This window comes from Thunnus thynnus, chromosome 21 (assembly GCF_963924715.1).
Source record: "Thunnus thynnus chromosome 21, fThuThy2.1, whole genome shotgun sequence".
Taxonomy (NCBI): domain Eukaryota; kingdom Metazoa; phylum Chordata; class Actinopteri; order Scombriformes; family Scombridae; genus Thunnus; species Thunnus thynnus.
Genome location: NC_089537.1, coordinates 19422418 through 19553672, shown reverse-complemented (window position 1 = coordinate 19553672; position 131255 = coordinate 19422418). Strand labels below are relative to the sequence as shown.

At 38.8% G+C, this 131255-nt stretch overlaps 1 protein-coding gene and 1 long non-coding RNA gene across 13 annotated transcripts; one reads left to right on the top strand and one right to left on the bottom strand.

The window, feature by feature from the left end:
• Positions 1-6942: 6942 nt before the first annotated feature.
• On the top strand, positions 6943-15388 carry LOC137173170 (uncharacterized). 2 transcript variants are annotated; one of them, XR_010925117.1, is made up of 3 exons: positions 6943-8475; positions 9183-9315; positions 15276-15388. It is a non-coding gene; the product is annotated as an uncharacterized lncRNA (long non-coding RNA). The 2 variants fall into 2 exon arrangements; XR_010925118.1 differs by lacking the exon at positions 6943-8475 and adding an exon at positions 8509-8964.
• A 9134-nt stretch (positions 15389-24522) lies between these two features.
• col11a1a (collagen, type XI, alpha 1a) lies at positions 24523-129147 on the bottom strand. Of its 11 annotated transcripts, XM_067577995.1 has the most exons (72): positions 128990-129147; positions 127388-127510; positions 126355-126430; positions 124441-124504; positions 116358-116877; positions 110691-110855; positions 109797-110010; positions 106713-106875; positions 98029-98154; positions 95492-95584; positions 94395-94580; positions 94070-94168; positions 91068-91352; positions 90127-90192; positions 89721-89762; positions 89538-89600; positions 87395-87469; positions 87159-87242; positions 86156-86212; positions 84750-84803; positions 84574-84627; positions 83442-83495; positions 83204-83257; positions 81835-81888; positions 80144-80188; positions 79869-79922; positions 79729-79773; positions 78523-78576; positions 77559-77603; positions 76969-77022; positions 75746-75790; positions 75382-75435; positions 75185-75229; positions 73295-73348; positions 73074-73181; positions 72870-72923; positions 70698-70751; positions 69585-69629; positions 69325-69378; positions 68956-69000; positions 66731-66784; positions 66017-66070; positions 59954-60007; positions 59426-59533; positions 56358-56447; positions 55373-55426; positions 51674-51781; positions 51420-51527; positions 50817-50870; positions 50506-50559; positions 50163-50270; positions 45358-45411; positions 45213-45266; positions 44931-44984; positions 43143-43196; positions 40396-40503; positions 39933-39986; positions 39720-39773; positions 38580-38633; positions 35851-35904; positions 34167-34274; positions 33802-33855; positions 33282-33335; positions 32346-32453; positions 31086-31139; positions 30954-30989; positions 30790-30843; positions 30405-30648; positions 29132-29244; positions 28612-28680; positions 26484-26717; positions 24523-25865 (listed from the first exon to the last, which is right to left on the bottom strand). In XM_067577995.1, exons 5-72 carry the CDS (start codon positions 116470-116472, stop codon positions 25719-25721), a joined length of 5619 nt encoding a protein of 1872 aa, XP_067434096.1. In that variant the 5' UTR covers positions 116473-116877; positions 124441-124504; positions 126355-126430; positions 127388-127510; positions 128990-129147; the 3' UTR covers positions 24523-25718. The 11 variants fall into 11 exon arrangements, with proteins under 11 accessions (XP_067434096.1, XP_067434092.1, XP_067434085.1 ...); XM_067577991.1 differs by lacking the exon at positions 94395-94580 and having other exon boundaries at positions 110691-110852; positions 128990-129145; XM_067577984.1 differs by lacking the exon at positions 94395-94580 and having other exon boundaries at positions 128990-129144.
• Positions 129148-131255: the final 2108 nt, after the last annotated feature.

The following is a 131255-nucleotide window of genomic DNA, read 5'->3' as shown; positions in this document are numbered from 1 at the left end:
GTGAACTGCAGGCTCTGCTGTTGCTCATGTGTAATGCTGTTAGTATATGTCTGTATAACATCTCTGCATTATTTACCACTCCATTAGAGGACATTTAATCGACAGTGCTATATATTTTGCTCTTTCCTCATCTTCTACCTCTTTTCTGATGCCCTTGAGAGCTATCAGTCTATTTTGGAATTATCAAAGAGTGTATATGAAATATGACAGAGCCGTGATGTGTAATGTATCAGTTATTCAAACAAACAGTGTATAATACGACAGCAGTTTCTGTGTACGCATCTTGAAATGTTTGCACGTGTCTGTGTAAGTACCAGATGATCAGATGTGAGCTGGTGGTTAAAGGTTAATGCATCACTGAGGGATACGCATATGTGTGTGAGTGTGCATGTGGCATGTGCATGTCCGTCTGCATTAATTTGCCCAGAGGGTATCTAATGAGTAGTCTGGGGAGTAGGCATGTGTCATGAGGTAGTCACTCAGAGTCTTGGTAAACAAGATTTACCAATACTAGACAGTGTCGACTTCCAATGGCTTTGATCCAAATTCCATGTAGCTTTAGCAAGAATGAAGGACTCTTTACTGTAATGTATCATCTCTTGAGTCCATAACTGGTAAGAAAACACTAAGTTGAATGGAAGCAGGATCATGTTTTATGTTTTCCAAGTGTGAGAAACAGTCGGCGAACAGTCCCAGTGTGTTTCATATCAACATTTTGGGAAGTGGATGTTATTTATTAAAGTAGATGCTCCAGACTTTAAATCAGTAGTCCAGATATGTTTGTTGTCAACATAACCTTTGACTGACCTTTCTTACCTTCATGTGGACAAGTTTACATCCAACACCTGTCACAAAATCTTTACATACTGTACATCCTGAGGTAGCCAGTATCTGTAAAACATCCAGAGGTTTTTGAAGCAGCACACAGACAATCTGAGCAAATAAACAAACACTGATGCTCGCTGTGTTTTTAAATGGTTTCATCTATGTATAGGTTGTTCAAGATTAGGCGTCTAACCTCACCTTCACACAGCAGATGTTCAGTTACTGCAGTTACTGAAAAGCTGCTTATGCAGTGCAACATAATGGTTCACAAACAAAAACAGATTGACACTCTATAATAAATTCTATGTATGTGTTGTTATTTTATGACAGAACTGCAGAAGCATCAGACCCTCCTGTGACTCTGCCATACTCCCCACTAAAAGCAGCATCAGTGAAATCTTTTAGGTGGATAAGCTGCTCATTAAGGCAGGTTTCATTGCAGGTTTACAGGAAATGTTGTAAAATCCCCCCCAAACACACTGGAATGATTTTTCTAGTCTGCTATCTGAAATGATAACAATAGTATGGATGTTTTTTTTTTCAGCTGCAGAGTGCTGTATGCCAGGTACAACCGAGGCACTGTACAAAAGAATCATGGCAAAGTCATATTATATATTGTCCTTCACACAGTACTACACATAATACTACACAGGCAAACCCTGCACATGTAGCCTGAAAATTGAGTGGTTGTGCGAACATACCTTGTGCAAAGGAGTGTGTAGTTTGATTGTGCAAGTAAACAGCTTAATTGACTTGATTGACCTAATTGACTTGACTTTTTGTATTGTTTGCAGATGTATTTAGCAACATTCAATTAACGTAGGCTGAGCCATAAAGTTCAGTACATGATAATATCAAATAGAACCACATGCCACATTTGATGTCTTACTGAAAGATTGTGTGCTCTGTGATAGCATCATTGGTTTGGTAAATTCATAGTTAAATATCAGTGCAAGATACAGTGCTCACCATTTAAATGCTCCATTCTTTCTTTCCCTCAAAGAAAACAAAGACAACCACAAAAAATCTGACAGCAAAGATAACAGAAAAACTGAAAGACATCACCTGGATAGCCACCAACCAAGAACTACAGCATTAAGTAGCAGTCCTCTACTGATCCAAATCCTCAACAAAGCCAGAAAAAATCAATACCTCAAAATTCCACCAAAGCCCTGTGACAATAAAATCACTTCTTATCCAAGCATTATTAAGATACAACTCACCTTCACAAACAGGAAACATGGAGCACATTCTGCCAAAACCCCATAGACACAATCCTTGCTGACAAAGCCATACACTCCTGTAAATACCTTGGAAAATACCTACAATAATCTATTCACTTCAAACAGTTCTCAGTGTGCAATACCATCCCCTTACAGTACACAGTGTGCCTAAATCCCTCTCCAAAATAATAATACACAAGTAAATCTCACAGTCACACAGGTAAAAACAACTTTTAAAAAAACTTTTCTAACCTATATGAAAGCAACGGGCCTTCTGGGAATTCTCCAAGCCAGAGAGACGCCACAGACAGACTGCCTGAAGAAAAAAAAACACCCAAGCAATATATTTTGACAGTGAAAAAGTGTCCAATGAAGAGTAATGCTAACAAACAGTGGTGAGTACAGAGTCTCTAAAGGGCATGGGCCAAAATATAAAAGGAGGCCCACCTTGGTTGGAGGGGTGTGCATATGTGATAAAATAGTCCCCAAACTGTGACAGTTCTGAATGGCTGAATATTGTTCACACAAACACAAGACACACATGCACATACAGAAGATTTCATGTAAACAGTGAAATCAACCAACCATTTAGGTTGACCTTTTGGTAGAAGAAACATGTTCCATGAGATGTTATGGCAATAAGTTAGCATGAGTCCCTTTAGGGCAGCCCTTCAGATGAAGAAGTACTAGCTTTTGGCAAAAGGTTACATCAGAGCAGCACTTGTGCGAGCCAAGGGGGCATTTGATTCAACCAGAGAAGCACCAGGGGGGCACTTTGGACTGTGAGGTGGTTTAATTTGAGGTTTTCACTTGAGTGGCCCAAGTGTCCCTCTGCTATGACTTGAAGCATGACAATACTACAATAGGGGGACAAACATATCCTGGTTGAGTGGATGTTTTGTAAAGGAGCAGTTTTGCACTCCAAGCAAAAAATGGCAAGAAACAATTTTCCTCTGTGTAACATCACAAAAAAATATGCCATTGATGAACACATCATGGAACAAAACACAAACCTCAGATGAAAGTCTACTGGTGCACAGGCTCCCGTATCACATCTGGAGTCATCACATAAACATCATACTGGCACTCTGACCATTAGACAAACATCAATCCCTGCAGATCACCATGAAAGAAGCACAACTGACCACTGACACCAGACATGCACCACACACACACACACACACACACACACGCAGACAGAATGATCCCCACAATGGAACTAAACTAAAACATGCTCTGAACAATAATTGATACATTCATTTATTTGATATATTGTTTTAAGATGAAGTTATATGCATACACATATTTTATACAGAATATGATACTGTATGCATGTCCTGTATGTCACATTTAATTGTTTTAGTAAGAAAAGAGTTGATTAAGACAGTAATTTCCTTATTTACATATATATTCCAGTCTCTCAAGGCTCCCTTGTCTTCTGCTAACATAAAAGACTGACTGACAGACTTGAGTTTGCTATCCATAGCTCCAAAAAAAATACATGGATGTTTTTCATGTCAAAGCTCGACAACATGACAGACCAATATCCAATTTATATTAAAATTGTTCCATTACAGGAACTCTACTTCCCTTCGCTGCATGTTTCTGTGTCTCTTTAGCATTTTGTTCCAGAATTGCCTTTCTGCCCTTTTTGCTCGACTCATCGGAAAAACCTTATGTGCTATTGCTGTACCGCCCTTCCTCTGTCATTCCCTCTGCTGTGTTATTCCTTTTTCATTCTCTCCCTTGCTCTTTTCTGGCATTAGTTGCTCAGCAACATCAAGTGGTATTTGGTGGTACAGAAAAAATAGAGGGGAAGAAACAGCACATTTAGTGTGGGTTTTTTTTTTTGTCATTCTGCAGAGCTGTTAGGTCTAAAAAGCACTTGGATCTTTGAATTGAACTCTACTAAGACTGTTATTCACAGATTAAACAGATTTTCAAAATACACATATTTTAAAGTTTTTCTTTACAGTTGTCATATCTAAATGGTGAGTTCACTTTTTCAAAACTCTTCACACAGTCAGCACAACAGTAATCGATGTGAACTGCGAATAATTTTTAATGGCTTCTATGATTAATTAGATGATCGGTTCCTTTAATCACAATGACTGCATCTCTCAAATTTCACAAATTGCTTTCTCACTCAAACTCAACCACCACAAAAAACTGTATTTACAGTCAATTTTGCACAAGCTTACATATTATTTTAAAAAATGTTACATTTACTGTGTTCAAAACCTAACATGACACAAAATTACTGTAAATTAGACTGCAATTTGCTACTCTCTGCTACAAAATAGAGAAAAAAATACATAAAATGAAAGACTTGTGCCAGGTGAGAGAAAAAAGGGGCAAGAGAGGACAGAGGACATATATAGGACATGAGGTGTGATGTGGATGAGAAGTTATGGCCAAATGCAAAGGACAAAGAAGACTAGTGATGCTGTGTATCTATATCTGTAGCTATCATATAGTACAAGTATATATAGTATATATAGTGACATTTACATTGTTTGTCTTATATTGCATTGCTGGAATTACTTCATGATAATAAATAAATCAAATACTGAAGCACACTGCAGCATTTCTGATTAATTTCTGTAATATACTGCAAGGTAGCATCATTTATGCAATAAAGAGGTGCCATTATTTTTTTTTATTAAAAATTAAAATAAAAGCTACTTAAAGGACAATAGTAATACATATTGTAATGTTACTTAAAGATCTCAAGACATTCAAAAAGGTTTCACTAATGTTCTATGAGGTAGGAAATGTACCTTAAAGGCTTTGCACACAAACACAGGTGTCACTTCCGGCTAACTGGACCTCTGCTCAGGTTGAAGTTAGGTGGAGCAAGCCTGGAATTGTGTGATGTCAATGTACAGAACTAATAATCTCTATATACCAAAAAGAATGATGAAGGTTTACTTTGTCCCTTCCTGAAAGGTGCAGCAAACCTAACAGAATCAGGGAGTTAGTATGTAAGGACCTACTGTCCTGAGAAGAGTTATAATCACCCCAAAAAACACCAGAATCACCTGGGTGTGCACAGGAAGCCTGTCATAAAAAATGATGATGAGAAAGTCAGTTTGACAGTGAGTCACAACTGTTCAGAGATGTATGTCAATGGTTAGTTCCATATTTTCATTCCCATAGAACAAAATAGGTTGTGTAATTTACCTGACCGTATGAATAATTCACCAGGAGAAATGTCTTACTTTTTAAATATGTATCACCCCGTACATGATGGAGCACCATCTTTCTCCCCACTTCCTTTTGATTTTCAACTACTCAAAAATGGAGGATGGTCCTCTGAAGGAAGGGCTATAGCCATAACACATTCTATGTGAAACCAAAAATTGACTTTTACTTACTTTAATCAGCTAACTTGCTGATTTCACTGACTCAACTTTAGAGAAGCAAGTGTATTGTTATCATTTATGATCCCTGTTGGATATGAAATAGTCTTCAAATGAAGCTCAAGAACTTTCCACAACAACACATTGATCCCAGTGTGCACCTCTAATTACAACGTACAGTACACCAATTAGCTCTAATATAATTGCCTCTTGAATGCTGAAGGTTGAGTGGCCTCTAGAGTATGGCTCCTTCTTTGTTTGAACCAAATATAGATCTCTTTATTATCCTGCAACCATGAAATATGCCTTTGCTTATTAGTCACAATTGATAACTAAGAAAGTACTGGCCAAGTTGTGATCTGACTAGGGAGTTTAATGCATCCTCCCTTTGCATCTGGCACTTACAAGATTATGCTAATTTAGCCAAGGGGTTAGCGCAATTAACTGAGGACCAAACAAGCCTTTCCCCTTTCTACTTTACGCTAGTGTAATGAATTTCTGTGTATGTCTGGGAGGAAATCCAGGATCCTCCCTCTGGATTTCCTTGAAATAAATATCTGTGCAGCAAGAGGATGCACAGAAATTGCTGTCACGTGAGTGGAATCGTATATGTGAAAAGATATGCATCGCACTTCATATAATTAGGATGATGTACAATTTAATCAAAGTTAATGCTTTAATCATTATCCATCAATTAATGACTACAGTTTTGTCATGTGCTGTGGAAACATTACAGTTATATTGTTACTGGATCTTAGCTGTATGACCTACCACAGTATATAAGACTGAAAACAATAAATGTCTTCAAGTTCAATGAACACAAGCAGAGCCTTGTAACAGGGCTCTGTAGGTTTAGCCTCTCATCGCAGAGTGTCCGCACACTGAAATTTGCATAATGCATGCTCAGCCAGCCAACCTGGGATGACCCCACTACGAACCCTTTAATAAAATGGCAAGCATACCGGGTGGGGATCTAACATAGACAAGAGATTGGAGCCTGAGGGGCATTTCTGGGAGATGTCATGCATTTGGTTTTGTGCAATGTGCAGCATTTCTGTATTTGGTTGTTTTTTACAGTCTTTGCAGCCACGTATATGTTGTCAAGTTAGTGATATGTTTCATTTCTTTGCAGTACACACACACTTGGATTCACCTATCAATACAGTTCAATCTCACCACTAACGACAGCCTCCAGAACAATGTGACATGATGTTGACTGAGACTTGTAGCAAGACATATAAAAGGGTTGTGTTTCTTCAGTCTTCTTTCTTTGCTGGTGTGTTTTCTCCTCAGGTCACTTATCTTATTGTAACTTACCTTCTTGCATGACTGAGATGACTTGGGGAAATGTCAGCTTGCCCATACTGAACCACATGCTGAATCAAGAGTGCTCGTGTATACTAAGGTTCAGCAACACTACAGATTTTTAAAAGTATGAACATCTTTGTATTGAAGCTACTTTTGGCTTTCAATGACACCCACTTATGACTCTAACTAATTGACTAACAGGCAGCACTTTTAAAATTTTAATTAAAAAAACTTTAAAGATGTGATTTACTTCAGGTAGGTCTGAAAAAGCATCAGTAAGCAATATGAATTGCATATTGAGTGCCTTCCTCCCTCTGTTCCTTCCTTTGTTTGTTTCTGTCTTTTCTTTCTTTTTTAGACATTTACTCAAAATAGAAGAACAGGGTATCATTATCATTACTTAACATGTAAATTAGGATATGAATTACATTTTATTGCAGGCAACTTGCCAAAGTTGAAGCCACAATGATTTTCTTTTGTGAGCCATCTAAAAAAGACAATCATTTTCCAATATCTTTTAGATTTTTTGTATTTTATATAATTGTAGTCCAATATAGTCTAACACTAATGTACTATACTATATATTGAACATCAAGTTCTCACCTCCCATGCAAACTGTAACTCCAAGCATCCTCAGGAACTTATGAATCCAGTAAAGGTACTGAGGTTAATCACCATTTCCTTCACATAGAACCTCTCATTTTCTTGTTTGTACTGTCACGGCCACCACTGCTCTTCTCCACCCACACTTTTAATCAAAAGCTGGATGCAACAAGTTGAGACCTATATTCTGGGGATTGTTGAGAGTCCTTCTGGGAACACAGAGGAAATAATAAACTGAAGAAGAAGTAAATAGAAAGAGGCTACAACAGTAGAGTAAATTAAAACATTTAATCGCAAACTGACTCTTAGAATATACTGATTATCCTTGCCTGAACACCTAGGGTTATTTAAGGCTTAATGCTTCCATTACGACTCAAGTAATACTTTAGGGAAGATTTGTAATTTATTAAAACCGCCTCCATCTTCATATGGAGATCTGTTGATAAGATCAACAAGGTGAACATCAAATCGTTATTTACAACTACTCTTCATGTTAATCAAAACTCTCATCTCTGGTATTCTACTCTAATAATTTGCTGAATATTTGTTCTGAAAGTGCTGTATTGTGCCTTTACTGAAAAAAAGGATTTTAAGCTCTTTAACTTGCACAGCAGCAGCAACTGAATTTTATAACTCTGTTTTATTCTGAGTTGGCACCCTATAGGTATTTCAGTTGAGCCATGCTGTTCCTGTGTTTTCATGAATTCTATGTTTCCCTATAGGATGTTTGTTCTTTTCAAGGAGGGAATGTCCACATAGACTATTAAAGGACAATGAAACTTTAAAACATTAAAGTTTAAAGAAAAGGGATTAGCACCACCAATCATAGTTTAGCAACTGGTGTGTCGTTCTTCAAATATCTCCACACGTGAACTGATGTGTGTGGGGTTGTAGTAAGATCGATTGCCTACCCCGAGTTTGGTGGTTTCTTTTCTTACTCTGTCCAAAAACTAAAAAACCAAGACCAACTGTAAAAGTAATGCATGTTTGTCTGCTCTGTAAACGTTAGCATGCCCAGCTACCTATAATTTAACATTACTTCGGAGGCCGGGTGCATGTCATACATTAAAAAGAAGCCCAGTTCACCACTTGCACGTCTACTGTGTAGTAGTTCCCTACTGTGTGGAAGGTGGTCCTGGATGCTACATCGGAGTGTAAGCTAACGTTAAGTTTAGAATAAAATAATACTCTCTGAGTTTACATTTTTCTTCATCATACTTAAGGAGTAATTAGCTCCACACTGCAATACAAGAACATGCTGTTTTCTTACTTTTTGCCTGGGACCTGTAGCTTTAATCTTAGCCTTTTAGCACAGTATGTAGCCGTTAAGTGTCTATTAAAGATCTCTGGGTCCTCATTTAAAACAACTCAGCAGGACACATTAAAAAGTCAGCCAGAGACAACCAACTCATTAAGTTAATGCTAGCTTAACTGTAGCTATAGCTGATAAAATCTGCTTTCAAGCTGTATGTTCATCTGACAAAATGAAACAGCTAGAAATGAAATGCCTGCTTTTGTCTACCACTTGTCCAAAAATCAAGGAGCCACAGTTTTTGAAAATTATGAATTTTGAGTTGCAAATCCGCCCCTCTAACCATTGGAAACTGCTTATATTTTGTGCAAGAACAGAGAGCTTGACTAAGGTGGGTCTTAGCAAACGGTCAATTGCATGTCTATAATGCTGCAGAGGGAAAATTGAATAAAAGTCTCAGAGAAGTAAAATGAATCTTGTTTTGTTTGTGCAGTCAGGGTCTGCTGGCCATTCCCCTCCCCTCCCTGATGTCCTGCCCTTCACTGCAGCTTAGGACTCTGACTCATCATCTTTCCTGTGTTTTCCCACCATGTCTCTCCTCCTTTTCAGACTGCTCCAGCATGCATACAATTCAAACTTGGTATTGGAGGATAGAGCTTGCGGTACATGTCATCTCTTCATTATCTCAAGGCTTCGGGCTCACACATCATACATTCTCTCTGAGTATGTGTGTATGTTACAGGTAAGGGTCAGTTCATTCTCTCAAACACTTTGTGGAGAGAGGGGCACTCCTTTGACCAAGCCACACAGATGTAAAATTACTACTGAAACATGTCATTAAAATGTCAGCCCAGCTGGCTTATGGTCAAAGTCATTGTATCTCTCTGAGGCTGAAGCTTACAGTTCACCTCCTTCCCTGAGTGTTTTCCAGTCTCACTGTGAAATGGCCTCCCTAGCTTTTCAAATTTAAATGCAGAAATAGTCTCTGCTCCTGTCTGCAGTCTTCATTTACTGGAATTTAATGTCAATAAATACTGTTACAGTCTGAGGTAGAGAGCTCTGCCTCTCTTTACAACAGTCTTTAATCAACATGTGCTGAAGTGATGAGACTGTTAAATGAAATTTACATTGTGTGAAGAGGCTTGCTGTCTTTGCTTTTGAACTTTAAACGGATATAAAATGTGACGACATTCTCCCGGAACGTGAAGGCAGGAACGAAAATGTTTCCATATTGCAGTGTGTTAATGTCCTCTAAATTCAAGGCTGAGTTTTCTCTTGTCACATAAACACGAGTACTGTGCTGTATGTCCTGGATAAATGACTTGTTATGTGAGGGAGTGAGGCTGAATGAGAATTATAGATTAGATTACATCATGTCATTTAATTATCCATTCAGATCAGAAAAAAAACCACATAGTCTCAGTAGTCAATTGTTTCTATCACAGTATTACCAACTATCTCACAGGGGACAACAGCATACAGACACCTAAACTTACAACAGACTGTAGACTGCACATATCAGTCTACATTAGGGCGTAATGTACAACCAGGCAGCATGGGGATACTGACTAGACTGTGCTGCCTTGGAGGGCTTTTTCAACTCAAAGGATTAGACCATTGATGTGTGACATAATCAATTTTCAGCTCAAATAAGGGATTTAGCTCACATAAGTATTCCATTGCCTGGTCAAATAGAAGTGCACAACAATTGCCTCCAACTATGTCTGATGCCAGCACTGACGGTTTTGTGTAAAACTATGGATTTTTAATGTTAGTCAGGTACGGACTAGTTTTGAAGCTGCGAAGTGAAGTTGCAATGTAAAAATGTAGTGTTAATTATTCCTGGGAGGCATAAGCCTGGAAGGAGATCGTGTGTTTGGTTGTTTGTGTGCATGTATGTGTCTTGCATACTACTAGACCCATCAGCCTAACATTTTTTGTGCACATTTATGACTTTATGCTCAAGGACCTCTTGTGGTTGCAGTGATTCACAATTGTTGAAAAACCATAGACTGTATAAAAATATGAACGTAGTTACCATGACATCACCCATTGGTTTCTGAAGAGCGGTTTTAAAGCTCAAAGCGAGCCGCTCCGGCCGTTGCCATCTTGGCAGTGCGTGACGCTGCCTAACTCCCAGCCAATCAAAAATGGACAAAGAAGCAGGCCGAATGGCTGAAACAAGCCACCTAGTGGCTGGCGGACCTCTCACTCAAAGCAGCCATGTCCTTCATTATGCATAACTTTACGGCTTAATAAAACTTAAACGGGTGAGTTATAAAAAATTCATCCCCCGTACAGTTGTCATGAAAGGGGAAATTAGCTATAGAGACCAAAACCGTTTTTTGTACCAGGCTGTAAACATGTTTATTTCTGCTGAAAAGTTGGGCATTTTAACATGGGGGTCTATGGGGAATGACTCGCTTTTGGAGCCAGCCTCAAGTGGCCATTCAAGGAACTGCAGTTTTTGGCACTTCCGTATTGGCTTCATTTTACAGCCCCAGAGGTTGCCGCTTGTGAAAAACGTATTTTATAACACGTTTTATACTGCCATTGACTGCTGACTTCTCACTCCTCTTAACCAGCCAGTGAGAGCCGTAAGGAATCAACAACTACAGCAAAAGGCATTTACGGCAATCAGCTACTGAAGCAACTGAATGCACTCTTCTAGTTATGTTATTATTTCAGAATTTGAGGGTAAGATCACCTGTTCTGCAAACTGACACAAGTTTCACAAAGAGAAAAAAAAAATAGTGATGGGAACCCAGAATCATTTTCAACTGTGGTGAAGAATAAAAGGGACTGGACATAATGTGAGAGCACCAGAATGACGACACCACTTGGGTGTCGTATAGTTAATTTCCAAGTGAAAATGCCAATCTTTGAGGTAGAATATTTTCCCCCTGTGAGTGTGACAAGAATTCAAATGGCTGTGATGTGAATAAGGCTGTTGGGGAGATGTGGGCTAAATATCAAATCCATCAGAGACAGGTCGATAGGTATGACCTTGTATAGAACATTCTTCCTAACTTGTCTCGGAGGGAAAAACATTTCTCATAACTGTGACAAGAGAGGAGCATCCTTTATGGGGGAAACAGTGGATGCAATGTATTCCTCTTAGATTTATTTTTTTATAGCTTTCCCTTTTTCTTGTCACATTCATGGGATTTATTTTTTTAGGCCAAGGTAATTGTGTGTTGTAAGAAATGAAATTAATCACAGGAACTGCAAATGAAAGAATCACTCACGCTGAAATGTGAAGTTATTCATAAACAGTTTGAATGGATAATGTCAGTATGAGAATGTGGAAATAACATGTTCAGTAGCATGCTTATAGAGAGCGTTTTGACTGCGGGTAAGAATGATTAACTGTTGTCATGAAAACACCAAGAATTAACTTTCAGTGCTCATTCAATATTTACTAATTAAATCCTGGCATTATCTTGCCGAACACTGTGAAACAAAAATTGAGAGAGCAACAAAAAAGAAATGGAATATCAGACTGTTTGAGCAAATCAAAACACACACATGCGGTGGTAATTGCTCAACCAACTAACCACAGTGTTTTTAGTTAATTAATAATTCACAGAATCAAATGTACAACCACTCTGTACTGTACACCACTGAGAAAGACAAGGTCTGCTTCAAAGACTATAACAACCTTCACTCAATATGTTTTCTCTCAACATACACTCACACTACACAGGAACCAGTTTAATCAAGGCAGTATTCTTAAACTATCTATATATATATACTATGATATTCTTCATAGTCACATTTATTTCACTTAATTCCAATAGTATTCATTAAATATATAAATTGAGGCCCATCCCTGCCTTGTGTTGCCCCCTCTTCCTTCTCTGTTTTCATTTTCCTGACATCTACCCTTATCCCTTCAAGAAAAGAAATGGCTTCTGAAAAGCCTACCTGTTAAATGTTTTAACAGGGGCTGCCAAGATCTATCCTGCGCTGTCTTCCTCGCCCTGTGAGATTTGCCTCCCTTGTCCTTGGCTGGTAAACACAATCTTCACGCTTGTCCCTTACCTGCTATTTAAGAGCGCACCGGCTCACTACCTCTCAGGAGATGCACTAGAATTTATTGGTAGGGAGGTCAGAGAGCCTATTGTCCTGTTCGGGATTCATCGCCATGCGCAGCTACGATACCTTAAGCACAAGACAGGAGAGTGCATAACAGTGCTCATCTGAGAGCATGTCTTTGATTGCATGGGGTGAGCTTTTTTATGGGTCCCAGTGGATCGGCTGTTGACAGTCTCTCAGGTTTTCTAACGAGGAGAGCCTTGGCATGTGCCTTAGGGCTTGTTCACAATCACTTGGTTAGCCTCTCTGATCACTCGCTCTTCTGCTTTATCTCCCCTTTTAAATGTGGCCTTTAAAGTCCACTTGAGGATTTTGAAAGGCAAACACAGAACAAGAACGTATACACCAGGTACCGGTTCAGGGCTACCACAGGAGCGTCATTTTGTCCACTGAATCATTAATAGCAGTCCAAGGTTTTCTCCAAGGATGTTCTGAGAGTGACTGATGCCTGGACTCCACTCAGTGGATTCAGGAAACTGTTACATGCCTCTCTCCTGGCAGTTACTATCTATCACCTGATTACCATTACACACACAGGAATATTAATATTACTATTTGATGATGTTCCGCAGGAAGAGATGATACCATTCATTACCAATCAGGGAACCATTATTGTTTACTGTAAGTGTAATAGTATGGCTGTGGCTTTCTTCTTAAAAGAATCATTTTACAGTTTGGAAAATACACTTATTTGCTTTCTTGCCAAGAGTTAGATAAGAAGATTGGTACCAATTTAATATCTGTCCATTAAATATCATGCAACAGCTAGCAGCCGATTAGCTTAGTAAAGCACAAGCAGGGGCAAAAAACTAGCCTGGCTCTGTCTAAAGGTCAAAAAAAAATCTGTGCCACTAAAGCCAGCAAATGAACATAGCACCTTTGTTTAAACCATACAATCCAGAAGTCAGAAAATTACTAGTTGTGGTTTTACTGGAGGTTATGTCAGCAGAATCTCTAGTATGTCACTGTGCCCTGCTAAGAAATAGTTCGGCACATAACCACAACCTGTCAGTTTTATACTTTGGTTCTTGTACAGATTAAAAAAACAAGATATGACCTATTATTGAGCTTTGAGAGGTTCTGGAAGGTGATTTTTTTTTTAGTCTGGACAAAGCCAGGCAAGCTGTTTTCCCCTGTGTTCAGTATCTCTGCTAAACCAAGCCAAAGAATCTTGGCTGTTGCTTCACAGTTGATGGGCAATGGTATCGATCTTCTCATCTAACTCTCAGCAAAAAAGCAAATAAGAGAATTTCACAAAATGTCAGAGCATTCTTTTATTGGCTGTACTTTATCCCTTTGGGCACTTTTAAGAAGAAGAACCAACTAAAAGTCACAAATGACCACAGAGTTCATGTTAATTTTATGAGCTATTTTAGTCTTAGTCTTAGTCCTGTGTCAAATGTCCTTGCTAGTTTTTAGCCTGTTAGCCTGTTTTTTTAAGTCAAGTTTTAGTTGACTAAAATCTGGGCATTTTAATCTAGAAAACTGTAACTATTTAAATATAGTTTTAGTCAATGAAAACTGTTGACATTTTAGTCTTTTTTTAGCACTGATAAAAGTTAACAGGCTTGTTAATTGATGTATTTTGGTGATATATTTGCAGGCTACATGCTGGGCTTTGAGAATGACACACAAACTAGCTACCTACAAAAACATACAGTACACAGAAAATGGTCTGCATAGCATAATTTTAAGCAAAAGGTTAGCCAGTTAAACTAGTTGGGCTTCTACTTTTTCTCAGTAGAAAAATATACATGAAAGACATCTAACGTTAGCAATGTCCTATTGTTGAGAGATGCTATCCCGTCTAACATTATGTCTATACAAGATACTCAATCCTTTGTTAGCTTGACCACTCATTTTCAGCTCCTGCACAACAATTTGCTAGCCTAGCTTAATGAGTTTAGTTTGGCTATAAAACACTATTTACATAATGTAACACCACCGCCTTACTAGTTGGCTTAATATGGCTTAAAAAAAAACCTAATGTTACTACCAGGATGTTAACCTACCTCAATTTTTTTGTGGTGAGCCTTAATGCATTTCTTCAGATTTGTGGTATTCTTATCAGCTATTTGTATTTGGCCGCATTGATTCCCTTCTGATAAAGCAGTGCATTCATTTTTTTTCTCAGCCTCATTGAAACGAAAATGGGCCCAAATATCAGCTTGTTTCTTTATCCCAAGCCTTGTTGTCATTATTAACGTTAACTTGCTTTCTGTAAAACAGTTGATGTACTCCTCACTGTGCTCATTGTTCTGGTACAGTCCTGATATAGTCCTTGAGGCCTCTGCCGGGACTTGTGTGTGTTGCTGTGTTGTGTTGTCTTTCATTGTTACTGATTCTTTGTTGTTTGGAGCTGGTCATCAAGGACGTTGGAGGCAAATGGCCACTGTCTCCAGGTTGCATAAAACCTGCCCCATCCTTGTAGTCTGGCGGCTCCCTTTTCCCTGGCACCATGTCGTGTTATGTTGGAGTTTCTTTTCATTTTCTGTATAGTTTTTTTGGCATTATCTTGGCAGCATGTTTTCCTCGCCAGTTACATTTGTTAAACTAAATGAATATCTGTTAAATTATATTCCTTTCTTTTAGTTAATCCCTCAGGTGTGCTTCCCTTATGTGCCATGTTCTCAGAGCTGCACAATACAGGACATGAAACTGGCACGTGCAGCACAGGAAACGGAACTGCTGCACATGCCACCCAATGAACAGGATATTTGGATTGTAATTTAGAAAAAAAACTGTAATAAAAACTGTAAATAATATTTTCTTGTCAATGAAATTTTTTTTTAAACTACTTTAGGCTCATCTTTTTTCGTCAACAATATTGCATGTTGATACAGTCACAGTCAGTGTTTAATGATGTTGGTGCAGTCTTGTCTTCGTCTCGTCTTAGTCATGGAAAAAACGTCATTGACAAACGTATTTAGACATAATTTTGTTAACGAAATGAACACTGAGTAAAATGAACAATGAGTAAAATAAATTAATATTGCAATAAAATAAGAAATGATCTGAAATTATATATATATATATATATACACATAAATCAAGTACTATAATGTATTCTGTATTCTTTGAGGTGCACTATGTGGTCTATGTGGTCTTTTTTAACATTCTTATATATATATATATATATATACACATATATATATATATATATATATGTATATCAATAATGGGTGGATGGTGGATTTCACTCAGTGAAATGTTGAAGGTTTATGACATGCATTTCAGATATCCAAAATAACACTACAAAAGCAATTCATTTTGAATAATGACAAGAAAATGTACACAAAATCACCACTAACAATCACACAAATAGTGTCATGCATATCGACATTCAGTTTTTGAGAAAAGCTACTAATCACTTGAATAAGGAACACAAAATAAACTTAAATGAAACAGATTATTTGACTTTACATACAGGCAGAAGGCAGCATACTTCATAGACATCTGTATTTTACTGTTCTTTAGAAGATCATTTGTGTTTAGCTGAGGCTTCATTGTATTTCAAAGATCTCCTTTCCATTTAAAATACAGGCGCTTTTTTTATATCAAGTGGCTGATTTATGGAGGGAGGGAGATAGTTTTTGCAAAATTGCATATATCCACTTAAATCCTCCATCCCAAATGCCTGTGTGTTTGACAGACTTTTATCCACTGTTTTGCTGCTGATGCCCCCAGAATGTGATAAGAGTTTCGATGACAACAACAGTGCTTTTCTCGTCTGCTCCCCACTTCTGTCGTCTCTTAGCAGGAGTTTTAAACTTGTTTAGAATCTTTTCAAAGTTTTTTTTTTGTTTGTTTTGTTTGTAGAAAAGCGTATAAATAAGTTGCCTGATTAAAGCCGAGTTCCTACATGACTGAAATGAAGGCCTTGACAGAACCTGAATAGCAAAAATTCTGCAGTCCCAGAGCTGATATGTGGCAATGACATATACACATGTAATTGGCAGTTGTTATGGAGGTAATTTCAGCTCTTTGGCTCCCTACAGTAGTTGATCAGGCCCTTCATCTCCTCTATAGAGAATATAGCAACATCGGGTCGCTGAGGTTGCTAATTAGCTGAATCACAAAAATAGCTTAGAGCATATTACATCCGAGCACAAACTTTTCTAAGTATGGGTGTGATGGTGACAGAATGGATGGAGTCAAGATCGTTCTCTTGTTTTTCCCAGCCAGTCAGTGTATTGAGCAAATTTCCCAGGTTCCTTTCTGAGGACTGTGTGGAGCTGGGAGCCAGGATCACGCTCTAAAATGATTGCCACTCAATCCCTATTTGTGCTGACCGAGCACTCTGCCTGCATGCTTAATGTACTGCTTTGGGTTGCTGAGTTATATAGGAATAGTAAAAATGAAGTGTACATCTGGTGATAACCCATCTGTCATGTAGAGATGTTATCTGCTATATATGTGAAGAGGAATTCATCTTTGAAGTATATACTGTTTATGGATGATTTGAAATTATTACATTATTGCATTTGTAATGGGAATTAGAGGTTATAGATTACAAAATGTAAAGGACTCTTGTCAGCTATAGTTTTAAGCAACAAAGGGGGTCTACAGATATTTCAAGCCTGTTGAATCAAAAATCCACCTTTTTCCAGGGATTTTCAAATAAGCTCTGGTCAGCAACACAATACATTCGGGTCCTGATTGCCACCACACAATTTAGTTTGCATTTGAGCTTGAAAGCCTCCACTCAGCTGGTCTGCTGCTGTTGGCTGATCAGGGCCCACTATTGTGACTGCTCTGACAACTCGCAGTCTTCAAAACGTATTAAATTAAAGCCCTTTTAACTAAATTGCATTTATTTGCGGAACATCATGAAGAACATTATTCTCATTCTACTTGAAAACAAAATTATGGTAATTGAGTTATACAAAACATTTAATTAATTTTCCAATATGCTTTCCTGGTGTGACACAGTAAGCCAGCAACCTCCGACATTAAACGCTACAGGCTGTGTGTATGTGCTGCTGACATTTAGGCTTTTTTTCAGCCTCTCTTTATCACTAATTGCAAATGGCCAAAATTACCTCTTGAAAAGGTGACATTAAAATACTTAATAACATCAAAGAAGAATAGTTTTAGTCACTCCATAGTTGGAGGGATGTGGTAGAAAGGGTATTTTTCAGCAATTACTGCCACAAATGCGTCAAACATCAGCCTTGAAAAAGTGATCTAAAAAGCTTAGTGCAGCATGTGAACCATTCACCTGTTTGTACAATCACTGAAACCTGCTGAACAAACAGCTCTGAAATTGTTGCATTATTAACTCTATCTAAAAGGCAAGCTGCATAGGCAGAGTTATATTTATTTATTTATTTTTATTTATTAATTTATTTGACAGGGATGATACATGTAGGCATTGTTACATTTAAATAAAATGCAACCAATGCAATGTATATGGGACTTCTAGCCATAGCTAATTTGTAGTCCTCGTCCCTGGTTAGGCTTTTAAGGGATAAAACACATAATATAGCACTCTAATGCAGGCATAGGGACTAATAATAAACAGACATAGACAAACAACCACTACAAACAGTAATTGAGACAACAAAGACTACAGTCACAATTAAGAACAATGACTGAAAACGATGATTAAGAACAACAAAAAGGGAAAGAAAGTATGTATGCCGTATAAAGACATGTATCTTTAAAATTAGTTAATGTTTTTATTTCTGATAGCAGGGTATTCCAAATCTGTAGGCCTTTAACTGGAAAAGAGGATTGACAGAATGCAGTTTTAAATTTTGCTGGTTTGCAGTCCACTAACTGCTCTCCTCATAGTGGCTCCTTTGCTATTATTATTTAAAATAATTTGACTAGTTCTGAGGCAAGGCCATTCACACACTTAAAAATCAATTTTATAAATGAGAGATTTATAAAATTCTCAAAGTTTAATAGATTAACATAAATTAAATAAAAATTAAATACTTTTTCTGAATTTTACAATGTAGCCATTTTACTGGCTTCTGATCCAATATTTTCAAAGCTTGTTTGTATAATGACATTGTAGATTTCATTGCCGATTGGGTTGCGTGGCCCCAGACAGTTACACAATAAGAAAGATGCGATAGAATCCTGGAGTGCATATATGGTTGGGTGGCCTTTATGGGTAAACAAAATCTTATTAGTCGAAAACAGTTAAGGTTAGTCTTGATGGTCTTAGACACTTTCCTAATGTGTGCTTCAAATTTGAATTGGGAATCCAAGACAACACCTAGATATTTGGACTTATTTATTTTCTCTAGTTCCTCCTGATCAATAGTAATTGTAAAGTCATCACAGATTTTTTGTCTTTTTGAAAAGCACATTTAAACAGTTTTTGCACAGTTCAGAGTTAGGAAGTTATTTTGAAGCTACTGTGAGACACTGACCATTTGCCTATTCAAAAAGCACCAGCTTCAGACTGTTCTGAACACTCGGTTTCCAACGGTTTTTTCTACTTTCAGTCCAAGCTGATGTTGGCTCATGATGGATTTCTTCTTATGGTCATCTACTCCACACGCAGCGTGTGAGTTCACTGCTCTGCTCCATTAACATTATGGTGTTTTTCCATTATTTTGGGGGTAGTCACACCAAGCTATGATTGGAGTCGAGCTGGCACACTGAGTGTTTTTCCATTACACAGCAGAGCAAAGTAAAATAAGTTGTTTACCTGTTGGAGGTGTGCTGGTCGTCTGAAACTCTTCATCAAACATCATCACCACTTTGACTGTTTCTGTTTTTACTATTTCTCCCAGCATTATTTCTGACTGATCCGCTGAACAAAGGGCTCCAAATATCTCCATATCTTGTTGTGTTGACTGGTTGTTAGCACTGCGAACAAAGCTCCGCTAATTCAGTGAGGAACACATTTAATTTCCTGTACATTCTTCACAATAAAAGTCCCTTATTTAGTCATTTAAAAGCTTTCAATTTGAGGCAGTAATCTTGAATGATCTAACAGAAGAACAATATTTCAGGCGGAGGTAAGGCTATGTCAGACGAGGCACCTTTTGCTGCAGCTTTAATGCATGTTTTGTTTTTTTGTACAGGTTCTCTCACAGTGGACAGTTTTCATGTGGGCTATTTCTTAATATTTCCATGGAAATCATACACAGTTAATTATTCTGATTATTTATTCACCTCCTCTGTGTTGCTTCTGTTATTTTTATTATTCTTTTTTTTGTAATGCATTGAGTGCCACAATATTAATTCCATTCCCCTCATTTGTATTGAAGGTGGAGGCAGAAATCCCAGAAACAGATATCTTAAAAAATAAATCAATAAACAATAAACAAATAAATCCCAAACTACCCACATGCATAGATGCCACCAGAGGTAACTGAGAAAATCTGTCTTGGGTTTTGTTTTTTGTTTTTTTTAAACTGTCACTTGAACTGACCCTTTAAATTGACAGGCAGTGTCTTTGAGGGAATAAAGTGAATCACTGTTAAGTCCCAAAACACATAATACAACACCCAAATATTAATATACATTGTCTCAAATATGATGTTAATGGCAGTTAAAGTTAATATAAGCAATCCAGCCAACAGTTATGTAACATCTGGAGACAAAACCCATAACCAAGACAACAAACACAATCAAGTCAGAGGAGTGTACTATGAAGTAAGTTCAACATATCTAGGTTTTCTTTGTGTGAGCTGGCTCGACAAACCCTAAACTCACAGTCAGAGATAAGTGGTATGACGAAGGTGGTTATGAACTTTCTTTGTTAACCCGGGCTCTCTGCTTCAGGCTCTGTGTGCATTCCCATAAAAGGGGGCGTTTGGCGCATCATTTCACTTTTCTTCCGCACAAAATGGACCGATTGTGTGCTGCCTACTTCAGCAAGGAAACAGGTCATTATAATGGAAATCTATGAAGAATATAAATACATTATCACAGCAAAAGGCAACACTTGCTGCAAATAAGGAAAGAGGGGAATGCTGGCAGAAAATTGCTGATCGTGCAAATTCTAAAGTTAATATATTTATTTTCCCACTCAATGCACTCTCAATGCCTCCCAGATTCAGAGCTCTTAAACTTCAAATTTGATGCAGCAGATTTAAACATTATACTCAAGAAGTGCATTTAGTTCTGACTCTATCCCCTGATGAAGGATAAGTGGAAATCACTTTAGTTTTTGGCAAAAATCAAAGTGCAATTAATTGTATAGATTGAATATTATCTGTGATAAATACCAATAGACTAATCATTTTTTTTGTTCAAAGTATTTTTATATTAGTTTTATTAGGTTTTTTTTTTACAATTTGAAATACAAGTAACCCTAACCTATTGCACCATTACAAATTTACAATATGACATATCAAATCAATGGTAAGTATGATAAAAGACTAATCAATTTTCTAATTGGTGTTCTAATAGCTGTAGTACCAGCAGTGTTAAACAGACTTGGCAGCAAATCAGATGGTTAGGAAAGGACAGCACTTTTTATAGCCAATTTAAACCGAAACATGGAATATTACCTGTTCTGCACCGAGTTAAGTTTACAGTATAAGTTACCATGGTGATCTAACCAGGTTAAAAGAGAGCCACCCTCGTGACATTGAAAAGCCTGGCTTTAGGCTCAACCTACCTTGCTAACTCACTAATCTCACTTTGTAGTACACCCCTCAGGTAACAGTAATTTACTTAGAGCTCAGACAAAAAAGACAGGCATGGGGTCAAACAAGGTAATTGGTCTGTAAAGCAAACAAATCCAATAAGGGGCAGGGGAAGGGAATTCAAAAACCAGTCAAAGGGTCAGCAACAAGTAGGCAGGAATACAGGACAGGAAGGCTTGGCAGAAAACACAGGTATATGACAGGTATATACACACAAAGGGACTAATGAGGGAATGGGATGCATTTGAATAGGTGGGCGGGGAAACTCAGGTGAAGGGAATGAGGTAATAAGAGGCTGGACGGAAGAACAAGAGACAGGATCAATGACAAACAAAGCATGGCAGACCACATGTGAAACACATTGTGGCGCTAAAGAAAAAATACAGTAGGATACTCTCATGAATCATGAATGTCTGTACAAAATTTGATGCCAATCCATCCAATACATAATGAGATATTTCCCTGGATATGTGAAAACTCCAACCAGCTGGTGGTGCTAAAGGAAAAGTCAGGGGATTTTCAAGGTCAGTAGGATTCATCCTCTGGGGACCATGTAGCAAATTTAATGGCAATCCATCCAATAGTTGTTGGGATATTTCAGTCTGGACCAAAGTGATGGCCACCCACAGAGCCATGTCACTATCATGGCTAAAAAGACCTCTTACAATAGCTCAAAGTGATTTAAGGTGTTTTTGATTTTTCCTTTGTGGGTCCAAATGGAGGATTGCTGCTCTCTTGTCTCGGATGAGTATCTCAGCTGAATTCTTAAGCCCACTGCAGCTGTGAGGTCCCTGTGTGATCCTCAGGGTGCGACATACTCTTTTAACATCCTCTGATTCAGAAGAATTGAGGTGCAATTTGGACAGCTACATATGGTTTTTCTTTCGTCTCTGTTGGGGAAACTGGGAGTGTTCCTGAAAGCTGAAATGGCCCCTGAGAGATGTCCTTACAATTATATACATACTTTACACTCACCCAAAACAAACTGAGTTTGAAAGGTCAGTGCAGGAGCTGGAAAACTTTGACAATGTGCATAAAAGTGCTACAGTGGTAAGTCTCAACTAACATCCTTGGTCACTGTGATCTGAATGGTAGCCGTTAAGTCGAGATTCAGGGATGTAAGATATTAAATGTAAGAATTAAATCTTATGAAAGTTAAGAAAGCTAAGAGAAACAAAAAGAAAAACCCCAAGATGGAATTTTCTTTGAAAACTTAATGTGAGGTTTTGCCACTTGACATTTTTCTGGAGCATCTTTCAAATGGCACACCTCCTCTATGTTGTTAACAGGCCCTGCGTCACACTCCTCATGAAAAATCTGCCAGTCAAACAATGCAGTGGTGTCTTTTCGAATTGATTCTGTTGGTGTGAATTTCTATAGGTGGCATTCACTGTCAGTTCTCCTCTTTTCACTCTAAACAAACCAGAAACACAAACAAAAAAATATAACTTCCTGTGGGCCTGAGAGTTTTCCCTGTGAAGGACCTACCACAGTGTTTATACCGGCAAACATAGAGGCTCTTACAAAGTGGATATATTTTAAATCACAATTGCATTTTGTCATTCAGTGATCATGAAAAACTGACACTTATTTATATGATAATGTAGGAGATTATTACTATGATCTTTCATAACAGCTCAAGTAAATTTGATTGCTTCATTTAAATAACCTGTGTGTCTTGAATATGTAAAAAGACCCATTAAGGATGCAAGTAATCTTCTGAGACAAACTGTATTTGTTAAAGGACTCAAAAGCAGGTTGAAAGTAACATGAGTTTGTTGAGCTGAATTTTCCCCTGAAGCCATAGGGAGCATTTCTTGATTGTTTTCCTTGCGCTTGTGGTTCCGCATGAGTATTCTCTTTGGTCGCCTCTCTACAAAGACCCCCACTCAAAAGAAAGAAAGATAAAAAGAAATTACAAAGTCCATTTCTTTTTCTGCTCAGGACAGACTTGTCAGTTGTTATTATGTAGACTTCTTTTGCACTTTTCCAGGAAAAAATAAAAGCTTTAGCAGTGGTCAATCCTTTGAAGTGACAGAAGCCATCGCTTACATTTGTTTCAAGGGGGAAAAGGAGGAATGAATATTAATTAGGCTTCTTTTTCTGCCTTAAATTTCAAGGAGAGAAGAAGAGTTGCAGGCTGCAACAGTCTTCACAGTTGTATTAGGATCATAATCAGACATGTGGACATGTTTATGATAAATTCAATGAAATGTTAAAGATAAAGAGGCGGAGATGAGAACTTAAAGCTAGTTTGACATTTTTGGAAATACACTTACTTCCCTTTTGGCCAAGAGTTAGATAAGAAGACAGACATGAAAGTAGAGGCAATCTTCTCATCCAACTCAACAAGAAAGCGAATGCCTATTTCCCAAAAATATTGAAGTATTCCTTTAAGTCTACTTTTCAAATAAAATGATACTAACTGTTAGATTGGAGCAAATATTTGTTATATTACCTGACTTTTGTAAATTTTTCATGTGTGAATACCAGCCTCGAGTCACACCACCACTCCTGTTCTTTGTTGCAGTCAACAGCCCTCTTTACCCCAGCTCGTCATGCATTTAAAATTTCATTTAAATTGAAATGTTCTCATTCAGAAGTCACCATGTTCTGCTTTTAACAGTCAAAACACTTAAAGGTAATTTCAAGATCATGAAGAAGAATTCCCAGTAGTTTTACTCCCACAAAAGCAATTCAGGTTTGGTATGAAAGGTTTTTGTCAAAAAAAAAAATTTACATTTGTCATAACATGCAGCTTTGTAACACATATGCTAAGATTACTGCGCTAAAATCCCACTCCTCCCTATTGGAGCCTTTACATTCTTTCTGTATAACTCTTGATGTTTCCCTCTATCTAAAGGAAAACATCCAGTGGAGATAAAGTGACTGTGTGTATGTGTGTGTGTGTGTGTGTGCACGCTTCACAGCTAATCCTTCCCAGTAGCACATCCACCATATGTCGGAACACTTACGTAAGAAGACCTTTTCTTTTTCATCCTTTCTATGACAAACAAAAGGAGACACTTCATTGAAGTTTCAATTCATGTACTAAGAATGAAAAGAAATTATTGTAAGATGGTACTTTATTGGTTTCAAGAGAGATGGAATTGCACCAGCCCAGAGTCTTTAGTTGAATTAACACATCTTTGATTTAAAGCATTTGACATGTACAGTAGGTAGATCTACTCCAAAGTCATCTTACACAAACAATTGAGACATTCACTTCACCGTTGTTTAAAATCCAGTTTTAATATTTAAATGAACTATAAAAAGCACATTAAACCATTTTCTCATTTTAGTTACAAAAATGGGTCACCTAAAGGGCTTCTCATTGCATTCACAGAAGGATTTGAACAGTGGATGTCTAGCAGTTATGTATTTCTCTCTTTAAAAAAATCCCCACCCAAAATATATAAACTTAATTGCTTAACCAAGGTATATACAGGGCATAACATCCTTGCATCTTAAAAGGTTATCAAGAAAGTTTGAGGTATACAACCAAAATAAAAGCCTGTCAGAAAACAAAACTGAAAAAAAAACAACAAATAGAATTAAATAAAAGAAAAATGAATGCCATGATTGCTTCCTACTAGCACAGGATCACAACATTAGTGGGAGATGTTGCCGTATACGTGTTGGTGTGATACTTCCAGTTGTTTCACCTACGGTCAGAAGGGCAAAACAGCAAATAACCTCAAGCTTTGGACTGTCAATATATACAAAGGGCATACAGTCTAATTTAGCAATAGAGAATTGTTTGAATGCTCACTTTATTTGCTTCATGACAAGTACACAGTATGTGTTGAACAAACAAAAAATACCAAAATTATAAATTTATTTGATTTAATGATGTCTTTAACTTACACTGTATATCTTTGAACCAACGTTGAAATTAAAGAGCCAGAAGCAGAATCTGATACACATGCAAGTTTTGAAAGTGGATTCAGAAATAACAGTATTGTACAAAATAATAATTACAGTTTTTATAATTATCAAAATACACCTTCTTTTCTTAGCACCTCTTTATACTTTTTTGTGTGTTTTGAACAAGCACCATTTGTAGTCGTTTTCATACAGCACCTGGAGAATCCAGAGAGGAGGTCTGTGTCCCCTATGTCGCCTGACCCCCTCTCTTGGTTACCTCCGATTCACCCTCCTCTGCCACGCTTTCAAATGTCCTTCACCTTTGCTCCGTGACGTGGTTAAGTCATGTGGTTCGAGCCCTACAAGGGCAACAAGTATTTTCCTGGGTTACACGTACATACATGGAAAGACATGTTTGCTACACCATCTCTTATTCAAAACTTGCATGTGGCATAGAAAAGGGTGGGGGGCTAGAAATGGGGTTTGGTGGTACCCAAAACGTCTCAACTTGACTTTCTTTGCTGGCCCCATCAAGTCCTTTTTTTTCTTTTTTCTTTTTTATTTAGCCAAGGAAGCAGACGGGCCCAACTTCAAACCCAAATTTCTGGTTAGGGTCCCCAAAGTCAGTCAACATGACATCGATGATTGGAACCTGATCAATTTTGGGAGTATTAATCTCCATCACAGTCTTTCCATAGCCCTTCCTCATCTGCAGAGAGAGAGACACACAGACACAGAAACACATTGGAGCAGATTAGAGAAGCACATCCAGAAAAATGAACATATTTTTTAATGTTTTCATTTCCACAACACATTTTACTGTGTGTTCCCACCGTGAGCAAGCTGATTATCAGGTCAGTCAATTCATTTCTTTTAGACCTGAGCTATTGAAAAAAGTAAGACTTGGGCTGTCAGCAGCTGTCATCAGCTACAATCATAGCTCTCCACAGCTCCTGTTAACATGCCAGTTGGATTTCATTTTAGGTGTAATAGTTCAGTTCAGCAACTGCCAAATGGATGAGAAACCGATTACAACCATCAAAAGCTTGACAGTTTTTCAACTTTTATTTCAAAGACCACCAGGAGTAAATGTGTCAAAAATCATGCTTGATTTTTTTTGAATAATAACCTCTTAATTAGTTTTTTTCTCAAGCACCAGCTAGCCAGGCTAACTCATCCAAAAAATGAAACATGACAGGCAGAAGAGCAGATCGCACATATTACAATTTGTCTTTTGAATCTCTCTCATTACTTTTATTAACACACAGTCAGTCTGGACACTTGCTGCTGCTCACTCGGACACACGGTATCTATGGACGGGGCTTACCGCGCATCCGTCTGAGAGGGCCTTGATGTAGGGGTTATTGTCATAGGACATCTCCTCATCGTTGGCACCCAGGAAGCGCAGCGCCTTGTCGTAGCTGTCGCTGGTGGCGTCATGCCATGCCACGGACTGGTGGCAGCTGTAGGTGAAGTTTTGCCTGGCTGAGGCTGTCAGTAGTCTGAGGAAGGTCATCTGTACCATGTTTATTGAGTTTCCTTCTGCATCAACATAGGAAAGCTGTGGGGGGGAGAAGTCAACATGTAAGAACATAAATATGTATTTTCACTTAACAGTTGGATTCAGTTATTTGGTTATAAAACATAAACATAGAAATACAAGAAAATTAAATAGCCAACACTGGGAAATAACCAGAACTTGTTCAACATGTTTTTATAAATAGACAAAGATGATAAATGTTGGGCTTCATAAGTACTTGTACAATCGTTTAGCCAGCTTCTCTGTATCTCAGCTGCATTACTAGAACCTAATACAAGATAAAGATACTGGTAAATGTATAGGTCAATAACTAAATTAGTTTGAAAGAAATTCTAAAAACTCTTGAGTGCCAGCAGAGAGAATTGAACTAGAATTAAAAAAAGATGAAGTCTGTAGTTTATTAATTCTGAATGCTGTTAAAATGTTAAAAAAAAGGTGCTGATAGTTTATTTCTATGAGAAGAGGCAACTAATCTAACAAATTCCTTCTGTGTTATGTAAAATTCTCTAAGATATGAAGAGTATTACTGGCCCATAAAACACTGATGTAGGTTAGGTAAGGATCGATCTAACTATAAAAAATGGTTGAAGGACTGTGTTTCCCCTGGCTGATGTAAAAATACCAGCAAAAATTGGAGAGAGCGTTTCCAACTGAGCGTAGCAATCGCTGTGTACTGATTCACACAACAGCTTTTACAAAGATAGTGTGTAGTTGCACATCAACACTTTGTCTCTACTACTTATAACATTACTGAAGGATCCGCAGTACTTCCATCCAAATGAACTGCTGAGAAATTGAAATATGGCCGCTAGAAGACTTAATTTGATAATAAATAAATAATTTGATTTGATAATCAATATTTATTTCAGTCATTTAAAAAAGTGCCCCAAATTCTCTGTTATTAGCTTCCTCTGTCATACTTAACAGTAAACTGAATATCTTTGGGTTCTGGACTGTTTGTCAGACAAAACAAGAGCTTTGAATATGTCACCTTGGACTCTGGGAAATTATAATTTGCTTTTTTAAAAAACTATTTTCTAACATTATTAGACAAACAATTAATCTATTAATCAAGGGAATAATTGGCAGATTAACTGATAGTGAAAGTAATTGTCAGCTGCAGCCCAGCTACAGAACACACGAGACCCTGACTGGGACATTAACTCTGTGTGAACCTTGTCTGAACATGTGTATTAAAGAGCTCTCAGTTCAGTGACAGGAAATGTAATGTACTTTTGATACTACAAAGCCGTACAGCGCTCTGTCACACTCAGTCTTTTAAAGTCTAGTCTCTGTGGAAATATATCAGCATGACACCAGTTTGATGGAGCAGGACAAACTTGTTTCTTTCATTTGACTACAAGAAATAGTAGCTGATGTTTACTGAGAGATTTTTAACTGTTCAAGGGCAGAGTGAGGACTACTGGAACACTGAGGTATTCTCTTTGAATCCTCTGTAATGTTTTATTGATGCACTGTTTTTTATAAGGAACTGTGTAAGAATTGTAATGTTACCACCATTAAGAAAAATGAGCTTCTAGTTCAAAAGGACATAGATTATTTTAACTAAAAGTCAATCTTGTTCATGATAAAAAAAATCTCTTGCTCTTTGAAATAGTCTCTGTTCTGACTTTGCCTAAAATATGAACACACTCAAACCATTAGGTAGTTTGGGATTTCTTTATGGGAAGCAACTTTGGGTCACTGCCTCACAATTTCATGGGTGGTGCTGCTATTTGAGTCTATTAGCAGCAGCTTGCCGTTTTGCAGAGTCACTGCACGTAGATTGCAGGAAAGAATGCAGGAAAAATAGGAGAGATGAAGCAATCCTTTTAGTACAGCACGGAGTGAAGGAGTTTCTGGTTTGTGCAGTGAGTTAGAGAAGGAGGATGAAAGAAGAAAAGAGAAGACTTACTATTTTACCACGCTTAAATTCACTGAACCATGACCCAGGGACTTCTTTGGGCCATGAAGATATTCTTACCTGTGGAAAACCAAACCAGATAGAGCATATTATTGTAGACATTATCATGGGCTTTATTTTTGGTTATGAATCAGTAAACATGGAAAAAAAAACAAACTGTTGTATAAAGCACAGCCTCATGGGTAGCATCATTTATCTTCTAGGAGCAGAAGATAACCCTGTTTGTTATTTTAATATCTTTGAAATATTGTTTTCACAAACTTCATAGAGTCAGATCATTCTATAGTATTTGCCTTTTGGAGGTGTTTGTGTTGTTTGCAGAAAAGTGAATATCAAATCTGTACCAGCTTAGCCCTGAAGCAAATCAAACAACTTCTTCTGACAACATCCGCCAAGTGCTGTGCTGTCTGCTGATGTGTCAGTTTAACATGATGACTTAATATTCAAGGAGAAACGATGATTAGAAACAGGCGGTTAGGAATCTCGTGGGTAAAATTCCAAAGTCACTTACTCCGTTGGACTTCTTATCTGGGTAGATGCAGGTTTCGCCCCCGGCGGTGAAGTTACAGTAGACTTTGAAGGAATCCCCCGAGCAGCCTTGGTTTGGATCAATCCAGTATTCGCCTGAGGAGAACCAAGCACACTCAAACATCCTGTTCTACTGATGTCCACAGAAAATGGCTTAAAGCTCCATTTCAAAATTAAGTGTGCTGAATTCCTTGATCCTATATGAAGTTGTGCTTAAAGGTAACTTAGTGCTCATTTTCATGGCTTATACACTGCTGGATGAAATTTTATTACTATGCCTGAAGCAAAGTATAATTCATGTGTAACAATTCAGTTGAAATGTTTTCCTCAACAGAAATAAAACAATAAACCTAAACCAGTCCACACTGCTGTCTATGATAACTTTGTTTTTACCAGCCTTACCGCTCACTTGGCATGTTGATGACCCTTAATGGTACTGAGGGGACTGAGGGCCCAGAAGTCATGTAGAATTATTCAATTAAACAGAAGGCTCATATTTACCTAAATGGCCAGACTAAAGGACACTAAAGGAACAAGAAAAGCAAAAGCTTTAAACCTGCAATGCAGAACTTTTACATAGAAATGAATGTCTGTAACATTCAAGCCCTTGCCAAACAAGTTCACACAATGCTGATTAATCCTATCACCGCCAGTTAAATCTCTCTGTATTTCACAGTATACTTGAGTTTTTAATCTGGTGTCAGTGGTGACTTTCCCGTGCCGGCTGGACACACTGCACAGAGCATGTGCATGAGAGACTTCCGCTGGCTGAGCGGTTAGCCTCCAGTTAGCTCTCTGCTAACTTGAATGGGGATAAAAATAATCTAATTGTGTGTAGGTCTCTTGACTTTTCAAATGTTATCGGACTGAATGGATCAATTTCTGATTTCACAGCCGTTGTGTGACAATTTATCCACCGTTATACAGCAGCAACAGTAGTGATGGAGTAGGCTACGGTGGAGCTTATGACGTCAGCCTGTGTCAACAGTGTTTTTGTAATTACTCTCACTTCCAGAAGGGGGAGACAAAAGTCCCACACCCCAGCTTTAACACTGACAAGTCCAAGAAAGTTTGTTTTTTTCACTTGAGTTTCAGTTTGTCCAGAGAAATGGTGTCCAGAACTAATAACAAGATTTGAGAAAATAGGGAGCAATTCTGGTGTCTCAATTACACAGTGTTATGGAGCCTGAAACCTGTGATTTACACTGATAAGAGGGAAGTGTTTTTAAACAAAAATCTCTTCACTTTTAACTTACCATCAGGGAACTCTGGGTGGCAGAGCTGCAGATCTTTGCATGTTCTGGCAGGGTTGTTTTGTGTGCCCATGGGGTATTTCATACGTTCAATGTCCTGTTTGAGGTTGTTGAGTGAGCCGAAGATGTCCTCCATACCCTCGCCGTAGTCCATGATACCAGCTGCGTCTGACTGCATGTCACTGGAGCGCTTGGTCTTCTTGGGTGACCGGATGGGAAGAGGCTGGATAACCTCACCTGGTGAGCCCTATAGTAGGAAGCAATGTTTTAGATTTCACACTAGAAGACTGCCCTTAGAGATGCTACACAACGTATACAGTGATACTTTGACAATTTTAACTTGGTCTTAGTTTAAAAACAGACAAAAGTAGTGGTCTTAAATACTCACAGGAGGACCAGGAGGACCAACTGCACCAGTGTCTCCTTTTGGACCAGCGGGACCCTGGGAGAAGCATGAATAGAAACATGCTATCCAAACTGCATCTAACATACACACTTTGCAGAAATTATTATCACAGTGACAATATGCCCTTAAAACATGGATGTACTCACAGATGAACCCTTGGAACCCTTGGGACCTTGAGGACCCTGGATGAGACAAGACATAAGCACAGCAATTTAGCAAAGTCATTCTACCTGCAGTGTAGAATCTAAATGAATGATTGAATCAGTAAAAAGCCTTACAGGCAGACCAGGGGGACCTGGGGGACCGAGAGGACCAGAAGCTCCATTGATACCCTGTGATAAGATGAGATGAAAGCAGGAGTCAGCCATATATTAAAGAAACATTGGAGATGAAAGTATCATTGTGAGACTTGTATAATGAGAGAATCGATGTGCAGAAAAAGCCAGAATGTGATGACGCAAGACGAGCTCAACAGATGCATAATGGTAGTCGCCTTTCACATGGAATTATGGATTTATTTTTTTTATTAACCGAGATAGAGACGAAGACTCTACTTTAGCTATGAAGAGAAGGCCAAATACTGCACTTGAGGGGTGACGTTTCTTTAACACAGTCATTCACAATCTTACAGCTCAATTTTGGCAGGAAATGAAGCCAAACAATATGGGGCCTATTTTCAGGCCCTGAAATAGAAATGGTAAACTGAGAGAAAACTTTTTTGAAGCCCTTGTGCTCTGACAAAAGTGGACATTATGATTTCATTAGGGTTAATCTCCAGATACTTAATCCAACCCATCAACTTAAATCACTCAGCCAGGGCAGGCTGAAGGCCACAGCAGGACAGAATAGCATATTCAGTCATTCTGCAATGTTTATTTAAAAATGGATGAAGGGTGCCATCAGTCCTTTCTCGAGACTGAGTTTCAACCTCTTTTCAGTGCTGTCTGTTTCTAACTATACATGGAGGGCTCAGTCGTTGAGAAAAAAAAAAGTCTTATTATCATCGTGTTTTCCACAATGCAGGGTTTTATATTATCACAATAGGAATCAGATGCACAGACCAAAATGACACTAGGAGGTTTTATGGTAAAAAGAAAATCTGCAGAAGTTAAGTTCACAGTGTTCAGGATGCTTATTAGAGAACAAAGAGAAACTGAAGAGAAATGGTTACCTGCTAACATAGCTGAAAAAATGAAGTTGTATATATTCAGACCAAGGTACCCCAAAAAACAGTGAAGGGAGAAAAAATAACTTAAAAGTTTAAACACAATGCCTCATAGTCATGTTAATAAAGATGTTTACTTACTAAGGTTTTTACATCTTTTGACTAAATTGAAAGAGTGATCCTATCTGTTAAAAGACAGAACCAACAGAATGTTTGCTCACTATGGTGAGTGAGGAGATGTGAATTGCATTGCAGGGCTCGGCAAGCAAGTGACTGCGGTAAGTGTGGAAGGGCAAATGGGCTAAAAAATGGCAAGAGGTGGAGGGCCAATGACCAGAGGACCAGCATGGGAATGGAGTCATCAATCACTTACACCATCGCCCTTGCTACCAGGAGAACCTTGGGGCCCGGGCAAACCTCGGTCTCCCTTCTCTCCTTGTTCTCCAGGGGGTCCAATCAGACCAATCAAACCTGGGTGACCCTGAAGGATGAAAACAAATGCACACACACACACACACACAAAGGACATTAAAATATTAGAGCAATTCAGACACTCAAGCTTTAAAACTACTGTTATGACTATGACTGTTTATTTCAACAAAATGAAAAGCACATGGGAGGCTGTGATGGGTGAAGTTTCATTACAATACAAATCTTCAGGCATTGTAATTGAAATGTCTCTCCTGCAACAGACACAAAAAACTTTTCTGTAAATGCGAACGTGACCAAAACCAATTCACAACACACGGACGATGACTTTGAAATAGGTGAGCTTTAACCAGGCCCAGTGATTTGACAACGTACAAAAACACAGTGCCTCTATTGTGTGCTTTTAAACTGCTCTCTCTCAAACCATCATGTCAGTGTGTGGGAGGCAATTTAGATAGAGTAATGTGTGCTGTCTGAATATCCTTTGCAGTTATATTTCACCAGCAAATTTGACGGTGGCAGAGAAGAAAAGAGCGAGATTAGGCAGATTAGAGTGATACATCACATTCAGCTGCATATTCAATCCTGTTAAGAGTTTTTCTCTTACAGTGACGAAGGCAAAAACTAATTTGTTTCCAAAATGTTAACACAGGCCTACATTGGTATTAATGCAGCTTTTCTAATTCTGAAAAATGTGTTTCTTTTAAACAGTTTCAAAGTCTTGAAAGCTGTGTGCAAGGTGTGGGTAGCCTCGAAGTCTGAACCAAGATCACTGTCCTTAGGTTCCTTTCACTGTTTTGAGCTTAATCTTCCAGCCTGTTTGGGACCTGGGAAATGAAACCAGCGTGCAGTCAGACACAGGAAAAAGGGCAACACTCACCTTTTCACCCTTAGACCCAGGGTCACCTTTCAGACCAGGAAGACCAGGAGGGCCCTAAATAACAAGAACAAAAGTTAAAAATCAATTTCACAGAGAAAAGAAAAAAACAGAGACAGGACAGTATGAGACTAGCAAGACCAAAAACTTGAACTAGAGAATGAGGCAATAAGTACAAAGCCACATGAAAGGGACTGTGTCAAGATGAGAGGGAACAAAAGAAGAGGCAGGAAAAAAACATCAATTATCGAGAGAAAAGCAGAGAAAAGAGTGCAGAACAGATGAAAACCGTCAAGGTATTACAATTACTACTTATGGGGGCAGTGTAGCTTTTTGGGAAATTCACAAATCCAGAGACAGATAAGACATTTAATAGCATATTCACCTCTGTATGTCAAATTTAGCCTATTTAGACTGGAAGCAAGGGGAAGCTTCCTGCCAACTTCTACCTTCCAAACAAATCAAACTCTTGCTAGATAGATAAACACTGAGTGAGAGAGAGGGGGATATTAAGCATACTAACCATGGGACCAGGTGGACCATCTTGTCCTGGGGAGCCGGGCAGTCCTTGTTCACCCTGTGAAAAGCCGTTCAATTGTAGTGAGCATTATAGCATGCTGTATTTTCTCCAGCCTGCCATTGATTTTCTGTGCTCAGCACGATGATTAATAGCCCAAACAGGGAAAAAAAGTGTGTTGGAATAAACAAGCGAAACTAAAGTATAAGCCAAATGGGAGTATTGATTATTCCATGAAGTCTATCATCATGCCTTAGCAGTACTTTTTTATGTGTACACGCTGGGTGTATGTCTGTCTTCTTGAGAGTGGAGCTGAATTTACTGTATATACAGTATAAGCGGGAAAGATCATTGTTGTAACTCAGACTTACGACAGGGCCGGGGATTCCACGTAGACCCTCTGGACCAGGCTTTCCTGAAGGTCCCTGGGGCCCAACTGGTCCTGTTTTACCTGCTGGACCCTCAGCACCGGCCTCACCCTAGAGGATAAACAGGAGTTGTGACTCAGGCTGAACAGTATAACAATATCCAGGGATTCAAAGTTATTGTAATAATGATAATAAGATGATTTAACTAAACGTAGGGTTCACCTGATGTATAAAACTAACATTTTTGGATCAAAGCTGCTGATATTTCAATTATATTTTGAGGAGAATCAAATGACTGTCAAAGAAGTATTGTGTTTTCCTCCCATGATGGCAGGAAAAGATATAGTGATTGGGGAAAATGTGTGAGATGTTACTACCTTGAAATTCAGAATGTCTTTGATCAAAACATCAAACAGTTGAATAAACAAAATTAACAAAATCAACTTAAACTGAATCGGTATTTCATATAATATATATAACACTGCAAATTATAACAGCATGCAAAACGACTGCAGCACATAAATAACACTTGATATCGGGTTGTCAGGTTTTCTATGAGAGCCTCTTGGCATCTCAGAGTATTTTTTAAATCAGAATTCAGGTGTGGGCTGCTTTTAGCTTTAAATTATGCTGAAACAGTATGCAGGGTGTAGATTGGGCAAATGGGGACACGTAAACATGAGTCTGAGTTAACAAATGAGCCAAAGTGCTTCTGTTCCTCAAGGGTCAGAACAGGCACAACAATGGATGTTGCTGCATCCTGCTGTTTTCATTTGAAGTCCATGTGAAAACTAGTATAGCCCAAAGATCAGAGAGTGCCACAGCAGAATACTGACCAACTGTTATCTAAAATACATCAACATGCACAGTGACTAGACAGAGTACATGAAAATAAGATATCAAGTTTGGGCTGCAAGCTATTTATAGAGGAGGGACTTACTGCAAAGCAGCCAGAGCTACTTTACTGAATTTAATACAACCACTGTGTATTATTGGGATCCTCAAATGTGGGGAGGTATGTAAGAGACAGCTGTAATTCTTTCTTTCTTTCTTTCAAGAAAGCACAAATTCAAGGCAGATGTTTCATTTTAAAAACAATGATAGAGCATGTAACGTGTTTCATTAACTGTGGAATATAGAAAAAAATGCTTTATTATATAAAGAGTTCATAATGCTATTAACATATGACATTGCAAAAGCATACCGGAAAATTGAGTTTTACATCTATACCTATGTAGCCATTGGAATAAATGAGAAGTGAGGTATCTTTTTGTAGTCAATCTGGTTGATACACAGTATGCAATATGTATAGATACACACTGATGAAACCTGGAGATTGATGTAAAAATGCAGACTCAGAGCAATTTCAGTGAGCTCTGATTCACACTAAAAAGAAAAGCATGATAACTCTGAATACCTGAGGGCTAGACATAAAAAGCGTTGACTCCTTTTGTCGGTCTTGAAATTAAGCCACAGAACAATGCAAGAAACAAGTGAAACTTAGTTTTACTCAAATAGACTGCGTCCATAAATTTCCATCTAATCTACAGTGGAAATTAAATTACATCTGCTTTTCTGTGCTTTTAATTCAAGACGGGGAACAATGTGGGCACGGTGAGGGGGGGAGGACAGCCAAGGGACTTGCTGAGATGGCTCTACTGTGCAAAGGGTGCATTGATTTTGTTACCTTAGCGCCTTTCTCTCCTTGCCTGCCCTCTGCACCAGCGGCCCCCGGAGGTCCCTGAGGAGGATGACAGGACAGTGCTTTAGCATTTCAACACAACATCAACACACACTCAAACTGTACATCCAGACTGTACAGACAAGTGACTGATCATCATTGACCGTTTCAGAGACATAATTAAGCAAAAATAACATTTTTTTCTTTGTTTGTATTTTTGATTTACTTCTATGAAAATGATGTACAATTCACAATGTTTGCTGTATAAATGCTTTGGTCTTAAGCAATGAATGATAGTCATCACCGTAGATTTTGTCAGGTCGTCTCTCCAGCCTCTTGGCATTTCAGTTTACTTCTATTAGATTTCATATTGAACAATTGTCTTGCCTGATAAATACTTGGTGGGTGCTGTCTTTGAACAAGAGTGATAATAAAATGCCCTTGAATGTGCACTACTTCAGTTGTGTCAGGATCTATTTGAGTGACTTGGACATGCCTTTGTTTGGCCACAAAGATATACGATCATGCAGAGTGTACAGAGAGAGAACACACACATCCTTCTTCAGTCATGCCAGGGATTGGCAGGTCATCTTTTCTTTCTGGTCAGGATCTCTCAGCCCCACAATAATTTCTTTCAACTCCACCTCCAGTCGTCCCTCTTCAAAACCGCTCTCCATCCAAATTTCACTCTGATCTGGCCGACTGCAGCCTGAGTGCTATTGACTGAGAGCCTATAATGTGAGCTCGCCTCCTGTCTTGGAGCTTTCATCTTCTCCTGATGTGTACCTCTCACTGGTGGTGAAGAGGCAGGCTCTTGATCAGCACAAAGAGCCATTGCGATTGTAGCACGATATACAGTGACCAGAGTCAATGTGTAGGTGTGTTCTCTTTTTCAAGGTTGCCAGAAAATCTTTTTGTTGGCTCTGCAGCATCAGGTGTATGAGACACAGTTTATTACTCTTCTTAATCGAACAAAATTGCTAACCATCACTGAGAATGGATAAAAGGATAAAAAAATTAAGGAGTGACCTGAACCCAGATAAAAAGAATTAAAACCAGATGAGGTTAATGAGCAATTCCACATTACTTTTATCAAGAAGCAAAGCTGAATTAATTTTCAGTATCAAGACAATAGTAAATCCAATGATATTAAATTTGGTGCAATGCTAAATTGACTTATTCAGAATCAGAGGCTGAGCTGGAGAGAGCTTTAAGGATTATTGCACATTTCTACATGCAAAATGCTGAGAGGACACAACAAGGGCCAGCAGATCCTAAACAACTCTAGCTGTGAAATTATGTATTCAAAGGAGCAACCTGTTGGGAAGTAGCAGGGATCATTTTAGGTCCTTTTTTCCCCTCCCAAGCGATTAAAGACCCGTGTGTGATAAAATAGCCCTTTTCCTTACCATAATCCCTAGGCCATTTAGGTGCAGCATATGCTGATACCATGCTAAATACTCAGAATGTAAATTTCATTGGGCATATTAGAAAAGCAATCAACCCTGGTTTAAAAATGCATGACATGTTTTTGTCCCCATTGGACTGAGTCACAGAGTCTTTCTTTGAAATGCAGTCAGTCACTTGAAATTGTGACTTTTCTTTCAAAATTCAGGAGAATAGCTGCTGATTTTCATGTGGACTTAAAGCTTCATGTCATATTGGAAATATGTTAATGTTCCATCTTGGTTGTGTGCATTCAAAAAGCAGCTTACTGGCTCTGATATTTCACTCAGATATCTCAGCTTCCTACTGTGGAGTTCATGAAGGGGATCCACTAACTGGATGGAGTGAGAATGAACATCATGGGAATATTAACTTTTAATGTGGTAAAATCTTTGTATTCTATCGTAACTCAGACTTTGAGAAGTGTTCAGTAGTATAGTAAAGACCTAGTTCCTCTTATAATGCCTGACCAAAATCCCCTTCAATGATAATGCCCCAAAAATACCATAAACACCAATTAAATTAAAGTTATTGCTTTTTGAGGGGAGGGTTTGGAGGTGGGCAATCCTACATCCCACCCCTCTCCTCTCATAACCTCTTAACGACTTTACCATGTCCGTGTTATGCCTTTGTTTTGCTCCAGCTGTCAGTCAGGCAGCCATGGATCAATAATGTGTCAGACTTGCTATATCTCTCTCACTTTCTTCCCACTGCCACAAGGAGTTTAGAACCCAGGGCTCCTTTTTTCAAGCTATTTTTTGGTAAGCCTTTTCAATTTCTTGCTAGGAAAAAAAAGAATTGATTCATGATTTTCACATCCTGACGTTCATTTCTCAACAGGCTTTGAGGCGGCTTTTCTTCGCAGACAGCGCAACGCTTTGACCCCTTAAATCTCCCACTTTGTTTCCCCCACTCTACTTTTAATGAAAATGAATCTCTCCTGCTTTACTGTCGAGATTGAGTTGTTGAGGAGGAATTATTGCAGCGAGGAGGGATACCGGTTGGCTAAGGAGCTAGTGTACAATGCCAACAGATATACACTCCCTTCATCCATTTTAAAACATGGCTAAGAAATTTGACATGGGCTTGTTGAGTCATAAATTTAACACTAACAAAATCTTTGGTCAGTAAGAGATTTCATATCAAAACAACTCACTCTTGTAATAATGAAATGCCGCTAATCGGGATCATCAATCTGGTCTATCTTGGATTAGTACCCAAAGCACATCAATGATGCATACACACAAATAAAAATGGAATAAAATTAGTCTTAATAGCCTTGAACTCACCCTCTTGCCAGGTGGGCCAGGTGGACCAGCTTCTCCTGATGGACCTGGTGGTCCCTGAAAACAAGCAGGAAAACAGAAATGCAAGATGCAATTAAAAGACAAAGACAAAAAAAAAATTTAATAGATATAATAAAATATGAATTTTGATGAGAGCACAGCATGCTTCACTAAATCTCTCGTTATGTCTGCCAAAAGGACATTAACACAGAGAGCATATTGACATTTAGGGAATATTCAACCCCAGGATAGTCCAGAAGAGTTGAGCCAAAACCTAAAGTTGGATGAAGCTCTGCACTGACTGAAATGATACTCTGCTCCCTGAGACACTTTCATCCAATTATCTCTGAGTTAATTGCAAGCTATCAGACCAATTTTTATCATTTGCACTGGTAAATAGTATTTCACAGTACTGAGAAGTGAAAGCAGAGTTGTTCAGCTGTTTTATAGGTGTACACAGTTATGTATAAATATGAATAACAGAGGGAGACATATATTTTCCTCTCTAAGTCACTGACTCTCTCTAACACTGAACAATTATACTGTATACACTATTCTCTCTCCACACACTAAACACTATTTTTCACTGTAGCATTGAAGCGCACAATCAGTATTCATAATCAAAAACTCAAATATATTACTTTACAAAGCATAAATATCAGATTTTCTTTGTTTTTCTTTGGCAATGATAAAGGCTTATTTGCATTCATAAATGTTAATAAGAGCTGTGATTTGTTGCGCTTTACACAGGGCCAGCACATTACTGTTTGGCTTTTATTTCTAATCACACTTAATGAATCTACAGAATGTGCAAAGCAGATAAGTCCATTTACCCTACACCCAAGAGTATGAAGTAAATATCATGAATTAAAATGCTGCAGTGTAAATTATTTACTCACTAGATATAATTACAACTTTCACTGCAGGCAAACTTGTGGTGGACTACTATAATGTAACAACATAATGACATAAACAAGCGATATTCATACTCATTCATGCGCAGTGACAATGTAGCTGATTGTCAAAATAATGAGATTATATTATGTGCTTGCAAAGAGCCCCTACCATATACACAATATGATAAAGTATATGCTTATGCAGACATGTGTTTGCTCTGTATACTGTGAAATGACAACAACTTACCGGTTGACCAGCCTCACCATCCTCTCCCTTCTCTCCTGCCTCTCCATCCGTGCCCTGTACAAGAAAGATGTGCAGGTTAGACTATATCTTCTAAATCTATCATATATTATAACTATCACACTGTTTACATTATGATTCACAATACTAAAACCTGCAGTATATGGTCTACATGGGCCTATAAAAGGTTAATATTGCTTTAGATTTCATACTTACAGCAACACCTGGCTCTCCAGGTGGACCAGGGTCTCCAGGAAAACCGACGGGACCCTTTAAGAGAGACAAATAAGATGCATCAGTGCAGCAAAAGAACCCGAGGCGTTGCTGCTGAGACACGATTTCCCTGGATACAGGTATTAAGGACATGGTAAGTAATTTAGACAGTGATTTAGTCCTGGTGTATCTGGTTATGGCCATTGAAGGCAATTTGATGGACTTAATGATGATGATTTTGCAAATCCATGAGAAAAGGCCTCACTGCATTCCATTACCATGCGGACATAAAATATATAATCTCCCTCAATAAAAAGGCTTTTTAGCTCTTGAATATGTTCTAGGATGCAATTGCCTGCCTCAAGGCTGGTAGGAGATATTTCCTTTTAAGCAGTACATTTGAGCCTGTGTGACTGAGTGCCGGAAAACACTCTTTACAGATTTTGAGAGCATTTGGCGGACTTACAGGGTTGCCCTTTGGACCATCATCTCCGGGGGGTCCTTTGGCACCAGCAGGTCCAGCAGCACCAGGGGGGCCAGCCTCTCCTTTTTCTCCTCTCTCGCCTTTAGGTCCCTATAGTGGAAGGGGTGGTGGAGGGCATTCATTACATCAGAACCACAGGTGGCAGCTTTTTTTTTAAGAGTCTGTACTGAACTGAACAGGGGATAAAAACTGACGTGCAGTCAGAGTCCACTGAGAGAAATTGAATCCAAAGCTAATCTCAGTGTGCGTAACAGAGGACAACAACTCTGAGTGGTCAACACTGCTGATGTGAAATGATACTGAAATGCCTACATGTGTTTTTCAACTCTCTGAGCTCCTGTGCCTCTACAGTCCTGATACAAAGGGACAACTCGATCTAAAATGTTCAATGTGTAGCATCTTAAACATCAATGTACATACAGTATATCACTGCACTATTTCTGAAGAATTACACTTAAGACCATGGGGAGATGGTTGGTAATCTTGGCCTCACCAGTGTCACACTAATTTAAAATTAAAATGTTTTTAAGAAACACTATGCTCCCTAATGAGAATAAATATGTTGAACATGGTTTTCATATCTGCCTTTATTCCTCTTCACCATCTGTCATTGCCAGGAACTTTGAAACCCCCCGCTTCATTGCATTTGTGCTGATATAATGGTGCACTCTTCCTATTTTATATGACAAAGCACTTTTCCTTTGTGCCGTGAAAGAATCCAGCATATTCGCCAAAATATGATTTCAAGGGAAATCTGATTATGATTTGAATAAGAAATTATACTGTACGTCCCCTTTTGCTGCACCACATTTAGGCAGTCAGCTTCTTCTGTTGATGCCATTGTTCAGTGCAACTCTTCACCAGATGACATAAGAGAGCTGAAGTTTCATCTATAGCTCTAAATTTCCACATTTGGCTAAATGCAACATTGTTATTATTGTTTCTGCATTTTACTTCATGTTTGTACAACACACCAAAGCTCTTTTTAAAATGTGTTAACATCCACTTCTTGACAGTGTTTTTATAATACATTATATATTAATCATGTAGTGTAATGCTTTGTATGTTTGTCTGTTTGTTTAATGTACAGTGTCAGTGCCTGTTTTCAAATGGCCTGTCAAGGGACTGAAGATACAAATGAGCTTTTAGAAGACTCTAATATAATACAAGTTGTAACAGTTGTGTTGAAATTGTAAATGGTCCCTTAACAAATGCAGTTAAATAAAATTTACATTAAATTAAACTTGATTGGTGTTTTTTTCTGGGATAAATATACATATACAGTATATGGTACTGTTTATCTATAAACTGTTTGTCTGTATGAGTTTCACATGATGAAGGTCTCAGGACAGAAATGTTAATAAAGTAATCAACATTGTTCAAAATTTTTGTTTTTTTCACAGTCAGGGTTTATGATCAGAGCCACCTTGCTTCAGCAGTGCAAGAACGTTGTAGTGACTAAATTCTATTCAATTCAATTTTTCTCAATGCCATTTCTTTTTGTTGTAGAAACTATTGTATAACGATGTTATATTGTAGTAATTTTAAGTTATTATTCTCACATTGTCATTGATACTAAATGTAACACTTCTATTTAAAAGACAGCTGAAAGGCATTGGCTTGAACTGTGCTTATGATGGGGCCTTAAGCAGCACACTGACTTTGGAAATGTCAATGATACCAGCAGTTGATGGGGAACTAGCAGGAGACATTATGAATGCTTGTAATCACACTCCTCTGCCACTCCCACTGGAGACAGGCCATCTTTTCAATCTGCTGCTGTACCTTAATAATGATAAATGATGCTCTAGAGCTAATAGAGCCATCAATGATGGGTGTTTGGTAAAAGTAAAAAAAAAGCTAAATAAATCGTCATAAATCTCTGTTTGCCAATAACACAGGCAAGCATATGGTTATAGTAAGTTAACATACAATCTTTCAAAAATCTTTTAAAATGACATTCAATACAACAAACACTAATTCTATGAAAACCTAAATAAATGGTATTGGAGAGCATCTACAAAAAGTCCCTCACTACTGCCCCACCGTAGCTACTGAAACAGGACAAATCACAGCTAAAAGCTGCACTCATCAAAGTGTGTTACTGTTGTTTTGAAGCCAACTTGCTTCATAGTGGCTGCAATCATTGTTCTTTAGAACAGAAACAGCAGGCATATCCTCCTGGTAATTATGTCTTAAGAGTCAGGGAAGAGACTCAATTTGGCAGGCCATGTGGACATGTGGTGCAAAGCAGAAGAACCATGCTGAGATGAACTACCAGCCTCAATGTGAGGAGCAATTATTTTCACTGCAATGAATACACAGTGTCACACTGTAGGAAAAACTGTTCCCATTAGTTTGGATTTTGTATCTATTAAAGCAACTGTTTTACTGTGGATAACTTACAAATATGTGTTGCTGATGCTGCTGACACTGTTACCTACCATGCTGCAGCAAAAATGAATTCTACCAACCTTAGTGGTGTGTATATTAAAGTAAATTAAGTACAGCTAAGTTACATTGTAAAAGTAAAGCCATACAAATATTCATACTAAGGCTGGGTGTGATGTTAAAGACTGAAAATGTAACACATGAAATGCATGTTTATCTGCAAGATGTGCTGTATGTCCAAACATACATAGGCATGCACACACATACATACAGTACATAAAGACATACAAACACAAAACATGACTGCAACATATATTTAGCTTGACAGACTTACTTACCCCAGTTCCAGGCTCTCCAGGTGGTCCTGGGTTTCCAGCTTCACCTTGTTCACCCTGTGGTTAGACAAATGTCAGTGTCCGGACAGATAAACATTCTCCCTCATACATGGAGTCCAAATTCAGACACAGCATTTGAAAAAAGTCACACCTACTTTAACAAAACACCTCCTGCATACTAACTCTTAATGACAGCAGCAAACTTGAATACATGTCTGTCAGAATGACGAATGGAACTTTTTTTTATTTATTTCTTTCTGCAATGGATAAAAAAAATAAAACATTGTAAAATTAAAACATTTCTTGAATTATTTAAAGAATACCCTAACTGCTTAACATCTTCCACTCCCCCCAATCACAGATTTGGTGCAAAATTGAACCATTTTTGATCACTTGAGAATTGATAAAAATGGTCAAAAATCTCTCCAAAATATCACATTAAGACATTGAGGAACACCATAGAAAAATCCATGCTATCATTTGATATCAAAAACTTTTGACATTTGGAGATTACGGTAAGAATTGCATTTTTCAGCGATTGGATGGTGAGCACTTCTGTTCTGGAAATTGCTCAGAAACCTCCTTATTGTCCATATACCTAGGAAAGCCATACATCCTCTGAATGCCCTAGATCTGTAGTTTGTAGATGTAAACTTTCATGAGACTGTGATTATCCTAGAGGCCACAATAGGTCATTTCATACAGTGAGGTCAAGTTTCAAAAAATGGTCTCACTACAATGAAATGGCTACTGTGGGGATTAACATCATCACACATGAATACAATTGGATTCATTGAATCCACAAGAGTCTCAGCTTTCTAGTCATACCCAATTCATGCAATTCCAAGACCGTTTAGGGACCCCAGTATGCAGAAATATTCAAATACATCATATGTAGAATAGGCGAAAATAACATATGTATACTGCATGCAAAAAACTGCATGGATTTTGCACAAAACTGCATGGGATTAGCATAAAGTGGGCATGTCTGTAATGGGGAGACTCATGGGTCCCCATAGAACCCATTTTCATTCAGATATCTTGAGGTGAGAGGTCAAGGCATCCTTTTGAAAATGGCCATGCCAGTTTTTCCCTCCCCAAAATTTTGCCTAACTTTGGAGTGTTATTTAGCCCTCTTCCCGACAAGCTAGCATGACATGGTTGGTGCCAGTGGATGCCTAAGGTCATCTAGTTTCATGTGATACCAGTATTTTCATTCTAAATCTTTAAAGCTGAGCCCGCTAAAGTCTCTGAAAGACAGTAATGTCGGCCAAGGATGCTGTCATCTTTGTGGAGTTTAAGAGGTTAAAGAAAATATAGAGGATGGCTAATGTGTCAACTTAATGTCAAAAAAAGCCAGCCTTTTAACTTCTCTGCATTGTAGGAACATTAGAGTCCATAATTGTAGTTGATTATCAAAGGTGTTAAAAGTTACTGTACTCCAAGTGCCCTCCTAAAGTGTTGGTGGCCCCTCATGTTTCATATTCCAGAGTCATTTTAACAGCCGTGGTACAGCATTAAGTATTTATAGTTCAGCCGTCTGCCAAATGGCAGTAAAATGGACGAATCTTGTTGGAAGCGTTGTAAAATAGACATTAATAGTGTCAAAGCACTAATTCAGAAAAAAAGAGACTGGGCATATGAAATGAACAGACTGCAGGTGGTAACAAAGAGAGGCAGCTGGGTGGTCTAGAGTGGGCTGGAAGGGGTGGGCCAGCAATACTTCACAGTCTCAGTGCCCACCATGCTAGGCAGGCAGAACACCCTTGGGTGCCATGTTCTGACGCTTACCTTCTCTCCCACAGATCCCACGGGGCCCACTCCGCCTGGAGGACCTTGTGGACCCTGCAGCAGGAAATAAAGAAAAAGATGAGTCATCATCCATCACCTTGGAAGAGGACACTTGATGATATTGAGGCTTTGCAGTGTAAGATACAGTAGGTCAAGTAAAACCACTTAGGATGTAGTTATTTACATTATGTCACAGTCTTACATGGAACAGATCCTTTTTAATCTATACAGGTGATATGGTTTTTTTATATAAATACATTGTCATCAATTAGCCATACATACATCAGCTCCACTAGGACCTTGAGGACCTCTGGGACCAGGGGGACCGGGAGGGCCCTGCAGAAAAAAGATACAGTGTTGTTTAAGTCTATTTAACAATTGTAAGACAACTTACAAGAAGATGTATCTTACAAGATGTATCTCTTACCATGGGGCCGACATCACCGTTCTCTCCTTTCTCACCAGGAGGTCCAGGAAGCCCCTGAGAATGAGAAAAATGAATTCACAATCATATTATCATACAAGAAAACAATCATGTTACAAGCACAAGGTGCTATTGCATGAATAAGCAAAGGTTTTCTTAATGATTTAAATTTGTTTATGCTGTTAACTGTATTCACAACAGCTGTTCCTGCTTGAGATTTAATTTGAGATTGGATTTGACTGCTGGAATACATTGTAGTGATGCACTGAAATATTAAATATATCTGTGGGCCAGAACATGCATAAATGAATTAGTTGAATCCATGTTTTAACTGCAGTCTTGTTCTATTATCTGTTCAATGAAATATTCAATGAAAATATGGTGAGCATGGCCAAGAACAGGTATACTACAAGATCAGCCACATACCTACAAAAACTAGTCAGTCTTATGTGGACAAACAAAATAGAGCACTAGTAGTATTGAAAGCAGTGTAATTAAGTAATGACAGAGGAAATTTTATTTTATTTTAATCTTTTAAGAAGATGAAATACATTAAAAGGTCTGATCTAGTTAGATTTTCTAAAATAGCTGCTTTTAATGAGGAACTCAGTAATATATCACATATCTCCACACTTGGGTTTGACCACAACAGGTGGTTTAAGCTTTCTTATAAATACTCAGGCAAAGTCTGAAATGATTTTATGCAATTCTGCCTCCAATTCCACAAACATGAAGAAAATACCCCTTTTCTGTTTGCTCTCCTTTTTAGTAGTAGTCAGTGACTTGCTCGTCTTCCCTCAAAGGTGCAGACACAGATCCAACTTGCTCATGCATGTTAAATGAGCAGCCTGGTCAAGACCTCATATGTGCGTTTGATCCCTGACATTTCTGCCAGTAATTGCTGTGATTAAATTGCCGTACCCAGCTTTTCCTTCTGTGTGTGTCTGCTCTTGATTCAGAGGCAGTTTGTCATCAGTGTTAGGTGTAAGGTTGCAAGATATGATATCAAAGACTTCAATTCCTCTACATGTGCTTACACCAACCTCTAATACTCATGCAGCTGAGGGAAAAACAAAAGACTCTTTGCTGACTGTTGTAAGTTTGTGTGTGTGTGTGGTATGTGTGCATTGCCCTACATTTAAATATGTATGTGTTCATGCCCCTGTTAGCAAGTTTTTTCGGTGGATGTTAAAAAGTGTGTGTACTGCATGCTGATTCCTCCCATGCTGAGAAATCTCATCTGTGTAAAGGTCTCCTCTAGTCTGAGATCGTTAGATGTGCTACTAATTATGCGGAATGCTAAATGTGCTCAATGAGGAACTGACTATTGGAGCAGGTCAGTCCGCGCAATTAATGGAATTGCGATGGGAAGTGAATTACTCCCAATTAAAAGTCCATTGAATACAATCCTGCAGAGATAGGATAGCACCTTGGAATGAGCAGTAGTCTAAGTAATTTCATCAACACAATGACCCCAATCTCTGCAGTAAACTCTTAACGTGTTTATTTTAAGATGCTGCTTACTAATAAAACCGATAATTACTAACAAATGGGCTGCTACTGCGGGAAGGTCCTACCTTGTTAAATTATTATTATGGTGCTACAAAACATCATTAACCCTAGTTGTAGTGTAGATTAGTTTATGGGTATGTTTTTGCAAGCTGACATACCTCTTCAAATCATCCTAATATTTAAGCTTAAACTATGTCCTTGGACAGGTAGAATCTACTTTACAGATGAATAACAAATAAGTAAATTGTAATACTGATGATAATGTCTTCTACTTAAGTTCTATACACACTGACAAGACTTGTTGGTCTTTGAGAATTCTTAGCGAGGAGCAGTGGCAAAATAGACATTTTGATGAGAAAAAATCCTTACTGGCCTTCCCTAACCCAGGTGGTGATGGAGAAAAGATGTTGCCAGTGAGTGGAGGTGAAAGGTGTAAATATTACCAGTCAAAGCTAGGTCACAATACAACTCACACCACAGATCCAAACAAAGCGGAACATACTGCATGGGCAACTGTGTAAATGTGAATTTGTGTGTCTTTATTTGCGTTGTAGCATGGTGTGGGATGAATACATGACACAGTGTCATAGCCCCATGCAGTTTAGAGAGGTAATTGAGTGATCCTGATTCCATGTCATCACTAGACATTGCTACTGCTACTACAGGCTGGAAGAGTGAGTAATTGACTGAAAAAACATATTTCAATTCACTTTATGGCAGACTCTAAGTTCATAGTAGTAAAAGATATGAAAAGTGAAAAGATTAGAGTGTATAAAATAAATGTTTGAGAAAAAATCTCAATCTTGTCCTATAACACATGTAATGTGTAGCCCATAGTATAATTCAGATGTATGGTTATAATGGTATATTGTTATAACAGCATTGCACAAAATATGAACAACATGATGCATATAAAATTATTTTGAAGTACTGCCCTGGATTCAAGATTGTACTGTGTGCTATTTCAGGCAATTCCTCATCTGAAGAGTCTGGCTCCAGCTATATATGGCTCACCAGGAAATGTCTTGTTTAATATTATCTTTATGAAGCCAGTACTGTGGCTCTTAGAGGTCTGGATATTTTTATACCTCAGCAATAAGTTTCCCTTCATCCTGCAACAGGCCAGCTACCACCTACGGGCCTGGTGGCAGCCTGAAGAAGGCAGGGGAGCAAAGAAAGCAAGGAAGAGGAGAAAGGGAAAAGAGCTAAAAATTAAGAATAAAAAAGGATAAAACAAGCAAACAAAAAAAAAGAAAGGAGTAAAAGGGAGGGAAAATAAATAAAAATGCATAAATACATGAAATTCTGCCCTGACCCCGCTGTCCTGACTTGACCCGCCCCAGATCCACCTCGGCGCCTCTTTATACTTAGAACCCAACCAGAGATGCCCTCCAAGAGCAACTTAGCTATTTTATTTTTTTCTTTTTCTCTTTCTTTCTTTCTTTCTTTCTTTCTTTGGTTAATACTGTCTCCACCTTTTGCTCTCTCTATCCTCTATATCTTTCACACAGAAACCCTACCCACCCACACAAACACACACACACTAACACACACACACACTTACCTACACGCATGCGCACTACAATAAGAAAATCTAGGCCAAACATTATGATTTTTCTTGTTTTTCATGTTGTTGTTGTTGTTTTTTTTTTGCTACTGGTTTCCTTTTTTCCCCCTTTTGTTTCAGTTCTTCCTCTTGTCTTGTGCTGTGTCATATTTGTCTACATGTTGGTCACTTGTATTGCACTATATAAAAAAAAAGTTTCCCCTCATCCAAGGTGACAGCTACAAGACCAAAGAAGGAGAAATGCTATCTCCTGACAAGGGACGCAGTATCAGTGCAGTAGGAGCAAGTCTGAGAAATACCCTGGAGTGTCAGCACTCCCAAAAGCAGCTGGAAAATATGACAGTAGCATATTTGGTCACAGGAGTGGGACGTCCACTCGGGCCAACATGCACAATGCAACCACATGTGTGTGGTGTTATATGGAAAATAATTGGTATGGCTGTTTTGATGCACCCATATTCTACTGATACTCTACGTGTTGGACTAAATATGGATGAAACTGAGATAGACAAAATGAACATTGTCCGACTTCCCTCCAGACAGGAAAGTGCAATAACCATTATCTAATTTCATATTAGATATATGTAAGATATTTAGACATGTTTCTGTCACATAAATGTCTAGCCATACTAACATTTCATCTTAATAAATCATTTACTCTATAATTGAAAAAACTATTGTCTTTAAACAAGTGAAAAAGTGGAAATAGGTCAAGATTGATTTGAAACCAATTTGAAGAATTTTGCATAGAGATGTGTCCCTTTCATCGTACCAGTGCAGCATTCTGTCTTATTCTGTCTTGTTTCATGTCGATGACACTTCTGACACAAATGAAAGTGCATCAGATACGAGTGGCTTTACCGACGGCAGAACTTCCCCTATTTTCTACTGTGAGTTCAGTCAGTGTGTAATGTCAATGGAAAGGTGGTGAAAGCAGGTTTGGCCTTTGTTTTGGCTTTTGTTTTTCATTCATTTTTGCGCATATTAACGGTGCTGCCTCACTGTCTTAAACTAAGGCTGCAACTAATGAAAACATCTTTGCTCAATTAATCTACCGATTATTTTCTTAATTTGTCGATTAATCGCTCCATCTATAAAATCAGAGAATTGTGAAAAATACTTATCACAATTTCCCAAAGCCCAAGATGGTGTCTTTAAAAGTCCAACCACACCCCAAAGATATTCACTTTACAATGTTATAAAACAGAGAAAGCGGCAAATCTTCACATTTGAGAAGCTGGAACCAGAGACGGTTTGTAATTTTGATGTAAATGATTAGGCGGATATCAAAATAGTAGCTAAATACTTCTTTGTCTATTGACTAATCCATTAATCAACTAATTGTTTCATCTATATCTCACACATTATGTCTTTATTGCTAATGTAAAACTGGATTGGTAAATAAATTAATTATCTACACAATATTTATTAACTGAAGGTCTCAATGTACCCATAGCATAAACAAAGACAAATGAAATTGTGCTGCACTACTGCAAAGGAAAGCCAGTATAAATGTATAAAAGAGGAGCCCCATAATGGCTCTTGCTGTTTGTAATCATAGCTGGCTTTGTAAAATGTAGACCTCAATAGTGAGAGTTATGCGAGACAGGTGTTTACATGACACAAACAGGAACACTATATAAACAAGCACCATATGGGCTTAATGTAAGTTACTCTTTATATTTGTAGCATGTGTTTGCATGTGTGTACATGTGTGAATGATACTAACCTGCAGGCCAATGGGACCAGGGGGTCCAGGGAAACCTCTGGAACCTTCATCTCCCTTCTGTCCAAACATACCCTGCTGACCTCTGGGCCCAGGCTCTCCATCAGCTCCCTGAGAAACAACAGACACACATCTTCTTGTGACCCTCTGCTCAGGTTTAACATCTTGCAGATTTCAACTATGTTATCTGCATGGTCTGTGATTAAGAAATTTGAGGCTATCTAAGCTGAGTGTCAGCTTCCAGTTTTTCTGTCTGTCTCTGTCTGGTTTGTGATGCTACAGACACCACTCATTCATGTTCCATTACCGCAATTTTGTCAGTGCAAGATAGGTGAGTTGTACTTACAGCAGGACCTGGGGCACCTATGGGACCTTGGAGACCAGCTGGTCCAGGAGGACCCTGAACACAAATAAGAAAAAGTTATTATAAAGACATCCCAAAATGGTCACACAAATGTAAAAACACTCATGTATGGTTTTGTGATAAAACACAGCTCACTCTTATTGTGTTATGAATGTTAGCATGATGAGTATATTTGTGTAAGTAGATATTCATTGAAAACTATGTAACATCACCAACTCCTGAATTACTGCGAATAATGGATGTAAATGTGTTTGCAAGAAAGGAGTGGGTGGACTTTGCCTCCCATAACTCACCTGTTCTCCCTTGTCGGCTTTGCTTCCCTTCTGACCGGGCTCTCCAACCTCTCCCTAGGAAAGACACACATACACACATAAACAGTCAACCATCTCAGATTAGCCTTGCTTCTTCTCTAAATGTTAACAGCTTATGAAAAATCGTTGAAAACCCTCGGCTCAACACAAACAACTATTATCTGTAGCTATAATCTTGACACAGCACTGTATAGGTGCAAAAATATGGAGATATAAGTTTTTAAACCTCTAGTTCATTGCACAGCAAACCTCTGCAGTGACAATTGTTTGGCAGCTCAATAGAATCCCTGATAGGAACCTTAAGGGGCATAATGATTGCAGGAGATGAAACCAGCAGCAGTATTTCACTTTTACATATCCTCTGATTGCGTTTGCTGGCACATTTGGTTATGAAGATGGATAGGCAACAGTGAGGAGAAAAGACAGACATATTTTTGATGCAGATGGCCTGACTGTGAACATGGGAATGAAGATTGATTGGCAATCTGGTTCAGTCCCAAAACGTATCCCAGTCTGGGAATGGAGAGGGGAGTTGTAACTGGACTGACAGGATAAAATGGGGGGTGGTGAGTGTGGTTAACAGACCTTGTCACCATCCTCTCCAGGTGGACCCTGGGGTCCAGCAGGCCCGGGCAGACCGACAGGACCTTGGACACCATCACGACCAGCTGGACCTTGAGGTCCTTTCTCACCCTAGAAGAACAGACATTTGTTCATATTATATTTTGAAAACTAAAATCAGCAGAACTGAGGGTCAAAGGAAGAGAAACAAAGAAAGAAACTGTTAAGTTGACAGGCATTTTTTGTCTGCCTCTGTGGGAGAGAAATAAAATACTTACAGGTGCTCCCTTCTCTCCAGCGGGCCCTGGGGGACCCTGAGGGCCAGGTCTACCAGATAGGCCAATGGGACCAGCTGGACCAGCAGAACCTCTCTCACCAGGGGAACCCTGTGAGCATGTGTGTAAGAGGGAGAAAGAGTGTCAGTGTGAGAAAGAGAAATAATGAATGAAAAATAAAAGGCGGAAGCCAGGTTTTATCTACAAAGATATATCTAGTTTTGTCAGTCTGCACATAAATATAACCTGAGTATGCTGAACAATAACCATTGCCATTAAGACAGCTACAAAGCAAGACTCAACTGAGTTCCACTGCTAATGGATTAATACACACATACACAAACCCTTTCTAAGAGGAAAACTGAGAAAACAGCAAGAGCAACACACAGTGAAAGGTGGCTTTTAAGTTCTAATAAAGCAGTGCTGCTCCTTGAAAGCATCAGGCATTATCCGCTGTTCGGGTGCTGACGCCTTGGTGGCTCTTTAAGCTCTGAGCAGCTCACTCCTGCTGCTGGAAATGCATTAATAGGGAAGCTTGTGGCTGCGTTGGATCAGTACTCAAATACAGGAACTGTGAGGTGAATTCACAAAGAATGAATTGTGGCCTCTGATAGCACCATGAAATGTGCATCACTTGCAACAAAAGTTATTGCACTAATCATATTACAGCACAAATACACTATAAAATTTTGCAGCTTAGTGCAATTTGCCCTTGTTTTGTGTCTGATTGCAATTATTCATGTGGTTAAGTATAAATGTTGCTTTTACACCAAGAACACAGTAGGCAGGACAATGGCAGAGCGAAAGAGAAAAATCAAATTTTCAGACTGCAAGCTACAAGTCCTGATCAACAAGGAGCAGAGGCATTCCTAATAAAATTCAAGCAAGGAATTTAAATGTGACAGAGAAAAAACATATTTGGGATTTAATTTGTTTATTCGTTTATGTAATAACCTTATTTTTCATTCACTCCGTTTTTTTCTCATGTATTTTCAAAAATGACAATGTAGGGGAGCTTTATTCATTTAGTTTTCATGACACAACTGTGATTGCATCCCGTCACTGCATCCTCTAACAAAATTAATGAGTTTGAGCGGAGCTCTGGTTCTGCTACCCCTTATAAATGCGCTTCAGTTACCACCAACTCTCTGAAGACACTAATAATTTCACTCTAACTGCATGTGGGCAATGGCACTTATCTTTGTGAATTGGACTGTTTTTGCAATGAGGCTCACTTGTGTAGAAAGGGGCCAATTTTGCACCAAATGTATGCATATTACCTGATTTAAATACGTGCAAACAGCAAAGGAGCGCTGAGATGCTATTTGCTTGGTGACGCAGTTAGGGGTGCATTTCACCCTTTGTGGGTGCTTTGTGAATTACATGATTTCTGTTTGTCTTATTTGTGCAGGTTTAGCAGCTGCAAAAGCCACACAATCATTTTGTGAACTTGCCCCTCAGTGTTTAACTAAATCCATAAAACATGATGGTGAATGACACTCAGCATTTTTATCTCCGCTGCACTGAATCAACTTACTCTGTACCTGCATGCATGTTAACGTTATGTTTCCAGGAATACATTGCATTATCATAAAACTGTCAATACATGTAAAGAAACAAAATATAAATTAAGACAGTTAAGGCTGTGAAATCAAAACCTATACCTATATATTTAAAAATGGTTCTTTTTTTAATCAATTATGTGAAGGTTGAGATGCATTATCTGTCATTTAGAGGAAGAATCACACTGCTTTCTAAAAAAGTGTGAGTTTTAGGCCTTACGTCCTGGTAAGAATAACATTCTGCAGGAAACACAAAATACTGTAATGTTCAACATGGAAAACCCTCAAACATATACACATACTAACTACTAACCCCATGTGTTCTCCTCTACAGTGTAAACTAAGTGACACTCGGCTTAAACCTACATGAGAGTCATTTGACTTTCATTACCATCTCTGCAAAAACATTCAAGGCAGTTATTGCTTGTAAAAATATAATCTAAATGCATTCATGGAAGATAGTGAGGGGGACAAGCAATATGATGTCTCAATAATCCTTTTCACACCCAACCTCCGATTTGAAAGTGTGTCTAAGGTTAAGATAGTATTTGTACATACAGTCTACAATATGTATGCATGTTGATGTACGAAAAGTTAACTTAAGTTTAAAACTAAAGCTTATTTATTGTGTGAAATCTGTGGCCTTGGGTAGGAAGATATAAATGTATTCATTTACCATTGCTGTGGTGTAGCTAGATTATTCTCAACGATCAACATGTTTACACTTGCATAGTAAGTACCAAACACTAGACAAGTAAGTGTCTCCTGAGCAGAATATTATATTAAGAGAAAAAGAAGTAGAACAAAAACCACAGTGTTTGCCATGAAGAAAATTACATTATATGGAAACTTAACTTTAATACTGCAATAAATGACATCTAATACAGTATATGCAACTTCAACAATGTACAGCATGCTAAATGTAATATCAACATGTCTAGAGAAAGGATAAGGGCCTACTAAATGACTTCCTGAAAAAGGTTTTCATATTAAGCCATATTTTCTGGCAGCTTGTGTTTTGTGCTTGTGTTTTCTGTTGATACAAAATACACGAGTAGGTGCAAATTTATAAAAACAAAAACAATAAAATTCATAATCAGGAATGCTCAAAAAATGTTTTTGTAACAGCAGAAGGCAATGATATCATGCAAACTCTAACCTCGAGTCTAGAGTCTTTAACAATCTGAGAAGTACAGGCGCAAAGAGCTTGAATGCAACCTCTGGGACTGATGAGGGATGTGAAGGGAGCAATGCCTGGGATAACTAGACTCTGTGACTCACCATATGGATGCTCTCCTTCCTGTGTGGTTTTGTTGTGTGTTTGTTGGTTTGTTTTTTGTGTCTGTGTGCCAGAAGGCAATGGAGCAAACAGTCTTGATACCCAGCTACTCTAGCGCATGATTGCTCTGATGACAAATCGCTGTGTGCAGTGGGAAGAGATGAAATCCGCTAACGCTTTCATTGGAAAATGATGATGACATGACCATGATGGCTTAATGATTTTATACCTATTACACATGTACTTAGTTCACTCTACTTAGTTCAGTGCAATTACATTTATACTATATATTCATATGTGTTTAGAGGAAAACTCAGCGCTTCTTCCTCTGTAGCTACAGTTGTGGTATCCTTGAGCAAAGCACTTTTACCTGGCTGCTTCAATGATTTAAACGCTGGACATCAGCAGAATGTGTAAATGTGTATAGATTCATGAATGTATAGCACTACTCAACTGAAAAAGTGCATATTGCTCATCAAAACCTTACCTGAGGCAATAAAAGTTTAAACAGATAAATAAATGTAATTTTCTCCCGTAACTTTGAGAATGCTGCCTAAAACCATAGAAGCCTCCCTGGTGGTGATGTCAAAAGGAAAGCAAGTATACAGATGGTCTAGCAGTTAGCCAAGCAATTTTTAAAGCATTTCATGTCCAAATCATGTCAACTGCCCTCTAGTACTTGGCATGTGCAGGCCTCAGTAAAAAGACATATACTAAACAAGCTTCCACACTGATCAATGACACAAATCAAATACAAAAATGTCATGAAAAATAGAGAGAAGAAGGCAACCATCAAGATTAGCTTAGGCTTTCTTTCTCTCTTTTTTTTTTAAGTGAACTTTGATCTAGTAGTGTACTTACAACAGGACCAGGTGGACCTTGGGGCCCCTCTCCTCCCTTCAGACCTGCTGGACCCTGAAGAAAAGAAGAAAGAAAGGCATGAGTATTGCTTTGACATAGCTTTTAAACCCAGTGTAACTTTATATCAGCCTATGTCTTCAGTGTACTGCCCTGCATTTCAGTGTGTGATGAGATTTTTAGCACATACAGGAATGCATAAGTCATGACAAACATGACTGTGTGTACAATTTTCTCTGTCTCATTCTGCACATGCAGGTTTGCGTGTGTGTTTACCTGTGTGTGTGTGTGTGTGTGTGTGTGTATGTGTGTGTGCGTGCGTGTCCAGCTCCCTAGTGGGTCACAAAAGAGCACATGGCAGGATGGGTAATGAGTCTCTGCTGGCTCTGGCTGTGTGCTGGAGTAAATTACAATGGCAGAAAACAATCAGCTGTGCTGCTGGCCTGCAGAGTCTGACTGACCTTGGAGAAGCAGGCGGCACAACACTTCCGCTCCCTACAGTATATCCATTCACAGGCACCACAATCTAATTGCCAACATTTCTCACTTAATAATTTATTAACTAAATAATGCATACAGATACAAATAACTTTCCTGCCCCCCAAAAAATGCTGGCACTGAAATATGAAAAACAATCCAAGTCCTTGAGTTAAACCAGGGAAAGATTTTACAAGTGGAACCCTAATCAACAATTCCCTACTTCTATAATAAAGGACCATGATGCATTGCAGCGGTTAAAACAGTGGTGTCAGTGGCAGTGGAGCGATTCAGAGGCACGCCTGTTCATTTGTAAGATGTCGCTTTGGATTTCCTCTGCACTGGATTGATTGCTAGGAGTGAATTCCAGGGCTGGTGTCTCTAATGAAGTGAATAGCTCTAGATAGACGCTGGTTCATTTGTTATGTAGCAATGTTCTGTCACTTTCTACTAGCAAACACATATAAAGGGAGGCTATGATGAATAGGTGCAGGTGGAGTGGAGCTCTTACTGTGGCACCAGGTAGACCTCTCTCTCCAGGGAAGCCTCGAAGGCCAGGGGGACCGTCTTTACCGGAGGACCCCTGTGGTCCAGGGTCTCCCTAAACACAAAATCATACATATCAGTGTTAGAGTTAGTTTGCATGAATGCAACATTTTAATAATTAGGTGATTCTAGATAACAATGCATGAAAAAAAATAATTATGTGCAACAGGGAACATTCCTTTTCTGCTGGAGGATGAAAATACCAGACAAAGCCACACTACATCATGAACACAGTTTTCACCACAGTCAAATCTGGAAAACATCTTCCTAGAAATGATTCAGTCTGACCAGATATGTGCACTGCACAGCCTATTGCATATCTCAGATTTATTAAGAAGCTGAATTTGGTAATGATGTAGATAATGTAATTAAATTTGACAGTGTTTCTGGAACAGCTGTTGCATTTTTCCAGTTTAAAAATCAGAGGCAAAGATCAATCACAGCCCAACAGGCGGTGTGTTAGTGCAATCAGGTGTAGGAAAGATGTCTGGGTAAAGGAAAGTGTTGCCCATCATCTACTCTTTGGCCTGCCTGAAATGAATCTCATCCAAGAAAAACACCATTTGAGCCTTGCCAGACAATGAGTGTAAATTGTAGGCGATGCCAAAAAATGCCAAAAAAATTATTATACTGAAATTAAAAGGCTTGACTACTTCCTCAGGCAGGTTGTTACACAGTTCAAGCATCCAGATGACTATCAGCTTTATACCCTTTTATACAGGAAACATGTGTATGATGAGCTTTACTGAATACCTGTTCAACCTTTGACCTTTTCATATGAGACTGCTATCACATGTGAATCATTGGTCACCATTTACAGAGATTTAAGTCTGCAGTTGTTGTTCCATATAAAGCATTTTTACACAGATTAACTTAACCTAAAAAATAACTAAATAAATTAAAAGAAAGTTTAGCCGTTCTCCTCACACAGTGTCAGTCTCAAAGGGCTATCAGTGTTCAGTCATTGCTGCAGCACCAGCGTGGCAGATTAAGTCTTGGCAACAGCAAACTGAGAACTTGGAACTTACTATGTTTAGATAAGTTTGTTATTCTTTATTCAAAGTTGAGTTATCCACATACTCCACCAATATGACTCTGTTTCCTGTGAAGTGTTAAATTGGTGTTGGCATAGTGTCGTTGTCAGTTTGGAGATGCAAAGCACATGACAGCTAAATCTTGCATTTCAGAGCTGCACTCCACTCAGACAGAAACTTGCGAATCACAAGTTGAAAATGTCCATCCCACTTAAAGATGCTAAACGTCTGCCTCTTCTGAGCCCTCTAGTGAAATGTTTACATGCAGGTACGGTTTAGCATTTGTGTATTAAAGTAAGGTACTAATTACACCGTTTGCAGCTGGGTAAGGATGAGATCTAAATTTCTAAAACAGAAATGAATACAGAATGTAAAGCATATGACAAGCTAATATCGTATATACTAATGGCTTTGTTCATCCCACCAGGAACAGAAATGTGCTTGTTTGTTGCTGACATCCATCTTAATGGGCCATTAGCTGCAATTAGTTTGAATCATGTATGTTTTCTATGGATGCATTAGCACTGTCACCACAATGTCAATACATAAGTTTTGACTCTAATCAAAACCAATGCAGTATTGCTTTCCAGCAAAGATTTCAGGTCTTCTAAACTCAATGACATTTGGGGACATAATTTGTGTTTATGACGTTATGAGATGGAGATAATACACAAAGGGCTGCTTAAAGACTAAAGGGTAAAAAGTTCAAAACATCATGACCACCAAAAACCTACGGGCAGAGATCTTTTTCAACTTTTTTAACTACACTTATTTGCATGCTCTTCCCCCTTCCCCAACTAACTCTAAAAGTTACTTTGTATTTCATCTACAAGAAAGGAATTGTGTCAATAATTGCAGGGTAACTTCATTTACTTTCCAGTTCATTTTGTACAGCACATCTCTAAAACATGGACATTTTACTTCAGAAAAAGTTACTTCTGGCTTCGTTCTCTGTTCCTTTTGTATTGGCAGGCTGACTTTATCTGCAAACAGGAAGGTACAGAAGAGTGGGCTTGAGAGGTATAAGAGGATTTGGGCTCTGGTGCCAAGACCTCCACAAACTGTCCCTGGCATACTGATGCACAGGCCAGGCGGAGTGGAGAGGAAAGGGAGGCTGTGAATGGCGGAGGGTTTGGAGTTGATAAAACTGTCTGCTTGGGGAAGACAGGGAGAAAATGAAAGCAGAAGACATGGGGGTTTGAGGGAGGGGATGGGGAACAGGGGATGCTGAGTGGTCCTGGGAGTCAGGGGGTTGGTTTGGAGCAGCCCATACTTCTACAAAATGGCTGCTGTCTGTTCCTAATGGGCACTCAATTGCCGGGCGGGGAGGGCTAGGGAGGGAATTTAGCCTCAAATCGTAGCTACTGTATCTTCAGCAGTCACTGCTGGAGTCTTGTATAGCACAGAGAGTAAAGATTTGGCATTTGCTGGGGTGTGTTTCTAGGTGAATTTATTGCTATATATTTGTTTCTGTGTTCTCAGTTTTATTTAAGCAATCCAGTAGTATATTGAGCTTTGCATGCCCTCCAGAAATATAACTGCTTGTGAATTCAGCTGGCTCAATCTGCAAAATCAAATTATATACGATAATTGCAACTGCATAAGTTCAATTTGCAGCCCACCTCTATACTGTTGATCTCTCTATCAACCTCCTTGGCTTCCTCTCTTCAGTGTAACTAACGCAAATCCAATATGAGAAATCCATGAGCAAAGCCGAACCCACTCTTTTAAACAAATTACTATGTATAACTGTAGGAGTGAAGGAGAGCTATTGGGCCATGTCTGGCATGCTATGCTACTACAGAAAATAAATGGTTAATTATTTAACAAGAATATTTTTTAGGAATACTTCTGGCCCAACTAACTTCAACTACTAACCCAACTAACTACTTTCTTACCTTTAGTGCAGTATACTGGACATTGCCTGTTACCAAGTCTGTATGAAACTCATTTAATCGCTCAGTAGTGTAAATTGGTCTTGCTCATTCATTCGTCTTACCTTTGCTCCCTCCTTGCCAGCAGCACCTGGAAGACCCTGCTCTCCGGGTGGACCAGGGGGTCCAGGGTGACCTCTCTCACCAACGGGACCAGTCTCTCCAGTAGGTCCCTAAGATATCATCACAAGGTTGGATATCATTTGCAGTGTAACATAGAGATGATAGAATATGGCCAATTCAGAATTTTTTCCCCTTGTTCTATAAATAATGAGATACAATAATTAAAGGCCTATTCTAGTCTTTGATTTACACTAATACTTCAGAGCTTATGAGTGGAAGTTGTAATTTTGCTTCATTTAGTCATAGAGAGTCCAATATTCATATAAATGAATTTTCTGTTGCAAAAATGTGAGCTTTTATCAAAAGATGCACAACAGATCAATCACATTTTGTTTTAGAGCTCAAACAACATCCAACAGCACATTAGTAATTTGTATCTTTTTGTTGTCCCATCGCCCTCAAGATGTCACACTCAAAAATGTACTCTTTAATGATACATACATTTATTCTTAATAATATATTTCTCTTACCTGGGGCCCAACAACACCTCCTGGGCCTGGTGGACCAGTTTTTCCTTGGAAACCCTAAAGAAAGATTACAGAGCTTTATTCACACAGTTATAATAACACTGGAAACATAAAGCTTATCTATTAAACTCAAGTAAATAAACCACAGCAAATCTACTTGAATTTGTTTCAGCTGATAGGTAAGGATTTACATATTGGCTTGTGTATGACCTTGATGTATGAACAAGGGGTACACAAATTATATTCACAATCAAGGATACAGTTATACTGATAATCTATTAAAATGCTGGATGGTAAATAATTGTCAGTAAATGCATAATCTTTTGATATGCTGTAAACATTGATCTCTTCATGAAGTAGATAGATACCCATTCTTTAAATAGATAGATCTGATCAGAGACAAAAAATACTGCAATATTTTACCCGTGTGGATCATTTGCATGCTGTATGCTGTATATGCATGTAAGATATAAATGTCAATTACAGAATCTTTTCCTTCTGGTAGGTTGTTTATGGTGTACACTATATAGTGTTTCCCCTATATTCATTCTGCAGCAGCGCACTGCCACTGCAGAATTATGAGCTCTGCTGCTAAAATTTCACATGATCATAAATATCAGTGGGCTACTAATGATTTTCACCCGCACACTGTGCAAGCAGGATAACGCCCCGTGTTATCATGGAATTGTTTTGAGTCATCAACTAGTGCATCAAATCCCAGAATCCTCCCTCTCCTCATTCTTCAAAGGACATCTGTGTGAAAGGTACTGTTATAAGAGTAGCAAAACTGCTTTAAGGAGTAGGGCAGTGTGTAATGTGTGTGCGTAGCAAGTGTGTGGTTGAGCGAGTGCCGAGAGCGAGCAGCAAAAAAGTGACGGTGAATGCGAGCAGAGCAGAGGAAAAGGTTAGCAGTATGTTGTCAGTCTGGCAGTAAATGTACAGTACAGGCTACAGTGTGTCAGTTAATAAATGCTGCAGCTTCTCAAGACCAAGAAAAGTCTCTTCTATTGCTTCCCCAACTGCTGGAAAAGTGAAGTGGGTTAGCCCCGAAGTTATCCACAATGGTTTAACCTAAGCTGACCAGGCTCACTGAAGGTGGACTGACACTGAAGGTGGACCAGCTATTCTCAATTTAGTGTCAATCTCAGCCGCTCCTGAACAGAGAAATGTCTGGCTGCTGAGTCTCTCCCAAGTTTTGGTCAGCACTCAACCTACCCACCCACTCTGCAGCTCTAAGCCGATTTTAGATACTGCTTTGGAGAATATATGTTTCACAAACAATCCATATAAAACTGTAGGCACTTGTTTCCAGCAAACAAGTGGCTTGTTATACCCACTTAATTTTATCAGCAGTTGGTGAATAAAACCATAGCTACAGTAAAATGTCAGTGGATGTTGGTCTTACTTTCTGGTGGCAAGAAACACAAATTTAGTGGGTTGACAATGTTGCTATTAGTCTGCTGAATGTGTAATTAGGCATATACTAGCTATCATATTAGCTACAACTTCATAAGCCGGTCATTCTGTCAGTGTGTCTTCCTGCTCCCTAGTAGTCAGCAATTGCTTGCAGCTTTAAATTTAGCCTTTCCTTTCCTGATAACACTTTAAATGACACTGCTCAATCTGACCATTTACTGTACAAAAATCAAACAACTACACCATGCATTTTGTTTCCTGGATTTAAGAGATATCAGAATGTATAAATATTAAAAAAAGAAGAATCATCCATTGGAAGTTAGCATACAATATTCTCTGGGGGACTATAGACTAAATAGTTGAAGTAAACATGTTGCATACATTCAAATTCAGTGTGTGCTTGATTTGCATTGCAGTATGGATATGCTTAAACTGATTCAAACAGCAGAGCAGACTAAGCCAAAAAGATAGAAGTTGAACATTTCAAGCATCGACTCCAACACTGCAGCACAAATCAAATAAACTTCTGTCTTGTGATAGAGGAACAATCCAATCTGTATTGACTTAAGTCTTCCTCTAAGTACTCTATATTCATCTAATATTACCCCAATGTGATGCTAAGAAGTCAGCTATTCAGTGAAGTAACAAAGCAGAGAGTGTGAAGATAAAGAATGGCTAGTATCCTTATCATAGATTTTATAATCTAATGAAGAAATATTTGTTAGTTTTATCTGAGTTGCTAAATGCTGGGTGTATTTTCAGGCACGTAAACATGTAGTATTTTAAAACAGACATGAGTGAACACAGTGTAAGTCTATAAACGCTGAAAGTGATTAGCATAAAGCAAACATATCAGCCTCCAAGGGCAGAGTGTTGGGTGCACACTGACTTTGAGTACTCCACTGATTAGGGTTCCAAGCAGTGAAGCTGCTGGAATCCTTTTGTTTTTGTTCTCATTATTCTTCTTATTTTTAGGGGTCCAAACAGCGAAGCTTCACTGCTGGAACCTTATTGTTTTTGTTCTCATTATTAGGGCCCGAGCACCAAGTGGTGTGAAGGCCCTGTTGTAATGCAAGGAATTATTATTCTTTTTTGTCCAAACGAATTGCATTTTCGAGTGGCTAAAGGTACTTGAAAACTCACTGAACATTGCACATGTGTCAGAAGAGGTGAAAATGTTGTGCTTGTGCATGGATGTGGCAAAATGGCTTGATAGCGCCCCCTACAAAATTTCAAAGTTGAAGCCCCCACATTTAGGTTTCACCTAGATGTACAAAATTTGGACCAAAATGCCTCTTCTTAAAAAAAGCCTCTGGAAGTTATACCCTAAATCCAGCAGGAAGTGAGCCACTTTGAATTTACTGTGCAATCTTTGCACAGTTTTTGCCATTACCCGGTGTTGTACTTTAACAAACTTCTCCTACAAAATTAAGCAGGGCAACTTCAAATTTGGTCAGTATCATCTGAAGACCTTAAGTAAGTTAAGGCCTTATAAGTTATAGGCCTTATAATTTTACAAACTACTCTAAGCAGGTTAACTAGATCCCACCTAAAATTTGGTCAGCTAAGTTTTAGAACGCTGATGAGGCTAAACAGTGAAGCTTTTGAGTTTTCATCAAATAGCCATAGCGATGCATTATTCGCCATGAATAGGAAGCTGTTTTTGAAGTGCTACAGATGCTTGAAAGCTCACCAAGCTTGGCACACGCGGGCACAAACAAGGGGTGTACTTTGTTGTCTGATATGGGTCTTGGGCTTAAGGTGTGGCAAGGGGGCTCAATAGCATCCACTAAAAATTTCAACAGAGGAGCCCTTGAGGTACGTTTCACCTAGACATACAAAATTTGGTAGCCAGCTGTAACATCTCCAGACTCCAGAAGTAAGCCATTTTGCCATTTTTATTCTGCTATTTTTGCGCAGCTTTTGCCATTTACAAGTGTTGTACTTTAACAAACTCTTCCTAGAGAATTAACCATAGCGACTTCAAATTTGGTAGGTGACATCTAAAGACCTTTACGATGCTAAATTGCAAAGCTTTTGAGTTTTCATGGAACGCCCTTGACATGGGGTGCCGGTCAATTAGCATGTTTCGCCATGAAACATGTTGTAACTTGACTGGACTTTGTCAAATCTCCCCCAGTCAGCCTCATGTGACAAACATCATTTGATTTACATGAAATTTACATGGTGTGGTCTACACATCACATACAGCAACATGACGTAAAATTAGTGGGTGTTCTCTTGCGCGACATAGTGGACACAGGAAGTGATATTTAACTAAACTAACTAACCTAAAGTCAAAAGTTTTTCATCATTTTCATCTCTGAAAATCTCAATTTTTATCAAAATAGATAAATACAGTAGATCTCGCCAACGCATTGTTTAATTTAACATGTTCTTTACGACATTCTGTGGATGATCCCCAATTGTCGTATAAATAAACAAATAGGAGGTGCTATAACTACTTTTTTTTTCAGTGACAAATTTTCAGAAAAACTTACGACTCATAATGACATTTTCTAACTAACTCAAAATATTGCTTTATTAATTTGTGTTCATGTGTTCATTTGACTCAATTTCAAATGAACACATGAACACAAAGTATACAATTAACATAAGTATCTAATCTGTAAAATTCATTCAATTCATAATGTATGCATACATGCATTCAACACTGACTTTGTCAGTAACTAAAAGGGAGTTTGTTTCCCGATCCAAAGGCTGAGGGTTCAAACCCTGCCTCTGCCTTACTTCACCTGGTCTTACTGGTAAATTGTCAAGTTCTTGAGCTGACTGTGTCCCATCATTTCAGCTTGCATTCATGAAAACCACATTTCATCAACAGTTAAATAAGAAACAAGCATCCAAATTCTACCAATCTTTTTGGACCCTGATCATTGCCGCTTGCGGCTATATTTTCCATTTGATCTTTGAAACCCTCAGCCATCAAACTCTGTCCACTTTTCCACAACCAATTTTCACTGAGGGATTGCATTTATAACTCATTTTATTTGCAACTTATTATCCAACAACCAAACAAAGTTTTCAAATCCAAGCTCTTAGAAAGCCGATCCTGGCTGACTTATAACTCCAGGCCTATTGATCACGATGTGTTGTGATTTATGGTGATGTATTATTCAACGGAAACCCTCAGGCCATGCTGTTACAGCATCGGCCCTGACTCAGAGACGCAGACTCAAATCTTTATTTGCACTTCCTCAGATGCAACTTGTGTTGCCAGGGCTGGGCGCCTATGAGCATGTTTATTGCTGTGATCAATTCTCATATTGGATGCTTGCAGAGCATGTTCATCAGTGCATAAATCTATAGCCATAAACACCTTAATGAAGACTCTATCGTTGTTGCTTGAATAACAGCAAAGGCAAAGAAGCACTCGTGTGTGGTGTATTATGTTATCTATAGGAAAGAGGCAGGCGGAAAGGGAAACTTTAATGATAGAGGCGATGATCTGTCAAGCTTTTAGTGGAATTTATTGCCCTCTGAGCCTCGTCAAACCAAGGTGCACTGATGCATACCAAGTAAGGAGGAATCGAAGCTGAGAGCAGGGATTGCAAATAGATGTGATCAAGTCAAACTTTGCTTTGTTTTATTTTATTGTCAGATAAATCTTATGTCCCATGGGATACTGCATCTATGCATCAATGCATCTTTGGTACAGATTTAGTACAACCATCTCTCATTATACTTATAATTATCTTGAAAAAACTACATGAACCACTGTTGCAACAAACTTTATGTCGGCTGGTTTAGTAGTTATACCTCAATTATTATTGCTCAATTATTTTAGAGCAGGCAGTCCTACACAAGAACACGTTGTTGCAACTGGACAATCTAAGTTCAGCATCCTTCAAGTGGATATTTGCAAACTTGCCAAAATAACAACAAATCAGAAGCTCCATCAGAAAAGGAAAGTTCCCCAACTCCCTGGTGTCCATCTCTATGAGATAGGGGTCAGAGCCATTGGGATTTACTCAAACAGAATGCAGTGTGTGTATGTGTGTGTCAGTGAAGAAGAAACAAGCAGACAGACTCAGACAACGTCCACCAGGGCTTTGCTTTTAGAGTTTTCCTTTACGAGACATGTCTGCTCCTTTGGCATCCCACTGAGATGTTGTATCACTGATTGTAATCCCCTGCATACAAGAGCTATACAGATAAGTAGTGAAGGAGGAGGAGTGGAGGGATTCAACTGATGTGCAGCTTACTGATTGGGAGGATCAGATCTGTCCTGCAATCAAGAGGCAATTTGAAGAATGAGAGCTAAAAAGGTCTACTTGACAATGTGTACCTACATGGCAGTGAGTATATAGACTAACCAAAACAATTCCTGTGGTGATAAAAGACTGAGCCCTGAAAAAGATTAAAAATACGTTTCACACTGTCCTGCTGATTCAAGTTGTTTTGGTTTTTATACCAAAAGATCCTTTAACACTACTTAGAATTTAATATCCACAGTTGCTGTGGAAATGCTAAATCTGTCCAAAGTGTGAAAAATGAAGTCATATTGAGTTTCTAGCTGAATCTAAGGTCTGATGTTTCCAATCCCAGCAGGAAGTGAGGGGCTGAGACTGACCGGAGCTACACAGGTGACTGACAGCTCAAACAGGATATTGCATCTTTAGTACTCACTGTCTCTCCACGCTGGCCAGGGTGTCCAGGCAGCCCATCCTTTCCAGGTGGTCCCTGTTAGAGAGAAATCAAGATACACACTCACTAGGCAGCCCAGTACATTCATCATCATCCCTTTCATATCTGAAGGGAATAATAACAAAACCAAATTGGCCTTTTTGTTGGAATAAGAATTTATTTTTCCAAGCAGTGAGATTTTGTTTTTGTAATATTGTGCACTTGCTTTGTAGGCACTATATGTAGTACAAACGTGGTTTTCAGACTGGCAAAGTCATAGTCAGACCACAGGAACACTAACGAAAAAATAAAGGGACCTTTTTTTTGTTGAAAGGAACATCACTGGCTGAGGGCTACAAGCCAGCTATGAATCTAACCTGAATCGATAGGTGGAAATTACCACTTGTCTCCCGCCTAGACTGGGAGTGAGAAAATGGGTTCTGCTTCAATAACAGTTAGACTAATGATCCCTGCACAGAATTAGGGATATTGCTATGTATTACTGCACCCCATGAACTACTCAAATTGAATAAATTGTGACTTACAATGTTTGCAAACTAAGCTAATTTGCTATTGCGACAGTAGGAAGAGAGTAGTAGTAGAGAGAGTGTAGACTCTGAGCCTCAGGAACTAGCTGGAAGCCATATCATCTTACTGTAGATGGTTTTACATTTAGTTGTCAAGTGCATATAGTGTCCAGGAAGGAGGAATACTTACAGGCGGGCCCTTTGGTCCAGGGAAGCCCACTGGTCCCTGAGGTCCTTGAGGTCCCTGCAATAAACAAACAGACTGATGACATATGCACAAAGAATAAAGCTATGCTGGCTTTACTGCATTATGCAAAAAGAAAACCAAGACAAAATGTAAAAATAAGTAAGTTTGAACTCTGGAAGGATATCATGTGGGGATTAGACTAATTCCAGAGCAGCTTGAGAAAGAAAATTGAAGCTATTCAGTGCAAAAACTGACGTTATAGTTATCGGGTGAGTGATTGTTCTCCACGTCAAAGACCATGTGCTCTGATTAGCCCTTCTAGTGACATGAAGTCTTTGTAGTGACTGAACTGGAGTGACAAAATGTATAAAAAAGCTTGGTCATATTTTAATGGTCCAACTAGGCTTAATCTAGTCTAATCTAATAATATCTAATGCTTCAGTGGTGATATTTTAAAGAGAACATTTCTAAAGTTACACATGGGAAAAGATACATTCTGAGTAACTGAATAAACAACTTGTTAAAACAAGGTCAACTCTTGTCACATCCCATTGTGATTTCACAGGGCAAAGGGTAGTAATAACTTCATATAAACCAGATAACAGGGATATTTTTTATTTATATGCCCAGAAAACCATATTGCATCCCAGCATATTGTTTCCATTACAGTACATACTTAAGTATGTTGATCAGCTAACAAAATCCCTTGTGACACAAGAGTTTTGAAACAGCTAATTGGATGTTAAATAAATATTTTATTAGAAACAGTGCGTACCTCCAAAAATTAGAAGTGCATATATATTCAACTGGTATATTTAATGATTGGTTGAGAGCTGCAGAAATATAGAATGGAAGTGTAAAATGAGACAGATGGAGGGAGGAAAGTAGGATCCACATCAGCAAATGATGAATAAAATAAGCAGAAACAGAGAGAGTCTAAAATATGTAGAATGTGAGGAAAAAGGTCAGCGTAGCGCTGAACTGACAGAGATGTTCATATTCAAAAGTTGTGTTTTAAAGTTTCTTAAAGTGAAATATGTTGATGAAGTGATATTTTATGTTTAGAAAGCTATATTGTTGAGGAAACATACGGGTTTGGGATTTAGGGATATTATATATAATTCACATATAAAATATCAGATGCAAATTGATTCAATCTTTTGCAATCTAATACAAACATGCTTAAAAGCTGACTTGATAATTTAAGTTTATCTTTAAATCATGTTCATCCATCAGATTTGAATTTACTTACTACTGAAGTCATTTTTAAAAGATATTTTGCATTCAAAGAAACATGAGGCTGCAGAAGGTGTTAAATAATACAGATAGAGTTCATGACATCGAACTTTGAGTCTATCTGAACTGCACTCCTCCCACACAGAATCTTGTAGTTCAAAGGTCAAGACCTGCCCATCAACATCTGCTTCAATACACTATGGATTTTTCTGAAAAGCTGCACTATATGTGAAGTCCTGGGGGACTGAAGGCAGGCATTTTAACTACATGAATTAAAACATACAGTAAAGAACATTGACTCACTTGACTGTTCATTCAAATTTTTAAACCCTGACACTCAAATCCAGAACTGAAAATCCTGTTGGTTGATTTTAGGACCTCACAGTCAATATTTTACATTTTCTATGTTACACAGTGAAATCAAATTGCACTAAAACACCGCTGGAAAGCAAAATCTAATGAGAAGTATTAAATAACTTGGCACTGCTGGAAGGCTTTGATTGTGAAGCAACTATAGAGATCGTTAACTTTGCCACTGAGTCATCCACCTAGGGCTAACTCATGACTCGATGGAAACTGCTCTAAATCTTGATCTAGACAATTGTCTTTTTTTCTGTAGGTGGATCAGTTTAAAACACTGTAAATGAGAACAATACTTTATAACAACTCTGAGAACAGATGGCAAAGGGAGGGGATTTAAAAAAAGGCCACACTGGTGGTTTCTTAGATGAAGGTTTGAAAAGGTACATAGCATTAAAGCTAAATCTCACATCACAGCACCTGTTGCATGACAGTATGTGTACAACATGTTGCCTAAGTTTCCCCAACCAAAAAACTTGTTTGGGGAAAGGGAGAAGTGGATGATACCGAATGGCCAAGGCACAGTTTCTAATGCAAAGGCAATACTGACAAACTATTTCAATGATATAACTTTGTTTGATATAACCCATGTGTATTAAAGCCACGTCAGACTCTGTGTGTGATGGACTTACTCTCTCACCAGGCGGGCCTGGAGGACCATCGTTGCCTGCTGTGCCCTGAAACACACAACAACAAAACCATTATCAGTCTTTTTGATATATTTTTTTTCTCTTGGCTTTATGCACTCACACTCTATTTTTTATATGTACCTAAAAGTGCAACATTGGTATGTAGTGGAGGGGGCAAAGGCAGCATTGTTGAGAAATGTGAAATGATTTTATTGGTTGGAGTTATTATTCATGCCTATTGGTGGTGCAAAAATAATAATAAAAAAATTCTGTGTGAAGTTTCTTTTTATCTTAAATACAGTGTTGTACTTCTTGATAGAGAAAAGCTACCCTGTAAATAGCCTAAAATTGTGATAAATACAGTTGGTGTACCTTGGGACCTGGTTTTCCTGTTGGACCTCTGGCTCCTCGACCTCCACGAGGACCCTACAGAGAGAAAAAAATAACTCAAGAGTCAGACAGAATACCTAGTACTATCTATAAATAGTCTAACTTAATGGTGTCAAATCCTAAAATGTGTTAGAATACATATCATTTAGGTAGATGGATTATACAATATGATGAAGATGATGATGATGATGATAATAAATTAGTTAATTCATCAGAGAAATCATGGAGTGAACCGTACATACCGTCGGACCTCTTTGCCCCCTTGGACCAGGTTTGCCTGCAACGCCCTATTAGATAACCAAAGGCAAAACACTTTAGGCACTCACACATACTGCTTGTCTGTCATTATTCAACATTAATCCACTTCTGAAAGCACTCTAGCATATGTCCTGCAGAAAGAATGGATACCATCACTTATACAATGCCAAACAGCTACACAAGAGTTTGTTCTCCTTTCTATAGACTAAGATAAATTATGAATCAAACAGAGGCTGTGTTTAATAATGTTTTCCTGATCTTTCAAAAAAAAAGTGAGTTTTGTACTCTAATCGTTAATATCTTTGTTGGGGAAAAAGTCATTTCTTACTGACAACTAAAAGTACTGGAGTTGTGTGTTTATAGGTACAATACACACATTTTAATGCCCACAAAGAATATGCTAAGTAATATTATTTCCACTTGTTGGCTGACCAAAGCAGCAGAAACATCCTGCCAAAAACTGCGGCGAAAATATTTCTACAATACCAGCAAAATAGTTTTTTGGCCTTAAGTCAACACTGGCCAAAATGTGATTTTATGAAAACAGCAGTGAGTGTTTAATTTTGGCAGGTGGACTTGGCATAACTGAGATAATGTACTTCAAAGTGACCATTAAATGACTCTGATGTACTCAACAAAAGAAATAGTTAATTACTTTCCACCACTTTATAGATTTAAGATCATTTGAAATGGATACTTGTTCTATCATTAACTCAATGAATCAGCAGTTTAATTAAGGTGAAACAACTTAAACCAGGTACATGTTTGATAGTTAACTGTTACCTAAACTGGCCTCCTTAAAAGTAAAAACTGTACACTGAGCAATTTCTCAGCACTTCTCAAAAATCCTGAGTGCAACTTATTATTTTCCAGCATAGAAATGGGGCGAGGGGCTCAATGAAAGCACAATTGTTTCCAAATCTTTTGTTCTCTTCCCAACATTGATTTTGCTGCTGTTATTTTTTGTGCCGAGTCACCATACAGATGCCTTTATAATAGGAATCAATTTTCTTTTGTGCTGAGATATGAAGGTGTGGTGATTTTCATACGCAAACAGAAGCACAGTGTGTGTACTCTATGAGTGTGTGTTTTCTTACCCTGGCTCCTTTCTCGCCATTGGCTCCAGGGAATCCAGGGAAACCGCTCGAGCCCTGTCAATAGCACAGGGAGTTATCAGGGATGAATGAGAGAAACAAGAGAGAGGCTGGGTGGGTCAGTGCATGCATGATAATGAGCGCTCATCCTGTATTTCATCTGCAGTATTGTTAGATATCACCTTCATTCACACAGTTAACACCTTGGCCCTTATGTAAAATTCAATGAATTTAGCATGAGTTTTGAAATATAAAACTTATCACTTCCATAACCTTAACACTTTGTTCCTTCCTGATTTGTTAATGTTGTTTTTCTAAAAGTGTCTCTACTTCAGTTGGGCTGAACATCACTGTCTCTTTTTTTTAGATATATTTTTGGGCATTTTTTGCCTTTAATGGGCAGCTGATAGTAGATAAGCAGGAAACAAGGGAAGAGTGAGGGGCATGACATGCAACAGGAGTCCCTAGCTGGAATCAAACCAGGGATATTGTGCAAAACATGTTCTATTACATTCCTGTGAAGTGCAAGGTTTACAAAAAAATCACCTAATATTTCCTGCCATCACAAGAGAATGTATTGAATTCCCTCACTTTCTCCACCCTGCTAACTCTACAATGTTCATCAAGTTAGCAGAATACAGTTTCTGAGAGAAATGATATGAACTTCCATAATCATGTGGGGAACACATGCACACATGCACAAATACACATGGAGAGGGGGATATTTGAAAAAAGACTTAGCACGAAACACCTGTGCCCACAAGACAAGGTGACATCACTTTTTCTTTAGTCAAACTCTGTGAACAGGGGATTAAAATGCAGCTTACCCATTTTGTAGCACCTCACCACATGTTGCATTGGGAACATTAAATAAAAATGTAATCAGTGAGAAACCCTTACTTCCTCCAAATGTAAGATTTCCATATAACTACTGTTCTGTCATGTCTAACACTATAAATCGATTGTCTCTGCACAAGTCTTTGTCCATGTCCAAATTTTGCACTGCTAAACTTTGATCTATTTAGCAATTGTGTTCATGTTTTGAGATTGTGAGTGATGCCCTTAGGCTGTTTCAACCACACAATAACCTCTAAAATTTGTAAATTCAAAAACAAATATTCTGCTATTGCTCATCACTAAAATATCAATTTTAGGGCATGTTATGGGTCTAGCGACCTCTGACATTAGCGTCATGCCAGCAGCATAAAAAATATGCAAAGTGCGAGACAACTTGTCTGCAGTATTTGATGAAATACAAAACAAAACAGCACACTGTGTGTCCCATGGCCACTGCTTCATCAGAATCCAAGCTGGCAGCACTTCTCCAAATCAGATCATCTTCACTTAAACCTACACTCACAGAAATTTATTCTACCGGATCGTCAAACATATGGGTAAGCTCTGAATCCACATTTGGAGTGGATGGTGGACAGCAGGCATGATGATTTGATGGGTAAGAAATAAGCAAGTGCAGGGTGAGTGATGTTCATGAATAATCTTACATAATGCTGTGCATGTAATAAATGCAAGAACATGCCGTCAGCTGTTACAGGGATCTAAATAATCAATAGTTTAGTTAGTGTTCTGGCAAATCTTGCTCAACAATTGAATTTTTATAGAAACCAAAAAGAAAAATGTTGTTTTTTTCTGTAAGGCTCAGCATGTAGCTATTGTCATCAATAAATCAATTCAGCATAACCTGTGAGACATTAGTAAAATTCCCAGACCAAATGAGATCATGAGTTAGAAACTGTCAACCAGTGTCGCCACACACATTTGACGTTCTGTGCCACCATGTCTGACCTGCTAGGAAATGTGCAGTCACTACATTGCGTGTACATGCATTGTACATATGATCGACAGTAAAGCCCTCCTCCTCCCCAAGAACACAGGTAGCACTTAAATCCATTGACTCTCATGCTGATGTGCACCAAAATGGTGAATGATAAATGTTTTTTACTGCGAACATTAATCATACTTAATAATATGGTGAAATAAGTTGTTACTTAAATCCGTTTACATTAAATCATCACACTGTCCAAGGCTGATGTTTTCATCTGTTGTGTCATGCCAGTGTACCCTCCTAACTGTGTTGCCTTCACAGCTCTGGTAACAGAGCAGACTGCTGCAGAATTTTAAAAATCCTTTTTTCTGGTGAGAGTGACACTAACTTACCTTAGGTCCTTGTCTTCCTGGATAGCCTGGCAATCCTGGGACGCCCAGTTTACCCTGAGAGACATTAACAACATACTTCAGCCCAGCAACACAACTTCATCACAATAAGAGCAAGGTTAAAGAAGGAAGCAGCTGAGATGAAAACATGGCGTGTTTTCATTCTTATAGAAGCTTTCAAAAATCTTCATTATTAAGTGCTATTACCTTTTCCCCAGCGGGACCAATGGGACCTGACTCTCCACTGGGGCCAGATCGGCCCTTAGGACCCTCAGGACCATCCTCTCCACGGGGCCCAAGCATGCCAGACTCACCCTATAACACAAACACATACAGACAAGGAATATTGAGATGAAATGTTTGACTGGCCTGGCCATGGAGGAAGTTACTTATGTGACAGATGATATTAATTCAGACAAGCTCCTCACCCGGTCTCCTTTGATTCCCATGTCTCCCTTGAAACCTGGGAAACCATCCTCACCCTAAAATGAGACAAAAAGAAGTTAATGCATTTGTCTGTAATTGTTTGGTTATTTCATAATATTTTTATTTAACAAAATTGTTTATTTCCCACTAAGAGGCTTTGAAATTAATTATTATCTTCATTTCATTGGCAAACTCATTAAGTCTTATGATATTTTGTATTGATCGAGCATCTGTATTGGGCTCACGTTCAGTGTCACGGCCCCTCTGTGGATCACCGGATTGATGCTGCTATCTGCTGGCCATATAGTGGAACAGCACATGCAAGGTCCTCTGTGTTTAGATGTTGGTCAATGAACTCTGCTGTGTTTACATACAGTATGCTCTACACCTAGCACCTGCACCAACTGATTTGGGGAATTGGGACTGTGGATATATTGATGTAATAAACTAAATAATATATATTTAATACAACAATTTCCGAAAGGAAAGACACTGGTTTCAGTATATCTACCATACACCGAATCAAGTTTCCATATAATGAAACCGGATAACAACTTTGTAAATTTTGTAATTGAACCAAAATTGTTAGCATCAGCTCAACAGGAATCAAATGGATGCTCAAGGACATCCAAAATAGTCAGCCAAACCTCTTACTATTTTCTTTGACACTTTCTCTTTCTAGTCTGTCACCTGTCCATGTTTTCAACCTATCTGATGCATAATGCAGCACTGAGCATGTCTGTTGCCAGAAACTCACATCACCAAGACCACACACACACACACACACACCTGAGGTAAAGCACATCCTTTATTCATAACAAACCCTTTCTCTTCAAGGTTTTGGCTTTTGATTCTTTTCGCTATAAATTATTCAATAAAAAAAAAAAAAACTGATATGAATACCCGTCACTGTAGCGAGAACAACATCTCACAGTCAGATAATGGATTTTATACAGCAACATAACTGTATCGATCTCAAATAAACTTCACTGATATTAAAAGGCAGCTTACTTTAAATTCTACATGGTGACACAAACAGCCGAACACTTCAAAAGTGCTTGAGATGAATCGTAGTATTCTTTGAAAGCAGAAAGCCTTGAGCATGACAGCTTTATATTCAGCAACTGATTGAGGGTCACTCCAAGAATGTCTCTGTCTGTCTCTGGCTATCGACTGACCTGTGCATGATGCTTTCAGGCAACAAAAGCTGCCCATCCCAGCTCAAAAGAGTCAAAAGAAAGTTGGGAGGGCAGGTAGACAGCCACAGTTACAGACAGAATATCTGTGACATGAATATATTTACAGACTGTTGGCAAACTTTATTTTGCTGCCCTGACCTTCTTCACAAAGTGACATTTAGACTAAGAGATTTACAGCACATCAATTTGTTTAAACTTAGTTTTTGACAGAAATGAGCCCACTGAATTTAGGTACTTTATTTACTAAATTTAATACTTTAGAACGGAAAAATAGAAGTTTTACATATTACATTTTTAACATTTTCCAGCTACTCATTTACTGATATTCTTATGTGAGAATAATGCCAAAACAAAAAATGTTAGCATGTTTATGTAGATTCAAACAGCTAAGAATTTAACCTGTATCATTACACCGAACAGTGATAGGAGCTTTTTCAAAACAGCAAAAGAGCACGTCCAAGACAAAATACAGATCTTATGAAACAAATTTCACAAATCTGAAAAAAATATGTTGCAATTGTACAGTATTTTAAATCTTTTTTTCCAATACCGTCATTGGGTATAAGATTCACCTGACACAAATGCTGAAACCTTTATGAACAGCATCTTTTATTCTGTAATGACTATAACATACACTAACTTGGGTATTAACTGAAGAAATTATGTGGAAAGCATTTAGCCTTTATTTCATACCTTCTCTCCCTTTGAACCCTTCAGACCGCGGACACCGTCGGCACCCTATTGAACAAGAAACACAGATTAATTAGCAAAGAATAAAATAACATACAATACAGCTACACAGAAATGAAGAAAAGGGAGGACTTTCTTAACTGGTGAGGATTGATAAAGGCGGGTGGTCAATCAAATGCCTGATTAAACTCAAATCGTACCTTGACACCACGAGGGCCAGGATAACCGATAGGACCCTGTGGACCCAGTGGACCCTGGAGAGAAGAAAATAGTGCATAGTTACTGTAGTAAAGGCTTTATAGTGTCATTAGCTTATCAATGCATGTGACAATTACTTACTTTGACTGTAACTTAATAGACTATGTATATATGTAGTTTTCAAGTTGTTCTTAAGTCACTAATTTTATATATTTATTGTATTTATATTTATATTACACAAATGCACACATTTTTTCTATAATTTAACTTAGTTTATTGATGTGAATAAATATGTTTTTTGTTTGTCAAAAATGAAAAAAAAAACAAGAACAGATCAATATACAATTCCTTTTTAAAAGCACCTACCTGCCCTCCTTTCTCTCCAGGTGGACCCTCTTTTCCAGGATGACCCTATAAAATAAGAAGTTACAGTGATTAAAAGAGCTTGTTGCAATGTTGCTTTTAAACTAGACACTCAACAGACTGAGTGGTGTGAATGAATTCATGTTATTCAGCTAGTTGATGCAATAACTCAAGATGTTGAATCATCTTTGCTAATAAGAAGTGCAGTATTTGTGCCTGTACTGGGCTTACAACCAATATCTACAGGGGAAAATATTGGGACAGTGCAGGAGGAAAACTAACAGCATGTGTTGTGTCTGTGAGTAAAGAAAAAAAAAAAAGACTTTCACTAGTGTGGTTGCTACTGGTGGTGTCAGAGTGATGGGCAGGTAGATAGGTCCATATGAACGGCTCGATACACACCCTCACACAGAGAGCTTTAGCTGCTAACACCTGGCACTTCCAATCTGAGGTGTGAGGTTGAGGCGGGGGGCTGTAAATCAGCTGACTCTGAGGCCTGGGGGCAACTAAAGGCTGCTTACCTCTTGAACTTACACACCTCTCATAGCGAGGGCAGAGAAGGAAGAATGACATGAGCGACTACAGGTCTGGAATAACCAAACTCAAAGGCGCATTATTATATTTATGCTGATGACAGATGCCATGAGACATTTCTGAAGGCATAGTTCTGCAGCATTTCACAAGACGGCTTGGTGTTTACTGCAAAAGGGTAAACCCATCAAAACAGTCTCGTCACAGTCTACCTACATTTTATTTGCAGGATACAGTTAAATTCGTTATATGGGGATTTTTAGTAATATGAATCAGTTAGAAAACCTTTTTGGTATCAAAGGTGGCTGTTCCCTTAAGATAGCCACTGTTAATATTTTACATTTTACATTTATAAAGATTTGGAAGATTTGTAAAAAGGTTGTACACAGGTCATCTCTGTGTTGGGAATCATGGGTCGAATATATGTCAACCTTTGATTGGTGTGAAAAGAAAAATAGTGTTCAGAATATAACCACCTCTACAACCACCAGTTACTTACTCACTCAAAACTGGTTATATATACTGTATATCTGTAGGAACATCCCTGTGTTATATGCATGTTTGTGTGTATGTGTGTGTTGCCATACAGATATGTGTTTCAGTGCATAAAAAAACCAGAGTTTCAGAAACATATTTCTGTGTGTGTGTAATACTGATATACTGTATGTACGTATATAGGTGATAAGAGCACGCACAGGAGGCCCATCAGCTCCAGGTAATCCAGGCAACCCCGACCGGCCCTGAGGTCCCTGCACAAGGAAAAGAAGAAGACAAATGAGATCAAACATCAGAGGTCACAAACAGAGTACCTGCAGGTTTCAGAAAACCAAACGTAAAACATTTTATGACCTTTACACAAATTTATGATGTGTGATTTGGGGCCAAATAAATAAAAGTGACTTAACTTTCTAACCCTGTTTTGTATCAGTCAGAGTGGACATGGAGCAAAGAATCATGTCATTACATGGTCAAAACACATCTCATATACTGAACTGAAACATTTATATTTTGTTTAACTCATTATGATAATGTAGTTTGACTGTTCTGACTTTTTGGGAACCTGTAGGTACAGCACCATTAGAAATGGCAAGAGTTAACTTAGTCAAAAAACTGCATTACATTGAGCATTTTGTCATCCTAAATATGATTTTAGGACTTGCAAATGTAAGTTATTGATTACTTTCGCCTAATCAAACAATGACTTAGAGTTACCTTCTGCTATCCTTAGTGGTTTTCATTTTTTTTATATAACAGAATAGAAAAATAACAACAAAAGGTTACTTACTTTTTCACCAGGTGGTCCAATGGGGCCTTGAGGACCAGGAAGACCCTATGAGGTGAAGACACATTGACAGAAATGAGAGTCTGTTGCTATAGCAACAACAAGCATGCTCAAACACACACACACACACACACACACACACGCTGTATAAATTGAGGATTTGTTGGAGCTGTAAATAGTTGAGCTGGTGAAGGAATGTTAAGCTTGTGTGTTTGTGTGTGTAATGAGGGGGGCCAGAGGACATATTAGCATCTAGCATACACTTAAACATTTGTGCATGTGTTCACCTATATGCGTTTGTAGGTGGCTACTTGATGTGTGCCAGTGTTTCTGTGTGTGTGTGTGTGTGTGTGTGTGTGTGTCACAGGGTAATTTGAGGCACTGAAGCTTGCTCCAACAGGTGTGGCAGCTTTGCAGGAATTCCACCAACATGAATAAGATGCTTTCAAATGGAGCAACCCCGAAACATTCCCCCTCCCAAGATAAACCCCTGAAAAATATTTGAGAAAAATGGGTGTGTGGGGAGTGTGTGTGTGTGTGTGTGTGTGTACTTTTTATGTCTCCAGGGGGAGGCAGGAGGAAGAGAGTAAGGGTGGGCAGAAAGAGAAGAGGAGCAAATTCAAAAAGTCAAAATGAAGATGATTATCTGTTTTGACAGCTCAAACACCTGGAGAGATAAACAACATCAAACCATGAGAATGAAGCTGTTCAACTGCGTATTTAATTAATCAAAGGCATACGCATCTGAGCTCCAAAGCTGTCAAATGATAAATCCAGAGTAAATCTGCTTTTCTCTGAGTTTGTGGTGTTTGTGGTATAATGTACAGACAACAGTGAGGACAAATGTGCCTGTGGTCTCTACACTGCATTCGCACATCATGGTGCATGCATCCACAATAAACATTTACTTTTGTTTTTGTCATGATTTTGTCATGGTGGTGAGACAGAGTGTGATAGACTCATTTACCTGTGTTCCAGGGATTCCCTGCTGACCGGGTGGGCCTGGTTCTCCTTGTGGTCCCTGAAAAGAGGATTGAGTCTGTCATAACAAACACTAGTCCCAGAGTAAACCTCAGCACTGTCACTAGAATTGTACACATCAATGTCAACAATTAGGTGGGTGCCATCAAACCCTCTGCCTATCAACAGGATAAATTATTATGGCAGTTTAATACATGAATCTGCTTTTTGTTAGCTAGTTACAGTGCCAAATGAACTGAATTTTAACTAGTAGAGTATAAGTCACAGACTTATATATTTGAATAGATGATTGAAAAGATGGGGAATAGGGCAGACATAGTATTTACTGTACCAGTCCAAACCAAACTTTAAGATAAAATCCATCACTGTGTACTCTTACTCTATTTGACATTTTCAAGCAGTCTGCTGATCAACTCATCACTTTGTGAAGAATTGTTTTGGTGTACCTTCTTCCCCTTCCCTGCCTGGTCTACTTTAATTTTAATGTCTGTCTGGTTTCCTTTCACCTAAGACTGTGAACGTTATGTATTCTACTGTGAGTTCCACAAGCAGAGTGCAAGAAAAACACCCTTACTCACATATGAACACCCATGCCATGTAGTTACTTTGGACTGTGGTCTATGTAGTCAGCTGTCAGAAATGGGAAAATCTGTCTCTTGTATGATGGATTTGTGACTGTTGAACATCAGGGCAAAATATAAGCTTGAATAAGAAGCTCTTGCTCTCTGATGAAGAGGAATACCAAATGTAGTATTCATGTTTTTCTGATAACAAACTGCACTGTAGCTTTGGTGGAAATGTCCTGTGTGACGACAAAGACTACACAAAATACATGAAAAAAGTTAAATGTATTTAAGGGCTTGAGGGTTAATTTTGCCCATAGATCAACATTTTGTCCAGTAGCTATTATCATGTAACAAATATGTTGTAACACCTCTAATGTATGACAGAAGAGGCAGCACCACAGTTTAGCATTTGATCCTTTGCTGCCTTTTAAGTGGCTACTTTCCTTCTCAGGTCCTCTGAGGCATTGGAATGACCTTTGACCTCACAGCTGTGAATCCTAAAGGACTTTTAACAGTCTAACCCTAACAGTGCAAAGTTATAGACGCAGACAGCCTCCCAAAACTCTGCAGCCTTAGGAGCTGAGGCAACATTTCAACATTTTACTGAGAGGAAGTTGTGTCCGTACCATGTTTCCTTTGGGACCAGGAGGCCCATCAACTCCAGCGACACCCTGTAAAAAACAAGTGAGAAAAGACCCGTAAATATTTCATGTCAATTATAGGGAGTGATATCAGAGGAAGGGATGATAAAGCTGATGGTACATACAGGCGATCCAGGGGGTCCCGGAGAACCACGAGGTCCCAGCAAACCTCTAGGACCCTATGAGGGATGAGACATTATTTAAAATAAAGTCAGTTTTACTCTATGCTAAATACACTGATGAATCATCTTCAGTAGGGAAATCCTGTCCCCTGGTGGATACTTTTGTCAAAGAGTGATCAGATGTCAGAGATCTTTAACAGGATTTTGTTGCAGCTTGTTGTAGTCCCACATGTTTGAGACAGCCTGATGATCTAAAAGCAACAGCAGACAAGTCTTACACTCTCGCCAGCTAATCCTCTGGGTCCGATCTCTCCATCCTCGCCCTAAGGGAAGAAAAAGACAAAAGTCAGAGTTAATTTACTGAACTGACCTTCACTAGAGAGGTTCAGTGTTTCATGCATTGTTATTTCTATACATAGACAACTGAAGGAAATACTGGCTGGAAACACTACATATCAGCTATCACTAATTATAATCAAAACATAGCAGTTCCAAAATCAGCTGTTGAAAGCCTGTATTAGTCAGGGCTTAATCTCAGCCAAACATAGCTGAATGCAGTAACAGCCCAGAGGTGGCGGTAGGGGGAGGTGGAGAGGGGTAGGTAGTTTCACAGGGAGGAAATGTCAAACACAAACCCTCCTCCTCTCCAGTTCATAGGCACTGTTCACACCTGGCATTAACATGCATCTTAAGTGATCCGATCACCAGTGGGCGGCTCTAAGTACGTCAGTTCACACCTGGCATTAAAATGTGTCTCCACATGCGTCTTGAGTGACCACTTGTGATCGGATCTCACTTCCTCACTCTATATGCAAATAAACATGTACATTATTTCTGTTTGGGAAGACCAAATGCGGTGCAGAGGAGAGCAAAACTCGGGAGAGACTCGACGGCCAGACATTTCTCCCTAAGAACCGGCTGTGATTGTCACTAGAATGAGAATAGCTGGTCCACCTTAAAGGTCAGTCCACCTTAAGTGAGCTTGGTCAGGTTAGGCTAACCCATTGTCGCTAACTTTGGGGCTAACCAACTTCACTATCATCAGCAGGTGGGAAGCAAGACACGGGAACTTGGCTTTGGTCTTGAGGAGTTGTAGCATTTATTCACTGACAAACAGCCTAAGCTGTACACATGCACTGCTACATTCACAGCTATACTGCTAACTTCATACTCTCTGCTCCAGTCATCAGCCTCCTTGTAAGTTTTGCACTTTAATATGATGCTGTTGGCGCGTGAATGAGAACGCACTTCCAGTAACGCAGAGGACATCAGTTGAGTAGGCCATCCTTCAGTGTAGCCCCTGACACATTGTGATCTGAGCGATCGGATCTCAATGCATCCTCAATGCGTCTTGGGTGCATTCACACCTGTTCACACCTGAGCTTTCCACTTATGATTGGATCACCCAAGACACATTTTAATGCCAGGTGTGAACAGAGCTATAGTCTCAACCCAGCTGCCGCTGCCTGAGGGCTGACCTGGTGGCCACAGCTGATGGCAAACGGAACATGTCAGTGGTTCACCTAAGTTCAGTGCAATTTTCTTAAAGGACCAGTAAGTTTAGTGGCATCTAGCGGTGAGGCTGCAGATTGCAACCAACTGAATACCCCTCCCCCTCTCCTTCCAAGCATGTAGGTGAACCTACGGTGGCCGCGAAAGTCATGCAAAACGTGAAAGGCCCTCTCTAGAGCCAGTGTTTGGTTTGTCTGTTCTGGGTTACTGTAGAAACATGGTGGTGCAACATGGCGGCCCCATGAAAGAGGACCCGCACCCTATGCAGATATAAAGGGCTCATTCTAAGGTAACGAAAACACAACGGTTCTTATTTTCAGGTGATTATACACTAATTCAAACATACTTATGAATATTATATTCCATTTCTGTCAAGTCTGTTTTACTAGATGCCACTAAATTCTACACACCTTTAAAATTTGTAAAGGATATTTTATTTACAAAAGAAAGTACTTACTCTCTGTCCATCCTCTCCAGGGGCACCTACGGGTCCCATTGGCCCTGGCTCTCCCTGAGAAAGAGAGAGAAAGAAAGGGAATAAGAGAGAGAAGAGAAAGAGATACAGATTTCGATTTTTTTGTTTGTTTTTGTGACCAAATGTTTTATTATTATTTGAACCAAAGAAATGTAGACTAGATTTTATGAAGTGACCAGACCATGGTGTTTCATTCTTGGTTAAAAAAATTGGAAGCAGTCAGTTTTAGGCTTGTTACATCTGTGTTCATTTTTCTTTCTTCTTTATTAAATATATTCTCATATTGGACAAATCATGCATCGTTTTGCCTTTTTCTCTGTATGCTACTTTTATTTGGAAAAGTCTTACTATGCTGTAATCTATGCCTTATGTCATACCTTTCATTTAAACTGTGACACTTGTGAACATTTTTGGTTGATTTAAAACCTTTTGTTTCTCCATTTTTATGAATTGCCTGATTATTTGTGCTTCATTTGTGATATTTGCTATTGCATTTGCAAAATATGAAGAGTCTAAAGATTACCCTCTTCTACAACAGACTGGTTCATTAAATTGAGGTGAAAGATATACCTATTCAAAACCATAAAACAGATGTGGAATTACTGGTAGAGTGCATCAGGCTGATGCAGTCTGCAATAAAAATGCATACAACTTCAATTTGGTTTCATTTATCCTCCACGCTGAAGTAATTTCTTCTTTGTTAAATATGGTTCATTTTACCAACTTGGAATGCATCAAATACGGTTACCTGGCTTCAGTAAATCTTTCCATGTGGTTATGAGCAGGTACATTAGTGAAATGACACAAATTATAACTTCTTATTAAATTGTTCCCAACATGACATTGCAAGTATTCACTCATCACACTGAAATTTAAGGAGCTTTTTCAACATTGTGATCTTACACAGATATTGAAATTCAAAACTTGGCTGGTGACAGCAGCCAAATATATTTCATTACATTCAAAACCTTTGCCATCCAAAAACATACCCAACCTTTCGTTAAACATTGTAATCTAAGAAGACAAATCCCCAATAACCCCCCAATAATAGAGGTTTTTGTTTTAATGCAAGTTTTGTGACTTATCACATGAAAGCAACAATGTTTTGCCCATAGGCTTAAAAACATTTAGAGGAGTTGTTTCTCAGGGAAACAACATTCTGTTGTTCAGTAGGACTCCTTCAAAATCTGGTTCATTACACTCTTAATGGGCAAATCTCAAAACTATTCAAATTCAGTGGATCTGCAACAGTAGAGGACTAAAAAGCTGTTGTTTGAGAACATCACAATTCTATATTTTTTATACATGATTTTGACAAACTAAATAGCTGATGTCAACCTATTGTACTCACCCTGTGTCCCTTCTCACCAGGCAGTCCGGGGAGTCCATCAAAGCCTCGGTCACCCTGTATTGAAACACAGCAGGTGATGTCATCAGACCATACAACATTGACAGACCAACAGATCAAACTCATCATCATCACTGTAGTATGCAGGGAGCAATGCTTTACAAAAAGACAAGACTTTCACGATTTCTAATTTGTAGATAGTGGCATAAACATGAAATGGCAGAGAATTGGCATTTGGTACCTTGGAGCCTGGCTCTCCGGGCATCCCACGGGCACCGTCGGCTCCGGCACGACCCTTAGAAACAGCAGCAGAAAGATTAGACATATACATAGAGACTGACATGTTGCTACAAAGTGCCCTTAATTTTGGATATAAATCTGTTGTCAAATAATCACTCTGTGCGCTGGGGGTCATGCAGGTGATATGTTGTAGTGTGTAGACCAGTAATAAGAAAAATTTGATATTTTAAATCAGAAAACAACTGAGTATGCAGTCTGAAGCAGTAGACAGTATTGGCACCACAGAACCACCAGTAGAATAGAAATAATGCTGACTAACACAAATAATTGTCAGAAAATATTAAATAGCAATTTAAAAAAAAAAAATCAATTAAGCAATCAGGAGGTAGAAGTGGAACTGGGAAGGCTGGGAATTATCTATAAAGCTTCCTGCCAGCTTTCAATTGTAGAAGAGAAGTCATTAGATCTATCTATTTATTTATCTATCTATCTATTCTTGTTATTCTTAAACAAGAATAACATATATTTCTTAGACACTGATGTTATATTCTGTTGCAGTGATGATTAAACCGTCCTTCTTCTCTTCACCTTAGTTGCTTTAATAGTTTTTCTTTTGAAGGATGCAAGAAAAATCTGGTCTCATATGACAGAAGATGAGTGGTTTATAAACAAACACTTACGTGAGCAATTTTCTTTATCACATTTTGTGACATTAAAAATCAGCTAGTGTCTCACATTTGACCCATGAATCAAGCTTGTATTACTAATTTGCCTATGACTGGTTTATGTTTATTAGTAACCAACTAGGTCAAGACATTTGGCCCTGTAGAGTGACTGCACTGTGACACTAATTGCGCCCTACATCCGTAGCCAGTTTTCCCATTTTGGCATTTTCAGACAGATTAACTGGCCGGCCATTGATCCGAGGATTGGAGGCAGCGCAGGCCTTTAAGCACATATCAAGCAATTGTTTGTTGGACTGGAAATAAGCCTCTCAGCGTTTGAGCAGTGACCACAAGTACAAACAACCGCACAAGCTCACGCACACAACAATAAACACAGAGGCATGTGAGCACACACACATACACACACACAGAGCAGTGAGAGTGGACCGGGTCATTGAGTTCGCTTACCCTTTTGCCAGGTTTACCAGTTTGTCCTGGAGGCCCTTGGATGCCACGGGGACCCTGTGCAGACACATGAGGACCATTTAGTGACCAACATGTTCTAGATTATTAACCTGAGATGTGGCCATCAGCAGCTGATGAGGGATATTTTATGCATCATAGGAGCATCACTTCTTTCTCACCTGAGGACCAGGGTCTCCACCTTCACCTTTCTGTCCATTAGAACCAGGTAGACCCTGAAGAGGGAGAACACAAACCAAACATGTATACATTTCAACATTTCATTAAAACTGTGACACAAGCAGTTTGTTGCAGGACAGATGGGTTAAAAAAACTAGTGTTAAGGAAACAGCAGATGGCGATATTTATCTTAATATGCGCATTCTTTTTGTGTGTTCAGAAATCCACATGATTCCTCTTACTACAGATGCATGAGCTACCTGGTTACTCAAGTGAAGACACTGTCAATAGGGTCCTTTAAATTCTTATCAAATCTGTTGCTCCACTCTGATTGCTTTTATGAAATGATGGTTTGGGTGAAGCTGGCACAAACAGTACTGTTCATTTGGATGCTACAGGTTTGTTATAAGCATATAAATTAATAGCATCAGCTTGAACAGGTTTGTGAAATTATCCTGATAGCTCAAAATCAACATCTGAAGCATAAAATGAAGTGACATGAACATACAGGCAAATTAACACAGCTGGGTGCCCTGTGGCATATACGTATATATACTTTAGTCTAAAAATGCAATGCTAAATTGTTGGTCTAGGCAGAGATTTTGGGCATACTGTATACTTTAATCTGTCTGCAGACAAATATGGATTCAAAGATAGTGATTTGGCAATTACAGACATACATTTAGCATCATAAAATAGCTCAACTGTCTGAAATTCTGGGTTTTATACAAGTACTGCACTAAATCAAGAAAGGGAACATTTTGGTGAGATACATTTGCAGCAGATAGAACTCACAAATCCTCATCTCATCCACTGTTTTGTGTCTACATATTGCCATATCATTTCAGATCATTAAGCTTGGCCTTTAGCCTGTGAAGGGCAGACTTAACAGAGGGTAGTTCTTCGTGTCTTTTGTAGGGCCTTTTCCTGCAGATAAATAGTGGATCGTGTATCAACAAGCCTGAGAGAGAGGAGGGGGGATGAACCAACAACAGAATGAAATTTCTTGGCAACTGGTAGCACCTAGATAGTAACAGACAGGCATTGTGGCCACTGAGCCACCAAGTGCTGATGCAACAACATTTCCAAACAAGTAATCTGGTTTGTATTGTTTGTCTCTTCCAATTATTTTTTCAGAGGAAATATTAAAAAAATATTAACATATGGCTGACACTTTTCCTCAGGCAATATTGAATTGACAGCACATTACAGACACACCGACTGAGATTATGACATAATGGGAAAAAATGTTATGCTATGTTGCCAAAAAGGTAAAGGGGCCACATTCCTAATTATATATGATTTTCACTCACCTGCCCCCCCAGTTTAGTGTATTTTCTTTTTTTTTTAGTTGAAAGGAACAGGAATGGGATATGTGAAGACAGTGAAAAAAAAAACAGAGACTCACCACTGGCCCTGATCTTCCTGTCAAACCCATTGGCCCTGGGGGTCCCCTCATAGCCAGCTGCAGGGCAGACACAGATAAGCACAAAGACCAAATTCCACTTAGTAAAGAAATTAATTCAAAGCAATGTATTACCATATTTGAGGAAAAATAATCTACATACAGTACAGTACAGCACACATTACGTATTACATGTACAGGTTTGTACATGTTCTATTTTTCAAACACTTCTTTTGCTTCAGTTTTATGCATACATGTAACACCTTAATTGCTTTTTATACCTTATGTCCCATGCTGAATTGAATCTGTGATTTTCTCTTGGTTTTATCAATATCTGGAGTGGAGTGTGTTATGTGTATGTTGTTTTATGACAGAATACAATCTAATTAAAATCAGAGTGTTATGATTTGTTTTACTTTGGTGGTATCCATTATTTTCTAAGAGCTGCTGTAACTTTTGAAGTGGTTTTACATGTTGCCAAATTTTCCATACTGTACAAATTCTGGATGATTATCTTATTACTATCTTACCTATCAAGGATTAGCACACTCATAGATAGATTTCCACACTTCATATCTTTGTTCACTGGGGTGTAATTAATACGGGATAACAGGCAGAATCCACCAAGACTCCTAAATACCAAGGCCAAACCAAAATCCAACTCCTCTCCCACATAAACACAAAAACATTTTGTACACCTGTTGGTTTAGCCCACCCGCAGGTTGAGAGCCTCTAGAGTATTTTTAACAGTCTCTCCTGTCTGTCCATCTGTTCATAGTGGCCTTTTTATGTTGTTGCTCTTCAGCCTGCTCGGCATGTCTCCTTTTAGTCTTGCAAGGCCGACGAAACTCAGCGTACCCCCCTCCTCTCCCCACCAAAATACTGTCTCCTTCATCCTTCCCCTCCTTTCTCCCTACAGCTGTGTGCAGGGAGCAGGGCGGGGGTGGGGGTTTGTCCAGGGCCTTTTGGCTCCCCAGTGGCTTGTTTAATGTCCTTGTCTACTTACTCTGGCCTGGGAGAGGATGGCTTGGGCTTGGGCTTCTTGGGCCGACACCACTGGACCCTTCTCACCATCTCCACCGAAACGGAACTGTTTGACACACACAAACATTTAAAAAGTTACTCAGTCTGTTTAGCCATGGTTCCTCATTGCTCAGTACACAAGAAATGAGCCTGGTTAGGGGATTATACGATAAAAAAAGTGGCTGATATGTGTTTTGTTGAATTATTCTGAGCACTTACTGGCAGCATCAGCATTGTACCAGGGGGACCTGGCAAACCATCAGCACCAGGCAGACCAGCACGACCAGGAGGACCCTGAAATGCAGAGGAGACACAACCAGATTATAAAATGATCAACTGTATGAGAACTGTAAAAACAACAATTGAATGATGGAGATTTTGATTTAGTCTTCCTCCAGTGGCTCCTTTGTGATAATTAAATAACACAATACAGAATGCAGCTTGTGTATATGTATTGTTATCATATGTAAACTTAAGTAGAAAAGCTATATTAATAATTTGTGAGGTCTTAACTAAGGTTGCTTTACTGCCTATTCCTTTTCTGTTGGCTCTGTAACATCACAACACTAATATGAACATGTTGTGGCTTCAAGGTAATAACATTTACATCTGGGTTGAATTTTAAGAATTTATGATGGTGTAGATCACTCGCTTTGAAAAATGTACAACAAAATGTAGACAAATGACAGAATATATAAACATATGTATCCAAATACTGATTATACAAATAAATACTTTGAAAAATGTGCCTGATCTTGAGATATTTTGAATCTTGAAACTGTGCCATTTAATACTTAAATGGTAACAGCAGCAGTAATATGAAATGAACACAAACACAGTGACAGACTGTCACATATCCACACACCACAAACCGCACACTAGCAGAAACACAGATGGGGCAGTACATGCTGGAGGTGTGTTGTTTGTTAGTTTGATTAACATGTGCTCCTCCTCCTCCAGCACACATAGACTGGTCCTGTCCATCTGTAAGCCATGCCACTATCTAAATTTCAAAACAAATATTCCTTTCCATGAAAGCTGGTGTAAATGTGTCTGTGTTTGTGTTTGTGTTTGTGTTTGTGTGTGTGTGTTTGTGTGTGTGTGTGTGTGTTGCATTTCTGTGGAACACAGAGTCCAATGAGCAAAGCATTAAATATAGACACTTCTTACCAAGGGAAACCAGGTGCAAAAATGATTCCTCATCTTACAACCGTCGAGAATTTGACCATGATAACTGACTTGTTAAAACTCACTTTTATGTCTCATCTTCAAGGATTTGTATGGAATTATTTGTCACAGTGCTGAATCACAATGCTAAAGTATGCAATAATGCATGAGCAACAAGAAAGAGTGAGAAAAAATGGATGAGGCCTTGGTCTATAATGCCACAACAAAAAAAAGTCTTTATTTTCTATATTGAGATTCCTTTGAGTGATTATTGTGTGTTTAAATTGACATTCACTCTTTGAAGTTTGTAATCAGTTTAAGCTATGGTTAGTATATTTTCACCATGTTGAGTGAAGCACTCAAATTATGTTTGAGATGTCCCAACATACAGTTTTGGTGGGCATCTGCCAATCAAAAACTTGATGTGGGCCATGTAGTGCCTGGATACAAATTTTGGGGGTATTAAACTAGCACACCACATTTTTGCAGACTGGTCACCTTACCAATTAAGTCATAAGTATGAACACACTAAAATCCTGTCTAGAGCATTGGCTGCGGTGTTGCATGCTAACACTTAATAGTAAGCAACTAGCATGATCTCAAAAAACAGGAGCTATTAATTTTGGCACTACTAGAGATATAACATAATTAAACTGAAACAACATGCAGCTAAGTGAAAAACTTTGGTGTAGGAGATTGGTAAACCTTCACATAAAACATACACAACTGTTATTTGACACAACAGTCTTTGCATAGTTCACCAGAGTCATTGATCATCACCAGTTTCATTTTGGCTTGATTTCTTGGTCTCCCTACATTTTAACTTGACTTTTCCTTGACTTAACAGTCAATAACGGTCAGTAAGCTGACTAATACGACAATTTACTAGAAGCTTTGTGTATTTCTTTTGTGTATAAATAACTTTGTCATCACAGACTAGTCTCTTGTTTATTCTAAAATGTGTACAATAGCATTTCCTGCTATGTGGTCCTCAACAGGCCATACTGTATACATAGTCTAATTAAGTATATAGACTACTCAGTACTATATATACAGTATGAGTCAGGTCTTCTACATTGTCCCATATGGCTGTACAATATAAACAACTAAGATACAAGTAACACACATAATATCCATAATATACATACATTAAAAGAAACATGTTGCTGGTTTGGGGACATAAATAGCAACTCACCCTGTCACCAGGATCTCCAGCAGGTCCTGGGGGTCCTTGTAGGCCTGAGGGACCTGGAAGACCCTAAAAAGACACAGCCAAGTCAGCAGACCACCAGCATGCCCGGACATTTAATCATTATGTTTAGGTACAAAACACTGACTTTTGTTGACTTGTTTTTTTTTTTCTTTAACATATACTCACAGCTGGGCCGGGGGGTCCTGGTGGTCCTTCAATCAGCATGCCCTTGAAAAAACAAACATACTGTTTAACACCATGAATGCTTTCCTGTGAGGTAACAGTGCTACAGAAAAGTGATGAGTAATGAGTGAACAAATTCTGAGTAAAAGTAAGCTGCAATTTTATGTTTTTGATTAGTGTTTTTAATGGATCTTAAAAAGAGTGTTTGCTCGATTTGTGCAATCTTAGTTTAACAGTTGACTTTATTACACTTGGTTTTAGATTATTTATGATTTATAGTAACAGAAAGAGAGTTCCAGCTCATGAAAAAAATGATATCTTACTCTGAAGCAGAATAATTTGAGCTAAAATGGCATGTAATCATGATCACATCACTTTAGTACATCAGCATTGAGTTATGGAGCCTTACAGGTTCAATCACAGCTGGCTCGCCCTTTTCTCCCTTCTGGCCAAAGGCTCCTGCAGCACCAGCAACCTGCAGTTACAAAGAAAGCACAGAGGTGACAGTCTTCACACTTCAGTTACAGTCCACAGGTGAATGATAGCAATGATGAGCAATGACAACTAAGGAGGCAGTTAAGGCCAGTGAAAAGAGTGTTGGAACAAATTTTACTCAATCAATCAATATCGTATATTGAGTTGAGGCAGAGAGTGAATCAAGAATAAGAATAACACAAAGTGTGATGACAAAACAGGCAAAATGTTAGTCGTAATGAGCAAGAATGGACCTCTATTCTATATGCTTGAAATGGAGCAATGCTGTCATTGCATTGCCATTGTGCAGTGTGGCTAATGGTGACCAAATAAAACAACATTAAACACCAACAGATTATTGTCATGCAAACCTCACAAAATAACACAAACAGATGTAGAGACATAGAAAGACAATAAGAGATATTGCCCTATGATGTAACGTTTCTCTTCTTTGTGCACAACTGAAAATGTATATATAGAGTGCAGGTTGGGTCAACATACACTGATTGAAGGCTGTGTGTGATGAAGATGAAGTTAAAAGAAGAAAATGCTTGAGTGTGAATGATTTCTGTACTTGTGCACACATTGTAGAGTATGTCAGAATCTCCCAAATTATGAAGTATTCAGTTACGCCCTTTCAAACAAAACAGAGATGCATGCATTGTCTGTATCATAGATGTCAGTCATTAAATCACCAGTCACAGACAGCTGTAAGACAGAGAGGCATTTACTGACTCCACACTCAATATGTCAATGACACATTTCCCATGCCAAGCAACCGACCAGAAAGGCGTGCACTGGAAGACGGAATGATTCCCTAGCACGTGCCGTTCATGCACACACCCCTCAGTCACCAAGTCAGGGTGTGGTACTTACGGTGCTTTCAGAAACGTCGGTTTCAGCAGCAACCCCAGGCCCCACCTCATCATCGTAGGACGCCGTGGGTTTGGATGGGGCTGTGCCATACTCATCATATGCCCCGTAATCATACAACCTGTTGTCAACCTCGCCCATGTCATACTCCTTTAGGTCATATTCCTTAAAGTCATATGGTTCTGCACCAGTGTCCACGTTATCCACCGTTTCTGGGACAATGGTGGGCTCCGGAGCAATGGCAGTGGCCTCTGTGACATAATCACCAAAGGCATCCTCCTCCACAGCCTTTCAGGTGTTACCCAAGCGAAGAAGGGGGAAGTAATGGTGAGCAACCAAGGAAATAAGGATGTTAGTGTAGCAGTTGAGGCAATAGTCTACTTTTAGATGTTATTAAAGCAGAATGCAAATAAATTCAGCATGGTATGCAAAACAATGTGTAAAATAGCAGCGGTAACACCTTATTTATTCCAAAATATAGCAATTTTAAGTTATGTTGGAGGAACAGCTAAAATTCAGTCACTGAGAACATGGTAAAAATCACAAATGAGTGAACTTCAGTAGTGCAGTGATCACTCAGCACACCTTAGTTCAGTAAAACAGACACATTATAACACGACGGAATAAATAAAGTGTTACCGTTATGACTGAATAAAATCATTATCAACTCTGACAATCAAAAGGCTGTTAATCATATATGTCGAGACAGACTTTTTGTTATCTCAGCCTTCTTTTCTTCTTTATCATATAACCATACATGATGTACTGATATTGACAGTAAAGGAAGGCTGAAATAAATGTCTGAAATGACACTTGCAGCATTTTGCATGAACATCAAATGAATCACTAGATTGTGGCTCTGCAGATATACAGAGTGCATCAGGACTCACAACAAAAATTTGAATTTGTTAGTGAAAATTTATATTTTGATGCCACCTGTGAGTTTACAATGGTGCACTCTGTATTTTGCACAAGTACTACAACCACAATCCCTTGGCACAATTGTTTCTTTCATTCAAAACTGTGATCACTATGGATTTAGCTTTGGAGAGCAACAAACTGGATGCAATTACACAGTTATTATTGGCAGTACTCCATCTTTCCAAATTATACATTCAAAACTGCCTGTATAATCACACCCACGTTGTCAAACGCTGCAGGAGACAATGCAAGTTCATAGCTGGCTGTGAGGAGATTTTGGTTTGTTGATCATAGTTCTTAAAGAGATAATTAGCAGAACTAGTGATCAAAACCAATCTTATTATGTGATGGACAATAGGGCATATATTTTCAAACAGATAATCTGCAGTATCATTTAATGTCATTGGTATGGGCTCTGCCATTATCAACTTCTTTTAATACTGGATAAGGCTGCAAGTCTCTCCTTCTCTTTGTGTGGGTAATAAAAACAGACAAGCCTATGTGACTGAGGCAACATTTCTCAGCAAACAGCACTGTATCTAAATGTTAGAAAACACATGTTTGGCTCTTGGTAAAGGAGCACATGTTACTTCACTAAAAGATTGAATGGTTCTTATTAAAGGGTGGGCCAATGAATCTCGAAGCCACATGTTGCCAGAACAAAAGCCTCTTTATTATCTCAAATATTAAAGGGGACCTATAATGTTCAATTCCAGCACTATATTTTTATTCTGGGACTCCACTAGAGTATCTTTGCATGATTGACAGTTCAAAAAACTCCTTATTTAACTTATATTGGCCCTTTACGCAGCCCCTCAGTTCAGCCTCTCTCTCTAACAGGCAGTCTCAGTTCCTGTGTCTTTAAGGCCCGCCTCCTGATGAGCCCACTCTGTTCTGATTGGCCAGCTTTCCAGAAGTCTGCTGAAGGGCAGCCGTAGTCGTGTTAAGTTACTCCCAATGAAAACCCAACATTTCCTGCTTTTATCGCTTCATACTAAAAGCTTTTAAATTACTAAATTACAGGAGATTTTTATTGTCCGAATTAGCACTGAATTAGCAGAGCTTCGTTAGCGGCACTAAAAAGCAGTCGACACAACATCTGGCATCTGGACATTGGAGCTCTCTGTTTAGCGGCTCAGTTAGAAATAATGCAGGGAGGAACAGTACAAGCTGAAATAGCTACAGTGATAATGATGTCTGATGAAGAGCTGCAGACGACCAGCACACCTCCAACAGGTAAACAACTTATTTTACTTTGCTGTGTTGTGTAATGGAAAAACACTCACAGCGTGCCAGCTCAACTCGAGTCATGGCTAAGTGTGTCTACCCCCAAAACAATGGAAAAATGCCCTATATTAGTGAAGCGGAGCAGTGAACTCGCATGTCATGTGAGAGGTAGATGACCATATAAAGAAATCCATCATGAGCTGACATTGGCTCGGGCTGAAAGTAGAAAAATCAGTTGGAAACTGAGCATTCAGAGTAGTCTGAGGCACGTGCTTTTTGCTCACAGGGATTACGTCTACATACATTTACCTCATTATTTTGACACTTTGGCCACATTTAATATGAACATCCGACATTGACTGAATATAAGGAAAAGCATAATAGGTCCCCTTTAACATACAGAAAGTATGGCAGTTTCTGATAGAATCATCTCAGAGAGCCCATAGTATTGCATACCTTAAACTCATAATTGGTTCAGCTGAACAATTGAACAGTGATGTGCCAAACACAGATTTTTTTCTGCAGCCTTAGCCAAAATTGATTGACATGACATTGACATGACATTGACATCCACTGCATTATTTTCTAAAGATGCAATGCATCCCAAGAATCTGCTTGGTGTTTGCAGTGGAACAAGTGGGTGGTAGCTTTTAAACAATTTTAAAAATTCCCTGTCCATCAGTTCTACCACACAACAAAATCTTATTAATTCAACAGACACATCCATGCCTTTGAATGGTTGTGTCTTTGTCATTTCATACCAGGTATTTCCTTGGGCAAAATCGTCCTGGATAACATTTCCGAAAACACCTTAACACTGTTTCTTAAAAGTAGATGAGAATGAAGATGAAAATTACCTCCATGGGTCCACTCGTGGCAAAGGGGGACTGAGTTTGAGTACCATCTACAGTTCCGTAGTCAATGTCTGTATTGTAATCTCCTTCTACATTGTTTAGCTGAGTCATGTTGAAAAAAGGAAAGAAGAATAAAGCGAGGGTTAACACAGAGGCGCTCAAACCACAGGTTGTTTGCTAGGGGTCCTCTCAAGCTGGCTACAGACTCTGCTACTTCTACACGGAAGAGGTTAGGGAGCTCTCAGTCTACCATCATAGATTTTCCCTTCAAAATTCGGGGAAGGAAGATCTTGATGGGATTTGGTCTTTTCTTTACATGAACGTTTACCCTAAAATTGCCTCCGGGTCGTGCCGGCGCTGTCGCCTGGTAGCCAGGCATCTGTCGCTTCTTCTTAGTGGCAAACTTTTTAGCTGGTGATTTTTTGGCAGCCAAGAACTTTAAGGGCTTGGCCTTAGTTTTACTGAGGGACTTTCTGGTCCTCTTCTTTTTCATGGAGACACTACGTTTCTTTCTCTGGAAGAGGTGGCGGCGACAAAGAACACCAAGACAAACATGGAACATTCAAAAGTGGAAATGATTTAAAGGCACAATCCGCGACTGATATACAGAGTCTTTTCTACTTCAACTGTCAGAGCCCATGTGCTCCACTTTCAAGTAGCAGCCCATGTAGTTGATGTGCATGGTGCCCGTTTAAATGTTGACCATGTACAGTACAACAACTACAAGGGCTACAATTGGAATTCAGAACATACTGACTCTACTTTCAGATTGTGGGACAGTTGAGTGGAAAGGGTACTGTACAACAATCGAGAACTGGGCCTTTCATGTGACACACAGGAGATTTTTTTGGGACATATATACTGTATGCATGACTCTGGGACAGATGCACAAACAAAACATAAGGGATTTGCCTTTCAGCAACTCTTTTCGCTATTGAAGTACAATAAAATAGCCACAATGGTTGGATTGCTTTTGCTGCGGCTTCCAAAATGGACAATAATGCATACAATAGTTTTAAAGACATGCTGGAATGCAAAGAAACAGTCAAAGCAGATAGCACTCAACCAGTAAGAGAAGGCAGCAGCCTCATAAAACAGACACAAGGAGGACTGACACACTGAGTATGTTTACATGCACACTCAATAGTCTGCCTCACCCCTCTCACTGTAAGGTCATAATCAGAGTTGGCATAACCAGGTCAGAACCTAGATTATTGCCAAATTTAACAGGCCAAGTCAACTGATACATACCGTATGCACATCTAATCAAAATATTATCATGGAGCTGATTACTCACAGTAACTGGAGTATTAATGTGCACATAAACATAACATTGAGACACACAGACACACAAGACAAACTGAGAGATGGATGACATTACAGGAAACACATATTTTTTTCTTTTCTTTTCCTTTTTTCATTTACCTGTGGTTCAGAATACTCATCAGTTGGAACGATGTCTGTGGCTCCCTCAGAGTAATCATAGAACTGAGTGTAATCTAAATCATCAGTAGTGTACTAGAGAGGTTGAGAGAGACAGAAGAAAGAGAGAGAGGGGGATGGAGAGAGGTCTTGGTGTTAGCATTAGCATTGAGGATGCAGAGTGCTTTTTCAGCAAGAGGATGATACATATATAACATATCATCATGAGCATGCCACATGTTCAGATGGTTAAAGCCATGTAATTTTATATCATTATGTATGGCAAACAATACTTGAATGAAGAATTGCGGTAACGTTACGACTAAAAAAAGATTTCACTCTGTATTCCATGTACTAGAACGCTGTTCCAGTACATTCAACTGTCATAAGTATGTGCCACAGCACTGAAAAATGGTTAGAGATTGAATAATATCAGTACATTATTATAATTATACACACATCATCATATATCATAATATAATAATATATTAGGATTAAGGAAACATTAATGAAAACATTCTTCATTACCTTTAAATAATAAGAACCATGTGTTACTAAATTAGATAATGGTCTTAGTATGGTGAACACATGAGTAAACAGATGTTGAAAGTGACCATGTTGGTCTTAGCCTACAAACATATAAACAGATGGGAAGTTTAAAAGCTCATAAAACAAAGGAACACAACAGGGAAACTTAAGAGATAAAAATGCCAGCTGCATTTCACATCGTAATGGAACTTTCTCATTGCAAACATGTAAATTATATACTTCAGGACTTCTAAGGTTAGCTAGATTAAAGGGGTCTGATTTAAAGAAAAAGCACCCTCTCTCAGTTCTCTAGCAGTTCCTTATCGAGGAAGAAAAAACCTAACTATACAATGTAATATTAGTCAGATGAAATGCAGGGGAAAACCCTGACATCTGGTCATAAAAGTTTATCACTTCATGCTGCCACTTGGTAGACAAATCTTAACATGTTTCCTTGCTTAACTGATCAAAAATTATGGATTATGTTATTTGGCAGCATGTACTTATATTTCCAATAACCAATAAATCAAACATGGTTGGATCTCAGTTAAGCTGCCACTGACTTAAATTCAGGCCTCACATTGTAATTTTAGGGAGGAACAATTTCACAGGTGGTCAGTGTCCATGATTGTTTCACCCTGCCCATCATAATCATCTTAATGATTTATGGGCAAACATAAAAGAAGGGTTAACTTGTTGCACTTAGTCGAGTGCATAAGTGTTGCATAAGTGTTAAATATGTGAGTAGTTAAAATACCTAATAAATCTACAGGCTAACAAGGAAATAAACCTATTCCACTGTGTCCCTGACTGCTGCTTGGTCTTGTTTTCAACTCATTTTACTCACAGGAATAAGAATTATCAGTAAACAGGTTAATAGACTTTTACATTGCATCCGTAAGTTTGAAGAAGACAACTGAGGGAAAGAGGAAAAGATTAGAGAGACAGAATAGATAGCCCTATCAGCTGCTTTCAATAGAACTTAAAAACACCTAACACCTTACACTGTATGTCAAGCAGAGCTGAAATCCTGAGCACTGATGCCATCATCAGTAAATTAACCTGGTATCATGTTGATACTTGAAATACAAAAATCTGTACACACTGAATTTCACAAGTCAGACAACAGCTGCTGCACTGCTCTCTATTTCTCTAAATTCAAGCAAGTACATGAGTGCACATGTGGCCACACCTCCAATCAGAGACATCACAAGCAGGCATTTTACCTTGAACAGCTGATGGAGGACATGTGCTATGACATCACTGACTGAGGTGTGGTCAGACTACTGATTTAGTGTGTATTTACCCTTTAAGGGAACACCACAATGGTGCAATATACAGCTCCAAATATGTGAAAATACAGAAATACTGCTGTTTGTGCAGCTCATACTAATAGCAGTGTAATAGCAATACAAAATATTTATGGTAGCTTTCGTCACATATTTAGCAACTTTTTTCTTTGAAGTAACTGTGAACATCTACAGTGTGAATTACTCTCTAGAGAGCTGTTTAAACTTGTACAAGTGTACCACAGGATCATGCACCTTTAAAACTGCAGCTTAGTCTCACACAGAAGTGGATCTTTGAAACGTATTAACTGAACAACCCAAAGTCCTCGCCAAAGTGGACACAGACACAAAAGCACTTATTAAAGCACTCCTGGAGGGAATTTCCCAACATCTAATTAATTACTTATCAAAATACTACAGCCAAGTCACTTTTGTACACTAAACCCCTTTGGAACAAGTAAAAAATTAGGTCACTAAAGTTGCAAAATGTCTCAATGCCTCCAAATCAAGACTAAATCAATGTGAATGCACAGACTTATAATGTGCAAATACAACCTGACAACTATGCCTGTTAAAGATATCAAGAGGCTATGGATATGAGCAATATGCAATGCACAAGTTGAAATGAGGCTTTTTACATTCTTCCTCTAAGAAAATCACAATTAATCAGGACCCTTGAATGGTACTTTGTAGAATCTCCCCCACCCTCCCTGGTTGGCTGACCTCGTCCTCTGGTTGCTGGGCCTGCAGAGAGTCACTGTGGGGAGTGTCACAGTCTGGGCTGTAATGTTCACAGTAGTCATACGCTGCTTTGGGATCGGCTACAATCAGGAGTTGCTGGATGTCACCCTGCAGAAAAAAAGAAAAAGAAACTCGAGTCAGTTCACTTACTTCATGCAGGAGCAGATTTTGCCCACATGTAATCTTCCATGCCAAACATACAGTTAACATTAGAAATCAATATTTTGAATTTGAATGATTTACATGCATATTACCACTACTAACAACTCTGTGCGTTGCTAAAGTTTAAATAAAACCAGATCACGAGTGACAGACAAGACAAGGCGGCACAGACAAACTGACAAGAGGCCTCATGTCTCATCTCATGTCTCATGTCTCATACACTCACACAGTATGTGTGAGGCTGGCATAAATGTAAATCTTAAATTATAGATGAGATCTCTCAGGTCCCATACACTTATGGAGTCTGGCGGAGTAAATTCCCCCCTTGTATGATTAAACAGCTCGACACACACCCCACAGAGTCCACACTCACATGGTGCAGGGAGGAAACTGAGTTCAGACAGCAGGGAAATTATTATTATCAGTGCTGGGGTTTACCTCAGGAAATCAAATAAACACATATCTGCAAGACACAAGCAACACCTGGCAACAGCAACAGCCAGAAAACCTGCTTGTATAAAACATATGAATGATCAATAGGGTGCTTTTTTGTGCATATTCAATCCTTAATTTTCTTAATTCAAGTGTAATTAATTTTTTGTGTTTTTATTTACAGTCATTATTCGAATTCTAATTTATTTTCAGTCCTTTACTGTTTTATTTATTGTTGCAGTATTTGTGTTTCAATTTTAGTTCAACAGTAAAATATCTGGCCACAGTACATGTCTTTGTTTCAACTCTTCAACTCTTATACTCATATAACAACATTGTTACTGTCAGTCAAGCTCTGAAACAAACCCGATCAAACCCAATTGTCAACAGGTTTTAATTTGAATATTTAGCCCACATGACCACATGGTTGGTCACATGTCTGGTGCAATGACTGTCAAAGGGGAGTGTGCTAAAATTAAACCACCTCTAAAAATGTCCCTTGGGAAAGCTGAAAGAAAATATTGAAAAAAACCAACAATACACAATGGCTTTGTCTGAAAACCTTCAAAATAACACACAGGAAAGAGACAAAAGGAAAACCTTTAAAATCTCAGACATGGTCAAGTAAAGTCCCACAAACCAAACCACAATGTTCTCTATGGTTGGGACGGGACACCACAATGCTTGACACCATTCCAACACTGTCTCGCCTTGTTATCAGTCCTACAGCCAAAGAACACAGCTCACTGCAAGGGAGAGAACACATTGGCGAAAGAATCTGGGTTTTACTCTGGAGTCAGTAATTGCTTGTACTGAGTTCCTGGAGGCTTTTTGAGCCCTCATACACATTGCAAAGACAGCTGACGAGTTCTTGGGAGGTGGATGGAGGGGTATGTCTTGTGTTAGCTCACAGAGAGATGCCTGAGCCCAGAGGTAAAATCCTGATGCATTTGTGTGTGTGTTGAAGAGCAGAATAGACGACTGGCAGTGAAACACAAGAGAAATGAAGCAAGCTGCAACTTGTCAGGAGAATGAGTGTGTGTGTGTGTGTATCCTCCCTGTGTAAAAACTAGATGTATGGATCCTTAACATGTACCTTAGTATTAACATCTATGTGCTAAGGCTTGTCCCATGGGAAAACAAGGAGAGCTTCTTGAAACTTTCTCTGTGTAACCATCCATCAACATCTCGTTTCACAGTTTTAGAGATTCCTCCCTGTATGCCTCTGAGTTTCTGGAATGCTACTTTAAAGAGGACTTGATTTATCTGACTGGTTGAAAGCATTTTTAATAATAATAAAAGCTTATATTGTTAGTCTATTACAAGTAAGACACTTATCCACAGTGCATTTGCACCCCAAACATAAAACAATGCAACAAACACCCCACTCTGCCTTTCTTTGTCAGCCATTACAACAAATGGCCCATTCCATCCAGTTTATCTGATCTTATATTAATGTTTTCTAGTTTTGTGGGCTAGTCACAACACCTCTCCTCATACCACGTGATCATACTGCTGTTATTATGATGAGTTATTATTGCAGTGTGACCAGGACTTCTAGTGTCTGAAACCCTCACGTCTGCTGTGCTATAGGTGATAACTGTTCAGTTGAAACATGATGATAAATGCATTTTAGCAATTAAAGCTACATGCAGCTATTGCTAGAAGGTAAGTTTTCTCTTTAAAGGAATAGTTTGATTTTGGGTAATATACTTATATATACTACAGCAATAATACTGATAAGCATATTTCCCAAAACAAAATATTTGAATTATTCCTTTAAGTTTTGGTGAATAAAACAAAAATAACATATCACGCAATGAAAAAAACAGTCATAAGGACAATGATGCACCATTCCTGAAAGATATGATACCTCTTAACCGCTATGTTAACTGTTCAAAACATTTACCATATCGACTATGAAAGACAAAATGTACCTTCCAAGTGGCCATGGGACAATGCTAAAACTAGGTGGCAAATCTGAAAAGGTCTCAATTGAGGTGTGTGTGTGTATGTGTCTTTGGGGAGGTTTGACGGAGAAAGAGAGATCAAGCCTTGCCCTGAGTCAAGTTGACATGTATTACCTCATGTGTCACCCTAAGACCAACAGTGAATGCTTGAACCCTGCCTAGAGTCAGCTCTAATTAGTCCATGTCTGAGAGCCACTCGTCTGCACACAAATAGGCTGTGGAGACATGGTGTTCAACCATCAGACCAGATCAGCACAACTAGAAAACTTTTTGACTGTTTCATGGGAGGGCATGAGCAACATGACGGATATACTCCCAACATGTACATGGGTTTAAAAGATAAAAGTCTTTTAATTTTGGAGTGCTGACATTGAAGAACACCTATATCAATCATCTACAGTATATCTACTAGTCAAGGTAAATTGTAGTATTTGCAGCATTAAATTGTCTTTCCAGCAGAAAATAAGATTGCAGCTGAGTCATCTGACAAAGAAGAACCAATTCACAAACCCAAGACAAGACAAGTGAGAAACTGATGTCAGGGAAGGAACACCAAGAGGGATCCAGAGACAGTCAGGCCAGGATTTAGAGAGAGCAGCTGGGATGGTAAAAGATGTTTTGTGCTGGGAAACACCTGGGGAGAGTTATACTGAGGTTGTGGGCCTGTCTTCCATTGTGGACTGCTGAGATAAAAGCCTCTGGCAACTTGGAGCAAAGCCAGAGCTCCAAAATATGCCCCTCCTGGCTACAGCATAGCACAGTACTGCACAGAAACAGGCCCATGAGGCTGCGTGTTAATGACTGCGGTGTCAGAGGTCAATGAGGAAAAGAGAGGCTGAAAGAGAGAAGTGGGGTCAAGATCAACAGCTGAGACTTGTGAATCCCTGTAGAAATCCATTTACAGCTTTAGACCTGCTATGTATATACACTGTTTTGTTATGCATTCTTTCTGAAGAACATGAGAGTACATGACAGTTAATATTATCCATGAAAGATATATGGTAATAAAGTGAAAATAACTAAAGGGTTATATACCTTAAGGATAAACTGTATAGTCTATGTACAGTCATGGTATGATACTAAACCGTGTGATTTTTTAAATAATTTTGTCCACACAAAGACCTACTTTGAGTCTGCGGTGTCTGTTCAGATCTAATAGTGTTAACTCATCGCTATTTAATTTGACATGTGTGGCCTGAATTCTTACGCTCTGTGTTAAATTAAGGATTAAGGATTCTCAGACATTGGAATTCTACTTGACATGACCTGCAAAAACTAGGTAACTGGGCTACTGTTTTTAAAACTTCATATTTAAACTTGCAGTGTGTAAATCATTACTTATGGAGTCATTGAGTCATTTTTAAGCAATAACTTCCAGTTTAGCATGTTTAGGATCAGATAACATTTACCTTGAACTGATGTGTGATGCAGTACAAACAGGGACACAGAAAAAGCAAGGGAAATAATGGTGTTTTTGGACAGTGTACAGCTCATGACAGCATACCAGATCTTACTCTAAAACCACTATCCACCTTGACCTCATCCTGACTACAAGGCATCATGGGATATAAATACACAAGGTGGGGCCAAAGGTTAAAGCAGTGCACAGTAAAAGTGTTTGATTTCCACAGACAAGCTGCATGAAGACGACATCCATGTGTTGAATGATCAGTATACAGTGGTGCCTTTGTCTTTTCTCTACTAAAATCCAATTGCACGTTGTAATTACAGAGCGAGTGCAGGGCATCACTGGCCAAATCAAAACACAAGCAGTCGTCACCATGAGTCCTTTGACATACCTCTGCCTAGGGCAACATTTAGTCCAACCATAGCCAGCTGTAATTAGACGTCCCCATACAACAATTAGCCAACCCCCTTCAAAGTCTGTACAGTGCAGTTGCCCTGAAGAGAGGAGAACTAAGTCACCAAGAAAAAGCAAAAGGAGCTACCAGACAGTTGGACTGTCAAGCCTCCAAAACATGACATTAAGAGACTGAGACAGGGAAAACTTTGCTAGCTTTGAATTTTTACAGTACAGTAGGCCACTGCTCTGAATACAGCCATCAGTACTGGCAAGTACTAAAATGGAGTGACAGATCCAAGATTTTTACAAGTGGAAGTGAAAAATATATTGCATTATAAAAATGTTTGTAGTAAAAGTCAGCTCATTTAAATAAAAGTTACAGAATAATTGCTACATATTTCCCTATGTGCATGTAAAAAGGAACTATAATATAAGTGGATTGTTATGTGTTATTTGCAAGTTATATCTGTTGGCAGTTAAAAAAATCAAATTTGGAAACTTCATATCATATTGCATTTGTAATAAGCACACTAAAAGCCACTTTATAGATGTTTCTTTTGCTATTTGCTATCCAGGCTGGTAGACTTGTTAAACAATATCAACCTCAAACCAGTATCTTATTTTTAGACAAGATGCATCTTGTAATGTGGGCACCATGACATGGAAAACCTCAGCTGAGACACACTGAGCACTGATGAGTGTTTGCTACCCAGAAATAGGGGGAATAGGCAGGTATGTATAGGAGTGTACTCGATTCAGACAGGTAATGTCAGCCAGGCATGAATAGATGGTCTCATGGCTTTGGCACGGTAGGGAGGCCTCAAGGTGGGGAGGGTGGAAAGGGAGGAGGAGGTGGTGAGAAGGGGAGAATATTCAGGGAGGGGAGGAGATGAGGAAATGAGGAAGGCCTGACGGGCAATGAAAGACTCCCATTCATCTAAACCAGATCCCTTTGCGACGGTGGTCGCCTCCAACCTGGGGCAGGTATGGCATGAATAGACTTTTATGAAAAATGCAGGTCAGCTTGTGAAAACGAATGTCAGAGTTTGAATAAGGGAGAAAATGGTTGTAATGTTTTATTATTATTGAATTTATTATTAAATATACTCTCAGAAATTAAAACCTCTCCTACAACACTGGTTTAAAAGGGAAATAAAAACTTAACTTTGGAGGAAATAGAGAAATAGTCACTGCTAAAAGCTAGTCAAGCTAGTGCCATGTGTTTCTTACTTTTCTCAGATTTTCTTATACATATGTTACATTGTAGATCAAGTTATTGTTACTTGTCTTACATCAAATAACCCCATTGCACTTTCTTATGCTTCCACATCAAAACAAATCATTTTGACAAACGAAAATGACAAGAAGCTGCAATAAAACTGATTTTTTTATCATAACCACTGGCTTGAATGCACAAGACTGAGGTATTTCCTTCCCCTTTATATCCCAGCATGCAACGGGCCCTGAGGATCTCTGAGGAGAGCAGGGACAGAGAACAGACAGGAGACCTGTTCCAAAAACCACACAGAGAAGACCCTGTTGACTTATGGCTCCTATTTTCAGCCCTTCTTCCACTGGCCAACCTCTGACTGGACACACTGTTTCATTCAAATGCTGGCTTCGGTGCCTTCTCATAAATCTAATCAAACCTGTCAGGAGATATGAACATAGACCTGCTTATAAAACTAATAAAAATAACTAATCAAACTTATAAAAAGCTGAAAAAAATAGTCGCTAGATCTTCTTTGTTGAGTATATGATATAGTAATCTCCACCAGTCTGCAATCAGATATCAGAGACTGTATAACTGATTTATTACTAATGGAGGACAGTAAAATGATTAACAAAAACAGTAAGAGGTGCCATCTTCTGTCAGTTCACCACTGACAGAGGCTAAAATAATCTTTATTAACTTGATAAATATCTTAACATCATACCATGTATCATCAAACTGTAAAAACTTATATGTATAGTATGATAACATCTTTTCAATTATTTGTATTAAATCCTATTGCTCCCATTGCATGAAATCATAGCTCTAGTTATAACACCTGCATGCTATAATGCAAATGACCTCAGTGTAGCACTAGGTCAGCACACCATGCAGTACAAATATCTGAAATGTGATATACTGTAATGAGAAACATGGAAAGTAAAAAAAATCCTTGTGCACACAGACACAACATGGTCTCAAATATGCACAGCCCTGTGTTCCTGTGGCGATGGCAAGGAATGCCAGAAAAAATGGCTTTAAAACAAGAGCAGCAACATCAATCATTCAAACATGGCATCAGAATAATGACTAGTCATTCCTGCTGCCCATAAACAAACCAGCCCTCTCTCACAAGTAAACACAGCCCCCATACAGCCTTTCAGTGACGTTTACTTCCCCCCAGAGAAGACCAAGAGTGTCATGACAATTCAGCCATTGTCTGTCATTATTAACATCCGCCTGAACCCATGCCAGTATCCACCTCTGGATGAACTGTGTCTCAAAGCAAAGCGATCACATCACTGAGTGAGGGGGTAGTAACAAACCCTGAATCCCAGAAAAATACCCATTATAATTTAGTCTCCATAATTTGATAATGAACAACAGTTTGGCCAAAAGTGTTGCTTATATTGCAAACAGTTTGTCCAATATCATTTTTTTGTAGGTGGCACAAAATGTATCACTTACTCTACAACAGAACATTTTTTCCCAGGAAAGACCTAACAGACATGGGGTATGTCGAACAGACACGGACACAGGTAGCCAATTAAGAAGCAAGAAATTTCACACATTTTCTGAATTCACACATTTAAATTCCCAGATGTTGGACATTCCCAGCAGGACATGAACTATGCATACAGTAATAGTGAATATTACTGTAAAAAGCTAAAACACAATCATTGCCAAGTGATATTTGCCCTTTGAAAAATAGGAGGTAGGCTTATGGACACTGGAGGAATTATATTTTTGTATTCAGCTAGACACATCCTTGGCACCTCAAACCTTCCAATTCACCCACTATAAAAGCACAAGTCTTTCTTCTCTATGGCCAATTTACATGTAACATGACAATATTCTAATCTTTTTTTTTTTTTTTTTACCAAAATTGAATGTTTGGTAATTGAATACACTTTTCCACACATAATAAGGATAAATGCAAAGTAACTGCTATTGCATTCATAATTTGATAGTTACATGGCATCTTTTTATGCCAAAATAGGAGTTTAAGAGACAGAAAACCTCTCACTGTGCAAGAAGTTCAGTTCAGTGTGTGTATCATATCTCAATCAAAACAACCTGAAATTCAAATGAAAGCTAATATTATGGCTGCCATCTATCTAACCAAGTCATTCATCACTTCAAGCCAACGTAAACCATCTGATTACAAGTAAATCCAAAAGAAAAAAGGTGCTACTTTTTTGGTAAACCCCTAACATGTGAAGCTGCAACAGTGAGTTAGGGGTTTATCAGGAAAGGGGGCTTCTGTGGCACTAGGTGTCTTTAATTACAAGGTAAAGAGAAGCCTATGTTAGTTCACCAAAAGCCCAGGTGTGCCTTGCAGAAAAACTGAAACAAACAAGCAATAATGATGTATAAAAGGTGGCAAGGCCAACCACAAGACATAGCTTGGGTGCCAATCTCACAAAATATGACAACATGCAGCCACCAGCTTAGAATGAGTATTGACTTCAGTTGGCCTAGAAATCATTATATTACCATATATTTACCATCATTGTTTGCTGGGACTTGGTGATTTTTGGCTTTATTCCTCAGGAGTGATTACAGAATGTTGTCAAAGCAAGAAATATACTGTTCGACATGCCTGTTTGACCTCTACATAGAAAACTTCTCCTGTGACTCTTCCTGCATCAAGCTACACCATAGCACCAGATAAAAGGCTTTGGATATGTATGATATCTTTGTGGAGTTCCTTGTAAAATCAAAAGAATTGATGACCTCCAGATTAGTCCTGGTTTCTATCATCTCCACATTCCTTTTTGGCAGCATCAAAGAGGGATAGTGCTGCCATGATGGGACTTTAGCTAAAACCCTGTTTGGCAAAGTAGTTCAAGTAACATTTTGATAGAGAAGGAAATCCAGACACACTATAAATACAATTATTTGGAATGAATTGTGGAAGAAAACAAAAAAAAAAGCTCTAATGTAAACAAATGAGCTGCAAAATCCAAAACAAACTAAACCTCTAGTTTGTAGGACAACTTTCTTTTGCAACTCATCCCTTCTGGCACAAGTAACTCAATCACAATGGACATGTCAACACAATCCATCGTGCTGAAAACTTTACCTGGAAAACCTCCTCATCCTGAATTCTGGTGCCGAACACAGTAATGCCGTTGGTGCTGATGGAGGCTTGGTCACTCCTGAGGAGAGGCTTGGTGATCTTCTTCTTACAGTCTACAATGATGGTGACCGTCTTCTTCTCCACACTGATGGCCACACGGTGCCACCTGGTCAAAGGAAGATAGAGAGGAGATTGGTAATAAAAGAGGCCAAGACCATTCAGTACAAGAGTCACCGATTGTAACTGAAAGATTTTAGTTACTGTGGTGCATATAGGTTATTTTAAGGCATTCTTACTTCCTATTGTGAGTCTATGATAGTTACTGAAATCAGAGCATAATATAATATAAACGCCATGCAAAAATTAGGACCCTAAAGATATAATCCTCTTTAAATACATCACAACGCACCTAAAAGAGAGACAGAAACCCAGAATGCTCTTTTGTACAATGTAGTTCATTATGAAAGCAAATGCTCCAAGAAACATGAACAACAGAGTTATGTATCATATGTTATGATCGACAACACCCATAGATGCAAAGGGTTAACCGGGGTCACACGTGAGTCTGACACCTCCTTCTCCTCTGGACCATTTGCCACTGCACTTAAGGGCTATTGCATACCAGGCAGCAGTGGACCACATTCTTGCCCCCACACTTTGGCCCTGTTTAACACGGGATTACACTCATTAAACTCCAAACTTAATCCTCCTTCTGGGTTACTCGGCATGACAGACATGGTGAACATTGTGGAAAGTGTGTGTCAGGATCCAGGAAGGCCTGCCTTGCCAGAGCAGGAGACACATAGTCAAAACATTGTTCTGAGGTGGAAGATGAGACCTGGCAACACTGTAGCTCCAGATGGAAATATAAGAAGCGTTTATCACAGGTACAGATATACAGTATATCTGATCATTTACTAATTAATCTCTTTCATAAATCTTGTTATCAGAGGAGGAGAAATGTTCAATTCCTTTGAACACAGCTCGATCATACAGACACATTCCAGGATGGGGAATGGAGCTTAGAGGAAAAAAAAACGTGCAACACTCTCAAGGCTTAGCAGCACAGCAGGACGGATTACTTGTCACCTTATATGGCAGGAATGCAAATGTTGATTTCAATAGATTTAAACAATTTTTCAAACTTTTGGAGTGCATTATGATCAGAAGAAGAGTGACATTGTATTTGAAAAAGCAAATATAAATGTGATCTTTTAAAAAGCATGTTTAAAGAGCTTAAATAAGATTAGACCAACTGTATAGAATGTGCAGCTCACTAAAAATCCTCCCATTCACCTCCCCTTCCCTTTAAATAAAAGGATAATGCTCTTTTTCGCCTCATCAATATCATCATTGTGCCTCGCTTTTCAAGCTTGGCGTACGCTTCTTAGTAACAATGAATAACTGCATACTGTACACAGCCTGAGCTGTAGTCGCTAAAGATTTAGACAAGGCCTGGAGCTGGAATGCATCCAGACCAAGAAGCGTTAAAAATCCTCTACAGAGAACATTGCCCCTTAGACAGCGGGTCACAAAACTACACAGTGGACAAAACAGCCTTACAAGACTAACACAAAGCTGGCTAGGAGTGTTAACTCTTTCTCTTTGTTGCAACCTTCACATAAAGAAGTTATTGCATACATGAGACTTTTAAAAGATTTACCAAGCTTCCTTCCATCATAATAAATGTGTACATACTAGATCTCATCTAAAGCCCATTTGGGTCACAAAAATATTGTGACCGGGCTATGACTTCCTTTAAAAGCTCAAAAAACAAACTATTCTCATGTAACATATTCAACAAGTAAAAAAACAACTCTAATAACATTGGAGGGCACCATAAAATACTATTAAAAATGATGCATTTCCCAGCAGCTGCCTATCTGTTTATTTATTCCTCCCTTAACCCTGCACACAGGCTCATGTCAGCTAAGCCAAAGCTCTGAGTGAGAATTCTGGGATTTCTGAACCTGGGAGCAGATAATCAGGTTTATGCTAAAAGGTTAGAAGCACTGTTTCTGGTTGGGTGAGGTAATCCGAGGGGGTAAAAGGGAAGTTTAGAACTGCCCCTTCCCCCCTCCCCCCCCCCTCTCTAAAATAACAGAGGCAGTGAGTTCATGGATGAGGTCAGGCTGCCCATAGCAGTCCCTGCTGTGCCCCAATAATCCAGTGTCTCCCTGTCTCTGACCTGTCTCTGTGCCCACAGACCCCTGATGAGATGGATAATCCAGTGATGAGCACCTGTGGTGCAACAATGGGAAGATCTGGGTTGTTTTCTCTCTTTTATCAAGAACAAGTCGGTGGAAATCAGAAAGTGTTTGAGTATTTGAATTTGTTTTAGTTGATGTGGTAATTTATCTAGTTTAAATTAAAAATGCCACTGAAATCACTCCAACTTTAGAATGCCCACTCATGTATACTCTTGGGAATTCAAATGCAAATCAAAATACAGCACAATCCATTCCAGTTTCCCATAAATGATAATATATTGATCAACCGTATGACATAATATATAATCAAATGAAAGCACCAGTTATACATTTTTTAAAAAGCAATATCCGTAGATTGACCACTACAGGTGTCCTCCGAACATCTGTGTTGCAGCTACTTGGCTGATCTGTATCAGCTGCAAGAACAAGCATTACAATATATGCACAGTACCAGTCAAAGGTTTAGACACACTTTCTCATTCAAGTGAATGAGAAAGTATGTCCAAACTTTTGACTGGTACCGTATATGCTGGATTACCCTGAATCACTGCATCCAGTGCTATGAACTGGCATAGCCTTGATGGTATTAACAATCCTAAATTCTAAGTTTTAAATCTTAAATTATTTGGTGACTGTTCTGTTGAGCTAAACCCCAGAGAATCCTGTAATAAATGAATAAAGTGTGCTGAATGTGCAAATACCTTCCCTAGTCAACAGTTTATGCTAATCTTGGTATGTTCCCTTTGAACCAGCTTGGTCTTTACTCCCCTTTCTGCATGCTACAACACCAGTTCTTCTGCATCAGCTTCAACAGTGAGTCTAAGGGTGTGTGAGTGAATATTGGATTGTGTGATTGAATGTTTGAGATTTGACATACTTTCCATCAGCAAGGTTGAGAGTACGGAACAGGGGGTAGTCCTCCGGGGCTGGCTTGCCAGTCTGATCCTCATACAGGAAGACAGGTGAGCGTCCCACTTCCACACCCAGCTGCTGGACTCTCTGCTCGTTGTAAATGGACAGCAGGAAGGACTGGAGGCCGGACTTGGGGCGCAGTGTGGTCAGGATAGAGAAGTCCTCAGGAAAAACACCTCCTGCAAAACCAAAAGAGGAGGAATGGAGGGGATAGATGCATGGGTTACAGTCATTGTGATAAAGGACACTTCCAACATGACAAAAACATACTATTTGTCATATTATATGTTTTGGTTTCTTCCCATTCCCTTAAAATGCAACAAGACAATAACTTTTTATGTAAAACCTGGGTATTATATCACTGATGTATACAACAATATGATGACGTGACATTGAGTCATTTCATAAAAGCTTTTACGTGTATCAATTTGGTCTCTTTGCCAGGTTTGTTCTTTAAACCCTTAGTTGTTGACTGTTGCATAAATAAAATGTGAAATAGGTAGTTAGCATTAGCAGCAAAATTACAGTTTCATGGCTGAGGAGACCAAAAAAAAGAGTTCTTCATAAGTTTCCTTTACAAATTTGGTGCAACAACAAATACTCAAATGAAAAAAAACATAGTACTTGACACTAACCTGTCATTACTCCTTACTCATCTAAGAAATTTACACATCAACTCAATTTTAAGAGACTTGTTTGTGTCTCTTTAAAAGTGTCCAGTTAAAAGTTTAAGCAATTCAATTCCAATCAATGACATTCACAGAGCTGTCAAAAGGCACTTTGGAAACACAAATAAAACACGCAAATGTACACATATGAGTTAGTTGAAGGGGATTTAAGACTGAGAAGTTTATCTTACCAGGGAATAACTGTGTGGTGGGGGCACTGATCTGGACCTGCTTGGCAACTCTGTAAGCTGTGTCCGGCTTCGATGCTCTTCGGTTCGTGCAAAATCCTGATGTTTTCGTCACTCCTTCTGGGGTATTTTGAAATTCTAATACTTTTAGAACATCCACTGGCTCTGCTGTTCAGGGAAGCAGACGAAACATCAGTTAGGTCAGAGCATTGTTTTTTTTTTGTACGTAACATTTGGTGTGAAAGTGTTCTTGGTTAATCACCATGATCAGCATATGAAAAATTATGCTAAGAACCAATGCACAACACCAAACCGCCAATTGATCAGACATGTGAATGGCAAAAGTGAACATAAAATGCTGACTGTATCAAAGTGTTTTATTTATGGGTGGTTAAATGGCAGTTTTTCTGAATTTTAAACACATGCATGTGTGTGTGTTATATAAAAGTATTAAGCATAATAAAACTCATTATGTTGGCTAGGTGTGGGGTAAATTTCTCACAGATTTCATTATTAGTGAAAAAAACAGGCAGCAAAGATTAACCCAATTTATGCTGTGAAGCGCAGATTCCCTCATTATGATCCCATACCAACACTATTACTGGTTTTCCTGTGTCATAAAAATGGCACATTTGTCCAAGAATCACTGACACTTATAATATACCCCATCTATGATTAACTTATGGCTAACAGGAGGTCAATGCATTGACATCAAACATAGGCTCCTCTCCTTAATAACATTTAATGAAATGATATACCCCCAAGTGAGCCAGCCTAAATAGTTACGGTAGGAAATGCTGCTTTCCTGTGGCTCTGCAGGTTCATCTGACAGGAAATATCTCTGTCAAGGATAACCAAAGAGCATAATGAACAATGTGCCAACAGAGATCTGGTTCTATAACACCTGGGTAGGTTTACCTTGATAAGAGTCACCAGAGGCTCTCAGAGTTTTCTGTTCTTTTCAACCTGATGCACTTTACATAAAGGAGTCTGTGTGGCCCAGTGGTGCCCGTTGAGACCCACGAGAAAGCACTGTAATTATGCTGCTTCTTCAGAAACCCTCTCAGTATAAAACATTACCTTGGTGATCCTGAGAGGGCTATAGTATATTGATTGATTGTCCCAATTGGGATTATCAAAAAGTAAAATTCATGCAAAATGAGACGATAAACGTGCCACATTTCGCTTTAAATGTGGTCTTTAAAATCCATGTGTTAAAATTAAAACAGGAGGCCACTTCACTCCACAAAGCATAGCAATGTCTGGCTAAAACCTGCAATACAATGGCAGACTGTTAAATGTAATAACACTAATCTGTTTTTGTAGGGTAAATAAGCAAGCCAAGGTGTCTGAAAGCATCAGCAAGCTTTTTCTGACAGCTCTAAAGCCACTGTTTTGGTTGGCATGTAGAGGTCAAATCTCTCTGAAAGTTTCTTTAACTTCTTGATACAAGGGGGTCTTAAAAATGTCTGATGTTGCTCTCAACACTTTCTGGTCAACATTCCAGCTGCGGCAAGGAAAAGCAAATTTGGAGCCTGTTCCATTCTGCTCAGAAAAGCATGTGGTTTGGGGAGAAGTCCCTGTTTCAACATGAATCTATTTCTACCGAATATTAATTGGTACCACAAACACTACTCAGACTGCAGATGGTTTTCACAAGATCACCAGCTAGTCAGTGCAGATTACACAACTACTTGAGCCCACCATTCAGACCTAGTAGGCAAAAATCTCACTGCTGTGAGTTTTTCCTACTCAAGACTTTCATTCATATGGATGGCAAGCAACAGAACACATTGAATGAATATTTTAAGTTTTCTATGTCACTTTATCATGCTGAAGGTATTTTCATATAAAGGGCCTGGCCTACATCTGGTCTACGTATCTTCCAGAACCTCAAACAAAACCGGCAATGGGCCAAATGCACTTCATGATGCAGGCAAAGAGAGCTGGTCAGCTTCAATCAGCGTAGTACAAAACTCTAAACTGTATGCAGTCCAAAAAAGCAAACATTCTTGGAAGAAAATGTACATTTTTAGAACTCCACCAGCAAGCCAGTTCACAGCCATCATCTACTTTCTTCTCTCAAAATTACATGTCTTTCTGAAGAAAATTTGTGTGGCATGGTCAAGCTCGGTTAGAATAAATGAGCATCTTCAGTGTCAACTCAACACAATCCAACTCTTTCCCATTGAAACAGAATAAAGAGAGGAAACAACGAAAACCAAATTATACGAAAGCATCAGAAAAAAACGTGATGTTGAGAGCAAAGTTAGCACACTGTTACTACTAGGAATGCCATTACTGAGGACAACTTGGCCTTTTATGTAGCTAGCGAGGATGAACCAGCTACTTACTTTGGAGAGTGAACTGAGGACCTCATTGTGAGCTCCTGCAGAGTTGCTTTCAGTTCAAACTCCAGGACTCATATGTTCCAGATGTGGCAATTTGGCCAGGCTACGACCCTCACACAGAGGTGCTGAGAAAACGTCAATACTGGCCAATCCATTAAGGTGGCCAAATGAGTATGTACAGGTTTTAAAAGAGTGCATCTGATGAGCTGGTGTGAGTTTGCCCTCAGGGCTAAGCAAACAGACCACATAGCTACCAGCAGAACTCAGGTGGTATGGAGGGATGGACCTTCCTAATAGTCTGGAGGGGAGAAAAAATTCAAGCCAACCCTAAGAGGCAACACTGCCTCTATTGCTCAGTTTCTGGATCACCCAAACATCGTTATGCAAATTGTAGAGGCACTGGGGGGAGGGAGGGGCAGTATGATGCATTACCATAAGACATATGTAGATCAACTAATTTGATATCATCGATGTCATGTTCACAGGTGTACAACAGTGTAAACAGCGTGTTCCAAGAGATAACACAACACCATTCTCAGGACAGAGGCCAACAGAGGTCTGTCTCAGCTCATCTCTTATCGTATAGTATGTGAGATCTGAGCATTCTGGTGTCATAAATCCCCCTCCTGCTGTGTCATTTTCAGCCTTTACACCTTTACAGAAATGTGAAATTGGCTGCTAAACAGAGGAGGACCTTTTCACCTGCTGCTCCCTGAGACTCTAATAATATCTTCAGCCAGAATGTCTCTCTCTCTATATCCCCCCCTCTCCCACTCTCCTTCCATAACTTCCACCACGCTGTCGGCTAAAACAAGACGGCTTTATGCTGGTGTCATACCAAGGAAACTTCACTGAGACCTACCCAGTTTTTCAAAGCATTTTTTTCCCTTCTACCCCCCACCCCCCCTTGAGTTTCCTCTCATTAAATCCTTTTACTGTACTGCCTCCATATGAATATCAGAGCATATTATCACAGTATTTAAACCTATTTAAGCAAGATCCAAACAGGTCATGTAAAAGCTAGAGAGTTCTCTTAAAAACCACTGTGGTCATGCCCATCTCCGAATTTGAGTTTGAATTTGAAGCAAGATTTCCAGCTGCTTTGTGTGGAAGGAAGAAAAGCTTATCTCTAAAAGATCCAGCATGACTATAAATATGTGACAGCTTCAGTAGCACAAAGGTCCAGCAAGGAGCTGATTAGCTGATGTTCCTGCTTGAGCACATTAGGGAGAGGACATTAAGGAGAGAGAAAATGCTAGCTTTGTCTGCTGGAATGCACATCTGAGCTTGCGCCCCGGGGGCTGAGAAAACGTGTCTGTACACTGCTAGATGGAGAGGGCACCCTGCAGAAACAGCTTCGACTGCCATAAAGAGCACAGAAGAAACTGACTAAGATCCCGGTAAACAGAGCCTGCAGCAGAATGCTTAGGATTTTTAACAAAAAAAGAAGCAGGAGTTGATGAGTTACAAAACTACTCCAGTCCAGTATCTTCTGAACTAGCAGGTTGCAATCTTAGCAGGCAACAAATGATTGTAAAACGAGAAAATGTGAGGTGGATAAATGAATAAAAAGTGAAAGAATCATGGTTTATGCAATGTAAATTGCAGTTTCAATTGAACTGCATTAACTCCAACTTTTGGCCATTTTCCATTTTAACTTCACTGATCATTTGGTTAAAGCGTTGAGACATTTGCCCCCCCAGGAACAATGAAACCTTTTCTAAATCAATTGCATAAACTAAAAAGTATATATACAGTATATCTCATTTTAAAAACAATGGTGCCTTTCATAGAAATTGAAATTGTTGAATAGAATAGAAGTCGACACGGTGAAGATAAAAGATATATCCTAAATCTATACCTGTATTTGTATTCAGTTATAAATCCTTACAGAGTTGGTGTAAGGCCTATGTAATCCTGAACCCTGTGACTTGTGGCCATTATGGCTGCAGGCTAGGCCCATATGCAGGCCTGCTCTTTGAAGGCTCTGAAATCATAGGGAAGTGCAACAAGGACCATCATCAAATAACTGCTCAGTACTTAGAGGGGAAGCATTCCCACCAGTCACACAACACAGCCTTGTCCTGCAGCCGACCAAACATCTAAGTGCAAAGTTGAGGGGAAGAGCTGGGCACTGGGGGGGTTGCACAAGCCAGCTTTTGGCCTTCAGTGTGGACCAGGACAGTGTGGAGATAGGGTGAACCTGCCTGACCACTGAGCCCCCTGCAGACGCACAGGGGCTTTGCGCTCTGCACCCACAGGTATGAGATCCACTAAGGTCTTTGAGGAAATGTATTTCACTACATATTTATTAACACACCAATGCTGAACAATAAGCAACATCCCTAATGTCTGCAGAAGTTGTTGTGTGCCAAATAACCATCAATTAATCATTCATCTTGGATAGTCTATCCTCCACTTCCCATAATAGGATTTTATGCTCTGCATTCATATAGATGGCATCTATATGACTGTATTGAGAATCTGCTCAAAATAAAAAATATCTATAGCACTCCAAAATACCGCACAACTCAGTATCAATCTGACAAGAATATCAGATTACATGTTAATATTAGTGGCATCGGTCTTAAATTGCATGTTATCAAAGTCATGTGTCTGACAAATGTCCAGTATCATCTGGCAGAGGATATCCACCCTGCTAACCGTGTCCACATCCACCTAGCGGACCACAGTTCAAACAAAGAGCTTTTTTCAGTCTAAGTGAATCTTAAATAGCGAGGAACACTGCTGTGTTCCTGAGCTCTGCAAGCACATACCAGCGGGTTAGGATGAATTTAATTAGGCGAGGTGTTTCATCTTCGGGGCGGACGTTTTCCATTCATGCGTAAAGGTAGCCCGCGGTAAATTGTCTGTTAATGAATATAGTGTTTTGGCCAACAAAATATGTGCAGCTCAAGATATTACCCCCCTGAGAGCAACCTGAGAGCAAGTGCTGTCGAAGTTGTCTCTAGAACAGTGTTTAACAGTCTCGCTTACTACAGTGAGCAGGGTACAGTTTTACTGTACTTCACTAAGCTTTTTGTTTGGTGGCTTCTTATTCCAGCGCCGTTCAATCATACAGGTACATATTACCTGTATGATATCACGCTTTAATGTGACTACTTTTGTTGAGGTGCGAAAAAAACACATGTTGCATACATTTGCCTGTGAAGTAAACATTACATTATTGTGTCCAAGTGAATCTGGTAATCCCCCCAATCTCCATCATCAATTACCGAGTTTCCCAAACGGCCGTCGCTTCGTTCCCTTTCGATCAGATAAAGTTCATTAAGAGACGATTTGCCCCTAATATTCTTACCTGCTGTGACATTGGTAGCCTGTAGAACCAGGGTTAAAGTGATGAATGCGGTTACAGTGGAATCCATTAGCCACCTTTTCGTTTTCCACCTTGTGGACCACCTTTGCATCTCCATGGTCGGGCGCCCACAAGTGAATACAACTTTTGGGCGACTTCAGGTGATTTTTAATGACGTCCCTTCCACAATCCCAAATGATGATGGAAACTGTCCTACAAAAAAGCCATAAGTGAGGAGTTTTAGCCTCTTCTCTCAGCCACAACGAGGCCCCCGATCCTCCTTCCCAGTGCCCAGCCTTCACAGTGAAGGTAGTCGGGCTTTAACCAAAACGCACAGAGTGCAGCCGGTACACTTGGTGCGTCCACGAACAGGAGGGCTGGGCAAGCTCCACAAACCAGAGCCACGATTACAGGGAAATGACAAGGGAACCAGCCCCCGATTAGCAAATCACGGGGCTGGAAATTCTCCTTCGGGTCCACCCATTAGCTTGGTAATGCGCCCCCAAGTCTCTCCAGAGTGCGTCTGAGGAAAGAGGGAAAAAACTGTGACAAAGTTGATAACGACCTGGGAATGATGAAATGGCAAATGTGAATGCAAGGTATTTCTAAAATATTGATAAACACAGGTCCGGCCCACTGCTGTTATTGTGAGAAATGAATACAGTATTTAGTGAACACAATTACGGATTTTATTTTAGGAACTATTTTAGGCATACTTTTTCAACTGTCCTTCATGAAAGAAGAAAAAAGAAAAAAACTATTCATAAAAACATCTGTAATAAATAAACTTACAGTAACCAATCATATAAGAAATCACAACCACACATAAATATATACATAAACAAACATGCAACAATCATATAAATAAAATACAAAAAATAATGATGAGCTTAATTAACTTGAAACTAGATGTGCTGGAATCAGTGCAGTGGTGTATGACTGTAGAAACACTGTATTACCTATAGTACAGGTACCTGAGGTTTAGTATTATTGTATACAGTATGTGTCACACTCCACCGATCCAAATGTTAGGATGATTAAAAATAAACAGAGATGAGAAAGAGTAGCATAATGAGAACTTTGATCCTGGAAGGTCTCATAGATGGGTGACAAATGAAAGGAAACGCCTGAATAAATGAGTGGAGAAACATAACAAATGCAAATGCTTCCATACAGGTCATGAAGGGTGACTGAATGTTTTAGATGAGGATGAACATGTCAGTCTATGGCCTTCACAGTCACCAGATCTCATGACACATGGAAGATTTTGGACCAACATGTCAGACAGCGCTCTCCTCCACCATCATCCATCAAAACCAAATGAGGGAATATCTTTTGGAAGAACGGTGTTCATCCCTCCAGAGTGTCGGAGATGTGCAGAATCTATGCCAAGGTGTAATGAAGCTGTTCTGGCGGCTCATGGTCCATAGCCGAGCACCCATTTATACACTGTATGCACTGAGGTGTCCTTACCTCACGCATCATTTCTTCATGTACGACACAATGAACTGGCAACGACTTCACTCTAGGAGACATTTTTCATCAGTTGCTCTGTTTTCAAATGCATTTACTTTAAATTTCATTTATACTTAAAACATCTTTTGGTTCAATTTGGATCATCATATTCACTCAGACACATTCAACATCCTTTTTTATTGTGCCTTGAATCTTTAAAGAAATTTGGAAACGTGCTTTTAAGTTTAAAGCACCATCAGATTGGAATGATTTGCCTAACTCATCCCTAACTATCTACTTGTTCTTGTTTTTGATTGTATCTTCCTTCATTTTTGTTCGTAGGTAGACTCTGTGCTTTAACATATTATTGATTTGATTCATTTATTTTATTTCTCATTCATTCTTTGTACCAATGACTCATGTAACAGAAGCAGTGGGTGGGGTTTGGGATGGTGGGAGAGCCCTTATGTGTATGTCCATGTGGACGTTACTATGTTGATTGTTTTGCGTTATTGTATTGTTTCATTTATTATCATTATAATTACTAATGTATTTTGGTTTTTACATGTTGTAACTTTTATGTTTTTGGCCTGAGGACTCCCTCGAAAAAAGATTTCACATCTCCTCTAATTAAATTCTGAAAATGCACTGAAAAGATATCAACATATATAATGTATATATCAGTCATGTATTAAAAATCCTCAAACAATAGACGTTATATTTCTTTCTAATTTTAATATTTCTTTTGTTGATTTACTCTATCTTGTGAATTATTTATTTAAATGTCAAATATACTGTATGTCAGAGTTTCTTTATCACTGAATAGGTACTGTATACAGGGTCACTATACTTTTAAAAGCTACCTGCTTTGTTAACTAATGGAATTATTTGCCAACAATGTGAGATAACCCCACTTGTTCCCAATGATCCCTTGTTTCAGGAGTATCCTAAAACGCCACACATTATGGCAAGTTGACTGAAAAGCACTTTTGGACAACACTAAGGAGTGATTGCAAGGGGATGAAGGATTCCAGGGTTCCTCATTTAATGGCCTAGAAGCAGGGGTCAGTTCAGAGGACAGTTAGCTCCTTGTATCTCTTGGCTCACTCCAGTGAAGGCATGGATACTGACCAGGCTCTGTCTGTCAGCCAGCTCGTCCTTCCCAGCCAGCCAGACTCAGCCTGTTTCCAGCCAAACAGTATCAGATGCTCATCCTGGATGCCCAGTGGCAGAAAGCAGAGCCATTTCTCTGGGATGAATTGGTGTCTGGGCAGAGAAAGTTTAATGCAACATTTTTATCTTCTCATGGTTCAGAGAACAGGAGTAATCATTCCCAAAGTGGGCTCTAGTGGCTTCCGTAGATTCTTGTGGAGGTCCCCGTCATCCCTTTAATGTAGATGTGTGGAAAGCCCAGTATTTGTATTTGTATCTGTATTTGTATTTGTCGAGGCAGTGAAATGATTTGTATTTGTATTTAATTAAAAGTGGAAATAGGTGTGACAATCCTGTTTATGTTTTTATACACTTCTAATTTTAGGATAGTAAAGGGTTAAAATATATAATAATAATAAATAAAGTGTTCTTGAATAGACTACTTCACAAAGGAGGATTCCCTCACCAGGTCTCCAACCCCAGTCTCTCAGACCACAGACAACTGCACTGACCACTCAGCCAAATCTCAACTCTGCCAGACACACAGACCTGCAGCTATTTATAGAGGGCAACAGAGACAGCAATGCAACCTCACTACAATATGAGTCCTGACCTGCAAGCTGTTATTTGACATGTTTTGGGTTTTTCTCCCCAAAAACAAATAATTTTTTAAATATTTGTATGAAATAAATATTCATAAAAACCCACTAGTTGTGCTTTTCCGAATACTGTATTCAGATCTGGCTTCCCACCTGCTTTGTAAAATTGGTGACAGCTTAATCTCTCTACATTTTATTTCACAGGGAGGTTTCCAAATAGAGAAAAAAGAAGTGCATGGTGTTCCTTTGACGTTTGCAGTTACAGGTTTCACTCTCATCACTAGTACCTCCCACATATACATTTTTACTAAGTACCAAACCATAAAATGTTTGACAGCCTTTACTTTAAATAGTCAAATTTGCACTTCAAAGGAAATATTAGTGCAAAGGCGATCTGCAGTGGGTGATGCTGGGGTGACAGTGGCAGATGGTAGCCTCAGGGATAGTGAGGCATGCATATGATTTGAAGTTTGCTGGTTTGATTTCCTGTAGGATGGGGAAAATCTGGACAATCAGCAAGTCACATTCCCCCTTCATTCAAGTAACCCTGCCAGTACACTTGCAACCCACTAAACCACAGTTCCTCTGTTAGAGATGCATTGTGACCAACAGTAGATGTCTACAGTGCTAGGAAGCTCTCAGGTACTGTATATGTGCTGGGTGCAAATTCAAAGACAAATTCAGCTGAGTCAGCTGAGTAGATAAAGTAGCTGCAGTACATTTAGCAGCAGTAGTTATGGCTGTATTATGTGTAGCTGCAGAATGTAAAATGATAGGGTTATATGGACAGATGATAAAGATAACCTCGGTAAGGGCTTGCTGTATGTTTTTAAATGTCCTTAATGAAGAAGGTGGTGATAGTAAAAGTACTTTTAGAATAAAGTGCAATTCAAAGTGTCACTGTGATGTACTGCCCAGTGGACATTTTGACTTATCTAAGTTTTTTTTCATTTTATAAATTGCATTTTAACAGATTCAGAACTTAAACTTTGAACTAAGCATTTGTAGTCATTCAGTCGATTTATAATTCAAAAATGTGAAATCGGTGTGTAAAACATTGTCTGTCTCAAATATTCTCCCATGATTACTGCCAGCATGTGCATGTAATTGTTATAAGCTGTGACTATATTGACAATCAGCCTTTGTCCACAAGTGTAATTGTCTCCACTAATGAGATGGCCCTAAAACCAACAGATAACTAAGCCAACTAACTGCTGCCAAACAAGTGATGAATAATCTTTCTGGCATTGTGTTCTACTCACTTTGCAGCAGTTATGATCAGTGATCCTGTACAGTATTCTGTGAATGATGAGCAATTCCTTTCTTTGAAGACCCTTGTTTTGAAGATGTTTTGAACTGGACCACAGATTAGGTATTGTGCTGCCGTCATTCTTTTGTGACTAAGGGGCTTATTTTTCCTGCCCTACTTTTTTGGACCTCAAAAAGCCAAAGTCGATGCAAGTCATGATATGTGAGAATATGTAACCCATGTTTCAATCTAGCGTTACATATTACTTATAAACTGATGCAATGGCAATTGAGCTGTTTTTTTGTTGTTGTTTTTTTTTTGCTTATTTAGCTGCTAACGCTACTTTTCTTTGAAGGTATTCTGGGCATGACTGATAAGAAGACAAGCTTAGGGCATACACAGCACTTGATGAACTTCTAGGATGAAATGCAACAAAGAAAAGGACTGCTCTACTCTTTTTTTACCACCAGTGACACAAGCCATGAAACCATCTCAAAATGGATGGATGGAACATGGTACAGTGATTAGCACATCTGACTCTGATTGTACATCAACAAGCTCAAGAGCTCGCATGTGGATGTACGTTTCAGGTATGACGTTTCATAGAAAGTGCAGGTTTGTAGCAATCACAGCTGTTAAGCTCTCTCAAGCATTGAAAGCTTTTTTTTAACACTAAGTTCTTTATACAACAGACACCTCACAAAAATTCAGTGCATGTAGCTTTCTTTATGAATGAGACTGTAGGAAAGCAGCTTTTACTGAGGAATGCAAAATCTCAAACAGCTTAGGAGGGGTTTAATGCCCATGTTCCCTCTTGTCTATACAAATATACATATGGCCATGTCATGAATGAAACCAGATAAATAAAAATCAGGTGCCTAGGAGCAGCCATAGAACTGTTGCTGTTTTGTAATTCACTTAAGTAGGGGCACAAATGCAAACCGCAGGTCAGGTTCCTTCAGCAAATGAAAGCAGTTGTTGACAGATTATTTTAGGTAGCCATATGGCAAAGTCCCAGACCAACACATGAACTAGGGAGGCCAATGACATTTTAACCAAAAAACACACTAACTTTGAGCTGCAAAATGATATCTGAATTTAAATCCCGATAATTATTTTAAATATATGCTGATGGACACATGTATTGTGTATGATATAAATAAAAAATGGTTAAAATGAGAATAGCCCTGTTATTTGCTATGAATTTTACCTGACATGGTATTGAAACACAAGCACTTTTCACAGGCACACTCGAGCCAACCACCAGCCACTGTCTGTCACTGTTTACACACTGCGCAGAGGAGAGTATAAAGAGCTCTTTCTCTACACTCACTCTAGTCCTCTGTCTAATACAAGTGAGTAAAAATTCCCCCACTTTACTAACATTATTTTTGGCTGGCACAGTATTTCATAAGAATAAATATGCTTTATAATCCTGTATCAATTGGTAGGTTTAGGCATCATGGATCTAAAAGCCTTTCATTAGTAGCCTAACCCTATTTTGGGTAATTTAAGGTAATCTGTGGAAAGCCGGGGTTTCATTTGTTTGAAGGTTTCAGTGCCAAGAATTCTGGTTGGATATATTTTGGGATATATTTTTGCCATTGAAATGGCTCTTCTATGTCACACGCTGCATCCTGCAACTGCCAACCATGTATTTTCAATGTGGTCTACCATGTAGAGTACCAGAATTAACATCTAGCTAAATGCTGCCTCCATTTTGAGAGGGCACATGCAGGCCTGTGATATACAATTATACAGAGTTAGTGTCAGTGCTTATTTTGTTCAGATAAACATACAGAAGTATGACATGTGACACTGTGCATCAGATACAGACCTGATGTAGAGTACACAGTCATTTACTGTACTGCAATCTCTGAATATAGCATGTACTGGTTTTGTATCAGCTGGCATTTTCTTTGAATTTTCTTTGAATTCATGAATCTGTTCAAAACATGTAGCTACTACTGTCTCTAATACATTCTTTAGTATTTGATCTCTTGCAGATTTCTATGGTTGCATGTGTTCTTAGTCACCAGAAAGGGAGATTTTTAGAGCACTGCCATCACAATTTATAAATCATACATTGATTTACATTTTGAGCAGATATGAGCCATCTCTCAAATGTAGGTCAATGTATGATTTATGAATTGTGATGGCAATACTCTAAAATCTAAGAATATTCAGATATAAGATGAACTTAGTTTGCATATCTCAGGACTGATTTAGTATCTTTTGTACCTAACACAAAAGGTATGTTAAACATGTTTTTGTTGTTCACACTGATTAGAACCCACAGGTCTGTATCACACATGCAGAGAAAAAAAAATCTCTGTTGTGAACTTAAGTCAGTCTGGCCTGGGCTACAGGTGTTTGTAATGGGAAGCAGCCTGATTCTGTACCACATAAGAGAAAGGAAGCGGCAATCTTGCAGCCAGACATGCAACAAGCCGTTTATATGTCTCAGAAAGTTAGGAATGTCCTCCTGTCTGAGCACAATGTAGCTGAGAGGCATCAAAAGTGATGGCTTCAGCTGATAAAAGTATAATTTCACTTCTACGATGTTTCTATGTGTATGAGATAACCTTATAATGCTGTTTTATTAAAGGCAGTGTGAGTGGCAGTGCGCCACACTGAACAATAACAATAGCTGGGATCCAGATCTTGGGTATGTTTATGTTAGAGAACAAGAAAACTCGAGCTACATTTTTGTTTAATGCCATTTGTTTTAATGCTTTTTCGTCCATCGACCTTTTTAAAATAGCTTTTCTCCACTTTACACTCATAAACCTAAGTCAACCACAGGAAAAGAGTTCCTACATGGCAATTTTCAGCCATAACATAAAAACTTTGTTTAAGTAAAGTTTATGGGGTTTTTGAAAGTTCACAAAATTGTTGAGGAGCACAGCACGATAACTCTGTGTGATAGCTTCATGGACAGTTTAAGTGCTACACCAATTTCCTTCCCTTAATAGAACAATTTAACACCTACTGCGCAGCTCTACTTTCAGCCAATCATACACGAGTTGAATGTAGAGCTGTATGTTCACACCACCTGGCTGGGGCAGTTCTCCAGTGAGCCCTCAGGACGAAAATGTAGAGTTGGGAGGGTTGCATGACCTTGGTATGTGAGGCTGCGGTTGTTAAAAAACAGACGGCAGATATATTCTGCAGCAAATATTCTGCACACGTTCTGTTGCACCATCCTTCTTACAGGTGGCAAGGTGAAAGTTAGTGGTCCAAAATGTGGGTATAGTCTGTTGGGACACTGATTTGGTGTAGCTGGACACAGAATGGGTCTGCGGGCTGGTGTTTAGAGGTCATGGCAGTGTGTGCTCAGGTGGCCAGATGGTGGGCTACTGACTGCAGTAGGGGTGAAGAAAGCAGGGTATCACTCTGGCTGAATGGGAAGATAGAGGGGCTACTGTGAAGTGAAGGTGGGTGGCCTCAACTAGCTCTGGCTCTGTGTGTGTATTGGTGGTCTAGAGCATTCGTAAAGCAACAAAACTCTTGATAGGTCAGCGAACAAGCCATCTATCATGACTCCTGCACAGACAGATTTATGATTCAAACAGAAACCAAGCTTAAGCTTTCACACCAGCAGCACAGAATAGCTGCTCAATACACTCACATTTGAGAAGAAACAGCAATAAACTGTGCAGTCACAAACTGTCAGTTGTTTGATCCAGAAGTGGCTGCAACACAAACACAGACTTGGATTTAAACCGAATTCCAGACACACATTGAAATGATTTTTTTTTTTAAAAACATGACAATGAATTATCATTACAGTTGGAATTTGTTAAGTAATAGACAAGACAATGTGACAATAAATGTCAAGATAAATTCACATAGAGATACATGTATGTGTGCGTAGTTATGCAAATATTAAGCATTTCTCTCACTTAAACCTCCTAAATCTTTCACTGATGGTTTAGGAGACTTAACATATGTACTTGTGTGTTTTTGTGTATTTTTTATTTTTGTATTGATAGTTGTTTTTATTAATTGTTGCATTCTTTTTGTATTCATTATTATTTACTGTTGTCTGTAAGCCAAATTGCCCTTCTGGGACACTGAAGTTTCACTCTACTCTATTGTGCGCCATTCTAGACTTCACATTTGTGAGACAACCCACATTAAATTCAAGGCGAAGTGACAAATACAGCATGTAGCATTATAACAGCCATGTTATTATACCTTGAATCATGTTATAATGTGATTACAAAACTCTCATAAAGTGCCTCAGAACTCATGAGCAGCACATATGTTACCAATATAGAGCAGAGGTTTGCTCTTCTGAGCAGGCACTGACTAAAATCTTCTTTCTCACATTTCCTGGTTTGCTCTGTGGCCAGTCGAAGTCATGCCTCATTCACAGAGCTTCTTTTCATATACGTCTGTTTCCCCCTCCCTCCCTGTGACTGAGTTGTTGAGAACTGTCCTGTAACAGCACGCAGTGTTCACCCGCAGGGGTGGCACTGAAATACTGAAATGGAAGCCCATAAGGCAGGGTTCACAGACTAGCTGAGTGATGCGTTGTAGAAGGTATACTGTGTGTCACTATTCATATTACAAAATGAAAGGGTGTGTGTGCTACTGTTGCTGTTTGATGTGGTGGAGTTTGGATTCATGTTTGATGCAAGTCTGTCTGTCTGTGACTGCCACATATCTTATGATTGTAAGGGAGCATCTGAGCACTAGCAAGCTTTTTCATTTTCTCATTAAGGTCCTCCCAGTCACATTTGCTGTTTCAGCCCATATGCTGTAACCTACATGATAATCTGTTGGTATTGAGTCATTTTCACCACACAGCTGCTTATAGCTTTAAAGGCTGTTCCAAAGACTTTTTTTTAAAGATTCTATCCCAACTAAAAAGAGCACAAATAGACCAGTTCATACAACTGCATTTATAGCCTTCTTAATACAAGTAGTCAAATATATAATGCTGGTGTATAAATGCAAAGGAGAGCCATTATGTGACTGTAAAACATCATAATTTCAGTTGCAAGTAAGAATAGTGCTTTGTAGAAAAGACATGACTACAACCTGACGTGGTATTAGATAGGTACAGTACCAGTCAAAGGTTTGGACACACTTTCTCATTCAAGGAATGGGAAGGTGTGTCCAAACTTTTCACTGGTACTGTAGATGCATTAACCTTCACCTCTGATGACCCTTTCATTTGTTCATCGCTGAGATGTGCCACAATACGTGTTCAAGGATAGAACTTCAAATAAAAGATGCTCACTTTGAATTGCCCTAATTGTTTGTAGAGAAAGAAACACTTTAACCACACTGCACTAATTATGTAAGCTATGTTTATGAGGACAGAAGTGGAAGAAAAAACTTGAATATTGTGAAAACGATCATCTTAATTTGGCCATGTCCTCAATTACAGAGGTTGCTGTTTAGCAGCTGACTCTAGTCTGGCATGCTATAATTCCCAGAAGCACTTGAAGGCACCAAACATTGTCATGAAGTGATAACACATTTTTGACAAAAAGTAAAAGTGACAGAGTATTCACTGTGATGGATTACCTACTGTATGTCAAGCAGGTTACACGTTTGTGCACGTCGATGCTCATACCACACAGTCATGGCTTGTAACCGGTGGCTGCCTGGAAGATAGGAAACATCCATCAGTTTAACAATTCTTTACATTCATCACTCTAAACACCTGTGCTTGTTTTGAAAAAAGAGCAGTAATATAAACTGTTCTTCATTTGCTGTATACAGAACACAACATACAGAAACACTGGCTGCAGAAAACCTTTGGCTGAGGTAAACTGTAAAGGATTGATTGCATGAGCAGTGAGACTTACCCAACAATACTACACACCACAAAACCCAACATGTCACGAGGATTTTCTAATAGTGATGCAAGGAACAGACCTGTGTCTGTCTTTCTACTGAACAAGCACATTTTAGCACAAGAATATGTATCAGAAAGGTAATAATTTATACCTAAATTACCATACAGTAGTCCACGTCATGTATGCCAAAAAGAATGCCAAACAGAGCAATCCATCATAAAGATCTGTAAAGTCAGTCCAACTGTCAAACTATCAAAGAAAACAGAGGTGGCCAACAGAGTCTGAGCAACAATGCTACAACATTATAAACACTTAATATAAACATTATAAACATCTTGTAAAATTTAAATTCATTTTCTAAAAATTTGGGTAAGAACAAATGTCAAAGCTCCAAATATAGACAATGTCTTTAGGGACTTTCGTGCATTCTCCAATGAACTTAATAAAGTCTTTTCCCAGTTGACAGTGCTTAATTACTTGAAAACACAAGCTAACTTGGTGGTTGTTAGTAGATATTCCCAGCATTCTTTTTATTGCCTCAGTTCACAAACTGCAAGAGGATTTGATTATAAATTCCTAGTTGTGTAATCTGTTCTGCTTTTGGCTGGCAAACTCACTGACTCACTGTCGGCAGACTGATTGAAAAAGGATAGGATATCACGCTGCTGTTTTGTGCAGCTGCCCCATTTGACCTTTGATCCCTAGGGGGGTGGTTGGAGAAGAGGTCACAGCATAGCTCAAGACAAGTCATGTAGCACTCACCTCCAGCCAGAACTGCCTGTTCTGTGCTGCTCGTGCCGTCTTTACTCTGTCAGGCTCTAGCGAGTTATCCAACACAGCCCCCCAAGGCGAGCTTCCAGTACAGACCCTTGGTGTTCAGGTATGCTGCGGAAAAGCATGTCGGAAGAATGAAGAGGGAGGGGGAGCTCAGTGCAAACCTTCCTCTTGCTGATTAGGTGATTAGACAAAATATTTTGTCTGTGTCTTTTACTTTATAAGCAGGTGCACTAATGAGGCTTATTAATGCTAAAATGCTGATAACACTTTACAACTACACAACTTAATTGTTTCCACACAACACGTTAATACTCCATTAAGCAAAGGACTGATAATATGTCAAATCCAAAAAAGACCATGGACCTGGTATAGACCATTTTCAACAACAGACATTTTAGCTCCTCATTGCAGGAAAGGCAAAGGTGTACCAAATAATTTTAATTATGGCTCTGCTGCATTTGGGTGTGCCAGTAACCTATATCTGAGGCAACATGCACAATACCAAGGCCCTGGCCCTTGGACACATACTCTACATGGAATACAGCCATTATTAATGTTATTAGTTACATCTGTCATGGAAAAGGTCCACTGTGCATGCTGGCTCACCTGTAGGGCTTACTACCACACCTAATGGAGCCATCATTAATGTTACTAGTTACACTTGTAGTTTACTTGTCTTCATGGTTTTGCAGCTCCATTAAACCTGCATACAGAACTTTTACATATAAATGAACATCCGTTACATTCAAGCCCTTGCAAGTTCACACAATGCTGATTAAGCCTATCGCCGCCAGCTAAATCTCTCTGTATTTCACAGTACAGGGAGTTTTTTAAATCTGGTGTCTGGCCGGATGAATGCATACTGCCCATGCTCAATGGGCAGAGCATGTGCACCAGAGACTTCCACCAGCTGAGTGGCTAGCTTATAGTTGGCTGCTAACTTAAATGGGGATAAAATAATTTAATCGTGTGGCTTTTCTATACTTTCCAAATGTTATCAGACTAAATGGATCAAATTCTGATAGTGAAACAAGTCGTTTTGCCGGAACAGTAGCAACAGAGAAGACTACAGTGGAGCCTATGACGTAAGCACATCAACAGTGTTTTTGTAATTACTCTCACTGCTAGAGTAGGGAGACAAAAGTCCCACAATCCAGCTTTATTTATGCATTTGTTATTAATACTGAATAAAACAAGTCCCTGAAACATGATGTAAATACTGGTAGACCAACTAGAAATCACCACCCATCTTATTAACACGTCTTTGTTGCTTTTTCTTTTCTTAGCTAGTTTTAGCATGCATGGTTCATTTTGTATGTGCTGACATCTGTTTTTGGCATTTCTGACAGGAGAAACAATATACAATATATAAGCTTGTATATTGTTATAACAATATATAAGATAGTTTGCCATTACAGTACACAACTGAAAAACGGCTATGACAGTTAGCTTTAACGTTAGCAACTGTAGCTGTCAACAGTTAGCCTAATTAATTTTACACTAGCAGGTTTAGCCAAACAGAGAAAATTACATATCATTATGAAGAGAGATTAAGCACAAACACAAATAGTTTACAAAGGAACTTACTCAGTACTAAACTCTTCTCTTATACCAATGGTTTCTTTTGACTTATTTTCGAAGTACTGTCCATATAGAGCGCCATGTCAAACACACACAGCTGTACTTCATTAACACTTAATTGTGTCTTGAGGGTGATTGGCTGGCTGGGCTGGCTGGTCTGGCTGTCAGTGCCAAAATGAAAGCAATCAATAACTTGTTTCTTGTCTTGACAGTTTTTTGGATGTTGGTCATTTGAACGGCTTAAAAAAACATATTACAGAAGCAATATGCCAGTGGTAAGAAAGCAAGCATGTAAGAAGCAACTGCATCTGGATCAGAGGGTTAACAATTACAATTCTTAAAAACCACACAGTACTATTCTGACTGTCAACAATTAGTTAAAAGTGATTTGGTCCAACTTTGTGCCAACTTTGTGACACCTGAACCTGCAGTTATAGGCAGTAGTGGGAAATTTAATGTCAGATTCTTACTTCCTTCCCACCTTAGAACGATAGGATAAATAGTCACACATTTAAGTGTAATTTCAGTGTATTACAAACCTCTCAATATTACTTTTACACTTTGCGAATTATTGTGGATGTAAAAACATATATAAAAAGCTAGGCCTATTTGAGGATTAACAGTGAGGCTAAAGGCCTTAACTGAGAAATAATAACATTATGAGAAAAGATTATTATTGAGGCACTACTGATAGTGAATCTATGCAGGATATATATTTCTAGTGTTTTTAGCAGAACTGTAAGACTATATCTGGAACCACTTAGAGATGTGAATGGTGTCCGTATGTGGAGTCTTTTGTTACCAATGCTGTTGCGCTCTCAGCGGTTATATTATAATGCCTGCTCAGATGATGTCAGAGCAATGTAGAGTTTTACTTTTAGTTTATTTTGTTTTATTATACAGCTTTCTTGTTTGAAAAAAAGTTAATGTGAACACAGAGTCAGTAACTCTTAAAGAGAAATCATGTGAAGGAATGGGAATTACTGGGTACAGCTGACATGGGGAGCTGATAGTTTTAGCTGTTTCAAATCTAGAGAATGTTTAGGGAAGGCCTTTTGTGGTAATGTCAGAAATCAATGCAGATAAGATTATACCTAATTGTTGTCTTACATGGAAAGTTCTTACCTAGAGCCCAAACAACAGTTGCAACCACATCACTTAAACCCCAAACTATTATATGCACATCACCACTGCTATTAAACCATCTCTTAGTCAAACCAACTTCAAAGGATCTGTAATATCCCCAGAAAACATAATTCTCTTCAAGAAAAAGTGGAGGACGCCTGCTGTAGTCCAGCTGTGTGTCTCCATTCACCATGTGGTTCAGTCAAGCCCAGGGAGGTGCCCGTGCATTAGAGAGATAATTAGCAGTTTGGAGACGCTAGTCTGGCTGAACCGGTGGATTGGGGTGAAGTGGAGTGAGGAAACATCAAACGGGATGGCATAGGAGAACACAGGGTACGGAACTCCTTAGTAAAATTGTGATTAAGGGATCTTTGCACTGAAATAGAACATCTGTGTCCCAGTATACATTTGGCTTGCTAACTTTGCAAGTTGAAAGATTTTACAACTGCTGTTGCAGTTTCACTGCCAGGAGGCAAAAATACGCTGGATACCAGCTGACTGTATATCCACGAAGCATGCAGTCATCTATGTTTTCTTATCTCTAGAGAATGGTTATAAAATGTTTAGGATGGTTCTTGATCATTTTTAGTCACACTAGCAGTGTGGGTCAAGGGATGGCAATGTCTGTTCACCACATTGTTCCAGCCTGAAATGGCTATATTTAACTATTGCTACTGTTGGATGAATTGCCATGAAATTTGGTCTCCAGATGATGAATCCTAATGACTTTGGTGATCCCCTGACTTCTACCTCAACCCTGAAATATCTACCTATCAAACAAAATGCAATGACATTTTGTATAGATATGGAATGGGACAAATTTTTGTAGGGACATTGTTCCAAGATGATGTATTCTGATGACAGAACATATACATTTCATGCCAGAGCCCACCGTGGTCTCTTAATACCTCTGAATAAACTGAGTACATACATGATGTCAAAGCAAGCTACTGAGTGGGAAGGAAATATTTGAAGTGCATATGCGATTGGTGTTACATGTACACATAATGTGGAATAATTATTGACTGAGTAGTTGGTAGTCCGTGTGGTCTTGGATAATAACAATCATCATCATCTGTTCAACAGGTTGTTTTTATTTAATTTGCGGGATTTCAAATGCAAAGCTCTCTTAGTGGCACTCCTTCAA

Coding starts and splice junctions, on each gene's coding strand:
- col11a1a (XM_067577995.1), bottom strand. CDS start 116,472: ATGGAGATGCAAAGGTGGTCCACAAGGTGGAAAACGAAAAGGTGGCTA. Junction 94,581..95,491: donor ATGAGTATTCTGAACCACAG/GTAAATGAAAAA, acceptor CACCTCTTCCAG/AGAAAGAAACGTAGTGTCTC. Junction 75,230..75,381: donor CTGGCCCTCGTGGTGTCAAG/GTACGATTTGAG, acceptor CTTGTTCAATAG/GGTGCCGACGGTGTCCGCGG.